We start from the raw sequence: 144179 nt of genomic DNA on the forward strand, positions 1-144179 counted from the left end.
TTAAATTGTTTCACCATGGTTCAACACATTTACTGACACCTCTGCAACTTCTCTATGTAATGACTTTTGGAACTTTTCTAACAAAAATATGAATGAGAGAATGTAAATTTTTTTATGCAAGTATATGAGAAAGTTTTTTTTGTACTAAGTTAATGGTTCCTGCAAGTAAATAACCATCAGACACAAACACATCTAAATCAAAATGTGTGTTTCAGGGTTTTTTTATCCAGTCTATAAACATTTTCTACAATCCAAAATCTTTTACACACAACTGAGACATTTGGCTCGCTATTGTTTAGAATCCATTTTTTAATATTTAAATGAACTAAAAAAAAAAAAAAAAACAGCACAATAAAACATTTTCTCATTTTTAGTTAACAAAAATGGGTTACTGCAAGGGCTTCTCATTGCATTCACAGAAGGATCTGAACAGTGGATGTCGAACAAGTTTAGGTTTTTCTTACCTTTAAAAATATCCCCACCCAAAATATAAATTTATTCGCTTAGTCAGGGTATATACAGGGCATAGAGTCCTTGCTTTTTAAAGGTTATCAAGAAAGTCTGAGGTATACAACCGAAGCAAAAGCCAGTCAAAAAAAAAGTGAAACTGGAAAAAATAAAATAAAATAATAATAACAACAAATATATTTAAATAAAGAGGAAAATGGAGGTCGTAATTGCCTTCTAAGAGCACAGGGTCGCAACATTAGTGGGAGATGTCGCCGTAATTTGTGCTGTTGTGATAAATGCAGTTGTTTTACCTGCAGTCACAAGAGTAAAACAACCAAAAGAAAAAAACAAACTCAAGTTTTGGACAGTCAGTATATACAATGGGGCATACAGTCTAATTTGAAAATAGGATTGTTGAAATGCTCATAGTTTGTTTTTTTTATTTGCTTCATGACGAGTACACAGAACGTAGAGAGGAAATGACAAGAACCCCAAAAACTAAAACCCAGAATGTATGTATGCATGGTTCCAACTTACTCTGTATGCGTCTGAGCCCAAATCAGGTTCTGATACACATGCAAGTTTTGAAAGTGGATTTAGAAATAACAGTATTGTACAAAATAATAATAAAATTTTTACTTTTTTTTTTACTTTTTAATACATTTATATATATAATTATCAAAATACACCTTCTTTCTTAGCACCACTATATACTTTTTGTTTGTGTGTGTCGTGTTTTGGATCAAGCACCATTTGTTGTTTTCTTACAGCACCTGTGGGGGGCGGATTTCGGGCGAAGAGATCCGTTTCGCCTCGCGTCGCCAGGCCCTGTCCGTCGGTCGCCTCCGACTCCTCCTCGTCTGCCACGCCGCTCCTGCGTCCCTCGCCTTCCTGTCCGTAGCGTGCTATAGTCGTGTGGTTCGAGCCCCACGAGCGCTTCCGGGATTACGCGCGCAGACATGGAAGGACATGTCTGCTACGCCATCGCTCATTCAAAACTTGCATGTGGCATAGAAAAGGGTTGGGGTTTGGTGGGGGGGGTTAAAATTTGGTGGCACCCAGGATGTCCTGGCTTGACTTTATTTCCTGTCCTCATCAAGTCCTTATTTTTTTTTTTTTTTTAATTTCTATCTTTGTTTATCCAAGAAAGCAGACAGGTCCAACTTCAAACCCGAACTTCTGGTTCGGGTCCCCGAAATCAGTCAACATGACATCGACGATCGGAACCTGGTCGATTTTGGGAGTGTTGAGCTCCATCACAGTCTTTCCGTAGCCGTTTCTTGTCTGCAGGATAAGAAGAAAAAAAAAAAAAGGGACAGGAGGCAAAGTTCAATACCAGCTAATCGGTGGGAAGCATTTTGGGAATAAACGCGCCTTTTAAAATGAAAATCCGAATTAAGTCAGCAATCTGTTCACCTCAAAACAGGATAAGGCGCAAGACAAAAGACGACTTTTCACAGTTATCAGCTGACATTAACTACAGCCGCAGCTTTTCAACGCCGTCTCATTCAGTTGGAGAATAATAGCTCTGTCAGGCTGACGTTTACAGGATGAAACACTGAAGAGTTTCTTAATGGGCATTTAAAAGGAAAATGTTCACCATATTGTAAAAAACATGATTTTACTATGTTTTTAGATACTTTTTTAAAGCTGTCAAGAGAAAGGGTCAAATTGAAAAATGACCATTTTTTCAATTACATTAACACTACTGTAAATTAACAAAAGCTAATTTGTGTTTTAAGCTAATTAGCTGCTTATAAACACACTTTAGATAACAAGGAAAATGGATGATTTTCAGTTTGATTTGGCCTGATTGGTTTTAAACCTCTATTTTCAGGCCTTTTCTGTTCAGTGAATGCCACAATTCAGTGAGCCACACTCTTTGGTGTGGATGTTGCTACTGAGTAAAAGTGACTCAACAGTTAGTTTTTTTTTCCAATGTCAGCAGCTGGTTCAAAACTCAAGTCAAGAGATGTAAGAAGCTATTTTCTAGGACATGTGTTTTTTGGAAATCTCATCGTTGGGACAAAGACCAACATCTAGAGAATACACACCGAGACTGGCAACAGCAGCTACATGAATTAGCAATAAAAGATGCTACTGACAAAGCTAAGACATGTTTGCTGTTCCTTCAGGCTGCGAGACAGTAAGAGAGAGCAAGACTCTCTACCAGATAAGAGGTCGGTTGAAGTAAGACAAAGTTGCTCTATTTTATATTGGTAAAACATGTAAATGCGAGAAAAAAACCTACATGCAATTTACGAGATTAAACAATATTTAAGACCTGTGGTTAACGCCTTCAAGCCCAACTTACATTTTCTTGAATGAATTCAAGACATTTTAAGGCCTTAATTTTAGATTCACAAATTAAAGACTTCTTAAGGATGCCCTGCTGGAAATCAGGAAAGCTGGAAAACCTGTCAGCGCATCTCAACAACCAACATCCAAAGTCTTATCTACGGACTCCGCTTACCGAACAGCCATCCGAGATGGCCTGGAGGAACGGGTTGTTGTCGAAAGACATCTCCTCGTCGTTGGCGCCCAGGAAGCGCAGCGCCTTGTCGTGGCTGTCGCTGGCCGCGTCGTGCCACGCCACAGACTGGTGGCAGCTGTAGGTGAAGTTTTGCCTGGCTGAGGCGGTCAGTAGTCTGAGGAAGGTCATCTGTACCATGTTGATCGAGTTTCCGTCAGCATCCACGTAGGAAAACTGTCAGGGAGGGAAAGGAAAGAGAAGAGCATGAAAAGTAGGGTTTTTTTTATGTTTAGCATAATGTAATAATTTCATTTAATAAATGTAATAATCAAATGTAAATAAATGTAATGTAATAACTACATTTATTGAATATTCTGTACAATAATCAATTAAAGATTTTCACTGAACCAGGCAGGTGTTTGTTGTATATTTTTGGTAAAGCTTAAGCATAAAAAAATTAAATAATCACAGTATCTGTTTTACAAATAACATTGCAATTGTAATATTCAATGTTATATTAGTTCTGTAGCAATAGGGTTATTAGGTTTTGCTTTTCTATTTGCAACAGATAAATAAAATCAGATCTTTTCCATTGTTAAGCTTTTGCATAGACACTAAAGTATGTATAGGTAGTTTTTTTTAAAAAAAAACTCAGTTTTGTCTCCTTTTCAGGAGATTTTGGCCGTTTGGTTTATCATCCTCTCTGATAAAAATGTCCCTTATATAAAAAGCTAAGGATCACTAAAGTTACTCTTTTGGACACAGAAAAAAACTATTTGGATGCCGTTCATGTTTTGCTGATTTGTTTCAAAAAACACACATTTTCATTCAAGACTGAATAAATTTAAAACAGTATGTTTGTCTCAAAATGCTTCTGGCGAACCAGTGTAACTGGTTGTTAGGGGTTACTACAGGTATTAAAAGTACTTCAAGTTCAGTGACTACATGAACATAAACATCCAACCTCATATTTTTCCTACAGAAACACATAAAGCTGTAAATCGGTCCGATGGTGAAGCTCAAACTCTGACTTTCATTATGAAAAAAGAGACATTACTGTATGAAACCCTGACAGAAGCTTCTAATAAACTCAAACTAAAGTTCTGACTGCAGGAACTGGGAGAACGCAGACAGAACCCAAGAGACGAGGCGCGGACCGGAGTGTGGTGGGAGACAGGTGAAAAACAGAAACACTCACTATTTTACCCCGCTTGAATTCACTGAACCATGAACCTGGAGTCTCCTTAGGCCACGAGGATATTCTGACCTGCAGACAACAGAGCAGAACATCGGCGTGTGGAGTCATCATGGGTAATATAACCTGCACTCAGTCATGAACAAAACATGAAAACAGTATAAAAGCGAAACCTCTGGGGTAAAATCACAGCTTATTATTCAGGAAAATAGAGAAAGTTTTCTTTGCTTTTCTCTATGAAATAATAATATAAAAAAACTTAATGCCAGAGGACTTTTGTGGTGTTTTGCAAACATTCAAATGCTCCCAAAAGTTTCTCCAAGCCGAAACAAAACCTTCTTTGGTAATTACGGTGCAGCATGAAGGTCTTAAAGGAAGGAAATCAGGAGTTTCCTAATGCTATGTTTATTTTACTAATGCAAAGTCGCTTACCCCATTGGACTTTTTGTCCGGATAGATGCAGGTTTCACCCCCAGCAGTGAAGTTACAGTAGACTTTGAATGAATCCCCAGAGCAGCCTTGGTTGGGATCAATCCAGTACTCACCTGAAGAGAACGGAGGAAAATCAATTTGAAGTCATTTCTTGACATCACATATTTAATAAAAAGGGACAACAATTTTCTTTCTGGTGATTAATATTTTTTTTAAATATTGTTCACATGGACCTCATAGTCCATTTTGTTTATAGTTTTGTTACTGTGTGGTTTTTATTTCTGTTTTTAATGTTCTTTACACTATTAATGTTTATTGGTCTTTGAGAGGACAAACTTGCATTATTATCCCGTTATCAAATCATTACCTGAGAAAATATCTCAAAACAACGATATTATCATTTATCGCAATATTTACTGGGACAATTTATCGTCCAGTAAAACATGTTATTGTGACAAGCCTAATTTCATTTAGCATCTGAAAATGTAAAGAGTTTTACCAGCCTACCAAAACAAGGTCATCTGCATATAGTCAGACACAGTGGCAAAAGGAGCCGTTGTTGAAAGAACGCTGTAAAAACTTCAATTTATAGTTTGCCATAAGTTATGTGGGTGCCTGGGTTAGACAAGTCGCATTGTAACTTATTTGTCCTAGCAAGAAAAAGCACCCTGAACACACCATCCACTTTGTAAACCTGTTACAGGTTGAAACAGACTTGAGTCGGGGCAGGAGGTTCACTGCTCAGCAACACAGTGACACTAAACACGCAGCCAGAGCTACGAAACACGAGTTCTTCAAAGCATATCTGTATGTTAGAATGGTCCAGTCAACATCAAGGTCTGAATCCATTTGAGAACCTGTGGCAAAACATGAAAATCAGCATTCAAATATGCTCTCTGTCCAAAAGCATAAGCTATTTTCAAACTAACAGACAAGCATTATGTGCTTTGTGCTGAAGGTCTGCTCGTTAAGCCCGTCTCTCACATGTAGAAAAAGTACAGATTCGTAGTTGTAACATGACAAAATGTGGTTCTTCCTTCCATTGGACGTAAAACCAAGCCAGTAAAATGACTGAAGACTTATTTTCGTCAAAAGGAATTAGCAGAAGTGCGCAAACCTTTGACTTGTCGGCCACACCTGAAAGCCGTGGATTACTCACCGTCGGGGAACTCGGGGTGGCACAGCTGGAGGTCTTTGCATGTTCTGGCCGGGTTGTTTTGCGTGCCCATGGGGTATTTCATGCGTTCTATGTCCTGTTTGAGGTTGTTGAGAGAGCCAAAGATGTCCTCCATGCCTTCGCCATAATCCGCAAAGGCGCCGGCGGCATCCGACTGCATGTCACTGGAGCGCTTGGTCTTCTTGGGCGACTGAATGGGAAGGGGCTGGATGACCTCACCCGGTGGGCCCTGGTATCACACAGCGTGGCTAGGTTTACGACTCGGCCTTGTGTAGAGTTGATCGAAATAGAAGAAGAACTAAAGTCACTTACAGGAGGACCTGGAGGACCTATTGAACCAGTGTCTCCTTTTGGACCAGCAGGACCCTGGAGAGAAAAACAAAAGACATACGGAAGATGGATTATTCAACTGGTTTGAAAGCTAACTGGTAATACATATAGGCTACATGTAGCAGCTTAGTTTGTACTTACACTTGAACCCTTGGCTCCTTTCGGACCTTGAGGACCCTGGATCACAAGGGACAGAACAGGAGTTTGGTATTCTATACAGGAAATAAATATACATCCTATGAAATATAATACATACAGGTAGACCAGGGGGCCCAGGGGGACCAAGGGGACCAGAAGCTCCACTGATACCCTGAAACACAAAAAGATCTGTCAATAGATACAAAATAAATTTCAGTCTGAGGCTTTTGTAATGAGAGCTGGAAACAAAACAAAACAAAAAACAAACAAACTCTGGTATAAATGAAGAGGTTAAATGAATGTTAGTTATTCATCAAAAGAAAGCAAATTAAATTCTAATATTAAGCTGTTTCCATTTGAATCAGTGAGGTCATTACCTTATCAAGAGAGGAATAATGAAATAGGATCTTCAATCCAATTCTAAAATTAAACGGGAATAAAACTCTTAAGCCCTTTAGTAAAATACAACATCTCGGCTTCATAAAGCTAAGTCTTACCAAAGCAAAGAAAAGCAATACTTAGTTCAGTTCTCAGAAAGGTTTCTGTAAAACTGGACCAAGGCTGATGTTATAGCAGACGTTTCACCTGCTTTTCAACATTTATCACTGAAAACAGAACTTTTAATACGGCGGCGGCTTTGTAAGAACAAACTTGTAGCTTAGAGCGATCCGGTGTGTGAGATCACTTCTGAAAACATTTAATAAACTGAGAATAATCCCAGGCTTGTACATGGATGTTGCCTATAGACATGTCAGGAAGACTGTGAGAAGATTAAGGAAAAAAACAAACAAACATGTAATATTAAACTACTGAACTATATTTTGCGACAGAGAAAATTGCAAGAATTGTAGCTTGAACATTTCTAATCGGTGACTGAATGGTGAGAAACTCATCCTGTTTCCATCAGGCTACGCTACTGTGCTGACAACTCTTTGTTGTGGATGTTGTTACTGACTGAAGGCTCAAAGTTAGCTGTTTCCAGACGCAGTTCAGACAAAACTGTGTTTTCTCCGAAATGTCCAGATGTGTCTGCAGTACTGCAAGAAGGTGAGAGAGAGCAAGACTTTCTTCGGCAGGTAAAAGAGAGGCTCAACACGACTAATAGCCTCTTTTGACTTTAATAATTCTAGCCACGCTAACCATGCTGTTTGCTAGCACTACCTTTATTCATTACTTATTTAAGATAGAAATATAAATGTATTTTTTGAAATATGAATGATTAATGATTGCTCATAGCAGGACGGCCAGAAAAAGTAACACTGTTCCTAAATCTTCTGCTACTACAGCTCCCAAAGAGAAATAATCAGCATCAACTAGAATTGGTACCGGGACGTCTAAGCTTTACAAAAACCAAAGCTCGGAAATTGGCCACAACATTTCGACTAGTGCTTCTGTAATAGTCCAACACATTCTGAAGACGGTCTAAAAACAGCGATGATGTCATCAGCTGCAGCCGAGAAGAAGTAGAAAGTCTGAGAGTGGCTGCTGTAGGACTTGGATATGCAGCAGAGTTCAAACAACAGCGACCGTGTCTCCACCTTTAGCCACAGCTGGAAGGGCGAACGGGATACAGGTAGTACGAGTTGAAGGCCAAGCTGCACTTACAGAGTCACCTTTGCCACCGGGAGTGCCCTGGGGTCCGGGAAGACCTCGATCTCCTTTCTCTCCTTGCTCTCCAGGGGGTCCAATCAAGCCGATCAAACCTGGGTGACCCTGCAGAGCGAAAAGGCACACACACACACACACACACACACACACACACACACACGCACACACACACACACACGCACACACACACACACACGCACACACACACGAGACAGTCAAATCAAACGAGAAACAAAATAAAAATACCTGCAGTCTGAGTTGCTTTTCACAAGAGAGAGAGAGAAACACTAAGCATGTTAACAGAGATGCCGCTTCGGCAACACATATGAAAGAAAGTCGGTGGAAACGCAAAGGTCGTTTCACACCACAGATCCAAGGACTTTTGAAATAAGCAAGCTCCAGCCGGGTCCTGTGATTCAACTGCATTAGAGATGAAGACCACACACACACACACACACACACTCAAATTCTGTTGTGTGCTTCCAAATAGTTTCTTTCAAGCCATCATGTCAGGGCGTGGGAGGCAATTTAGATAGAGTAATGTGCCCTGTCTGAATATCCTTAGCAGTTATTCTTCACCAACAAATGTGACAGTAGGAGCAAGGAAAATAGAAAGATTGGACAGATTGGAGTGATGCATCATATTCAGCTGCTTTTTCAATCCCATGAAAACATTTTCTTTTTCAGGGAAGGAGACAAAAAGAAAAAAGTAATATAAGTCTTTCCTGAAGCCCTTTCGAAGAAAACATGGCAATTATTCTGAGATGATGCATAAAGTCCACAATGGTGTTCTGAACCAGGCTGCTACAAAGAGGTTTTTGTAAATAACATCTTAAGTTTAGGACGAGACAAGCTTGCAAATGGATACAAGAAAATGGAGGGGAGAAAAAAAAAACAGACCCACCTTTTCACCTTTGGAGCCGGGGTCGCCTTTCAAGCCTGGCAGACCTGGTGGACCCTGCATGATGAACACATTGAAACGTTACGATGAGAAAAAGGGGGAAAAAAAAAATCGATCAGAGCAATTAGGAAAAACACTCCCGTGGAAAAGGTGTGGAGGAAAAAAGGAAAGCGCGACGAAAGACATTGAATAAAAAAAGGCTTTTCGGACAAGACAAATCCATAAAATGTGAGGTCAACGTGCGTTTTTATTGGGACTTTGTGGGTTCAAAAAGCTCACAGACGAGAGAGAGAGAGAGAGAGAACTGGTGGCAGGGATAAATCCAGACAGGCGAGAGACGACGGGACGGACTCTGAATACTTACCATCGGACCTGGTGGACCGTCCTGTCCTGGAGCACCTGGCAGCCCTTGTTCACCCTGTGAAAAACCATTCAATTGAAGAGAGCATCATGGGGCTGCTGTATTTTCACCGCTCCGCCATTGATTTCCTGTGTGCGACTCGATGATTAATAGCCCAAACAGGGAGGAAAAGTGTGCTGAAATAAACAAGTAAAACTAAAGTACAAGCCAAATGGGAGTATCGATTATTCCATGAAGTCTATCATCATGCCTTCGCGGTACTTTTATATGTGTGTGTGTGTGTGTGTGTGTGTGTGTGTGTGTGTGTGTGTGTGTGTGTGTGTGCGTGTCTCAGTCGGCCTGTGAAAGTATTCACTGAACATTTTCATATTTTGTCATGTTCTGACCACAAACTTCACTGGATTTTGTTGGGGTTTTATGTGATGAACTAACCGAAGAGAAAGAGAAACGATACATTTGCATTGATTCTAACTGATTTATTTAGGGGCGCTGGGGTAAGTGGGGCTGAGTCCAAATGTCCAACACAGTTTTTACATTTTTACTGGTGAAAATGTTTTTATCGGGAAACACTTTATTTGAAGGGTGCGACATAATGCTGTCATTTGGTAAATGATGACACTTCTAATGCAAAGTTGACACTTTTAATGGACTTTTAATGCAAGTTTTAGTACAACTTTGGGTTAAAAGTGTCATAAACATTCATGTTCATGATAGTGTCCTGTCAGTCTTATGCACAACCTTCAAATAAAGTCTTACCCTTCAATTTCACAATTACTGTAAGCTGCATTTTTGTCTGCAAGATAAAATCCCAGTATAACACACTGGAGTTTTCATTTAAAATGGAACAAATTGTAAAAAAATAAAATAAAAAAATCAAGGCTTTGCAAGCCTGTAAACAGTGACGTACCACAGGGCCAGGGATTCCACGCAGACCCTCTGGACCGGGCTTTCCAGGAGGTCCTTGGGGTCCAACGGGTCCTGTTTTACCAGCTGGGCCCTCAGCGCCCGCTTCACCCTGCATGTGGATATAGAAAAAACAATCAAAACAGGACGCTAGACAAGTACACAAATAATATTTTCATATCTGATCTAACATTTGAAAGGACAGCCCAAAATCTAAACAAGCTGCTGGCATGTATTTAAATATGAATGTAGAGCAAAATAACAAGACATAAAGGAGCACTGTAGCCATCAACACAGCATGCGTGATGGCCTTAAAAAAACACACACACACAAAAAACTGCAAACCATAAACAACTTTGGTACTTTGTTGTCAACACAGTGTTTTTTTTCCTTTCTTTTTTCATTTTATCAGAGTTCAGCCACAGCCTGCGCAGAGTTTAAAATAAATATGCAGTTTGCATACCCGGCAAGTGTCAACAAGTAAGCGAGGGTCTGAAATAATATGTGCTTGTGATGCTTTAAATAAGGCTCAGAGTGGGAACAAGAATAGCTGAATGCGTCCTGTAACATGGAGGAAAGTTACAGGAAATCAAGTCTGGGCTGAGAAGTGAGCAGAGACTACGACAAAGCTCTAAACAGTTTTCACAGGACTTGCTGCCGCGGTTGCATTCGGCTGCACTGCTCTCCGTCTCGTATCGTTTCCAGCTTTTTGTAGCAGCTGTGAAATTAATGAACAAAAGCACCGAAGGATCGCAAAAACTATCTTTAATTATCAGACTCGAGTCGCTGCGGAGGCAGCGACGAAGGGACGGATGGTGCTGCTTTCACCAGCTGACGGGAGCCGAGTCTGAAAACGACGCGTCTGCATTTCCATACTTATGGTGGCGCAGATTACAGCTTTGCGCCACCATACGTGCTGTTTTTCTTTGGTCAGAGCAAAGAACATTTTACTGCAACATGTTTATTTCCGTGTAATCTGTCATGGAAGTTAAACTACACTAACATTTAATTCAGCTCAGGTGACTCTCGCCTGAAGCGTGCAGGGATTTTCTTACCTTGGCGCCCTTCTCTCCTTGCCGGCCCTCGGCTCCTAAAGCTCCAGGAGGTCCCTGAGGAGCCAGAGGAGAATGTTTTAGTTTCTCAACACGACAGTGTAAAACCCCAACATGCATGTAAGCAGACGGTCTTCTCAGATCTGTGACAGTGCAGTACAGTAGGTCTGTTACTGTCAGCCAGTCTGCAGCTGCAGGTTACAGTCACGCTTCAATAAAACTAAATCAGAATTGACTGAAGAAAAGTGGATTAAAAACATAAAAAAATCAACCAACTGGTTTGCTATATGCTTTAGTCGTATTACAAAAATGAACAGATTTGATACATGGACACATAATCTAAGGATCAAACACTAGAAATGCGTTTTATCTCAATTTCAGAATCTAACTCAAATGTTTTAAAAAGCAAAATAAAGCTTAATGTCTTTTTCTTTTTTATTAAGGCTCAATACTCCATAAAGCTGCTTTTAGCAACTGAAAAGCAGAGGAGAAAAAAAAAACCAAGGCAAGTTTTTAACGCAGCACATTTCAGGAACAAGGCAGTTTAAAGTACAAAACATAAAATATCAGATAAAAAACAAAACAAAAAAAAACATTACATTACAGTGCAATAATGAAGAAAAGTTGTGATCCGAATCACAATAAGCCTATTTTTCAGCAATTATTAATCAAAGGTAACTACATTTTCAGCTTGGATTTAGAGGAGCTGGTCTGGACATTTTGGTACGACAGCAGGTGAACTTAAACTGAGCTGTCTTGCTAGTTTTAACGTCTAATGGAATATTTTTTTATTGGCGTAGCAGGAAATAAAACCATCCTTGTAATTGCGGACTGGCTTTTTGGACGTTTCCACTGGAATTCTGACTAATTTACCTCGAGGAGCTTCAAGACTTTGGAGGCTCTAACACTTCACAGGTTCTCTTTCAGGTTCACATTGAGTCTGGTTAGACCACTTCACAACATTAATAAAATTAAATAAAAACACAAAATCTAAACTTGCCTGAATAACAAAAAGCAAGCAAACCATAAAAAAAAAAAACTTAAATAAAATTCCACAAAATATTCACGGCTTGTTGTCTTGGGGGTAGAAAAAAACAAAAACAAACCCCAGGACGTTTATTACAAGAGATTTCATTGGACCGTCTCCTGAGCTTCCAAGTGTTTTGGTATTTTTACCTTCTTTATTATTAGATTTCTTTCTGACTATTTGTCCCAGTTGATAAATGCAAAGTAGCAACAGTCTTCAAGTAACCCGGTGACATCAAACATGCGCCGCTTCAGCTATGTCAAGATCCATCGGAGTGAGTGTCCTTTGTCCGCCCCACAGAAACACACAATCAAGCTGAGAGATTCAAACGGGAACGCACGGCCTTCTTCAATCACGCCGGCGCCGGCGCAGCCGCGTCCTCTTCCCCGGTCAGATTCTCTCTCCTGGCCTCGAGGATCCCTTTCAACTCCGCCTCTAGTCTCCATCTTCAAAACCGCCCTCCGCCATGATTCTGTTCTGATCTGGCCGACGGGCAGGCTGAGTGTTGTTGACTGAGAGCCCATAATGCGAGCTCTCTTCAGGTCTCGGAGCTTTCATCTTCTCCTGATTTGTACCTCTCACTGGTGGTGAAGAGGCAGGCTCTTCATCAGCACAAAGGACCGTTTCTGCCGCCGCGTGTCAAGACGGCGGCGGGCGGCGGCACGTAAGGTGTGCTCTTTGTGTCAAGGTTCCCCCCAAATGCCCCCCATCTTTTTTTTTTTTTTTTTTTGGTCGTTCTATTGGGTTTGTGCTTCAAATGCTGATTGCCAAAGTTTTCACTGGATAACATTTCTTCAGATAAAAAGTGCAGGACTGTCAGTGAAACCAGAAATAGAAATGCGCACGCGAGCTTGAGAAATTAAACGGGCCTTCACTCAAGAATCATTTCGAAACACATAGTTGCTATGGGCAAAGTGAAGAGACAGCAGGAAATTCAAAAGGTAAAAAAATTAAAAAATCTTAGAAATTACACATTCAAAGGACAGACTAGCAGAGGAGTACTGGTCACCTAAGACCTGTGTGTGATTACAAAATGGCTCCTTCCTCACTGTAATCCCCCCCAGCCGTTCAGGTGCTGCGTAAGTTTATACCATGATAATAAATGGAATACAGATTTCTGTCGACGCAGTGGGGAAGCAATCAGCCTTGGTTAGAAAATGCAGCACATGCACATTTTCTCATTGGACCAAAAAAAAAGAAAAATGTCATTATTATCTTCAACTTTGGTGAGTAACTTCTTCTTCTTCTTCTTCTTTATTTTTTTTTGTACAAACGTGGAAAATAAGCTGCAAATATACATGAGAAAAAGTTGCTACTGTAGCAACTATGTCAACTTTCATCATAATGTTTGGATAGTTTGGTGAATTTACAAACTCAAATAATTTGTGAGATATACTGACACAACCGAGTGAGAATTAAAAACCCAATAGATTTTAATATACTAGTGTCTTCCTGGTTGGTACAAGATTAAAACCAAGAGAAAGATAACTTCGAAGTCTTAAAAGTATAAAACCTAAATAAATGTCTGTTTCTTTTTTTCAAAAGCTAATAATGAATTTTAAAAAGGGGCTCTTGAGAAAAACGTTTACTTCTTCTGTAAGAAAGTGGGACTTCTAGATACTTCCGTTCACTAAAGAGCATATAAAGTATTGTGATGACTTTTCAAAATACATTTTTGCATCACAAGCTAAGTCATCCAACATCATTGCAGACGACTGGGCTCTTAGAGTTTTTAATTTCCTGTGCAGGGTGCTGGTCCATTAGGTCTCTAAAATAATATTTCTCCTAATTTGTTTTCAAAGATAAATGGAAATAAAATTTTGAGCTAATTAACTCATATTTGCGCTGAAAATCTTACTTTGATCGTCATTAATGCCTAAAGATTTCTCGGCAACTTTTGGCAGACTTTTTTCATTTTTCTTGCTTTTATGCGTGTGGAAATCAACACCATCACCGCTACTAACACAATTAAAAAGAAAAAAGTTAAAAAATGGCACCATAATGGCTTAAAGGCGGACATCTGGTGGTGTTTCTGTCAGGAATCCCTCCTGATTGGTAGCACTGTGTTCGTTAGGGTACGTGTTAATTGGGGTGAGTCACATCTGTTGACGTTTTAAGATCTGCTCTTCAAAGATGATTAAAAGCTTTAAACGGGACAGCGCCCACGTCACGTTAAATGAGACACTGCGTGACAAGATGATTGTATCGCGACGAACACGTTCTCCAGTCAGAGCTTTTATTGTTTGTTTTTATTAGCTGTTGAATCTGCGCCTCTTTCCTAATCACCTCGTAACAACTTTGCAAGACGCGTCTCATGCTTCTGTTTTGCAGATGCTGTCCGGCAGGCGGCCGCCGGATCAATAATGTGTCAGACTTGCTGCACATCTTTTTTCTTTTTTTTTTCCCACTGAAACGATGACATAAACTCCATTTTCACCCTCTTTTTGTGATCTCCCCCCCCCCCTTTTAGTAAGCCTTTCAATTTCTCACAAAGTGGAAGAAAAAAATGATTCATGATTTTCACATCCTGACATTCATTTCTTCGTGGGCTTTAAAAAGGCTTTACCTCACTGATAGCGTAACACCTTGACCCCATAAATCACCCACTTTGTTTTTGCCACTCTGCCTTTAATGAGAATGAATCTCTCCAGCTTTAGAGCCAAATTGGGTTGTTGAGTTGAAGTTGCTGCCAGACGAAGCAATATTCAACCGCTGGCTACGGGGGGTTGGCGTAAAACTGCCCACCGACGCGCGGCGAAATCATCTTTTTAATTAAAATATACGTTTTGTATTGTTTAACCAAAGAATTTACTTATCAGGAGAATCAACTTTTTAAGTATTAATAATTATGCAACTAGGTCGGTGTCTAGTCGAGACTTGAATGTGGCTGGAAGCACATTCAATGACGCATAGACACGACTTACTGGAAGGAAAAGAGCTAGAAGAGCCAAGGACTTACTCTCTTGCCAGGTGGGCCAGGTGGACCGGCCTCTCCAGAAGGACCCGGGGGTCCCTGAAAACAAGCGTGCAACAAAGACTGATGAGAGGGGTTCATGGATCATTAAATCGCACAGCTCACTGGACAGTAACAGCTCAGTAACCCTGACACCGTCAATAACAGTACCTCGTACTTTGATAAATGGCTGCACTTCTTCATGCTGTTATTTTTCCAGTAAAGTGCAGGCAATGATAGCAGCTGTTCAAGATTTATGCTGGTCAGAAATTGACATCATTTGTTTATTTTTTCCTATTAACAGCTTCCTAAAAAGATGGTTTAAGCTTTTGCCAAAAGTGTATTTATTTATTTTCTTTTGCCTAAATCATCTTTTTACATTATTTTAGAAGATGACTCCAAAGTTACAAATACACTTTAAAAAGGGATTTTGGAGGATGTGAAGTATTACCAATAAGACTATTTATATTTTAACCATGAAATATTCATCTAAACAGGGCTTTTAAGGTTACAGATCCTACCTAAACATTTTGGTTCAGTCAACTGTTAGCTAAACAGTGTGTGTAGCATCTGCCACAGAACCAGAAAACCAACAGGTTCATATATTTTTTAGATTACTTCATGACTTAAAATATCAACTTTGTACAAATAATAACTATTATCAGACTTGTGACTGAGAAGATTTCTGTGTTGGAGGAAAAATGTAGGTATGTATCTGGCTTTAGCTTGCTTAAAGACCATGCTTAATGCTAACGTCCAGTAAGCTGACTTTCCTGGACGTGAAGCAGTTGTTGGCGAGAAAATTATATATTTTTGTAGTTGCAGATTAAAAAGAAAACTTTTACAATTGATTTTAAGTTTGTTATTTAAATATCATTTTTTAAATCAAATTAATAAATATGTTTTGTTCCTTTCAAAATGGAGGACAAACCAATGCCTTCAGGAAAGAAACAGAGAAAGGGCATTTTGATTCTAGATTGATACATTTTAAATGTTATATGTTTATTTTTGAACTATTGTTCTTCAATTTTGATAGTGAAATACAATAAAAATCATGTCAACTACATCATAGGAACAAAGGTTTGTCAGTAATGACCGTTTTCATAGTTTGCAACAAAGTAAAATGAATATTTTATTACAGTCACTTCTCAGAATACATTTTTACTATAATTATTGTTTTCATTTTTCTTTTTTTTGCAGCCTTGTAGGCGTCATTTCAAGCTGATTCAATAAAAGCTGTGATTTGTTATTTTTACACAACATGAGCTCATTGCTGTTTGCTTTTCTTTTTTAATTACACACAACAGATCTACAAAGTAAGGATATTATTTTAATCTTTACCAAGAGTAAATGATGAGAAACTTCAGTAAATATACACAGTGAAAATTTGAGAGATAATTTGATTCCTGTGCGTCCTTATTATGGTTCTAAGTAACAGATATTATTCAATAATTCATTCATTCTAACTAATAAACAGTATTGATAACTTACAGGTTGACCGGGCTCACCATCCTCTCCTTTCTCTCCTGCTTCTCCATCAGTACCCTGTAATTCATGCACAGGTTAAAAAAAAAAGGCTAAAAGAAATCAAAATACAAATATAATTTCTTTAATCTTTTCAGACAAAGCAAGCGGTGTGTTTTCATACTTACAGCAACACCTGGCTCTCCGGGGGGTCCTGGGTCTCCAGGGAACCCAACAGGTCCCTGTAAGAGGAAAAAAAAGTTAAAAAGAGTTAAAAAGAACACCAGAGGAACAGCTGCTGAGAAATAATTTCCTTGGAAACAGCATTTGGAATGTGGGAGGTAATTTGGGTCGTGATTTCGTCCTGGCGTACTTGGTTACAACCTGTGAAGGTAATGTAATGAACTTAATGATGATGTTGCAAATGCAAGAGACCCCACTGCCTCCCATTACCATGCAGGCATAAAATCTAATCTCCCTCAATAAAAAGGCTTTTTAGCTCTTGAATATGAGACTGGGTAAAATGACCCACCTTTGAGGTGTGTGACTTTTTTTTTTAAAGCAGCAGATTGTGCCTGAGCATGAGGAGCCACACTTTCACTGGCTTTAATAGCAAACCTGTCAGACTTACAGGGTTGCCCTTTGGACCATCGTCTCCAGGGGGTCCTTTGGCACCGGCGGGTCCAGCAGCTCCGGGGGGTCCGGCCTCTCCTTTCTCTCCTCTCTCACCTTTGGGTCCCTACAGAGACGGGGTATTTCTTATGTCAACATCAAAAGAAGCAGAGTTTTGTTTTTTTTCAGTCTACATTAAACTCAGTGGAGGGAATAAAGAACCTGTGCAGGCAGAGACTGCTGACAGATATTGGATCTAAAGAAGATCTTGGACTGTTTCACAACGAGCAGTGACGGTCAACACTGCAGATATGAAATGAGTTGACAGGTCCGGATGTTTTATGGACTCAGAGACAACGGAGCTCGATAAATGAGGAACTTAACCTCCAAGCTGATATGAGCCGTTTAAAAAAATTTACATTATGGAACATTATATTTGTGAAAGTATAAAACCTCATCTTCTGCTTTTTGGTTATAATCCTAAAGTCTTTGCGTTACCAACAGAGATTAGCACGTTTTTTTGTTTTTTTTTAATGACCACTTGTACATCAGATTGTCCTTGCTGACTCCGACTCCTGCAGCAGCTTTTTGTCAGTCAGTTACTTCTGTTAAACTCACCATGATAACCAATAAAACCTACAAAACAATCTAAAGCTAATTAAAACCAGCCGAAGTAGGCAAACAAAAATTTACAACAAAATAAAACCAAACTGTAATGAATAACCCAAAACAATTATAACTCTGGTGTACATAGAGTTTGTTCTTCCCCCAAAGTAATTATTTTGCATGTAAAGTTTAAAGCTAACTTTAGATCTTGTCCAACAGAAACTAACAGTTACAGCTACTAAGACCTGCTGTACAGTGACTGGTCCTCCTTCATGACCCTTCCCACGTTTCACATTTGTGGACTGAAAGGCCACCAGAAGGCCTAACGCTGCTCCAGCTTTACTCCGCCTCCTTTTCTCACAGATATCTCCTCTACTTTCCACACTTTTCATTCTTATCATGTAAAATGTAGGTAAATGCAGAGTCTGAAAGGAGAGAACAGCAAGTTTACCATCTGAAGGTATTACCCTCCACCTGTTCCTCGTTTTCTACCTTTTCAATCTGCTGTTGTACCTCTTTAACTTCTCTGAAATTTCCATCTAGCAACAACAAAAGCCAGACAAAATAAATAAACATCTTCCAATAATTTGCAATGAACAAAAGATTCAGCCTAACAGGAGTATGTACTCAGAAATTGGTGTTTGGATTAGATTTTTTTCCCCCCCTAAACATAGTTCTTTAAATCGGATCCATCAGACAACGCTTCCTGATAATTACGCCTTAAGAGTCTGGAAGGAGGCTCATTTTGGTAGGACGTGTCCACAAGCTGTGCAGAGCGCCGGAGCCACGCTGAGATGATCCAACCGTCTGAATGCGAGTAGCAATTACTTCTATTGTGACGGACGCACAGCAGCCCTCCCTCTCATTAGATTGTGTGCTGTTTCATGTCTGCCCTCAAGCTATACAGAATATTCAATCTGGGACACCCGACCGACCCGAAAACAACCGCAGAGCCGCGTGTACGGCAGACGAGTGGTCTGAACCGAGAGCCTGTGGCACGAACAGAAACGTCTGCGTGAAAATGTAGGACGACGCTGGTGGACGTATTCGTGTCGGCAGAGGGGCACAGCAAAAGGCGGTGTATGCTTACCCCAGTTCCAGGCTCTCCAGGTGGTCCCGGGTTTCCAGCCTCCCCTTGTTCGCCCTGTGGTTAGATAAATGTCAGCGTCTCAACAGGTAAACATTCAAGCTGGTGCATGGAGAGTCCTCAAATTCAGACGAAACTTTGGGGTAAAAGTCTGCGCTCTTAATGCTAAATATTGTGGAAAAAACTTATTTTGGCTGCTTGTACCCATGACCTCGTTCTTTCGGTCATGACTCAAAGCTCATGACCATAGATGAACGTAGATTGACTGGTAAATCGAGAGCTTCGCTTCTTGACTCAGCTCTCCCTTCGTCGTCTTTGAAATTATAATTATATAGAAAAATCCAGGAGTTTCAACTTGACATCTATGGAATGTGCTATGAAAAGTTTGGACACAGCGCAGAATTTTATCTCCATGTCACATGACGACATTTTCAGATAAAACACCCTGCAGGGCCCTGATGGGGCCTTACCTTCTCACCCACAGATCCCATGGGGCCCACACCTCCTGGAGGACCTTGAGGACCCTAAAAAGACAGAAAAAGATCAGTTTGGAGTCATGATACCACACATGAGCTACTACTGATTAGACTTCCTGCAAGTTGCTATCAATTCATTTAAGCTATATATTTTTAAGGCTGTTAGGATTTAAATTTAAGAAAGTGTTAAATTATGAAAGCTGCTCTAATAATTTGCTTGACTAACTTGCTTATTAATTTAAGTTGAGCATAATGTTGTCCACCCACATTTCTGCTTTTTGCCTCTGCCATGGCAGCTCATTGCATCTTTCACACAGTATAGAACCGTGGCAACACTTCTCGATTTTAGCTAACTAATAAAATCCCCGTTTTTTAATTAGAACCTTATTAAAAATACACGCTGCCTTTCATGAAGGAGCCCTCAGTGGATCAGAAAACAAGAACTTATTGACTTCTGTTCCCCAAACAAACAGCAAGGAGTGGATTTTTGTTTTTTTGCAGGCTTGAGGTAAACGCTGATGGATTTTATGATAAATTTCTGTCGTTTTGCTGCTCTGCATCACAACCCTTGTCGTTTTTTTTTTGGGAGGAGGGGGGGTTTTTCACAGCACAGTAACTCCAGAGTTCCTCGGGCAACAACAGATGAAACGGATGAACAGCACCGCCGCAATTCTTTAAAAAGTTCAGGGGGTGGGGGGAAGCAATAGGCGTACAAATGGACACTTTTCAACTTTTTTTTTCCAAGCCCTATAACTTAGATGATTGAGTGTTAAGGATTTTTAAGACCTGAGGAAACCCTGAGGTGTTGCAAAAGTTGCATGCAGCAGATCGTTCGGGAGGGAGAGTCTGAAAATTTGATCTATGTTCATAAGCAATACGTACATCGGCTCCACTGGGACCCTGAGGGCCTCTGGGACCAGGGGGACCGGGAGGACCCTGTACAGAAAAAAAAAAAAAAAAAAGAGGAAATGTGATGTTGCTGTAATGGATTCAAGTCTTACCGTAAAAAGTTGGGAGTTTCTCTTACCATGGGCCCAACGTCACCGTTTTCTCCTTTTTCACCTGGAGGTCCGGGAAGCCCCTGGAGACAGAAACAAAAAACTAAATAAAACATGATTGCGTATTTGTTACCATGCCAAAAAACAAAACAAAAAGGAAACAACAACAACAATAATTAGAAACCTAACAATGAATCCTCCAGTTATTTGAACTGGACGAATTTCAGCTTGATTGGTTGTTTTGAGACTCCAAATTTGAACTTGTTCTGATTGGTGGATCAGCAAGATGTTAAATATTCAAGTCAAATTAAGCAAAACGATGCAAAAAGCTACTTAAAAGAGAATTGTATTTTCTACAACAGGTTTATTGAAAACTTTTTTAAACCAATTTGAATAATAAACTGAACTTGGTTGCATTGTTTGATAACGTCTGTAAAGTGTCTGGAGTGTTACGTGTTATGAACTGGCACTACATAAATAAGCCGAATTGAAAAGAGAGAGAGCAAGACTTTTAGCACATAACAGGAAGGCTAAACAGAGTACAGCAAAGTTGCTTTCCTTTATTATTTTAAACTTTCAACTTGTTTTTGTCATGCAACTGGAATTGGGATGTTAAGTAAGGATTTTAAATTAACAGGAGGCTGAAGCTGTAGCCACGGTAACCATGCCAGCTATCCTAACTGTGCTAATTGCTGTTGTAAAATGCTAACAGTTTAAAACGTAACCACTTTGTCCTTGTTGTGAAATAACTCCTCTTTCACACACATGGTGTGACATCACCTCTGCTCCTACACTGTAAAAACAAACAGTCTTACCAAGTATTTTGGTCAAGTTTGATGTGCAGATATGTCAGTACATTTAAAATAAGATCAAACTAACATACAAATGACTTCTCAGCAAGATACAGGATCTTGTTTTAAGTCAATAAAGTTTGAATATTGATTAAAAATTACTAGTTCCACTGGCAGATTTGCTTCTCTGACAACATGGGAAAATGTTTTGTTATAACTCAAATCATCTGCCAGTGGAACTAGTACTTATCAATCAATATTCAAGAATTATTGCCTTAAAACAAGATCCTATATCTTGATGAAAAAGTTACGTCTGAGTTAGGCTTGTCTGATTTCAGATGTACCAAGATATTTGCACAAGAAACTAGACAAAAAGTCATTGGTAAGATGTTGTGTTTTTGAAGTGTAATAACCTAAAGTAAAAATGTGTCGATTTTTCACCTTTATATTTGACAGCTCGGAAAGAAACATTCAAATTCCACAATAGATTCTGAAGAATGCATCTTTGATAACATCTGTACTGCAACATTGATGAGCCGTGGTGTGAAGAAGGCTTTTAATGTGTTTGCATCATTAACTGCATTCACAAAAGCTGCTTGCTTGCTGCTGAGATTTAATTTGACCACGGGAATACGTTGCTGTGATTCTGTGACTCAGAACAGCATAAATTATTCAGTGTCAATGAATCAAAATTCATGTTTTAGCCGGCGCTGCCTCAGCCAATTACGTCTTTATTGAATTATTTAAAAAAAAGAAAAAAGAAAAAAGTAATCAACAGTGCGGGCTTGAGTCTAAGTTTACTCAATTAAACCATGTTTTTAGAAAATGAGGTGCATCAGGCATCCTGTAAACGGCTCTCCTACAGTTTCAACTCAAACTGCGGTTTGTTCTCATTTTTCCTGTCACTAATCTGTACACATACATACACATATACATATATATATACATATATACATATATATATATATATATATATATATATATATATATATATATATATATATATATATATATATATACATATATACATATATATATATATATACATATATATATATATATATATATATATATATATATATATATATATATATATATATATATAGATAGATCTTGACTCTTAAGGTGCAGGAATTAATCTGGCTCACTCACACACAGCAAATGAGCAGCATGTTGGCGACCTTACGCGTTTGATCCCTGACATTTTCTCCCGGTAATTGGTGTGATTAAATTGCTGTGGTTTGCTTTTTTGTGTGTGTGTGCATGTGTGTGTGTGTGAATGTTTGCTCTTGATCTGGGGGCACTTTGTCGTCAATAAAAGGTGTAGGGTTGTAAAAAAAAAGAAAAGAAAGGACATCAAAAGAAATCATTCTACTGCAGGATCTCGAGCAAAAAGTGAAAACAAAACAAGGAATTGTGTTTGTGCATCAACACGGCTCTTCATCTACTTGACTCTGTTCATCTTCATGCCTGTTTATTTTAATTTTTTTTTTTTTTGAGTATTGTCACCAGCTTGATTGCCACACATCAGCTCCCGCCCCTCGCTGAGAAGCATCATTTGTGTAAAGGTCTTCTCTAATGCTAAAATCGGTAGCGGTGGTGCTAATTATGCAGCCCGGTAAATGAGCTTGATGAGGAACAGACTGCTGGAGTAGGTCAGTCCGCGCAATTAATGGGATTGTGATGGGAAGTGAATTACTCCCAATTAAAAGTCCATTGAAGGCGATCCTGCTGAGAAAGAATAGCGCCGAGGAGCGACGGGCAGCAGCGTGTGTAATTTCATTCAAGACGACGACCCCGATCCCCGCAGCAAACTTCCAAAGTACGGGACTTCGGAAGCTGATTCCTAATAAATGGATAATTACAAATAAATTGAATACAACCGTGGGAAAGGTTGCACGTCATTAGATCTCTATCGCGGGCCAACAAAACATCATTAAGGCACGTTAAAGTGCTTCCTGGTGTTTTTCTTTTTTTACATGCAGCTTCACAGAGAAATACCACTTATTTATGAACAGAGTGGAAATTTTCCGTTTGTTTCTCAGACGTTACGTTGTGCATTTTTTGGTTTGCATTGCTGTTGACTGCACTCCTGCGTGTTTTAAACTAAAGGGTCGAACCTTTTTGAATCTTCGTTGTTGTAATGTTGTTCACCGGCTGAAGACCTTTCAGTGAGACGCTCTAATGTGGCGCCACGGCAACCGTTAACCATTAGCTATAGCTCCAGATGCAATTTTCCTTTTTTCTCCCCATCATTCTATAATGTTGCATGCTTTGTGTTGTGGCCATTTATTATTAATTATTGTCCCTGTAGGGTAGCCGTTATATACTCTGGACTGATGTATGAAACTGGGATTTGTTTTATGTATAGAAAACAGTAGTTTGAGGCTGACAGGTGAGAGGAGAAGATAAAACAGGAAGGAAGTGATTTTGTTTTTTGTTTTTTAATCTGGGGTGTGCACCGAGAGCTATTGCAGTGAACTATTATTTTTCTTACCTCAGAATATAGGGAGGTACAGCAAAAGCCCGCGGATATTCCAGCTCCGGTGAGACTTTTGCTATCCAGTTATTAATCGATTCATCTAAAAATTGTCAAAAGATTAAAGCCTACACTGTATTGATGGTAAGTCAAGCAGAAATACACATACATGCTTTTTTTTTTTTTTTTTAATTCATTTATTTTTTGCTGCAGTTGCATCCCTTTCTACGCTGAAGGAATGCTGTTTTTGCATTTCAGGCAATAAAATATTTGCCTTCCTAGTTAAAAAAGGAATTAACATTGTTTATTTGCATCTTTTAATGTATTTCTTATAGCACAAAAAAATGGGATTAAGTGGTTTAATAACAAATCTGCAGAAAATGCCTATTTTTTATCTGGATAACTGATTAATCGTCAAAATAAACAACAGAACAATCAAACACTGAAACAATCACTAGTTGCAATTGGGAGAGAAACTACAAACAACTAAACAAGGGATGACTTGGTTAACTTTGACTCGTCCGTTGTGGTTTCTGTCGATAGAAAACCTCTCAAGCCGAACAGAGAATCATTTAAACTATGATGCTTAAGCAATAATGCTGATTTATTATCTTATGACAGAAGAGAGTGGTGCCAACCTGTAGACCGATGGGACCCGGGGGTCCAGGGAAGCCTCTCGGACCCTCGTCTCCCTTCTGCCCGAACATGCCCTGCTGACCTCTGGGACCTGGCTCTCCATCAGCTCCCTGGCAAACGACACACACGTTACAGCTGCAAACCACGTGATGACGTTTAATCTGTGCTTTTCATCAGAAATGATTTGATTGGCGTCAGCCGTTCTTTATGCTGTTCAAATGCACTGAATTTGACATGGACTTACAGCAGGACCTGGGGCTCCAACGGGACCTTGAACGCCAGCCGGTCCCGGGGGGCCCTGGGAAAAACAGAGTAAATAAGGTGTTGGGAGTAAAACGCAGACATAATAACATGCAGTACACCAGATGCAGATGAAGGAGGCCGGGTTCTGTTTCAGAACCAGCGCAGGAAAACGATCCTGAACTTTTTAAAACTGCTGACATCAGCGAAACGTTCCAGCAGCATCAAAAGCGGCGCAGATTTCATTAAAAAAATGCTGAGCTGCTAATAAGATGATGTGATTTACATTATTGAACCTAATTTACATCTTATTTGTTGTGCTTTCTATTATCAATTCGGTCGTTTTTGGTTTTTTTTACAATGAGAAATGCTGCCTTGTTCCGTTTGATGCTTTTTACCACACAACAAATTCGCAAAGATCCATGTGATTCACTTGCACCGCGTCGTAAAACTGAGTTAAACGCCACTAATTCTTATAGTGGATGTGATTTATTCCTGTTGTGTGAAACGTAATCTAATCAGAACACACGGCCAGCTTCATGTGAATACGAGATGTAGATTCATGTGCTTTTCATAACCCACCTGCTCTCCCTTGTCACCTTTGCTTCCTTTCTGGCCTGGCTCTCCAGCCTCTCCCTAGAAAAGACAAACACACACACACACACACACACACACGCACACACACATAGTCTCAGATCCAATTTTCTTCTTTTGTGAATGTCAACAAAATCACTGACAACCCCGCAGCTCAGACAAAAAGCCAATATGTGTGACGATCATCCTGGAAGTTCCATGCGGATGAACAGATATGGAGATGTCCATTTCCTGTCCAGGTTAGAACGCAGGAAGCCTCTCAAGTGACGGCTGATTGGCAGCTCCAGAGAACACCGGGAGATTAAATCACTGTTTCAGCTCTGCATTTCCTTCAGCTGAGTTTTGCCTACTTCACAAGGCAAGTTGTTTTTTTTTTGTTGTTTTTTTTCTTAAATCAATTTTTGTCCAGATTTTCCCCTTCTGACAATCTTAAAGATGCTCCGATTATTGGGATGGCTCTGATGACAACCTTAAGAGATATTCCTGCCGTGTGCGGTGTGCTAAGAGTGATCTGCTTCGCTCGGAAGCACTACGATCTGAAATCGTAGATATTCAATATGTTGGATTGGATAAACGAGGTTGTAGCATGTTGAATGTGACATGTAGCCAAACAGAGGGGAACCCAAAAAACACAAAACAACTGCTGATGGCGGACCAGAAAGGCCGGTGGACGTTAAAGATGTCTTTATATTGTTTTTCTCTGGTAAATATAGTCCAGAAACTACAGCCGCTGCTTCTTCCTGGTCGGCCATGTTTGTTTACTCTGAACTCATGTTTGGTCTCAAAAGATTTTCCGTCAAACATCTGAATCTTGGTGCACACCTGTCAAGTCTGTGTCTATGACCGGTATGTCTTGTTATTGAATGTCAGTTCACGTGTGGCGAGTGCTCTCTCAAGTTTTGAAAATTGGACACCAACTTCAAATTCAGACATCAACTGAGTTTTCCGTTTACTTTGTCTGATTAGACCCAAGTGTTAAAATACGGAGCTGATGAGATCAGGGCGGCAGACGGACCTTGTCTCCGTCCTCTCCAGGTGGGCCTTGAGGTCCAGCAGGGCCAGGAAGACCGACAGGACCCTGGATACCGTCACGGCCGGCCGGGCCCTGCGGCCCTTTCTCCCCCTAGAAGCACAAAGATGTTTACTTTAAAGGTTATACTTACAAGCCACACGTCAATGGGTAAAATTATTTTTGGGAACGACGTACTCACAGGAGCACCTTTCTCTCCAGCAGGACCTGGAGGACCCTGAGGACCAGGTCTACCAGATAAACCAATTGGGCCGGCTGGACCAGCATTACCTCTCTCACCAGGAGAACCCTTCAAGCATAGAAAAAAAAAGAAAATCATTCTGTAAATAAATCCCCGATTTTACTGAACAGCTTCTGCCATTAAGATCCTGGCAGACCCCGCTGAGTTCTACCACTAATGGATCAATGCACACATAAACAAACCCTTTAAAGGAAAGTGAGAAAACAGCAGAGGCAACACACAATAACAGGTGCCTTTTAAGTTCTAATGAAGCGGCACTGCTCTTTTATAATGCAGTTGGCATTATCTGCTATCCGGGGGCTGACGCCTCGGTGCTACTGTTCGCTCTGAGGGACTTGTGCCTGCAGCTGAAAATACCTTTTTTTCCTTTTTACAAAAACAGACTTGTTGTTTTTGGAGCTACAGGAAGTCGGTGTTTACCTTTGTCCATAAAACACATAGGTAAATACTCCGTCTGCTTGGCTCCATGCTCCTTTTGTTCCTATCCAGATAGCAGCAAACTACCACATGCAACATTAACGATCTTCTCATTGTAATATGTCTGACTTTGTAACTATTTTTCATTAGCTTTTTGATGTGTTGTTACACAGTTTTCTTTGAAACATATGAACAGAAAAAAATGATACGATCAGCTTAAAAGATTTGATTTGAGACAAAGGAAACAAATGTTTCCATCTGTGAGTGTGTCCGTCCGAGTGACTCCAAGTAAACCTGACAATATCAAATATTTCCATAGATTTGACGTTGCTCTGTGTTGGCTTATTAGAATAACTTTTCCCATTTTTAGCTTCAGTCTAGCATCTTCTAGGTCCATTTTGTCGCTTGTGGAGTGGAGTTGTGAATGTGGAGTTCGCCTTCAGTGCACAGCGCTTGGTGCAGTTGAGTTCGTTCGTTCGTTCGTCCCTCCCTCCCTTCCTCCCTTCCTTCACAGTGTAAGCCATCTACTCCTCTAGTTAGACTAGAATGAACAGATCGGCACAACTTTATGTCATGCATTCCTGTTTAGTTTTCTGTCTGCTGTATGTATTGTAGATTTACTAAAAGCCCAACAGGGAAAGCTGACCCTCAACCTTGTGATTTTGGCCCGACCCGGCCTGAATTTTGGATCAGGTCCAGGTCGGTTCTACTGATTTTCTGTCCTGACATCCTTCCATCATGTTTCATTATATTCACGGAGAACTTTGCATTCATTTGAACACACGTCGTGGAACAGGATGTTTTCATTATAGGAACCTCAGTTAATAATTTGAAAAAAACAAAAAAACAAAACAAAAACAAAACAAAGACCATTTCCAGAGGCAAAATCAGGCCGTTTGAATACAACATGTATATTAGTTTTTCAATAATTTGAACAATTTCACTTCAAGGGAGAACTTCTGTTCAGTCGCAGCTCAGCGTTACGAGCTACGCTGTGCCATTATCTCAGTTTGCTTCGTCTTTTTAAGAAGTGCTGCTGCATGCGAATTGAGAGAAAAGCTTGAAGTTATCAAAAAACTACTTAAATAAGTACAGTCCTCTGAAAAGCAGAAAAAGAAAGGAGCGTGTATACATTCCCCGGCTGAAACCTCTGGGATTGATCTGGGATGTGTAGGAGGAACTCCCAGGCTTACTCAATATTTTGACTCAGCATATGGACGCTTCATGGCTGTGTGGTTTTATTGAGAGAGCATTTGTTTGTTTGCTTCTCTCTTCGTGTGCCAGGAGGCAAGAGAACAAATAGTCTTGATAGAGTACGCTGCCGTTTTTGCAGGGAACGGCACAGGAGAGGTGGATTAGTGAGTCTGAATGCATGACATCTATTTGGTTGACCCCAAACAACAGAATTCATTTAGTACATTTAATATCCCCTAATGTTTATCATTGACTGAATTTTAAGATTTCTAATCCTGTATTTAGCTAAAACAGTTAGTTTTATTTTGTTTTGTTTTAACAAATACATCCAGTACGTTGCAAGAGTATTTATAGCCTTTGTACTTTTTCACCTTTTTACAACTTAGTCGCAATATTTACTGAGCTATTACTCTGTAACAAACTGTTACTTTACTACAGAGGCACTGCTTTTCTTTTTTTGGACATTTATTATTGCTGACAGTATTTTTTTTTTTTTTTACTTTTGGATATTTATTATGACATGTAGCCATAGCAACGAGGCGGTATGCAACCCGGAGCAACTGATTAACATTGGAAAAGCTCAAATAATACCTCAACTGCTCAAACAAATCCCAGATTAGCAGAGAAGGAGGCATCATGGATGGAGAGCAGGAGCAAAGAGGAGAGAGAGAAGGAGGAATTTAAAACCATCTCCTCCAACAATCGTGAGGTCTTTGTCAAACATGTTGGCGAACGAAGAACGAGCCAAAGTAGCCTCTGTGACACGGAGGCAGGATTACGTCCCCGACTCCGATGTCTTTCTGCTGGGCTTCCTGACAGACTCAAAGAGGAGCGGCAAAAGAAAAGAAGAAGTGAAGGTGTCGTCTGTAACATGTCCATCTGTTGTCTCTGTGACCCGGATATCTAACTCTCAGCATTTAGCTTAGTTAGTGATCATGTCTGTTACATTTCCAAACTTGGATTTGTTTTATACAAACGTCAAAGATTCATACATCTTCAAAGAGAGACCTAATCTGTTAATTTAGTTGTTTTTTTTTCTGCTCAGAATATAAATGTCATGGTCACAACACATCTGTAATGAAGAAAACTCCAAGAAGGTGGTCAGAGGAAGCTGAAGAAGGCCGACAGGGCTGCTTAGAGCTGCTTCACCAGATAAGCAATGTCATGTGTAATGAAGAGAGCTTCATTACTGGGTCTATTTGTATTTAAGTCACTGTTTAGCACTTTAAAAACACTTTTTGCACTTTATTAACAAGCACTTTATTTAGCATTGCACTTTAAGCAGAGATTTGCACATAAACAACAATTTGCACACGAGAAGTTTTAATTGTATTTATTGAATATTTTAGTAATTAGCATGTAGCCTTTTGTTCTGGGCTCTGCACAGCTGCTCCTCATTGGAAAGTGAGGTGGTTGCCTGTGGAGGGAGGATAATTGTTACTCAGAGCAAGGAGCTACTGGTGGGTAAAACTGAGCAAATGTTTGTGCAATATCTGTTAGGTGTGGAGTGCTGATAATGAGTGACTCACCTGTCTTTTCTGTGTCCTCTCCAGGGTGTTTGGACAAATACAACCCCGGGGGTCCAGACACCATTTATAGGTTCGGGAGAGGCCATTGAAAAGTGTGGGGAGATAATTGTTTATGGGTTTTTTGTGGTGTTTCATTTGGTGTAAGAAAAAATATAAAATATTTATAAAAAGTAAATTTAAATGTTTATATTTAATAAATTGTAGTTTATTTAAATAGGTGGAGATTTGTTAAGGGAGATCCCCCTGTGAATTGGAGGTGGTTGGGTCCAGCACAGCTGAGACTATTTAAGCCTGTGGTTTCACCTGTGTGAGGAGAGAAAAGGATTGTGATTGAGTGTGTGTTGATGCTGGGAAGAGAATAAACCAACTGCTGTTTCCACCTGACTCTACCTCTTGAAGTCTTCTTCACCGTAAAATCCAACCGCAAACGGCTGCCCTGTTACAAGTGGTGTCAGAAGTGTGCCAGTCATGCCACGGTGAGAAGATGATGACCAGAAGTGGTAAAAAGCCAGGCCAAGAAGGAGAGCCTGATGAAGGAGCTGGAGCTTCCTGTGAAATGGAGGCCATGGCAGCGACCAACCCTGAAGATAAGTTGGAGGAACTGGCGGTGATGGTGAAATCTATTATGCGGTCTCAAGTGGCTAGAGACCTGAAGATTGATAAAGATTTTTCCCGCCAGGAACAAAGGTGGAAGAGCATACAGCATCAATTTCAACAAATGCAGCTTCAAGTGCATGCTGTATTGGACAAACCTGAGGTATCAGGAACACAAGCTCGACCCAGGACATCTGAAGCACATGCAGGTGAATCAGAAGAATCTGATGGTGGTGATGTCCAGGTGGCTCATGGTTCCAGGTCCATAATTGAACCAAGATTTCTTCCGTTATCCACTGATGACGACATTGAGCATTTTCTGACGACGTTCGAGAGGATGGCCCAGGTGTGTCGGTGGCCTAGAGATGAGTGGGCGGTTCGTCTTGTCCCTCTGTTGACCGGCAAGGCCCGCACAGCCTACGTTCTAATGGATATGGCTGACTCTGAAAACTATGACAAAGTGAAAGAGGCAATTCTGGCAAAATATGAAATCACTGCTGACACTTATCGACGCCGCTTCAGATCCCTGAAGATTGAATCAGGTGAGACGCCACGTGAACTTTATGTGCGATTGAAAGACTTGTTTTCAAGATGGATTAAACCTGATAAATCTACTGTGGAAGAAATATCTGAGCAGATAATTCTGGAGCAGTTTTTAAGGATGGTAAATCCAGAGTTGGAGGTCTGGATACGCGAGCGTGACCCAAAGACGGCAAAAGAAGCAGCTACTCTTGCAGAGGTCTTCACATCAGCCAGGAAGGGGAGCAAGAGCATTTATTTTGGCCGAGAGACTCACTATGCCCAATCAAGTAAGTCCACTGGGGGTGAACAGGGCTCTGGTCAAAGTCAGGCTAGAAATGTTTCTAGTTTAAAGCAGTTCCCTTCCCAAAGACCCCCCAATGTTAAAAAGCCATTTGTCAAGTCTTCAGTCCAAGATATTAGATGTTACAACTGTAATGGCTTTGGTCATACACAACATTTCTGTCCTGCCCTTAAATCAAAGCCATCACTTTTGTGTTCTGTTCCAAGACCAGCTATGGATGCTGTGGAAAAGAAAGTTTGCACTATTTCTGTTCTAGTTAATGGGCAGAAAGAAGAAGCTTTGCTTGATTCTGGGTGCTTTCAATCTCTAGTACATGCTAGCTTAATCTCAGCAGAAAAGCTAAGTGGGGTGGGGGTTAAAATAAGTTGTGTACATGGAGATGAACATGTCTACCCTACTGCTGAGGTGTATTTGACAGTGGGAGGTCAAACATACTTGGTACAGGTAGCTGTAGTTCCCTCTTTGCCATTCACAGTTATACTTGGTAATGATATACCCACTCTCTTTGACCTTATCCACCAGTCAGACTATGAACCCCAAGTTCTTACCAACAGAGATGCCCAGAACTCGTGTCCTAAAACGGATATACCAGTAGAACCATTGAAACCTTGTAATGTAGTAACAAGAGCGCAAAGTTCAAAGACTGTGTTAGAAGAGTTGCCCTTTTTTGGGGAGTCTTTAGAAGCAGAACCAGGAAGAACCAAAAAGTCAAAAGCTCAGAAAAGAAGGGAGAAGTTCAAAGGCTCAGGTGATGAAGAGACAGCACAATTATCTAAGCCAGATAACTTCTTTGAGTTTGACATTCCCTCAGATTTGGGTGCACTCCAGAGAGCTGATTCTACACTAAAACCTTGGTTTGAAAAGGTAACTGGGGTGGGGGGAACTCATCAGGGTCAGCTAGACTTCCTAGAAGATGCAGTTTACGTTATTAAAGGAGGCATTTTGTATCAGAAGAAGGGACAGTGTGAAGCATTAGCCCTTCCACAACAGTTCAGACACAAAGTTATGGAGCTAGGGCACTCAATTCCATGGGCAGGTCATATGGCTTTTTATAAGACACTGAGTAGAATCAGCTGCCATTTTGTCTGGCCGGGAATGTATACCCAGATTTCTAAATTTTGTAGTTCCTGTGAAAAATGTCAGTTGACTTCAGGCAAAGGAGTAGCTCGAGCCCAGCTACAACCACTGCCAATTATTGAGACACCTTTTGAAAGGCTGGGCATGGATATTGTGGGCCCATTAGAAAGGAGCTCTACAGGTCACCGTTACATATTGGTGATATGTGACTATGCTACACGGTACCCTGAAGCTTTTCCTCTCAGATCCATTAAAGCCCGACAGGTTGCTAACTGTCTCCTGCAGCTTTTCTCTAGAGTAGGAATACCTAGAGAAATTCTCACAGATCGTGGGACAAACTTTTTGTCTAAACTGTTGCAGCAGGTTTATAAATTATTAGGGATTAAGGGACTTAAGACCACCCCTTACCACCCCCAAACGGACGGGCTAGTGGAAAGATATAATCAGACTCTCAAAAATATGCTGCGCAAGTTTGTCTCTGACACAGGTGCCGACTGGGACCAATGGCTACCGTACCTGTTATTTGCTTACCGAGAGGTCCCACAAGTGTCTACAGGTTTTTCACCCTTTGAACTATTGTATGGGCGTCAAGTGAGAGGTCCATTGGATCTACTGAAGGACTGTTGGGAAGACGCTACACCAGAGGGTGAAAACATTGCAGCATATGTCATCAACATGAGGGAGCGATTGCAGCAAGTGGCATCTTTTGCTCAGGACAACATGAAAGCAGCTCAACAACATCAAAAGAGATGGTACGATCAGAAGGCTAGAGACAGAGTCTTCCTTCCAGGTCAGAAGGTTCTTTTATTGCTTCCTACCAGCGACAACAAGCTGCTGACAAAATGGCATGGACCATATGAGATCACCAAACAAGTGAGTAAAGTGGTTTATGAACTATACATGCCAGAAAGAGCTAAGAAGCATCAGACATTTCATGTCAACTTGTTGAAAGAGTTCCACAGCCAACAAGAGCCAGTGCACCAGGAATTATTTGTGAGAGCAGTTAAGGATGAGGAGGTGACTGAGAAATTTTTTCCAACTAACATGTCAGACTGTGCTTTGGTTGACATTTCTCATCTGTCCCCTACTGAGCAGGAAAAAGTCAAACCTCTCTTGGATCCTCAGCTCTTTCAAGAAGTTCCAGGATTTACGTCACTGGTTCAACATAAGATTCGGGTTAAAGAAGATGTGCCGAGTCGTCAAAAGAGCTATCGCATACCAGAGCGGTTGATTCCAGTACTAGAAAAAGAAATAAAACTGATGTTGGATTTGGGGATAATTGAAGAATCTAGTAGTGAATGGTGCAGCCCGATTGTGCTGGTACCAAAGAAAGATGGCTCCCTTAGATTTTGCATAGACTTTAGAAATTTAAATGCTGTGTCCAATTTTGACCCGTACCCAATGCCCAGGGTTGACGACCTACTGGAGAAAGTCGGTTCGGCAAGCTACATCACAACGCTGGATTTGTGCAAAGGATACTGGCAAGTGGCTTTGGCACCAGAAGCAAGAGAGCTGACCGCCTTCAAAACTCCTTTTGGTATGTACCAGTTTAGAGTCATGCCTTTTGGGCTCCAGGGTGCGCCAGCAACATTCCAACGTTTAATGGATCATGTGCTGAGAGATGTTTCAGAATTTTCTGCAGCATATTTGGATGATGTTGTGGTGTATAGCCAGTCCTGGGAGGAGCATCTGATTCACCTACAGGAGGTGCTACACCGCATCAGATTGGCTGGACTGACAATTAACCCAAAGAAGTGTGCTGTAGCCCAGAGAGAGGTGGAGTATTTGGGTTTTGTCATTGGGTTTGGAAAAATAAAGCCTCAAGTGGGGAAAATGGATGCAATCCAGTCCTTCCCAGTTCCAACTACAAAAAGGAAGGTGAGAGGATTTCTGGGTTTGGTGGGCTGGTACCGGAAATTTATACCTTCTTTTGCAGAACGATCAGCTGTGCTGAACCATCTAACAAAGGGTGCAGCCCCCAACAAAGTGTGCTGGACAGAAGACTGTGATCGAGCATTCAAGGACCTCAAGCAAGCAGTATGTACTCATCCAGTTCTACACACACCAGACTTCACTAAGCCATTCATCTTGCAAACAGACGCTTCAGGGGTGGGACTTGGAGCTGTTCTTCAACAAGAGGTGGACGGTGAAAGAAGACCTGTGGTGTTTCTGAGTCGGAAACTGCTGGATAGAGAGACAAGATATTCAACCGTGGATAAGGAGTGTTTGGCCATGAAGTGGGCTATTGAGGCCCTCAGGTATTATCTTTTAGGACGTCACTTTATTTTAGAGACTGACCATCGTGCCCTCCAATGGCTAAGACGAATGAGGGATGCCAACGCCCGAATCGCTGGATGGTACCTGGCGCTGCAGCCATTTGACTTCACGGTCCAGTACAAGCCAGGGAAGTCTAATGTGGTTGCTGACGGTTTATCCAGAATGTCAGAGGACTGAGGTACTCTTAAGAGAGGAGGGAGGAAATGTAATGAAGAGAGCTTCATTACTGGGTCTATTTGTATTTAAGTCACTGTTTAGCACTTTAAAAACACTTTTTGCACTTTATTAACAAGCACTTTATTTAGCATTGCACTTTAAGCAGAGATTTGCACATAAACAACAATTTGCACACGAGAAGTTTTAATTGTATTTATTGAATATTTTAGTAATTAGCATGTAGCCTTTTGTTCTGGGCTCTGCACAGCTGCTCCTCATTGGAAAGTGAGGTGGTTGCCTGTGGAGGGAGGATAATTGTTACTCAGAGCAAGGAGCTACTGGTGGGTAAAACTGAGCAAATGTTTGTGCAATATCTGTTAGGTGTGGAGTGCTGATAATGAGTGACTCACCTGTCTTTTCTGTGTCCTCTCCAGGGTGTTTGGACAAATACAACCCCGGGGGTCCAGACACCATTTATAGGTTCGGGAGAGGCCATTGAAAAGTGTGGGGAGATAATTGTTTATGGGTTTTTTGTGGTGTTTCATTTGGTGTAAGAAAAAATATAAAATATTTATAAAAAGTAAATTTAAATGTTTATATTTAATAAATTGTAGTTTATTTAAATAGGTGGAGATTTGTTAAGGGAGATCCCCCTGTGAATTGGAGGTGGTTGGGTCCAGCACAGCTGAGACTATTTAAGCCTGTGGTTTCACCTGTGTGAGGAGAGAAAAGGATTGTGATTGAGTGTGTGTTGATGCTGGGAAGAGAATAAACCAACTGCTGTTTCCACCTGACTCTACCTCTTGAAGTCTTCTTCACCGTAAAATCCAACCGCAAACGGCTGCCCTGTTACATCATGACTGAGTGTGCGACTGTTTTGGGACAACATCGTCCCCGCCAGAGCAGCGACAAACACTGGATCACCAGTGACTCAAAGAAACTACTAGACGAGGAAAAAAAGCCTTCAGTCGGGGAGACAGGAAATTATTCAGAAGCAACTAAAAGTCAAGAACACAGAAAGGAAGAATCTGGAGTTAGATTCACTGGAATACAGATTACAATCGCAGATCCTTCCTGCCTACAGTCATCGTCATTAACAATGACTTTTTAAAGGAAATTATATAATCTTGAGTTACAACAGCATTTAATTTAACCCTCGGATAAATAAAGTGGTTTTAATTTAATTTTAATTGAATTGTGAGTGCTTTGATTGGTCAGTAAGATGCTATATACACCATTTGTTTTAACACTGGGATTTAATTGTACTCTGGGTTTACTAATCAGAAGGTAATTTCTTGCAACGGATTTATTAGTATCAGAGTAAAGGAGCCTGAATTCACATGCATTAAATGCTTTTAAAAGTTATTTGTAAACTATCTGAAAACAACAGATGATTGTTCTGACACGTAATGCATTGTAATGCCTGCACACTCATTCATTAGTGCATGTGTGAGTGAAGTTTATACTTCAGTTCCACTTTAGAAGAGCGAGGTACGACGATGACAGACGACAACAAGAAAAACCAGACACAATGAAGTCTGGTTTTTGACAAGTGAATAAATATATCACACTCTTATTGAGTCAGGAGAAAGAAATAGATTGAAACACACAGTGATCTTTTTTTATCTAAATGATGCAAACCACTTTTAAGCAACCTGCACTTGTAAACCTTAACGCTTTTAACATGGTGTACAGATATTAATGAGAATGTTGTCAGGAAATGCGTAAAAGCCAGAGTACTTACAACAGGACCGGGTGGACCTTGGGGTCCCTCTCCGCCCTTCAGACCAGCTGGGCCCTGAAACGAAGAGAGAAACAAAACTGACCGTTACAATCTCCACATCTGCCAGTAATAACGCTACAATCTCCACGCTGGATCTCAGCACAGGTTTCATTAAATGCTCCAACTGTCTGCCTCCGTTTGCTGGTTTGTCACTTCATCCCAAAATGAGTGAGTGCCGAAGAAAATTCAGAGCTTCTCACCCTCCACGTTCTGAGCCATGAAACTGGCAGAAACACGGGCTCGACTAGAAAGTCCAAAAAAACTAGTAAGGAGGTTGAAAATCATCATCATCATAAAACCCACTTTATGGAGTTGGCTTGAACAGCTTCATATAAAGAGCATGTTTGAAATCGGTTTGGTGCTTTAACACATAATTGAGTCCGGCTGAGAATCAGAAAAACTACCTCAACTTTCACAAATGTTGTTTGACTTAGTTATTTATTTTATTTTTTTGCACGTGTTTGTAAAACTTAAAAAAAGGGAGAGGAAACTTCCTCCTCCTAAAACAAAGATCGAGGATTGGTACATGAGGATATTACTGGAGCTCTTTCTCATTGCTTTCTTCAAAATCTATTAGCATTAGAAAAATGAGATGGGGGCTAGATGGGCGGTTGCCCAGGGTGGTAATGGAAATGGGGGATAGAGATGATTTATTAATTTTTGTTGGTTGACTTTCTACTGACGCAACCTTTCTTACTGTTGTGTCAGTAATTTCCACTTTTTACTTTTCCTTGAGTAAAAATATGTTGAAGTGTTGCTGCTCTCACTTGAGTACTAGTTTTGGGTTGCTCTTCCCATTTCTGCTCTCTGGATGAAGAAAAAGTTCAGAAGTCATCCAAATGTTGAACAGCCGTACTGCAAATGAGAGTAAATAATTCAAATCCATATTTCAGCCTCTGTGGTTGTGTGGCAAGAAAATAAAACATTGCACGGAGTGTGCTTTATTATATATATCTATCAAGGTCCAACATGTGTTTGCATGCATGCACGAGTGTTTGTATGTGTGTGCAACTCCCCAGTGAGCTCCAGAGCAGCACAAGGCAGTATGGGTAATGAGTTTCTGCAGACGGTGGCTGCGTGCTGGGCTAAATTACGATGGCAGGAAACAATCAGGCATGTCCTGCCGAGTTCGGATGACCTTGAGGAAATGCTTTGTTTCCCCGACAGTGTATCCGTCCCGCGCCACTCCAGTCTAATTGCCAACATTTTTGACTTAATTATTTATTTACTAAATAATGCATGCGGCAACAAAATGCCGCGCCTTCCAAAGCGCTGGCACTGACGAATGATGAAACAATAGACGTCCTTGAGTTAAACTGGGGAAAAGACTTTCAAAATAAGTCCCTAACAAATCCCAAATTCTCTAAAAAAAAAAAAAAAAGGAGGCCCATTATCCACTGCAGCGGTCCAAGCCGTGGATTCTGCGGCAGTGGAGCAGCGCAGGAGCAGCGCCTGTTCATTTGTTAGATGTCACTTCGGATTTCCTCCCACCGGATTGATTGCTGCGAGTGCATTCCAGGGCTGCTGCCTCTAATGAAGTGAACAGCTCCAGATAGGTGTGGGTTCATTTGTTATGTAGCTGTGGTCTATCACTTTCTACCAGCAGGCGCATGTGGAGAAAAACTGTGACGGATAGCTGCGGGTGAAGTATCCGGTTCTTACCGTGGCGCCGGGTAGACCTCTCTCTCCGGGGAAGCCACGAAGGCCCGGCGGACCGTCTTTACCAGAGGAGCCTTGTGGTCCAGGATCACCCTGCATACACAGAAATTGTTTTTTTTTAATTATTATTATTATTGTTCGCAAAGTATCAGAAAATCAGCTGAAATATGTCAAAAATGACTGGATGAACATTCCAGACTTAAATTGTGTTTTATAATGTCTTAATAAGAGAAAAGGAATCAAATATTAATATCAAAGTTTAAATGTTTTTTGCACATGAACGACAACTGTGAGCTATTATTAAGACAATGTCTGACAAAAGCTTCACAGAATCACTATCTGAAGAAAATTCCTTCAGCCACTTGTTTGGTTGTAAACAGTTGCTGCTTTTGATGACGTGGGTTTCTGCCCAGGGCGGCACAGATTGGGAGGGCGTAACAAAAAAATTAGCTGCCAGTTGTAGACAGAAGGAGTTTTTCATTTCATATTTGCATTAAGTGCTCACCATGGTGCAGAGGACTATTTTTTATTTTCTTAAACAGTTGAGATCGTCTTTGATCGTATCAGCTTCAGACGTCGACATATTTCAACTGGTGAGGATTCACAACAGGGAAATATGTAAAGTACAAATTAAATTTTTTAATTGTTTTATTGAATTAGTTTCAAAAGTTTATTTCTTTTTTGTTGCTGCAGCGGACTTTGGCATGGAGTCGACCTTAAAGTGGCTGGTGACTCATATGTGAGATCACAGTTTGTTTGGTTTTTGTTTTTCAACTGAGTCCCCAGAATAAAACAGGTAAAGTTTGTGCAAAACAACAAACCCAGAAAGTGGTCACTAATCATCAATAAATAAATAAATACATCTGTGTTGCGTTTGCCATTTCCTTTTTTACTGAACTAGATTCACAAAGCAAATTACACTAAATACATGTAGACCGGTTCAACAATGGGAGCAATTTGCATCGATTTTTATCAGGTCATAATTATTCTTATATTAACATTTTTAACCAAACTTCAAGACGAACATTTAACTTTAAGGAATAATGTCAGCTGAATGACGATTGATTCAGAAAAACCACACATTATTAAGGTTATACCTTTAGGAGAGAATAAAAGAAGTTGTCAGTTTATACCTCATTCACTCGCAATGAAATCAGAAAAACAACAAAAAAGGTGAAACGAGTTACATCTATTACCATTATAAAATATTCGATGGATCCAATCATAAGGCTTACGTTTGGTATTCTGCATAATTTCATATGGTTATTTTGAAAAGCTCATTTTAATCTAAAAACAAGTCTCATCGGAACGCATATCCAAATGTACCCGATGTAGGTTTAATGTAACTTCACGTTTTTTGTTTCCAGTAGTGAATTACTGTCGATATTATCTTTATTTATTTTGCTTCTGGTGCGTTTGAACTCAATTCTACTCACAAAAATCATCAAGTCCACAAAGATTCTATATTATGTCCTCCATGTCTAAACACTGACTGCACATCAACTAATGGCTTTGTACTTTCCAGCAGGAATAGAGGCGTACGTGTTTCAAAAGCACCAGGCGAACCCTAATGGCCCATTAGTGGCATTTACCTGAAGCGTGTATTATTTTCTATTCATCAGCGCTGCAGCAGCACAGTCAATGAAGAGGCATTACCAAATCTATCAGTGTTTTCACACAAACAGCCACGGTGTGAACATTCGGTCAATGAACATATAGAGGAAAAGATTTGGGCTGAAATGAAAACTCATTAACGCAATAAAGTATAAATATATATAAAAAACGGAAACCATTTCTTTCTCTACTGTTCATACATTCTCAATTAAAGTTTTTATTTTAACAGCTCTCTGGTATTTTGTTCCAAAGGGGAAAAAAAAAGTGCCAAAAAACTACTGCTTTTCTAAGCAATGATATTTGAATGAAGTGGAAAAAACTTCACCAAACTGCCAGTGTGTGTGTGTGTGTGTGTGTGTGTGTGTGTGTGTGTGTGTGTGTGTGTGTGTGTGTGCTTTGACTTTTATCTTCACACTGTGAAGCCCAGACCAGCGGGCCTGAGAGGTTTTAGATGATTTGGTCTCTGCTGCCAAGGCCTCGCCAAAGTGACACTGGCATACTGATGCACAGGTTTGAGCGAGGTGGGAGGGAAGCGGGGCGGCGGGTGGCTCGGGGTTTGGATTGAGCCGACAGACTCGATTAAGCTGTCCGCTCGGAGGAGACGGGGTGAAAATAAAAAAAAAAAGGAGCTCAGAGGGAGGCGGGCGGGTGGGCGGGGCCACGCTGGAGGCTCCTGACAATGAGGGGCTGGTCTCAGGTCTCTGGCTCTACTTTACAAAAAAAAAGAAAAAAAAGTGTTCTCCGGTGCTAATGGGCTCTTCTAAATCGCCAGACTGGGAACGACAGAGAGGGAATGGAAAGATCTGAGCTGCTTGCTGCATGAGCGGAAAGGAAAAGTGAGAATCTTGCATTTGATTTTGTCCGAATCTCTTTCTAGAGACGATACTCCAAAACACCCAGTTGTCCGTTGAGTGTTCGTGAGCCTAAGAGGTCATAAGTCTTTGGAAGTGTTCATAACATCTAAACTCAGTCACAGACTGAACAGTTTTCATTTTATTTGTCTGATCTCCTATGAAACACCCACCTGGCATCATCTAATATGAATTTCCAAATGTTCAGGCATCTTCCTTACATAGCTTTCATATTTATTGTTTGCGTATTTATAGTTTTAGTATTTTATGCCACAACCATACCTTGGCTCCCTCCTTGCCAGCAGCACCAGGAAGACCCTGCTCTCCAGGTGGGCCTGGGGGTCCAGGATGTCCTCGCTCACCAACAGGACCGGTCTCTCCAGTGGGTCCCTTAGATGATCACATGTTTAGATCATGACATTGGTCAAATTTTCTGATAACAAATAAATCTGTGGTTTGAAAATCTTTCTTACCTGAGGCCCGACGACACCTCCTGGTCCTGGTGGGCCAGTTTTTCCTTGGAAACCCTGAAATCAAAATGGATGTTGGTTTAATACGCTGTATGTTTGTTATACATTTAATATTGGCTTCTTAATTTTTGAAAACAACAACTCAATATGATTCAAATCTGCAAATAGCATAAGCAGTTTTTATTTCAAAACGTAAAAACAGAAAAGTTTGAAATTCATCTAACTCGATTTTAAGCAAAAAAACATGAAATAGCTAACAAGAGATGAAATGTTAACGTCATGCATGTTGGAAATAAGTAGATAAACTATTTAGACCTAAAAACCAATACATATGAACTAGATCAACTAAATGAGTTGAATTAGACCAGGATCACCTCCCTTAATCTGACATAAAGATGCATCAAAGTTTTGAAAGTACAGTTTTTCCATTATATGAAAAGAATCAAGATTAAATGACAAAATACACTGAGTTTCCTGAACTGACTCCAAACTATTTTAAACTATTTTAAATATGTTAAAATTAACATCAGCTGAATGTAGATGAAAACTGTGTTTTTTCTTGTGTAGGATTTGATGTTTTGCATTCAAAACAAAAAGCAAAACTGATGACAGAACATGTTTATGTTTCAATGTTAGATACATTATATTGGAGAGCCTCGTTTTCTTTTTTCCCCTCCATAAGGATCTCAACTGAGTTGGGGAAAAAAAACTCTGAAATCAGTTCAATGTTCAAGATTTTTCAGGATTCAGAGGGTTTTTGTTCTCTCTGGGTTGTTGAAAGCTAGATATTAAAAAATGTGGCTGCGAAATTAGCAAAGCAACGAGGAGATTTACTGAATGAACGTGATGTATCATACATGCAGCTTATGGAGTTCAGACTGACAGTAAAATCGTAAAAAAGTTGATAAAAGAAGAAAATTACACTTGACTAGACACTGAAAAAGACAAGAGTGCCTCTCAGGAGCAAAATGCATCAGCATTCGGGTCTAAACTCCACAACATTCCCAGTAATTGGGCAGAAATGGGCAATTTTGCTCATTCAGGTTCGCATTTTAATGGCATGACCACACAGTTAACTCAGGTCTTTCGCTAATTTCAAAGACCCTTGAAAACATACTGTGTTAAACAACCTCTTGCTAGGTAAATTTTTCCAAAAATGATCTCCTTTTGCTTGCTTTAATTTCTTTTCATAGTATTCTGATGTCTCCGAAACTTCTGGAGATTTTAAGCCATAAGGAAAACGCTACAACAATAAAAGCTCTGCTCAGGTGATAATTATGTTGCATATCTACAGGAAACCTTTCAAATCCAACGGTTTTCAGGAGCGCCGGCCCCACGAGAGCGCCGTGTAGTCTGGCGTCCCTAATTGATCTCAGAATCAAAGCAAAGGTCTGATCTCCTCCACGTCCCTCGAGTCGCATCTCAGGTGCTCTACAAAGAAGAAACCCTCCACTTCCTAATTAGGTGACTTCCTGAGGCACAGGATTAAATTTCACAGCGTCAGAGGAGCTGAACACAAACCTTTGCTTAGCTTTTCAGATTTTTATAAAAAAAATAAATTAATTAATTAAATGTGATGTGTCATTTTTGCTTCTGATTGACAATTATGCTCTAGTTTGTGTTGCCCTGTCACACAAAATACCAAAAAAAAAGAAAACGGAAAAAAGAAAAATCACATTTAGGTTTGTGTTCGTAACGTGACAGAAGTTTCTCTACTCAACAGGCGGTCTATCGTCAACACTAGTTGCGTTTCCATTTACCATATAATAATTGCACAAGTTGACATTTCGAAAATGAATTTAGCAATTTCCAAAAAAAAAAGAAAAAGAAAAAGTTTTGGGGGCAGGATGAGGTGGGGTTTTGGTTTATTTTGCAAAAGTGCAATGGGAATGTTTTTTTCCGCATCACACGACCCACAGGACCAAGATCTGGATGTTGCCTCTGGCGCAAATCACGAAGAAGAAGACGACGACAGGAAGTAGTTAGGGGATGATGGCTTGGCATCATTTTTACTGACTTATTGTGTGAACAAATGTATTCATGTGTGATTCTAATTGCCTTTCTTCTTTAATGGAAACACTGCAACTGGGAAATTGTGTTTTTTTTTTCTACGATAAGCGCTGCAATTCTCACACACAAACAGGATTCCACCAGTAAACACTTTAAAGATCCGCTTTGCTCTGAATCTCTGAGAATGACGAGGCTAAAGTGAAGTCGCTTAACTGTACTAACAGCTTCGAGCTCACACCGACTTCTTCATTTTGACTTTCACCTGACTTTTCCAGCTTGATGCGATCGCCCAGTCCCTCGGTTCTCAAATCCATAAGCAATTTTCAGAGGATAAGTTGATTTGAAACTTATCATCCTAAAACCAGAGAGAGATTTAGATCCGGGCGCTCAGGAAGCCAATCCCAGCTGACGCGCGGTGAGTCCCCGGGCTTATTGATCACAATACTTTGTCATTCAGGGTGATGTATTATTCAATGAAGCGCCTCCAGGTCAACGGCGTCGCAGAGGAGACGCGGGCGTCGACGCTTGATTTGCACTTCCTGAAATCCGGATTGTTTTGCTCGGATCGGGCGTCTTTATTGCCGTGATCCATTTTCATATTGGATGCTCGTGTCGCCTGTTCGCCGGGACGTAAATCTGCAGCCCTTAACGCCGCTTAGGAGTCGATCGTTACGGCTCGAGGCGTGGCGGGCGGAGGGAAGAGCTCGCTTGTTGTGCCCCCCGTTATCTACAGGGAAGGGGACAGGTGGAAGCGGAAGCTCTAATAACGGGGTTGACGATCCGTCAGGCCCGCAGTGAAATTTATCGTCCTCAGAGACTCGTCGAGCAAAGGTTCACTGACGCATACTAAGTGCAGGGATCGAAGATGAGAGCAGGGGGAATGCAGCAATTGCAAGATGGGATCGAATCAGGATTTTTTTTTTCTTCCTTTCCAGTGGGGTAATTCTTATACAGTAGTCCTTGGGACATTCCTGATGTGTCAGTGCAGCTTTACTTGAGATTTAGTAAAGATATTAGTCATTAGGGGCAAACAGGGACTGCTGGAGGAAGCTGCAGCGAATCCATGTTAAACAGTGCAGCAGTTTTCAGGTTACTTTTATCTTAAGGATGGGAGTTCTGCTAAGCAATACACAGCATCAACATATATATATATATATATATATATATATATATATATATATATATATATATATATATATATATATGTAAGCGAGCCGTGTTGACGAGTAAAAAAAACTCTTCTGATGTATTCACACAATTTCACATGAAATAATTACAGTACACTGCAAAACAAAAACAAAAATCGTATCCAGTATTTCCGGTCTAGTTTCCAGCGCAAATATCTTGATACATTTGAAAAGACAAAACTAACTTACATGCAACTTTTCAGCAAGACTCCAGAGTGTGTTTTAAGGCAATATTTCATTAATATTAATAAGAAAACAATAACTAGATCCACTGACAGATTATTTCCAATGTTATGAGTGAAATAATCTGCCAGTCAAACTAGTACTTTATCATCGATATTAAGGGTATATTTATTTAAAAGGAGCTATTACATCTTGTTGAAAAGTTATTTGTAAGTTATTTTTGTCTTACTCCAGGTGTAATAATAATATATTTGCTCTTAAAACGAGACCAAAAATACTTGATAGGATTTTGTGTATTTGCAGAGTAGAAACTCGTCTAACGGTGAGTTCTGGGGATATTTTTACCTCTTATTTGGATGTGGTAGAAAGATAAACTTTTTTTTATTGTTTCCATAACTGGGTCAAATCTAGAAATGTAGACATTTTTTTTTGTCACCAACAAACATCTGCATTTGTTGAATGTCATGTTCTCTCATCTTTCCCATTTTGAAGAGCGGCTGAGAGAAATGCGCCTCTGATGCAGGTCAGCTTCTAATACCACCAAACAGAAAATCTACTAAAACCTACAAGCGTAAAGTACATAATGTTTCACAAAATAGCTGAAATGCCCCTTTAAGAACGTAAACTAACAAGGCCACGATGTTCAGATTCAGTTTCGCTCAAAAACAAAACATTTTTTGGGCAGAAAAATGTAAAACTTTGTTTTTTGAAAATGCTGTATCTCTTAAGTGTGTCCACCTTTTAACCAAGCTTTGTTGAATCACCTTTTGATTCGATTCCAGCAATCAGTTTTCTTCCGTTCACATCTGCCATCATTTATAGTGAATCTGATGAACCTGAAGTAAAGTTCAGTTGTTTTTTTGTGATATTCCTGACATTTACTCATTTCGCTAAAAACACAGTTGCCACAGCATCAAACATAATGGTAAGGTACAAAGGTAGCAGTCAGGAGAAGGATACAACACTTACAATTAAATTTCACCTGCATGTACTTCATATAAGTTACTAATGACGATTTTTTTAAAATCTATTTTTTCCTCAACATTCTTTTTCTCAAACTAAAATCAAAAACAACATAAATTTAAATGTTGACAGAAAATTATGCGGCTGCAATAAAAGATACATTTTTATAATTTGTTTTACCCTGGTGCCAATAAATGTGGAGAGTCCACATTTATAGAGAGCCTCCTTTGATAATAATAATAATAAATGAATATTTCAACAATAAGCTCTATCATATACTGAATCAGATTTATTCTGCAGTTGAGATGTGTGAAAAAGAGAGTAAATCTTTGCAATAAATGCATTTACAAATAATGAGATGATTCATATTTTGGACTGAGTGATTGAAAGATTCCCGTTCTGTTGTGCTCCTGTCCTCACCGTCTCTCCACGCTGTCCAGGGTGTCCGGGAAGCCCGTCCTTTCCAGGTGGTCCCTGTCGGAGAAAAATAAAAACACTAATAACTACAACATTATTGACCATCATATTATTTACAAATCAATACTGGTAGCACAAAAGCCTGTCTGCTCAGATTCTTATAACTATCTGTTTGCGGTTTCTATTTATTATTCAGAAACGACAAATGTCTAGACTTCCCCAAGTTCTATAATTGTAAAAAAAAGAAATAAATTATCACTTGTTTCCTGTCTGAACTGAAATGTGAGAGAACCTTCATGAATGCCACTTGAGGTTCTCCAAATAGTTCTCCGTCTGAATCAAGCCTAATGTGCGTTTGGAGTTGAAATAGTGACGGACGGTTAAGACTCAGAACCTGGAAGAGACGCTAATCCAGAGTTCCTGTCGGAGCCTCTCATGTGAAACCAGAGAAGAGTTACTCACAGGGGGGCCCTTTGGTCCAGGGAAGCCCACTGGCCCCTGAGGTCCTTGAGGTCCCTGCAACCAGCAAGAAGAAATCCTATTAAACTGCAGAAACTACACGGTATTTAATATGGGTTGGTGCAAAAACTGGGAAAACTGCTGAGTGGATCATAACTAATCCAACCAAACATTTTGTAAAGCAAATAAAATCTGCACAATTAATCGACAAAAATCTTTTCTCACTGATTTACGCTGTAGTGGAATCTCATTTGGTGTTTTTCTGAGTGATAAAATAATTTTTTTCTTTTGCTTTCTTTCATACAACGTATGAGAAGCAATTACAAGTTACCTTGAATATGGTAGTATATTGTTTTCTGGCTTTGTACACTTAAACATATATATATAAAACTAGACTGTAATAAAGCTTGCAAAAATAAAGTCATCTCATTTCCTCTTTCATCAAGCCCTGACATAGAAATATATTTGATAACACTGAACTAGACCACATAATAGTTTACTTGCTAATAACAAAGACTCCATGTTACCTTCAGTGTTTCGCAAACGCAGCGTGTCCCTTACATTTCTTCACATCTCGTCATGTTATAACCTCAAACTTTGACTATATTTTACATGACAGAATAGTGCATAACTGTGAATTGTCCTCTCTACCCTGATGCTATTAAATAAGATCAGTTAATATTCATTCATAAGTAAAATTATTACTTAGTTTTTCCACGTTGTGTATGATCTGTCATCAAAAACACCAAAGCAAAACACAAAAAGTTTAAAGTTATAAAGTGACAAAATGCGGAAAAGATCAAGCAAACCGTTTTCTGCATCTCTTTAAATATCAAAAACATAACTGTAGTAAGTCTAATACTAAAAGATAAAAAAAAAAGAAATTGCTGCAATTCTTGCAATATATTTTTGTTTCTCTATATGCAAAAAAAATAATCTAACATTTCCAAAGAGAACAGAGATTTTACAGAACGCTTGAGTCAAACAAAACAGACTTTGATCTTTGCGATCCAAAAATCGGCAAAAACGAGCTAAATATCGTCTTTGCCGTCGACTCCGTTTTTATTCACTTGTTCTGTGGTTGTGCATACAAAAGATGTTTAAAAAAAACCTCTCCGTTTCAAGTCAAGAGGGTCTAAGCGGTCAGGACTGAGGCGTTTATGACCTTCCGGTTTAGCCAAGTGAAATGTCACATCACTGAATCTCAGACTTGCCCTCCGCCCACAGAGGATCGCAGGGCTGAAAAGGTTGATGGCTGCCTATCAGCATCTGCAAATCGGAATCACCAGAAGTGTCATATCAAGCTGCGCTCTTTGGGAAGTTTTAAAGAGCTTCGGGGAAAAACATTTTTCTTTTAAATTAACAGAAGAAAAAGTCTTTTTTTTTTTTTTTTTTTAGAAACTAGGCTTTGAATGTTGAAGATTTGTTGGTTTACAAGCTAACTTTAAACAGGAGTAAATAAAAGATTACATTTTACTACACAAAGGGGTATCACAAGACTTGAGGCGAAATATTAGGAGATAATCCTGAAGAGAAATCCAATTCACCTCGTTCACCAACAACAATAGCTACCAATTTGACTCTTCTAAACGAAGGCGCTTTCACAGAGTAAAAAAGACCTTCAGCATTTTGGTCTCTGGCCTGCGTGAGTTTGAATTCATTCTAGCTTGCAGAGTTTTTAAGAACGACTCCTTCTCCTCTCTGTCTCTGCACTAAAAATGCAAATGCGGACACAAACGAAGAATGTGCTGCAGCTGATTTATCAGTTAAAGCTGCTCCTTTGTGGCTTTTGTCTCCAGATTCACGTCGGAATGTCACATTTCCTCTGCTAAGGAGCGAATTCAAAGAGCGCCAGAACAACGCTGGAAATTCAAGAAGGAAAAAAAACATTCTCTGAAAGTTATTAAATACGGCGCACCACTGCTGGGAGACTTTTATTGTGCAGCAACTTTAACTTTCCTGCTGAGTTGGGTCACCCTGGGCTGAAATGTTTAGACTGGGAGCGTTTTCATTTCTTGGAGAAATACACTTTATTACAGCACTGGGAATACAACTGCTGGGATTTGGATTAAAGAAAATGTCAGGAAACAAACAAAAAAAAAATGGATGTAGAAAGCGTAGAACATAAAGACCTGACCTCAAGGATCAATTTAATTGATTTAGTTAAATTCTTTATTATTTTAATAATATTTCTCATGGATATTAAATCTGTGAGAAATACCAAAAGGAAAAAAATAAATGTGCTACTGTAGTGTGCAACATATTCAGATTCATTTTTATTAAACGTTTTAAAATGAAAAACTTTCAGGAAAATCAATATCAATTAATTTTGCACCTGATCAGTAATGATTGGAACTTAAAAATCCAGAACCAGAAAACAAACCGTACGTGGGTTGACATCAAGATGGTTTTTTTAGTTTCGAAAACTCAGTTTGCTTTCTTTCTGTCTATTTAAAAGGGGTCTTGAAAATGGGGTACAGAAGGTTTAATAAAGTTCTGGAAAGAAACCCGGGACGTCGACACACTTGGTGCCCCAGCCAGAGCCACACACTCTGACCGGCGGCTTCACGGAGACGTTAAGGCAGGCAGACAGATGGCAGCCGGGGGCTCCAGCTCAGCGGCCTGCAAATGTCACATTCTGAGTGTCGCCACCATGTTGTAGGACTAAGACATCAGGTTAGCACTAAAATCAGACCAAATGATGAGAACAAACAGAGGAAATCGTACCGGTAGCACAAAGCAGATGGCACATCAGCCCCAGATGCCTCTGTACGGAGAAGCTAAACTAGTTTTCATTGGCTGATTGATTGATTCTGTAGTAAGTGTGTATTAATGCACGCTGAGACTTACTGCATTATTTTTGCATCTTGGATTATACGGACACGAAACACACGTGTAGAGGACTTACTCTCTCGCCAGGCGGGCCAGGGGGGCCGTCGTTTCCTGCTGTTCCCTGAAACACACAGCACAGCATCACTGCAGCTCAATATGAACTTATTTCTGATGGGCTTCAGCTGGAGGATAAAATACTTCACAGAAGTTTTGGACTCCGTGAAACAATCATGTTTTGTTGCGGCGGGTTTACCTTGGGACCGGGTTTGCCTGTTAGACCTCTGGCTCCTCGAGCACCACGAGGCCCCTAAAGAGAGGAAGAGAAACTGTTGGTTAATATGATGTCTTTGCCGTTTTCAGATTGTTTGATGGTCGATAAATAAATCATCGAGGGACGAGGACAAACCGTTGGACCTCTTTGTCCTCTAGGACCAGGTTTCCCAGCAATGCCCTGTTGGACAGCCAAAAGGAAACAGTTTTATAAGGTTTGTCTTTGTTCTGCGCGTTCTCCTGATATTTCCTAGACAAGGATCGATATCATTACAGTGCTGTAGAGAAAACCTTGAGGATTTGCGCCACTGTCTAAAGCAAAAGTCTGGTTTTATTTCTTAACACAGACATTAAACAGAAATCAGTCATTGTCAGGGCATTGCATCGGATTCAAATAACTTTAACGCCAAAGGGAGTAGAAGTGGGATTTTTTTCTTTTTGTTTGTTTAATCAGGATGCTGTTTAAAAATGCCAACAATACGGTGGCTCACGTTGCAGGGAAGTGGTGTGTGGGTGGAGCTGCTGAGAGGACTGCAGAGTTTACAGACAAGAGCAAAGACAGTGAAATAAAATAAAATCATTCTATTCCACTTGTTTTCCTGTTTCTGCACGCCAAGTCAATTTTACATCAATGCCAAAACGACATGCAGTGCCGTCAAAAGTTTTGAAAAATAATGAATTTGTTGTGCTGTTCAGATCTGGAGAGGAGTAGGAGAAGAAATCCTGCCTCATCTATTTTAACTACCAGCTGCTATTCATCAGAAAAATAAGCAACACAAGTCTATGCCTCACTTTAGAATAAAAATAAGCTAATAATGCTTCCTCTGTTGTTTCTACAAAATATGCTAAAGCAATTATCTGTGGCCGGGCTGCAGGTTGATTTGTTTATATGGAGTCAGTCCCCAAGGTTTCGACTAAAACACAAATATTTTGTAGCTTAGCCTAAGATTATTTGATGTATTTCTACTGTTTTTGTGAAGAACACATAAAACCTTTTATTAGCCTTGCAGGCTATTAGAACCAAACTCATCAAAATGTAAGTTGGAGTCTGCATTTGGAGCGTTAACATCTTCGTACAGGATGTGAACTTTTGAGCTAAATTCCATCCATTATCTTCTCATTTCTGCTCTTATTTTTTATTTTTTTGCCAAGCGGTTTGCAGTTGGCTCTCTAGACATTATTTTCTAGATGTTTCCAGCCAGTTAAAAAAGAAGAATTTCAACAAGGAAATAATTCTTGCACCAAACTTCTGAGGTCCATGTTGATATTTCTGGTAGATTTGCAGCTGGTATTGATTTTTTTTTTTTTATATGAAATTGTTGTTTTTTATTATTAGCAGCGGTTCTTCTTATAAGATTGTTGTCCAAACATCCAAGCAAGCTCTGCACTGGTGGCAACACAGCTCAATAAGAAACTGTCTTGATTCTAGACATCATTAAAGCCATCTTCACTGCAGCTGAACATCCCACCATAAAGATTTTTTTGCTTTTACCTGCTATATTCATAGTCGGGTCTTTTTTGTGCAACCGTTGCTGAATGCTGTTACCTCAGGGACAAAGCTAACACAATCACCAATGATGTAACGGTGTTCGTGTTTCTCATGTAATGACAACGTGCAGAAAGCAGACCACAGTCCTATAATGTTGCTATAATGTATCTGCTTGGTAAAAGTCTATAGAAACTCCTTAATAGATCACTTTGCACCATTTCTTATTCTTCACAGTTTGTAGCAATTGAAAACAGGAAAAAAGCTCTGCTAACCCTTAAACATTGGGTTACAACTCAAAAGTGACATCAAAGAGTTTGGTGCTCTCTTAAAAGATCAAATTAAAACCTGTCTCCTGAATTTGATCTGAAATGAAACCCAAAGTCGTGAGAACAAGCTCAGCCTCGGGGCTCCATAACCGTTTCCAAATCAGTCGTTCTCTCGCCCAACGTGGCGTTTGCTGTAGCTTTATTTGACAAAAATGCCTTCATGGTGGAACAAATTTTATGCTACACATGGTAAGTGAGTTTTTTATGTCTCCGGCGTTACGGGTGTGTGTTTCCCCCTTACCCGTGCTCCTTTCTCGCCGTTGGCTCCAGGGAAGCCAGGGAATCCACTCGAGCCCTGTCAAAAATCAGAGGGAGATATCACGAAGGCACATGAGGCTTCATGGGTCACCGCATACATGACAATAAGGGATTATGTTGTATTCATCTGCTGAGATGATAGATATCTTTCTCAGTGTTCCACTGTTGGCGCTGAGCTTCCCTGTGTCAGACTCTTAAAGCGGCAAATGTAAAACTTGCAACGTTCGTGAGAAAAATGCTTTTTTTTTTCCCTCTAATTTGTTCAAGTTAATGCATTGTATTAAAAGCTATAGAGGAGGATATGTCTTAGTCGCAATGTTTAATCTTAAGGAGAACATCCTCCTAAAACAGGACAACACTATGTGGATTCAGACGATTTATTTTTCTGGGTCTTTTCCAGCTCAGTGAACACACCATGCTGCTACAGTCCAGCTGACAACAACACTCCTCAATGAGGACCGAACAAGACTCAAAGGTGGCTCTTTCCAGTATCAACGACGTCTTTGGAAATGAAGTCAGAGGAAGCGCAGAGATGTAGGAAGCCATTTACGAGAAAACACAACATCACTATGCGGCAGCGGTTTTTTTCAGCCTAAGAGAGAGCCAAACTTAGGCTGATAACAGGAAGACTGGGTGGAGCTTAGCAAAGGCTTTTTTTAAAAAAAATCTTCCTCAGTCTTCTACTTCATTTGCCTATGAAACATGCTGGATTAGAAAATGTTGCTAACCTTTTTGGAGATCTGAGATGGAAGGTAACTAGTATTTACATTCTACAGGGATTTCACTACAGGAGACCAATGCTAACTGTGCTAAATGTGCTAACTGCTAATGATAGCTGAGGTGCTGAAAACAGTTTAAGACTACATAAAAGCTCAAAAATAAGATATCAGAAATTAGCCACAAATTTGTGAATGTTGTATTTCTTGTCCAAACACTGAGCATGAAAAAGCTATAAAACACAAAGCTGTTTTATTCATACCTTGTGCAGAAAAGCCTATTTATAAGTGTCATTTACTAATGTATCTGTGAAGGTTATGTTATTAAAGTCAAACCAATCAAAACTTTCCTTTACACTAAATGTTAAGAACTCGCCATTTAGCAAGTGCTTGTTTGTAATCCCCCGTCTAATAATCAGTCATTTTTATAGAAAATATATATTTTTACTCTCAGACAAGGCCGTTTATTGAATCAGGTAATTCTCTCCTACTTACGGCTCGCATTTCACATAAACTGCTGAAATGTCTCACCTTGAAATGCATTCCTAGGTGTAAAAATATAACTCTATATGAACAAGATTAAAGATAGTCTGCACAATGGCTGCTAGGACGCACTGTGATGTTTTATCAGGTATGATGCTTCTCGTGTTGAAAGTAGCTCGTATTTACCTTTGGTCCCTGTCGTCCGGGATAACCTGGCAATCCTGGGACACCAAGTTTACCCTGGGACACATCGACAAGGTGAGCAAGAGCAAAAGTCCAACTTAGATAAGGCCAGAAAGATAAGAGTTTTCTTTACTTTCTCTCCTGCTGGACCGAGAGGCCCCGACTCTCCGTTGGGGCCAGCTCTGCCTTTAGGTCCCTCAGGACCGTCCTCTCCACGGGACCCAGGCATGCCAATTTCACCCTGCCATCCATGAAAAATTATATATATAAAATGTTCAAATGAGTGTTTCAATGTACAGAGGAAAGTGAATGTTTGACCTATGAAGTTCACAGTAAAAACACAGAATCTTACCAAGTATTTATCCTCTATTTTTAGTGCAAATCTTTGTACTAAATTTTTTTTTTCAAAACTAACTTATAAGTAACTTTTCAGGAATATATAAATGGTTGTAAGTTAAAAAAAAAATCCTTAATATTGGTTAAAAATAAATAAATAAAAATAAAATACTAGCTCCACCGGGATTTTATTTAACTTATAACAAGATATTTCCCCCATATTACAAGTGAAATAATCTTCCAGTGGAACTAGTACTTTTTCATCAATATTAAGGAATCATTGACTTAAAAAAAGCTCCTTTGTCTTGCTGAAAAGTTACAAGCAAGTTAGTTTAGTCTTATGTCAAGTGTACCAAGACATTTGCACTAGAAAGTGGACCAATGCACTTGGTAGGATTCTGTTTTTGCTGTGTGGAGGGAAAAAAAGATGTTTTATTCAAGCTCCTCACCCGGTCACCTTTGATTCCCATGTCTCCTTTAAAACCTGGGAAACCGTCCTCGCCCTAAGAGAAACAAATATTTGGTCATTTCTTTAAAATACTGATGAATAAATAAAAGAGTTTATAAACACCGAAAAGGTCTGAGCTAGCTAACACTTCCCTACATTTCCCAATTCCTAATGGGCAACGGAGGACTAGAGCTGCCATCTGGTGGCCAGATAGTGGAATAGCACATCCAAAAAAATCCATTTACTGTTCCTTTTTCTCATATACTTAATACCAAATACTGTTAACATCAAGGTCTGTCTGTCTGTCTATCACGATATAGGTGACGTGTGAATATTAAAGGGAAAACTCGTCTCTTTGACACCTTTTCTTTCTTCCTTCTTTGACCTCTTGTGTTCCAGCAGGACCTGATGCATAATGCAGAGCCGAACATGTTTTTGCCACTACCCTGCATCCGGACTGGATACATACTTCAAGTAATGCGCATCGTTTATTCATACATTTTTCTCCTCAAGGTCTGTTTTCTTTCCCCCCCCTCATCATTAATAATTCAGACCAAAAATCAGACAAATGCCTGCCACTGCAGTGGGAACAAGTCCCTTGAGTCAGATAATAGATTTTTGTTTCATATATATAGTGCTGCATAACTGTACTGATCCTGAATAATGAAGTTGGTTTAAACTCCGGCACAGATTGTGGCGTCTGGTGACCAGAGTGGCACTGACGGCCGAGTTTCTCTGTCAGCAGAAGCTTTTCAGCAGGACGGCTTCACATCCAGCCGTGAGTGACTGAGAGTCACTTCAAAGCGAGGCTCGGCCCCCCTCTGAGGACGCCTATCGACTGACCGCTGCGTTGTGTTCAGCCTGCGCCGAGCATCCACTTCAGCTCAGGAGAGTCAAAACAAAGTCGACAGGGAGACGGTGGCAGCTTCAGACAGAATGTCTGTGACATGAATGCATTCACAGCTGGTTCTCAAACTTTTTACACCTCCTCTGCGGTTTTCACTGTCACTCTTCGCTGTCCGTTGCATCGAGACTGAAAAACTGGACAGGTATGAAAACTGGACAGCACCAGGACCTGACATGATCCATGCCTACTGGCTGAAGAAACTCACTGCCCTCCATGAGCGACTGGCAGCCCAAATGAGCCAGCTGCTACAAAATGGGACTCACCCTGAATGGTTAACTGAAGGGCGCACAATCCTAGGATCCATCAAAGGGTTCAGTCCCATCCAACTATCGTCCAATAACCTGTCTCTCTACAACATGGAAGCTCATGTCAGGCATCATAGCGGCTAAGATAAGCGGGCACATGGATAAATACATGAGCACGGCACAGAAGGGCATCGGCATAAACAGCAGAGGAGCCAAACACCAACTCCTTGTAGACCACACAGTCGCCCGAGACTGTAAAACCCGACACACCAACCTGTGCACCGCTTGGGTTGATTACAAGAAAACCTATGACTCAATGCCACATACCTGGATCATTGAATGCTTAGAGATGTACAACATCAATAGGACTCTAAGAGCCTTCATTGCAAGAAAAGAAAGAGACCACCCACAGAGGGTGAGAAGGGAATTTTTATTTTTATGTAAAAAGAAAAAGAAAATCCAGATTTTTCCAGATGCACTTTTTCAGAGTTTTCAGTCAGTGTATATATGAAAACTATAGACAGGAAGGAGGGAGAGACTGAAGAAAGAAAGAAGGAAGTAAGGAAGGAAGAAAGAGTGGGAGGAATGGAGAAAGGAAGGAAGTAAAAATATTTTTTATACTCGTGTTTTTTTCAGATTCTGAAATGTTTGTTTAGGTTTTGCGTTGGAGCCCTGTATATGAAAGTCTGCACTCTGACCCAGGAGACCAAACTGGCTCTTTACCTTCTCTCCTTTTGATCCCTTCAGCCCACGAACTCCGTCGGCCCCCTGTTGGTCAGGAACCAAACGGGGAGAATTAAAACCCAGCACAAAACCAAAATGACGAATTTCTAATGAAAACCATTCACTAAAACAATCCTACCTTCACACCCCGGGGGCCAGGATAACCGAGAGGACCCTGAGGACCCAGTGGACCCTACAGCAACATCATATTTTAGTGATAGCTCAATGTGTCATAAACCAAAACTCTAGTATTGCTTTTTAAAATAACGAAGTTTCAAGAGATCATTACATTTACACAAAAATGCTAAAAGCTAATTATTTTCTTACCTACTAACATGGAAGTATAGAATGCTATACATTTTAATGTAAAAAGTCCAAAAGGTAAATTAGGAAACAGCTTTTAGAAACAATTTTTAACCCATATTTACATCAAAGCTACACAAGAGTCTCAATAGACTACAATATTACATACTCTAATTGTGAAATCAAGAAAAAAAATTCATGAAACTTTCAAAGCCATACTAGAAAATCAATAGCTAGTAAATAGTAAGTACTGATCTACTTACTTACTAGAAAGTGAAAACTTTTTTACAGCATCTACTATTAAATAACTGAAGTCGTCCCTCAATCAGGCACAACATTATGTCATTATGTCGACTGACAGAGGAAGAAGTTAATATTCATCATTTCTCCATTGGGGCCCTGGTTGTCGTATGACATATAAGAGACAGGAAGTGAGCGTTTTATCGTCATAGTTGATGAGTTGGAAGCAGGACAAATGGGACATTTTACGAGTTTGAGCAAGTTTGACCGACTTGAACATTTTTGGGTGTTCCCGTCCTCCAGTAGTTATTATCTGGCAAGAAGGGGTCCGAGGTAGGAACAGTGGCAAACCGGCAACACCGGCCATGGTTCGTTGACGAATGTGGGAAGCGAAGGCATGTCCACGTAGTCGGATTCAACAGAGGAGGATACACAGTGTGGTCTGCTTCTTTCCAGACTGCAGAGTCGGGGTGCATTTGTTGACCCCGGTCTGCCTCTGAAGTTGTTGTATATAATAGGCTCATGAGAATCAGAACTGTACCACTAATCAATAGAAGGAGTTTGCCTGGTATGGTGAATGAAGTTGTCTTTTACATCACACAGGAACTCATGGCACTGAAGGGAGACAGTAGCTTTGGGCAATGTTGTGCTGGTAACCCTTAGCAATCCATGTTGACGTTGCCTTGACCCTTAACTATGCTTCCTCATGACTCTTGGCTTTTTCGGCAGACTAATCCATCCCGTCAGGAAGCAAAAATGTTTCAAGAATAGTTTGAGGAGAATGACGATGAGTTGAGGAAATGACTTGGCCTTCAAATACATCAGATTTCAATCTACTAGAGCGTCTCTGGGACGTGAAAGAAAGCAAGTCCAACTCGCGGAGGCCCCACCTCACAGATTATAGGATTGAAAGAAATCTTAGCTAACATTTCTGGGTTAGCACTGGAAGGGTTCAGTGGAGTTCATTGCCTTACCAAGTCAGGGTTCAATACCCTATCAGGCAGATATTAATAGTGATAAGGATGATTGTATTATATTCAAAGAACAACACTGCCTGGATTGAAAGACAACCTGTGGGTTGTCTTTCAATCCACAGGTGGTCAGATCAATATCTTTGATGTTAGAAAGTCAATAGAATGAGACTCTACTGCGTGACGCTGATGTTTGTAATTTGCTAACAGATTGGAAACCGATCTTCTATTTGACAAAGGAAGGGGGTTTGTGCCTTTATATTGATTTATGTACACTATTTAATTTGAAAACATTACCTGAGAACCTTTCTCTCCAGGTGGACCCTCCTTACCAGGATGACCCTGTGAAAAAGTGCCAGACCAGTCAGAAAAGACTCGCTTCAATAATGTTATTCAGTAAAGCGCTGAACACAGTGACTTGTGACCAAACTTCTTATGCAGCAGCTCCTCAGAACTATCTGAGACACACATGAGTTGGTATTGCCACCAGCAGGAAGTCTTTGAGCTGCACTGAATATCTGCTGCAGATGGCCAGCAAAGCAAAACGTGGTTCCATGGGCCAGATCAAGGCCAAATACTGCAGAATGCATGAATAAAACATCACTTTTTTCTTTTTTGTCCTTTTCAAGCTTCGGTTTTATGAACAGGACGTTTGAACGTGTGTGTGAGGGGTCATTTTTCCCAAGTGCAACTGTGGCTCAGTGACGCTTAAATCGCTACTTTTAATAGCAATAAGTGATTAATTTTTAGAGGGTAACTAGCTGGTGTGATGAAGCTTCCTGCTACACCAGAAAAAGCTTCAGCTGTGAGGAACCACCGGCAACTTGTTATTCGCGGTGTGACGTGGAGGCGGAGAGCTGTAAGTCAGGGAGCTCTCTGGCCCCGAGGGCAGCTGAGGGTGTTTGCCTCTTCGGCCGACGACTCGGTGCAACAACAGGTCTGGATAACAAAGCCCACAGGCGCTTTGCTGCTGCTGTGAAAAAAACCTTGAGAGGTTTCAGAGGCACGGGCCAAAAGGTTTGCCGTTTATTGTGAACCAAAGAAGAAGATGTATATTCTGTCTGTGTATTTCTTCATTGAATAGCAAGGATGATGTTTTCTTTACAGTCCAAACTGAATAAATATGACATCCAGCATCACTCGCTTGCATTGTAGCAAGTGTCTGCCGTGATTTCTGTCATTTAAAAACTTTACTTGACTTTTTCTCTATAGAAATGAACGGAAGAAGCTTTAAAATTATGTCAAGCGTTCTTCTAAGGTCAACTATTTCCACTTACTTTGAGCTAGAACAAAAACAGTAATGGGTTACAGGACATCAGGCTCTTTTACTCATTTTCCAGCTATTTCTTCCAGTAGCATTGCTGCAGACAAAACAAATTTGCAATCCAGCAGCTGTTTGAATGTTTACCTCTGTGCAGATTTAAACTACTTTAGCAGATTTAGAAAATGTTCTACTTTATTTCAGCTTTTTCAGCTAATTTGTGCTAATCCATTCATTTAACAGCATTAAGACTTTGTTCCAGTTTAATCCAGTCTGCATAAACTTTATGCTGCAAACTGTAAAATGTCGAACTACAACAGATGCAAGATTTTCAGACTGAATCGATTAATTGACAATAGAACAAAAATGTGGATCCTAGAAATCTTTTTTTCATAATATGATGGGAAGTATCAAATGGAGCCATTCTAGAAATCTTTTTTTCATAATATGATGGGAAGTATCAAATGGAGCCATTCTAGAAATCTTTTTTTCATAATATGATGGGAAGTATCAAATGGAGCCATTAATTGCTTCTTCTTAAATAAGGTTAAAAATATCAACAGCCACACTGGTCCAAAGAAATATTAAGATATAAAGCTAAAAAAAAAAGTGACAAAGCTAAAATCCTGCTTAATTTTCTGAACTGCAGCATCATTTTTTAAAAAGAAGCAGGAAAAAAGCTTTATCTCTAAATTTTACACATTTGTTCCTTTTTTTCTGTATTAAAAATGGATTTTAATGATTTTTAAAATAGTTTCCTCTAACTTTTTTGTATTACTATTATTTTACACAGGATTCTAACTTGTTTGAGAACAAGGATGTTTCTCAACACAGCAGCTACGAATGCATCTTGATAAACTTTTTTCTTCCACTCAATTTTCCATCAGTGAACGAGTCCTTCCCATGACTGTTAAGTCCATTCGGTGACAAAAACATTTTTATTTTAATTAAATTTGATTTGTATTTTATGATATTTTAGCCAGGATTTCACAAGATGTAAGCAATACCCATCAAAATTAAACAGAGATTCAAATTTTGAACTAAATTAACGTTTTATTGACATTCTAATTTACTGTGATGGACCTATACAGTGGAGGAAGACGCCATCTTAAAGAAGTGATGCGTATTTGTGCAGTAACAATATACGTATTAGGTGAGCACTCACAGGAGGCCCGTCAGCTCCAGGCAATCCAGGAAGTCCCGACCTGCCCTGAGGTCCCTGTAGGAGGAAGAGACGAACAGGATTTTAAAAAAGAAGACGAAGAAAACCGGTGCAGTAAACTGCAACAACGCAAGAAAACTTAAAGCTAAATCGATTTGAATAAGAAAAGAAAACCTACTTTTTCTCCAGGTGGTCCGATCGGACCTTGAGGACCTGGGAGACCCTACAAAACAAGATACACTTAATAAATAAATATCTGTGTAGCATCAACAAACACTCAAACCCACAAACACAAGCTGAGTAAACCGAGGAGTTTGTTGGCGCTGTAAATAGAGGAGCTGCTACTGAACTATCAGGCTGCGTGTGTGTGTGTGTGTGTGTGTGTGTGCGTGCGTGCGTGTGTGTGTGTGTGTGTGTATGTGGGCAGATTTGCATTCGGTTTGTGGAAGAGAACACATTTAAATATTTGTGGACGTGCTCCCATGTGTGCAGCTGATGCCTGCTGGTGTTTATACATCGGGGCACCAACAGGTGGAGCAGCTGAGCAGGAGCCAGCAAACCAGACACAGAGAAATCCTACCAGGAACTTTTGGTGTAGTAGTTTCTAGTGTAAATATCTTAATACACTTGAAATAAGGCAAAACTAACAAGTAACCTTTCAGAAAGATATAGGAGCTTCTTTTCAGAAAATAATTCCTTAAGATTAAAAAAAAAAAAACTTGTTCTACTGGCATATTATTTCACTTATATCATGGGAAAAGTGAAATAATCTGAAAGTATACCTAGTAATTTTTATTAATATCATGGAATTACTAACTTAAAACAAGCTCATTTATCTTGCTGGAAAACTACCTTCACATTAGTTTTGACTAATTTCAAGTGCACTAAAATATTTGCACAAAGTAGACCCAACATATTTGGTAAGATTTTGTGTTTTTTTGCAGTGCCAGAATAAAAACATTTAGCTTCCATATATGTGGGTAGGGATAAATTATTGTAACAAAAACATGGTAAACTAAACTTAAAAAAAAAAACATATTTATTTAAAAACTGCAAATGCTAAAGCGTTATATAATGTAAATGAGATTGTTGTGTATAGAATAAATTACATTGATTTGTAATTTGCCGTCTTGTATGTGCAGCTGCACAGCATGTTTTCTGGTGTGCGTTTGATTCGTTCACCTGTGTTCCAGGGATTCCCTGCTGACCCGGTGGACCCGGTTCCCCTTGAGGTCCCTTAAAGAAACAGATTGACACTGATCAGGTTTGAATATTGACCTGATATGTGTTTGCATTAGCACCAGGACGAGTCCAGCTCTGCTTTGTAAAAAGAAAGGAAGAATTTAAAAAAGAAACAAGAAATGGAAGCAAAAACCAAAGAAAAAAAATTAAATAAATTCTGAATTTAGAAAGAAAGAAATGCAAAATGAAATGTGATGGTAAGTACAAATAAATACACAATATGAAATGTCTTTTAAAAAACAATTAAATAAACAAGGAAACGTAATAAGGAAATAAGGAACAATAGATATGTTAATACTTTTGAAAAAGATGAGCAAATATTAACTTCTGTTAAAATATAAAAACAAATAAGGTGGGAAGTTCTTATTAAATGCAGTAATTGCCACAATTTATTCATTTATTTCTGTTTCTTGCCAATTTTTTTAAATGAATGCAAAAGACATCAGATTTATGTAGCAGTTTTCACCCCTCAATGGCTTCATAAAGTTGCTTTACAGTAAAAATAATATCAGAATCTGTCTCCCGTGTGCCGCCGTGCTGATCACAGTCGGGTCACATTTGCGTCTTTTTGTTCATTTTTATCCTCTAATTTCATCTGCTCTGCCTCGGAGCTGCTTCGAGGTGCTGGACTGACCTTTCACCCCACAGCTGTGCATCCTGCAGGCATTTTTAAAACCCGGTCACATACGGCCCAATCTGAACCAAAAGTCCAGAACCCTTTGACGTTTGCAGCCCCGGGAGCTGATAAGGGAACATTTGAGTGTGTTTACTGAGAGGAGGCTGTGTGTGTGTGTGTGTGCGCGAATGTGTGTACCATGTTGCCTTTGGGACCCGGTGGCCCGTCCACTCCAGCAACGCCCTGAGGAGAGGAGATAAGAAAACGATTTGTCATATCAACTACAGGAAGTGGGTTATCGGAGGAGGGAGGACGATGACAGTCACGGTACGCACCGGCACTCCGGGGGGTCCTGGAGGACCGCGAGGTCCCAGCAGACCTCTGGGCCCCTACAAATCAACCGAAGAAAAAGAAAAATAACACAAAGAGTTGGAATAAAATTATTAGATCCAGTACATGTCAACGTTTTGTAAGGATGATGCGACTCTTACGCTCTCTCCAGCTAACCCTCTGGGCCCAATCTCTCCGTCTTCACCCTTTGGAAAGAAAAGGATGAATATTTTTTTAAAATGCTGCAGGTATGTAACCTACCACGACATGTAACCTGTTAGCAACCTGCGATGTAAAAGAAACTTCATTAAAACCGCATTTTGTACTAAAACGCATCTGGAATCGTTTCACCTTAAATGACATGCAGCTTAATACTGAAGGTTCTGGGTATTTTTGAGTGACTAAAGGTCCAAAAGTTTGGCATTTATTGGTAAAAGTTTCAGTTTACCTGCACATAGAATCTACAACATGAAACACATTTAACGATCAGGATGAACACAAACAGCTTGTGTTTGTTCATTACATGATGTGCCTTTTTATTATGTTAGCACTTTTAATAAAGAGCTATGTCCTCATTTTGTAAAAATCCGTAAAGCGGCGGAAGGTATTACAGAAAACGTGCAGCGATGTAATAAAAATCAACCTTCGAAATGTTGTGAGACATTGTTAAAAGTGCATTATGTAATAATTGACCAAAATGAAAAAACATTATTACATAAAGTGGAAGACAGTATTGCAAAGCGTGTAAAACAACGTGATAAAATGGACCTTCTGAAAGGAGCAAAACATCGTAAAACCGCATTATGTAATAATCGGAGAAGAAAAGGTCATCAAACCCTTAATGCATCTTGTTGTCCTGATGCCACATTGATGCTTTAATTAAATTACAAAGTGTTGGAGGTAGCTCTTTTTTTTTTTTTTTTTTTTTAGAAATGATGACGTTATAATATGATAAACCATCACAAACCGTTTGTTTGTTAATAAGAACGACCATGTTGTAGATTTTATACGCACTTTAATTGAAACTTTGGTCGATAAATTACAAACTTTTGGTCGTTTCGTCGCCTTTTCAGACTCGTAACCAGAACCTGCGGTGCTAGTATGTCGTTCCAGGCAAAACAATTCAAGTCAATTGGTACATAATGTGGTTTTAGTAAGTTTTATTACATTCTGAACCCTGATTTTACTACATAACGCGGAGTGACACTCCCTTTAAATCAGGCGGAGATCTAATCTGAGCCTGTGACAGCTTTGTGGTGGATGCGGTGTGGCAGTTTAGGGTATTTAGTTGGAGGGGTGGAAAGGTCAAACACAAACACTCCTCGATTTATAGTGTCCTCCGTGTGTGTGTGTGTGTTGCCTGAGGGTGCAGCACAGCTGATTTAAACAAAGTTGTCGCCTCCGTTAGAGGTGGGGGGGAAACGTTAAGGGTTCCAACACAGGCGGCGTACTCACTCTCTGTCCATCCTCTCCTGGGGCTCCTGCTGGTCCCATCGGCCCCGGCTCACCCTGCGAACCACGGCAGACTGGTTCAGTTTTCATATACCGATTACCATAACGTTGGCTCGGCTTTCTACATTCGCTGAAACTCAAAGTTGCTCTCGTGCAGGAGAGCCCTGCGGCATTCGGGTTTGTCTCATTGTCAGTTTGGGCAGCATCAAAATCATAAAGGCGCTCGAAACGGCCGGTTGGGGCGCGATGCAGCGACAAGACCACTTATTAACAAACCGAACTGAAAACAAAAAAAAGATTAAATGTGTTAATTTGTCGTAATTTAAGATAATAATCATAAAAAGACTAGAATAAAGTCAAAATAATATAAGAACTAAGTTGTAATATGAAAATAAAATCATGATATCGTGACTTTATTCTCGTATTATTTTGACTTTATTCTCATACAACTTTGTTCTCGTGATAACATGAATGTTTTTCTCAAAATGTCATGATTTTATTCTCATAATTTTACTTCTCCAACTTCTTAGCGTGGCAGTAATACTTGTAAATTTCCATTGCAATTTTGAATTTGACATTTTTAACTTCTATAAAAGACCTTGTTAAACGTGACCGTATAAAAAGTGCTTATCAAATGAAAACTGAACTGTTGATCACAGAGTTACATATTTGTTCAGTCATTCATTATTTTGTTGAAGGTTTTCTATTCATGCACTTTTGTCCATCTAATGTTTGCTAACACCGTTTGTGTCTACATTCGAAAACACATTTCCCTTTGTACTTTTTAATAAACTGTTATAATGTATCTATTTTTACTATGATATCTGCAGGTCTTGAAACTGATTCAATAAACTGTAGTAAGAAATAAATTAAATCACAGCCGATGTGGGATAAGCAGATCGACTGATACCCTCTGAAACTATTGACTTGGCTTCTTTGCTCCACTTTGATTTCATCTTTTCACGCGTTCTGATTAATGCGGGTCAATGAGTGGAATAGAGATCAGCTTCTCACTCAATGCCTCCCCCCTCCTGGCACAGCAGCTGTTCACTCGTCACATTCAAATTTAAGAAGCTCACTCAACACAATCATGAGAAGATGCTGGAAATCTGAAACGCTAAAAAGCCCCCCGCAGCTCGTTGGTAAATTATAGTAATCTAAGAAAACAAATCAGCAGTAAGGAGATTTTCCTTTAATGCCGGTTTTCGTGACTTATCGCACATGAAAACAGTATTTATGTCATGAAGCTCAGGATTAGCTAAAAGACGTGTTTCATACCAAAATAATCTAGTTTGTTTTTTCCCAGAACATCATATTCTCAGCTTTTTCACTCTAATCTAAAACAGCGACATCATCGAAAATGGCAAAATTAAGTTTAAAGAAACTTAAAAGCAACGTCAGCCTCTCTGTGCTCACCCTGTGGCCCTTTTCTCCAGGCAGCCCGGGAAGTCCATCAAAGCCTCGGTCACCCTGCGAGTAAAAACAGTGACACACAATGAAACCACATCCTCATGAATGACACACGGCCGCATTTGCCCTATTTTTGTCCCCCTCTTTAACACGTTCAGTGGTTTTTACCTTAGAGCCTGGCTCTCCGGGCATTCCACGAGCGCCGTCAGCACCAGCCCGACCCTTAATATGGAAGAGAGACACGTTTTACACTCAAATATTTACACGTTATTTAAGCGTACGCCAATGAATGTGTCACAAATACCACCGTGTTTTAGATTAATTAAGGTCTATCTAGAAGTGATGGTGTCTGTTATGTTTAGCTCTTTCTTATCAGCAGGTTTGATTGGCTGTAAAGTAGCCTAGAAATTGCTTTCCAACGCAAATCTGTTTGATTCTCATCTCCCTTCAGTGCTCTGTTTGGGATTTCTCCCATTGAGCGCAATTTCATCAGTGGAATCAGCAAACATTGATTTTCTGCGCTGCTTTAGAACTGCAGTCTGCCTGTTAACTTAGCAATGGCAACATTTACAGGAAGTGAATGACGGCGTTGAGTTTGTGATGGTCACGCTTCCAAATATTGAACTAGCATTAGCATCAGTGGTCATTTACAGGTGCAAGAAATTTCCAGGAAGGTAAAAAATGTAAAACTTCAGTCCACGTCTCCAGGAACGAGTCGTTTCTCAGCAGAAGAAAGTTCAGATCCTCTGTGCGAAGCGAAGCGAAGAGCAAGGACTTGGTTTTAAACAACTTCTTTTGCACAGGTTGAACTGTAAAATTTCACTACTGTGAATTAGGTGACTGAATTTGTCAGGAGTAATCACAGTATACACTGTAAAAACTGTAAATTATGAAGAAGACTCAAAGCCAGTTTGTAAGAATCAATTTAAAATGAAATTGTATTTTCTTGAAATGTCTGTATTTTGTTCAGGTTGTGAAAACATTTCCTCAAATAACAGGAAGGCTGAACAGAGTACGACAAAGCTGCTCTGCTCGACTTTAAAGAGCTTTTAACCTCGTGGAAGTTGCTGAATTCAGAAATGTTGGCAGACCTTTAAAAAGCTCAGAGTCTAAAGGAAATCCACACAAACTACCATAAAACTCAGATTTACAGAGATTTCTCACATACAAAAAATACTTATATATGCATGTCTCAGTATATTATGCCAATTCGCAAATGGCTATTATTGGTGTCAGCAGGTCAAGTCGTTACAAAAAAGCCACAAAATTTCGATTGGTGCATTTCTGCAAATGAATAAGTTCAGCACCTGTTTTAAAGTTGTAAATAGTATAACTTTTATTAACTATTAAGAGTGTAGTAACGGTACAGAAATTCATTTTGTAGAAGTAATGACAAGGTCTATATGAAAAGGTGATGGGAGGGTAACTGGAAATTATCGATAAAATATTTCACCACCCATTTACAACAGAGGAAATAGCAGATCCAAAACATGATCTGACTTTTCCCGGCAGCCTGAATGGCCCGATTCCAATCTTTTCACTTCAAAATAAAATCCAATGTCTGCCACATCCATATGTGAAACGTGCGTCACATATGGATGTGACACACATCCATATGTGCCAGATGCTTCTTCTGGTGAAGAAGCCAGATGCTGTAAATCTGGAGGTAAACAATGGCTGGAAATTTGATTTCTGAAAAAAAAAAAAAGATGAAAGATGTCTGTGTCACTGAAGCGCATCACATCACAATCCCACCGTTCTTAGTCCTGACTGCGCATCCAGACAGTCGATGCTCGACAAAAAGGCTGTTGCTTTTAGTTGTGCTCTGTTTTTATTAGCTTCCTTCGAGTCGCTAAAATATTATGACAATACTTTTGGCTCTGAATAACTTTCAAATTAATCCACAGACAGTGGGTTAAATTAATACTTCTGTACACAGTCAGATCGCAGCGATCCTTTTCTGTACATGCCGGTTGCTTTGGAGTAATAAACCGTTCACACAGAAGTTTCTTTTCGGTCACATTTAATTTGTGATATGAATGAACACGCAAAAAATAATAATAATAATAATAATTGAATTTCAGCAAAAAAAAAAAAAAAACACATCATAATTATGAAGGTTTTTCTTAGCATGGCAGTATACATGAAGCTGGTGCATTTGTAAGCCGGTCCTATGTAAAATCAAATTACCAAGTTGCTGCAAAGCTTGCTTATACCTCAGGCAGGCTGTGTGTGAATGCTGAGGTATTAAACTCAAGACCAGAGACGCTTTCTAGATTCACATAAAAAAGTTCAGAATTAATGAACTCAAACCCTTCAGAGCAGACGACTGCATTTGGTTCATTTCATACATTTTTGGACGGTTTCTATCCGTTACTGTCCTAATACGTCAGGATGTTTGGCCCTGCTGCTGCACCGTGGTGACTGTTTTCCCACTTTTGGCATTTTCAGACAGATTAGCTGCGAGGCTGAGGATCCCAGGATTGGCAGCCGCGCAGGGGCCTGTAAGCACTTATCAAGAAATTGTTTATTGGAGTGAAAACAATCCTCTCGGCGTTCGAGCCTAGCGAAAAATAAAAACACGGCTGCACACACAAACAGCACAGTTTTCCACGTGGGGAGTTAAAGGTGACTGAGTTCACTCACCCTTTTACCAACTTTGCCAGGTTGTCCAGGGGGTCCTTGAATGCCACGTGGGCCCTGCGTAGGCACAGGAGACCCATTTAGAGCCCGGCAACACGCAGGAGTTTGAATGCAGCCTTTGGTGGGAACTGAAAGACACTTCAGTTCATCGGCTGGATTATTATTCCTCACTCACCTGAGGACCGGGGTCTCCGCTTTCACCCTTCAGCCCACCTGAGCCAGGTGGACCCTACAGACAAAAAAAAAAAAAAAAACACACCAACACACACTTCATGAATCTTTAGCTTCAGCTGTAGCTCGGAGCAAAAATAAATGACATAATCCAGAGCAGACAGCAGATGGCATCATTTAGCTTTATATGAAGAGAATGAAATCAACTCAGGGCAGCAAGAGCTGCATGGAAATGGGAAATTTCCAGGTTATTTTACTCTGTTGTGATAATTTTTTTTTCAAATGCTGATGTTCAATTCAAAATAAATGTTTTGTGTAAATCAAGTTTATAAAAATCGATGTGAACAATTGAAACCTTAGAAAACACAAAATACATCATATAGAAAAAAAACAATGTTATTTATTTACATGATTAAGTTGCACATTTATTAATGAATAAAACAAACAAAAAAACAAGACAGATCAGCTTCTAGATCTGACATCAGCCTTCATATCAGCGTAGATCTGAGAGCTGAATATAGAGAAGCAGCTCGAATATAATAACTCACTTTGTTTTATATTAAATTATTATTTCAGTCAGTTGGAATCCACCAATCGCTGATCTCATCTCATCTCATCTCATCTTATTCCTTTGGATCAACTTATTACCATCTGATCTTATCAGAGTTTTCTACTTGGAAGAGACGAGCAGATTGAAGGTGTAATCTCTGTCTCGTTTCCACGGTAATAAGCCCCAGATCGTGTATCAACAGGCCCTAAGAAAAATGAAGGGTCTGGGTGTGGTAGGGGGCAACTACTTAACAGACAGGTAGTGTGTCCACTGAGCTGGTTAAGGCAGGAGAAACAAACCGATAATAAACATATCAGACACAAACGTCAGGCTACACTAAAAACAATCATTTCAAACACCTTAAAATGTGTTGATTTTTGGTTTTTTCACCTGTAAGATTCAAAATAATTTGCTGACTGCCTCTGCATCATCCGAGCTGATACGACGAGTGGCACGGGTCAATTTGTGAAAAGCAAAATTTAAAGAATGAGAGCCTCACCACCGGTCCAGATCTTCCAGTCAAACCCATCGGCCCAGGAGGTCCCCGCATCGCCAGCTGCAGGCCACAAACAGAGACAACACCAAGATATTCATTTTGAAACTGTGTTAGACAAAAAGGAAAAAAAAAATTAAAATGTATGTGAAAGAAAGAGAAAATATCGAAATGAAAGCAGCACTTCAGTTCTCAGATGTAACAGAAAACAGGATTAGTTGATGATCTTTTTAAATATTGATTTACATTTAAAGATTTGTTGTTTTCACTTTTTCTGCAGGTGAGCAGACTTTTAGAAGAACCAAGCATGTTTCCTTTAACATCTAGACATAAACATTTCTAACTACTTTTGGCTGTTTTGCATTGTTGAGACATTTTATTCGGGAATTTTGCTCATCAAGAAATGCATAGCGTAGCCTGGGGGCCATTTTGGAGCCCACCCCCCTGACCACCGCTCAAGAATGTTACAAATTTGACCCCTGGCACAGGTGCTTGATGCAGATGGACGCTTTTTAAGAAATATTTATGAGGCTTATTTTTACTGAGCAACTAAAATGCACAAATGCTAGAAACAAACAACCTGTGTTTTGCGTTGAGCGTCTTTTACTAGAAGAGCAGACTTGCTTATCTAGACAATGAAAGGAGGAAACACTCTATCCAAAAATCTTAGCGTTTAATGTTTTTTAATGAGGCAAATGTGGAGGACACCTTCTTATGTTTTAGCTCCATGGTGATTCACAAAAACTGAGTTACGACTGAGTTAATTTCATACATATGGTGTCTGTTTGGTTTACTACACAAGGTAAAAAATAATTGAAATTAGTTTTGCAATTTAAATATTTCAAAAATCTTATGTTAACTAATTGGATAATTCACTGAATTTACATCTTATTCAACTCTGTCGCGCTTTTCCCCCATTTTCTCCAGCTGTTACTTTACCCCACCCAAATATAGCAAGTTGTATTTTTAGCGGTCTCTCCTGCATGAGCATCTGTTCAAAGTGGCTCTTTATTTTGCTGCTCTTCAGCCCGTTCTCAGCAAGTCTTCTTTTAGCCTCACAAAGTCAACAAAACACAGGGCAACCCCCTTCTGTTTCCCCAACAAACCCCCATCCAAACACCTCTACCCCCCCTCCGTCCTCTGTGTAAAGAGAAGCGGATGCAGATGACAGTCTGCAGGTTTTCACTCACCCTGGCCTGGGAGAGGATGGCCTGTGCTTGGGCTTCTTGGGCCGACACCACCGGACCCTTCTCGCCGTCCCCACCGAAACGAAACTGTTCGGCACACACAAACGCAAACGGCTCGGTACGCTATATGAGCGATGGGACCAAAGGATGGACGACGTGGGTTTCTTTTGTGGTGGACTTACTGGGAGCATCAGCATGGTACCTGGAGGTCCCGGTAAGCCGTCGGCACCGGGGAGACCGGCGCGGCCGGGAGGACCCTGATGTCGAAGAGGAGACGAAATCAAATTAATAAAAATCGATCAGTTCATCTCTGGTCCAACTGTACGAACTCTTGGATTTGGAACTAAAAACTATTAAATCAACAGTTCTAGATCACGAAAACTGCACTTATGTTTTGAATGATTTTTGAAATGATCTGTTATGCATTGTCCTCTTTGTAAAAAATAAAAAAACAAATATAAATCTGACCCTTCTCTAGACGTATTGAATCAATACTTCTTCAAATGTTTAGAGTTTAAAAAATGTGGGGGAAAAATGTATATCCTTCTTTCTATTCTTGTGTTGTGTGTTAGCTAGAATATTTAAATGTCCCAATGGCTGATATTATTATACCTTTTATTTATAACAATTGTTCCTTACAATTGCTGAGATAAAGAGATAAAACGACCTTATGCCTTCAACATCGCTCAGAAAAAACAAAAAACAAAAAACAAAACTCTCCACAGGTGTTTGAGAACCGTCCCAACGTATGGAAGGCAACACAGCTGTAATACTGGATGTGTGCCCTATATTAAATCTACATATTATAAGACCCCGCCCCCTCCACCAGGCCTGAGCTTTGCCTGTCCCTCTGCAGGCCAAACAGTTTTTGGTCCAAAACCAACATCCTTGCAGAGCAGCAAGGATGTGTTGTCCGTGTGTGGAAGTGAGAAGTATGACGGTGGATTGGAGCAAAAGCCTAAAAAGAGACAGTATTTAACAGCCAGATGCGTTTAGTCGCATCACCAGAATCAATATGTTCTTTTTTTTTTTTCTAGGAAATTTGGAGGGTTTTTTTGTTTGGTGAAAATAACAAAAAGATTTCAGCTCATACAAGTTAACATCTTGTTTCAAAACTAAAAAACTGATTCAATATTTTACTTTCAAAACTGATCTGTAATTTATCTGTATTGGAAAATATAACGCTTCAATATTCAAGTAAAATGCAGCTATGAAAAACTAAAAATATTTACTTACTTTTAAAAAGAGGTTTTATTGACTTTATCTCATTAATTTTTAAGTTGCTTAATGATTTTAGTTTAAACTTTTATAGAGTTGCAAAGTGGGCTTATGAACTCCCTTCAGGTATAAATACCTTGAATACAAACCTTTTCGAAACGTCTCGATTTTTGTTATGGAGTTACTAAGTGCAGTTAAAACTTAAAAACCAACACTTTTAATCAACAAACAAATAATACACATGATGCTGCACTGGAAATAGAAATGATTCGGACAGGTTTGCTCACTCTGTCACCAGGATCTCCAGCAGGGCCCGGGGGTCCCTGAAGGCCTGATGGTCCCGGAAGACCCTAAAACACAAATATAAGTGAGTATTACTACCTTCTCGTCAAATCCCACATATATTTATACTGACTTTTGTTTTTACGCCACACTTACTGATGGGCCGGGTGGTCCTGGTGGTCCCTCAATCAGCATGCCCTAAGAGACGCGAAAAACACACATTTTGCTTTGTGGAGCGTCCATTATTACAAGAATAATTCAGATTCTCAGTGGAAACTGTAAGGAAAAATCTACGTATCCAAAATTTTGTAAAATGTTCCTGTATTAAAACAGCTGAAATTCTGTTAATGTTGCTTCAAAGACCATAAACTACTGTTGTTAGTTTATAAATCACTGAACGGTTTAGCACCACAACACATTAAAGATCTGTTATTGCTGTACCAACCGTCTAGACCCCTCAGATCTTCTGGTTCTGGTCTGCTCTGCATCCCCAGAACCAGAACCATCGAGGAGAAGCAGCATTCAGTTTCTATGCACCACAGATTTGGAATAAACTCCCAGAAAACTGTAAGACAGCTGAAACACTGAGAGCCTTTAAATCTCAACTTAAAACCCACCTGTTTAGAGTTGCTTATGGCTAACTTAGGGTTAGAGTGTGGGTTTTGATGTCTTCGATGTTTTTAATGTTTTTATCTTAAGTTTTTATCTATTTATTAATTTCTTTTTATTTCTTTTTCTCACTGTTTACGTTTTAATGATATAAAGCCCTCCAGGAAACGTCCCAGTTAAACGACGTTTAACTAAAGTCCTACAGGGTTTAGATGCCCAGTTGACGGCGTTTCAACTAAAAACCTAGAGGTTGGAGTCCTTGTCAAACGGTGTTTTTGACTAAAGTCCCAGAGGGTTTGAGTCCCAGTTAAACGACGTTTAACTGAAGTCCTAAAAGAGGTGCTGGTTTTAATGTTTTTATCTTTTTTTAAATCTTTTTCAAAATGTCTCTCTTTCTCACTGTTTATTCAGTGTCACATGCTGTTTTTATTTTAATTATGTAAAGCACTTTGAAATGCCTTGCTGCTGAAATGTGCTATACAAATAAAATTTGATTGATTGACTGATAAAGATAGAGCAAACGTATAGAGTTATGCATTGCTGCCCCTCCCTCACCAGTTGCTGAAATAAACCTCCTACATTTGTCCCATGCTTATAAAAAAAAGACACCTGGTTTATCTCTTTTAAGGGGCCATCAGCTATCAGTTTATATGGCTTGGCTATATTTCCGTCACTCTCATCAAAAAAATGGTGTAATTTATTTATTTATTTATTTATTTATTTTTTCAAACAGAACCTGAAAACTTAAATTTCGAAGATATTTAATCCATATTTTTTGTTGAGGTATGTGTATCACTATATGTAATTTCACAGTAAAACCTGATGTCTCTATCACAAAGACAAAGTTATTTAGCACAGATCATAGCATTAGCATGTTTTTAGACATGTTGGGCCTTACAGGTTCGATCACAGCCGGCTCGCCCTTCTCGCCCTTCTGTCCGAAGGCTGCTTGTGAACCAGCAACCTGTAGACGCAGCACCAAAAAGAAAGCATTGTTTACATAGCAGGTAAAAATATCCAAGAAGCATTTTTAAGTAGAAAGTTTCATTCAATAATCAGTAGAGGAATCACGTACAACACAAAGGCACCCGACTCTACAGGGAGATGAAACGAAATGTTAGTCTTGAAAAGAAAGAACACACATCAGACTTGAAGGCTTGAAATGAGGTAAAGTTGTCATTGCATGATGCTGGTAAACCCAAAAGCCAAATAAACACGAGCTAAAATGTTCTAAATAGATATTTACAGACACACAAGGACACAAATACTTAAACATTAGAGGTTTAGTAAGGGAATGCCTTGAGCTCGACACCCTGCTGTATCTATGTTTGTGACTTTTATTCTGAAGCATAAAGGGAAGTAGCTCCTGAGCTAGCTAGCTGTGTTGATGAAGTTTGCTGGTGAAGCAAAAAAGAAACCACTATCACTTTTAAAATGTTTTTTGTGGCAGCATTTTAGGTTCGTAGTAAAAAAATAAGAAACTGTTGCAAAACAATAATTTGGGGGCACTGTGAGACTGCAACGACTGGCTAATGATTAGCACTCTAAAGATGCTAAAGTTAGCATCTGGTTTGTAGCTTCTACACAAAAGAGTAGCTCTTAAAAAAAGTCTGGATGGCAATTGGTCATCTTGATTTCAAATTCTGAAACACAATTTGAGATTCATGAAACACAAAGATTATCTAACCCTGACTAAACGCAGAGTGAAGGGATGCTGGCCTACGTGTTTATTATCAAGGTAAATTATATATTGTACTGCTTGGTGAAAGCCGAGCCCAAAACTTTTGGCAGAAAGCGAAGGCAATAAACCCCAACATCGTGTATCCAATAAAGCGCGTGCGTGTGCTGCGCAGGCACTGCCAATGATTTAACGGTTGTCTGCAGTGAACAAAGGGGACTACATGTTACAGGCTGCTTGTTAAAATAGCAGAGGAGAAGAGGGAGGGATTGGGTCCAAGTGCTGAGAGATGAGTGGGTGGGGAGGGGCAGTGGGCTTTCCTAGGTATTTATGGGCGTGGTGTAGGTTGGGCCGACATCCACTGATTGTAGGTTGTGTGTGGACAGATGAAGTGTGACTGAATGTTTCTATAGGATAAAGCAAAACGGAAGAGTATAATTAGCTAATACATATGTTTTGATTCTTTTTAACAGACAGATGCATGCATGTTTTCTGTAATAGTTTCAAATCGAACAACAGAAACAGCAACACTGAACTACTCCACACTCAACACGTCAATGACATATTGCCCAAACCAAGCCAAAAGAAGTCCATGCACTGGGAGACAGAGGGAGTCCTCTTGCCATGCCGTTCATGCACACACCCCTCCGTCGGCGTGGTCGGGGTGCGATACTTACTGTACTTTCAGAAAAGTCGGTTTCGGCTGCGACCCCAGGCCCCACTTCCTCATCATAGGCTGTCGGGGCTTTAGATGGGAGGGGGCCGTACTCATCGTATGTCCCATAGTCATACTTGTTGTCTAACTTGCCCAAGTCATACTCGTTCAGGTCATACTCCTTAAAGTCATATGCTTCCGCACCGGTCTCCGAGTTGTCCCCTGTTTCCAACACGGTGCCGGGCTCCAGAGTAGGGGCTTCGGTGACGTGCGCCCTGATAAAATCCTCCTTTACAGCCTTCCCATTGTTACACAAGCGAAGAAGGAGAAAGTTAACAATCAGCAACTAATAAAGAGATAAGGTTGTTAGTTATGAAACTGAGGCCATAATTACTTTCACAGTCGAATGCAAAGGAATCCATATCCCATGAACCACAAAAGTCATTGTTTTGGATTTTTTTTTTTTTGTGATAGACCAACACAAGGTAGTGCATGACAATTTGCTGAGCAAAAAGAGAAGTTAAAAAGGATAGAGTTTTAAATTTATTTTTTTAAATATTCATCCCCTCTTTAATTCTCTTAGTCTTTCTTTTATGTCTCAGCTTGACACAACTAAAGCCAAGAACAACTCCCGATTCTTCTTTGGAAGATTGTTCAAGTTCAGTAAGATGTCTTCAGATGACATTTATTGTGAAACAGCACTAAATAAATGAACTATATTTGAAAGACTGCATCCAAAACATTTCAAAAATATCAACGTTTATGATTCTTATTTGGATCTAGATCTGAACTTTGGCCATTCTAACATAAAACAGTTTTTGATTTAAACCAGTTCATTGGCCGTAGCTGTGGCTGTTTGGTTGGGTTGCTGTGACCTCGTTTCCTCTTTTAGCATCCCTGTCATTTGTGTTCCTTGGTTTTCATGATTCTGTTTGTTCACTAATGTTTCCCAACAAAACTTCGACGCCTTTACAGGACGTCTGAACTACGCACTATTCACTAAACGGGTGACATCCAAAGACACTCGATTTCCACTGGATTTTATTTATCTGCATTAGAGTAAAGGGGACTGAAATGCCATTCTATTTTTGGGTACAAAACTTGGGAGAATCTTTCTCCTTCTGTTTTACAATTACGCAGAGCTCTGTGTTGGCTTAATCACACAAAATGCCATTAAAATGCCTTAAAGTTTGTTACTGTAGCATCCTAGAATATGTCCACTGGGTATGAAAACCTTTGCAAGGCACTGTAAATGTGACAAAAGCAAACTACATAGATATTAGGCAACAAAAAATGAAATCATGACAATGATAACACTTAATTTTTGAATAATATAATATTAGTAAAGGTTGGTTGGCTTTGTAATAATAAATAAAGTGCTAACATCACTTTTGTCCACCGTTCCAATTGGTGGCTTGGTTGACAAGAGGAACAGCCGTTTACTTTCTCGTCATGCAGCCATTTTTGTGCCGACTGCAGAAAGAAAGGCTGCCTGATGCCTCGGATCGCTCTCTCAAAAATTTGCAAACGCATCAAATCAATCCGTGATGTTGCATCAAGACGTCAGGATTTGACACCCAGTGAATCATTGTGATGAGTGTGTTTTAGCAGCCTTTAAAGTTGCCTCATGATCTCTGTGTCTGGCATAGACTTACTGTAACCACAGTGACTTGGCAGAACTTTCTCTCTCTCTCACACATTCCAAATGGTGATCACTGTGGCTTTAACCTTGCAGCGCAGCAAAGCAGATGCGATTACACACTTGTTGGCAGTAATCCTTCCTGCCCAATAATTCATTTTAAATACCCGGCATAATCACATCTAATTTGCCAAACAATGAGGCAGCAAAAGCGCGATCATAGCAGGCCGTGAGAGGATTTTCAGTCTGTTGATCACAGTTCTATTTGAAATAATTAGCAGAACTATTAATCAAACTGTGTGATGGACAACGAGGGGGAATATGTTGGCCTCTTTCATTCTTGAGTTATTTATAAGGCCACAGAACATTATCTATTTCCACATTCTGAGGTTTCCTTTAGTTGAAGGTGCACTTAGACTGTCCAGAACAACAGACAGTACAAAGTGAATAGCAAATCATTTCATTTTTGATGACTGGTCTACAACGTCTCACCTATTCACATAGAATTTCTCAGATCAGATTAAAACATGAAGCGTTATGTGTCGACAAAACTGCTTGCCGTAGAAAAACGTAAGCTAGAAGGAAAACAGATGAGGATGTATTTGGTTGTTGTCACCTGTGAAGATGTGGTGGAAAAACCTTATATTTATCTTTTATTGCAGTAGAATGACGTTAACCTGAAATGGACTCATTTCTGTACCAATGAAAGTATTAACAACAGAGGTACGTGCCACCAGTACTTATTTTTTCCTCACTGATAAAGGGTGTGTTCATGCCATCCCTGTTTAGTCCGCTTTAGTTCGTTTGCCTGGAAAATCCGGTTCATTTGGGGAGGTGGGAAATCGCAACTGAATCTCTGATGGGGACCAAAAAAGGGAACAAGTCGAGCTCTTGGTTCGGTTGAAGTGACCTCTGGTGCGATTTGAATCCGCATCTGAATGCAAGTGAACCAGACATCACCCGGAAGCAGGAAGCGGATAACACAGCAGGGCATTCTGGGTAATTACAACCAAAATGGACATGAAAATCAAGAGCTGGCTGGAGAAATGGCTAAGTGGTCTTTTGCCAAAGACAAAACAAAAATAATACAATCACTAAAATTTGGTGTCAATCCACTTTTGTTTACTTTTCTTGAAGAAGGAAGTTGCGATCAGTGTCTTCTTCAGAGGTTTTTTGTGTCATTCTCTTTAGTGGTTCTTGGTGCAGCGCCCCCATAGGCGAGGGGGTAAAAAGGTTCCCCAAAAGGTTTGGTGCAGCTGAAGATGTAACTGAGACTAACATCAAATTTCTCCAATTGTTTCAGGTTTGAGATTATTCTACTGCAATAAAATTATTTTAAGGCTTTTAACACATTTTCACATAGTGCATGTGTTATCTTCTCTAGTATCCAGTGGAGAATATAAATTGTCACTATTAAGTGCTGCTTGACATATCCCACGTCCATCACAAGTTCAGCTACATACCAGGCCTCCAGACACTTTAATTCAATTGAATGGTTGTGTCTTTATCATGTCATACCAGGTGCTCCATCAAACGGGTCAAACGTCCCAGAACACCAAACAGTGGCTTTTACTTGGAAATGCAGATCGAGAAGGAAGAAAACAAAATTACCTCACTTGGTCCGCTCGTGGCAAGAGGCGACTGAGTCTGAGTACCATCTAGAGTCCCGTAGTCATTGTCTGTATAGTAATCTCCCTCTACATTGTTTAGCTGAGTCATGTTGGAAGAAAAGGAAAGAAGAATCTGGGTTACAACAAGGCTCGTACCAGAGGTCGATCGAGGGAGGGTCCTCTCGAGTTCACTACACTCTAGGCTACATCTACAGAGGAGAGGTTAGGGGAACTCTACATCCGCCATCATAGATTCTCCCTTCGTCGTTCAGGGCAAATCTTGATCGGATTCGGTTCTTTTTCCAGGGAGACAAACGTTTACCCTAGAACTGCCTCTGGGTCGCGCCGGCGCTGTGGCCTGGTAGCCCCACGTCATCTTCTTGTTGTGGAGAAACATTTTAGCCGGGGATTTATTGGAGGTCGGCTTAAAGGGCTTATGCTTAGTTTTACTGGGAGACTTTTTGGCCGTCTTCTTTTTCGTGGAGACACTACGTTTGTTTCTCTGTAAGAGCTGACGGCGACAAAGACAAATCAAGACAAACAAACACATAACAGCAACAGCAACTCGTGCACAGACTCATTATGAGTCCGTAAAAAAATTTGCGCATCGGCCGAACCTGTTCAAAAATCAAAGGGAGGGAAGATTAAGTGACACAAAGGATTTATATAAAGTACACACAGTAGATCTATAAGTGCACACCCCTAGTTAAATGCTAGGTGGAACATAACAGATCATGGTAAACCCCTTCAAAAACTTTTCCAGCTTTATTAGAAAATATATTATGCAAAATTAAACTGAGAGAGAGAAAACGGTTAACGTAAAGCTGTAAAGTGTTGACAAATTTAAAAACAATCCATGCATGCCTACATCTGAGGATATAAAGGTGAAGTATGTCTTGCTTGTTATCCGCTCTTGTTCTGAATAATGTGTACATGGAATTCACAGTGATCTGCTGCATCAGGATTGGGAACGTTAAGCTGCCATCTTGTTTTGCTTTTGTTCATATTTATTAAACTGAAGCATGTTAAAGCCGCGTCATAGCTGGGTCACTGCTGTGATGTTTGCAGTTGCATCTGTGTATGCTGCAGTGTTAAATGCAAAGAAAGGCAAGTTGTTTTGAATACTTCTGCTGTTGGTAATAGTAAATCAGATGAACCTGAAATTAATTTTAAGTGTTCTTGTAAGAATTTTCTCAAATTTTCTACTCAGCTAAAAACACTAAGCTATACATTAGATACAGGAAGCTAAGAAAGCTACGTTGTAGCTCAGTCTAAGCATGCAAACCAGGATTTCTATGATTTATACAAAGGTATCAGTCAGGAGAAGAGTCCAAAAATGACTGGTAATTAATTGGGCGAAACAAAAACGCTGGCACAAACACTGGTTGTGCTATAGTTATGAAAATAATCTCCAACATTCTCTGTACATTTTTTTTCTCCCAGGCTTGAATATTTCCTGTTTAGGAAAAGTCATATACAGAAAACATAAAAATCTGACTAAAATCTCCAATAATGTCGTGGCAGAACATGTTATAAGGGGCTGCTGAAACCAAACAGAAACAACATCATTTTCTTTAAAGATGGATAAAATTGTGATCGGATCCAAATGCCAGTCACTTTTTACCCAAAAGCACAAGGTCTCTGCTAGAATAGAGATGAAGAATGATTTAACTTTCCATCAAGACAATGACGCCAAGTATTCATCCAAACCAACAAGAGCCAAATCCAAGATGCACACCAACATGGTGGAAAACTGAATCAAACTGAATCAAAAGGCAAACAAGTTTCAGACTGATGGTTTGCACACTTATGCAGCTAGGTGGTCATATGCTACTTTAAGTACATATATATAGCATAAGATTAGACAGCCATAAGATTTGAAAACCTGTCTCTATTTTTCCACCATGATTTCATTGTTTAACTTCAGAAAAAATGCATATTAGGGTCAAAGAGGTGAACACTTCTTAGATCTACTGCGTCTTCAAAACTGTTTGAAGTAGCAAACAAACTGTGAAACATGTAACAAGCACTTTCAGCACATCTTTGGAAATAATGTAGGTATTAGGTTTGGCGTGGAAGTCAAATTAGCTGCATTTTCCTAAATTATATACAATCCAGCTGATATTCTGTTACGGTTACATTATTTTTAAAGACGTGCTGAAATGCAAAAGCACACTTGAAGCAGGTAGAATCAGCAAAGACAAATCAGACAGAAGGACAAACAGTGTGTGTGTCTGCATGTACACTCAGATTCACTCCTCCACTTCTACACTGTCAGGAGACAAACACACACACATTCATAATCCAGCTATGTATGTGACTTTTGACAGTGAGACAATATAGTGGAGCGCTTACTCAAACTCTTTTTTTTGTGTAAAATACACAGTGTGATTTTTGTAACACTGAGCGCACATGTAGTCACAACTCTGAGACGAACAGGGGAACGGAGAAAGACAACAAACAAAAACAGCTTTTCTTTTCACTTTTTGTTGTTCTATTTACCTGTTTTTCAGAGTATTCGTCAGTGGGGACGGAGTCTGTTGGTCCTTCAGAGTATTCATAGAACTGTCTGTAATCTATATCGTCAGTAATGTACTGGAGCGGTCGAGAACGGCAGAGAAGATATGGGAAAAAAAAGAAGAAGAAGAAGAAGAGTGGGCGGGTTTTAGTTTCTAGCAAAAGCATTAAAAATGCAGAACGTTATTTCAGCGAGAAGATAATGCGGTATGCATCATCTTCAGCAGGTTACAAGTTCAAACACTTGAAGCCATTAAGTTTTGTGTTTAGGAAAAAAGTTCCAAATTACATTTTATGCATTACGATAAAATGGAGACGTTAACCCAAAAAGCAAATAAAGACTGCCTTAATGCTAATTAACAAAACAGCACAATGTCACAATTCGTCTGTACTCGTTTTACAGTTCAGATTTACAGATAGACAACCAAAACATGAATTGGAAAACTAAACAACAGCTGAAACCTGCTGTGTTGGTCTGAACCTACAAACATGAGCAGAGGGAGTGTTAAAAAGGCTCATAAAAAACCCCTCAGAACCAAAATTACCAGCTGCATTCGAGCGATCTCGTCATGGAACTTTTCTCACTGGAAGCAGCTGCAAAACAAAAGGTGAGCCTCGTAGCAAACGGCGCGCCATCTCAGTGACGTGCAGCTCTGAGGTATTTCTCTTCCTGCAAGTCGTGGCCTAGCATGGAACCGGTAACGGGTGTCGATTTACGGTTTTAAAAGCCGTGGATGATTCTCCCCCATCTGTAGCTGTGTGTTTCCAGACAGCTACTGGAAGGATGGTTTCTACACCTATTATTTGTTCAAAATAATGACAAATTTGACTGTATGGAATGGTTTCCAAACACAGGAACCACAGATGTACGAGTGTGATTTTCAACTAACTAAATAATTGACTGACAGTTAACTGGAGTGTTTTGATTAAAATAATAGTGATGCACTCAAAGGAAAACACATTCAGAGTAGTAATCAAGTCAAAACTTGACAAAAAATATGTACATTTTTGCATTTAAGAAAAAAAAAAACCTGTCAGCAAATATGTTCTACCTCGAATTCCTTAAGTGGCTTAATTTTAGCTTTAAAAATGTCATATAAAGCTTTTGATATCCAATTATTAATCATTTAATTGAATAACAGATGGATTAGTATTATATTTATCCTTTGTGGCAAATCAACAAAGGTGCATTAGAGGAATGATACATTATTACATTTTTGGCAATAACATGATTAGTTTCTGAAAAAATAATTGAATTAATTATTTATATGTAGTTTTTTAAACATTAAATACGCTCAAATAGTTAAATGAAAAATCTACAGAATATGCCAAATTTCTTAATTGATTAATCATCAGAATAATCGATGTAATACTTGATTACTAAAAAAAAATAAAACTTGCTAAGTGCAGCTGTACAATTTACTGGAAGGGTTGGTTTAATAAGGAGCTCTGCCTGTTGGCTGACCTCTTCGTCCGGCGCCTGGGCCTGAAGCGAATCCCTGTGCGGTGTGTCACAGTCTGGGCTGTAATGGTCACAGTAGTCATACGCCGCTTTGGGATCAGCAACAATCAGGAGCTGCTGGATGTCCCCCTGCAGAAGACAGAAACACATGAGTCAGCTATAGAAGGTATTCCCCATTTCTTGCATGTATCATCTTCTTTATCGGTTTAAACAAATAATCAACATTTTGACATTTGGATGTTTGGGTGGTTGTTAGTGCAAACTTGACCTGTTAAATGCAGACAGGGTGCATAACAAAAGTGGCACAAATGAAAATCAAAAACATAATTTCTTTAGTCATTAAGTTTATAGACAGTTTAAAGGTATTAGTACTCCTAGGCACCTGCAGACAAAGTTCTGTTTTAAGAAGGATATTTAAAGTGATCAGAAACTCAAGAGTCTGATTCTATTCCTGTCATTAGGTGCTAAGGGGCTAGCGAATTGCTAACAGTTTGCACTAACAGGGTGGAAGTTGTTAGTAAATGAAAAAAATAACTGAATGTTCATTTAGGCGCCAACATTTAAAGTGAGACTCCAGCAACAGAAAGGCTCAATTTATTTATTAGCAAAGTCATTCTTTTATTATTTGGAGCTATTCAACTCTGCCCTGAAAAATAGTTGTTTTGGAAATAATGGGAGCGTTTTGAAAATATCTCACTTAAGCAGCTAAATTCCCTGTATAAAACACACTTATGCTACGTTTTTAAAAAAAATGCTAGTAGTGCTAAATGCTAGCAAAAGATGCTAAACACTTCGTATTTGGTTTAAAATAATGACTGACTACTCTCACACAGTGTGAAGTTGCATTAGCTCCTAATATGAAGATGAATGTTTGAAAAAAAATGTAAACAGTGAGGCTGCTGTTTTAGAAACAGTAGCAGTGGTAACTGCTAGTAGAAGATGCTAACATGATCTTAAAAACCTAAATTCACAAACTCTTTGAATTTGTTTTAAAATAATAAACACATTCACTCAGTGGCTAGAATCAAACTTACAATATCTCAATTATTTTCAATTCATAATCTGTCCATTTCTAAAGAAATGACTTCATAAATGTATTGTCAAGTGAAACCTTTACAAAACTGGAAACTGAATATTAAACACATTAATATAACAGTGATACATCCTGTTACTGTGTTTAATTAACAGCCTGCATTTTAGCATTTTTGCATCTGCACTTTGTGCAAATGTGTAAAAATTTGCCAATAAATTGATACTGGTAATATTATATGACTTATGTAAACATATTTCATATTTCATAACTGCACAACGGTGTTTACAATCCTTTCAAAGTAGCATCCATAGACAACATATCCTTTACTACTAAAATATTGCACCATTATGTTCGACACCACTCGAGAAAAAGTGTGGCTTCATTACGTCAGCCAAAGTACACAGCTCTTCTGTCAGACAGTAAGCACAGGAGTGAACGCATGTCAACCGTCTTTGGAGTCTGTAATTGGTCGAACCAAATTCCTGCAGGCTGGTATTTGAGTCGTCGTTTCCTCGCAGACAGCTGATGAGGTGGAGTTAGGAGCTTGTGATTGGCTGGGGCCGCTGGCAGGTGAGAACAGATACACAGCTGCTATTGTGGAAGGATAAAATCCTGACTCGCGTTAGCGGGAGGACGTTACCTGTTCGAGAGCGGAGAAGAGTGTCTGGATGAAACGCATGAGAAACGATGCAGGCTGCAGCATGCCGAAACAGCCTGTGTGTACATGTGTGCATATGTATGTGTGTGTATCTGTCCTCTCTTTGTACAGGAGAAATATGTTTTATGGATGTCTAATATGCATTTTAGCGTAACAACCGTGTTACTTAGGCATGTTCCAAGAGAACATAGGCAGTATTCCCTAAAGCTTTCTCTGTGAACGTATCCATAAACATCTTTACTTTGACAGCCCAGAGACTCCACCCAGAACCTATGCACAGTTTGTTCTAACACGAGCTTTGAAAGAGTGTTAAGCCAGCGTCAAGGTCCGAATCAAGACATATTACAAAACTTAAATAAATTTGTGTAATTAATAATTCTGTGGTGATATACAGTGACTTACATAAGTATTCAAAACCTCTTGTCCTGTTACGACCTCAAACATCACTGGTCTCCTCTTGGATTTTACATAATAGCCCTACACAAATTACTGGACAACCATGAAGTGCAAGAAAAATAATAAATACATTTCTGGTGTATTTCTTTCATCAAAGATTATCTAAAAAGTTTACTCTGAACACCTAATTACCATAAAGAGTCCCAATATGAACATATCTTACTGAGCACTAGTCTATCCATCGCCCACTAAGGGAAAGAAGCCAACTGCGATCTGACCTTGACAGCCACCTTAATGTAAAAGTCATGCAAGGAGAGCATTAATCGGAGACACAGCATTAATGGAAAGATGGATGGAGCAAAACCATTAATTTTTGCTTGTGGTGCCTCAAGCAAAAGGCTTGAGATACCTATGAGCAGGACAACAACCCCAATCATACAGCCAGATATAAATCAAAGCTAGAATGGCCCAGTTGACTAAGATTCTTTGACGAGAAAATGCTGTTAACAGGCCTCAAGCCAAAAAGAAAAAAACAAAAAAAGATCAAGAGTCACTTTGAGTGAGCTTGACCTTATGCGTCCAACATGAGTGCTTGAACCCTGAAATGAGTCGGCTTTAACTAGGACACATCCGAGAGCTACACGTCTGCGCCGATGGACAAAGTGGACAAAGTCCGTAATCAGATGATTACATTTCTGAAGCTTCTCGGTTTCACTGGACAACATTGAACAACAGAAATGAAAAATGATCCTGAAGAAGTCAAAACAAAGGCTTATAAACTGTGCCGTACGTGTTCATGATGTGTAAAAACAAAACCAATAGTTTCTCTTCCACAAAATAAGACTGACGGGTTAATAAGGGAATAAAACACTCACTGCAACACCTGCTAAGATCGTCACAACAAAGTGGGATGCATAGCTAATTGGAATCATCTCACAAAGCCACAAAGATTTAAGAGGGGAAAAAAAAGACCCAGTAAATTCATGAAAGGAACACCAAGAGGTACACAGAGACCAGAAAAGAGATTAAAACCAAGCAGCTGAAATGGTAAAATATATTTTGTGAAGGAAGACACGTGGGGTTCATTACACTGAAACTGTCAGTCTATTGTTTTATTGTGAGCTGCTGAAAAAAGAAGCCTCTGGTATCTTGGAGCGAAGCTACAACTTCAAAAATACTCCTCATCAGCAAACAGCGCTGTGCAGGCGAGCGAGCCTTAACGGCTCGACTGACAGGGGTCAGCGAAAAGACAGGGTGAAAACGAGAAGCAACTTTAAAGTAGACTCTTAAAACTGTTGGACAAATCTGCCTCACTTTATAATTGTACTGTCTTGAGTCACATTATTGGCAGATAAAGCCCATCGATTTCAAAGCGTCATTAATGGCGAATTAGAAGGAGCAGCAGAGGTAAACTTAAAAAATAAAAATAAAAAATCAACACATAACAGATAAAGTTAGAAGAAAGCTAATCAATAAGATCCACAGTTTCTGACTCCTGAAGCTGAGCCACTCTTAGAAAGATTTATGCTCAGTTAACTGCAACCGAGGTCAACCAGAACGCCACGAAAAAGTAATTTCATTATTTACCAAATCTGCTCGGGAGTGCACACCCACTTTGATTTACTCTACTCAGCAGGTTACAGCTGCATTCCTACTAGCCACGAAGTTGTGCAAATCGAAATTCTGAAAATAAATTTGCTTAATGGAAACAAGACAATTTAAATTTATTTTATTTTTTACATTTTTCAATTAAAAGTCTTTGCTCTAGGATGAGGATGAGGATCAGCCGTATCCAACACTTTTTTCACATCTCACAAGTCATGATACGAACAGCCGGACGTTGGCGCTGGCGAAAAGGACAAAGAAGACCACAGGAAGTGGTAGGAAAAGGATGTTTTTCTCACACAGCACACAGTTCATAAAAAGTTGTGTCACTATAACGTCTTCCATAAAGTTGCCGACTACGATTTCCCCAAGACATCGCATACGCAGTCGTTCTCGAGAAAAAGGGGCTTGGCTGAAAAAGACGCCATCTACTGATGGTGAGCGATTGTGCCACGGCTGAATTATGACTATGTCTCAAGTAACTGTTTACATCTGCCGCGATTTTAATTAAATATCTTATTTAATGAAAACAAAGCATTTATGAAATTGTGTTATTGTTTTGTTTTTTTTTTTACATTAGCAGAACACAAAGATTTACACACATTTGTAATGGAATCGCAGTTTTCTGTACGCAAATATGGAGAGAAAAGGTCAAAGGTTGCAGCTGTGCAAGTGTAAAAATGTTGGATTACTCCACCAAAGGAGTAATCCACAAACCAGCAGAACATCTCCACTAAAACCCTCCTGCATGCCGCAGCCGTAGAGCGGAGATCAACTGGTTAAATCAAAGCCACACACTAATCAGCATGGCTCCAAAAACCACAGCCACTTATAATCAGACGAGTCCATGTGGTCTCAACATCGACGAGGAAGGCTATGAAAACTAACAAACCAAGAGAAGACAAAACAGAGCCTGCCATGCCGTTCTTTTGTGTAATTACAGCCCCTGAACTTGTTTTGATATTTTGACAAAATTGCTATAGAAATCAATGTGTTTCAGTAGGATTTTTATGGGACAGACCAACATGAAGTAGAACATGATTGTGAAGTGGAAGGAAAAAAACGTGCTTGGTTTTTCGAAATGTGAAATGAAAAGGAAGGGAAAAAAAACTGCAGCTGCATTTCCTTCGGTTTATGTCTAGAGACTAAAATGTTTCTCTATGCCGCTTTGCAAAAAAATAGCTCAAGAACAGTTGGACAGAACAGACGGGTCACATGAACGGCACTTTAAGAGTCTTGCCACATAGTCAAAATTGAAATTAGATCCGGTCTTTGATTGGGCTAACGTAACGGATGAATATGCTTTGACCTAACTGCATCCTTATAGAACTAAATCTGTATTTAGGGATGCAGTGATATAAAAAATTGGGCTGATATTAATATCTGATATTAATTACAGAAGCACTGATCTTGAATTAATAGCTGCATCGGTCCCAGTGTTGAAAAAAGTTCTGGATCGGCTATCGGTGACAATGTGCCCGATTCATAAGGGCGGATCTATTCATCCTAATTCTATACTTTGTGCTCTAAACGACATCACGCTGCCTCATACGTTGCCTTTTATACTCCTAATTCCAACTTTCTACAAATTAAGGTTGTGTTGTTTTCACATTGTTTTTGACCAAGTTTGTGAAGCTCCTGGTGAATTTCAGTGTGCTGTACTGGTGGAGAGTTATCAAACAAATTTAGAGTTCGGTACATTTATGTCTGCATTTATAAAAAAAGAAATGATTTAGGTCAATTCAGCACTCCTTTTCACTATGAGATCGTTATCAGCCAAAACTAAATCCACAAAACAAGTGGAAATAGATCTAAACTGAAGTGTAAAAGTAGGCAATCTGCTGTCTAAAGTCAACAAACATGCACACATGGGGGGTAAAACTGTCAGGAAACATCCTTCACCGCAAATATTTCAATCAGAATTCACTGATTACAAGCAGACAACACCGAACACAAAGCATAGCGCATGAACGTCTGATGTGTCTCCAGGCAACGCTGGTGGCTGAGGCTTCAGCACAATGTACTCCTTCAGCTCAGATGACTGAAAGGCAGCGAATAGGCCCAGGTATGTCTCTACATGTGAGCCCGACTCAGACAGGCAGTGTCCGCTGGGCATGAATAGACGGTCTCATGCGTTAGGCACACGGGGGAAGGCCTCAAGGTGGGAAGGGTACGGAGGGAGGAGGGGGTACGCATGGGGAGAGAGAGAGAGAGCAGCGACGGGAATATTTGAGGAAATAAAGGAGGCTTGATGGCCGGAATGAAAGACCTCCATTCATCCCAGCAAGGTCCCTTCGGTGGTCACTTCCAACCTGAGGCAGGTAGGGTATGAATGGATGTTTATGAAAAATGAAGTGTGGATTCCAAACACACAAAAAAACCTTACTTCCAATAAAGATGATGTTGTTGTGCTTTTAACTATTACACATATTTAGTCAAAATTATTAAAATGAGAATTGAGAAATGATTAAAAACAAAAGGAGAAATGTCATCTCCTAAAAATGTAATGCTTGCAATATCTAGTCAGTCAGTTCAGTTATCACTCTGAAAAGTTGTGGTTTTTCTACGTTATTAAATTATTGAATAATTTGACGTCATGTCTGAGCGTAGCTTCTCTTTAAAATGCCGTAAAATATACACAAATACATCCCAGCATGCCAAGGGGTTTTGTGGATCACCGAGAAGAGCAGAAACAGAAAATAAAAGAAAGCATAAGTTACACTTCCAGCTTCAAAGTTTTTACCGTTCTACTGACCTAACACACTTATGGGTGTAGACAATAATACATAAAAAATGAAAAAAGAAAGTGCCACAGGTTAAGTATCAGAGCATATGTCACAATCCATCCATTCATCATCTATTTGGGTCATGGATTGGCCTGGTGCCTACCTCAGGCGGTCATTGGCTGAGAGGTTGCCAGTTCATCACAGGGCAACACAGACACACACGGGGCAAACAATTATGTACACGCACACACACGCACACACACACACACACACACACACACACCAAAAGACAATTTATAGAGACCAATTAGCCTAACAGTGATGTCAGCTGTGTGAAGAAGCTAGATTAGAACCAACGTATGCATCCCAGGCTGGGATTCAAACTCATGACCTTCTGGCTGCAAGGCAACGGTGTTACCAACTGTGTCTATAGGTCACAATCCTTTACTTAATTTTTAATCGTATTCTTGCGCACGTTTTCAGTTGATGCCTTTACAGACTGAAAATGGTTGGAGTTTTTTTAAGTTGTGATGCATTTAATGAACAGAAAAATGGTCTGATTTTTCAGAACCAGACCTGATGGTCACCAATTAGAGATGATCATGGGCTGATTACAAACTAACTTACAGTAGACTGCAATCCAAAACCTCCAATATTTGTAACATTTACTAACTTTAGCAGGACTGTAAGGACAACCCAGTAAGGTCAAGTTGCATTTGGATTAAATCTTAAAAATAAATTAACACGTCAAAAAACTTTACTCTGTAAACAGTTATCTCACTAAAAACCCCTCAAAATTTACATAATCCTTATTAAAAAAACAACCTCAGACCCATAAAAATCAACAAATCCTAGCTTTACATTTGTGTCCAGCAAAGAAAAGTCAGAAGCAGTAGATGAGAAAACAACAATAGTCTATCAGTATCTCATGACAGGTGAGTGACCAAATTAATCCTGGTGCATCAAGACATGAACAATCCTCACAGATTCTTTTGCATCTGCAACAAGTTAGACAAAAGTGTGAGACGTAACCTACATCAAAATCCATTGATTCAGTGATGTGAGGTTACGTGATCTTTAAATTGAAGAGAAAGAGCCATTCGTCTTTAATTATGGAATAACTTTCCATCTTCAAGATCCTCACAAAACATCAACTCTGTATGGTCTCTGTTCTTTTGTTTTTAGTAGAAACACTTTCTTATTACTTTGAATGAGAGCCAGTGTTTTGTCAACATGCGAAAATATCTTAGATATTTGTGCAAATATGACAACATTATTAGAAACAATTAAAAAGCAAAATTTTGCGATTAACACAGAATACAGATTTTAGCTGTATTTCTTTAAGACAATCCTTTTTCTTCATAAAAAACAGAAAAGTTCTTCTAATCACAAACTGTTTTACAGAGCCTGTACTTCCTGTAATTATTGCAGATTGAGTCAAGCAGGACTCAATTCCCAAAAAGAGATGGGTCTTCACAGGTCTGTTTATATCAGTATCGTGACTGTGCCTAGAACTGCACATTTCAACTTCACCTTCCAGGCCTTCTCCAGTTCCTCTCTGAGCCCTGGTATTTCTCCAGTTTCTCATGCTCCTTTTTCCTGATGTTGTAGTCACTTGGTATTGCTACATCCACCACAACGGCTTTTCTCTGTTCTTTATCCACCACCACAATGTCCGGTTGGTTCGCCATTACCATCTTGTCTGTCTGGATCTGGAAGTCCCACAGGATCTTAGCTCGGTCATTCTCCACCACCTTTGGGGGTGTTCCCCACTTCGATTATGTCGTTCCATGTACGCTTTCCCTGCCAGCATCTTGCACCCTGCTGTTATGTGCTGGACTGTCTCAGAGGCCTCCTTGCACAACCTACACCTTGGGTCTTGTCTGGTGTGGTAGATCTGAGCCTCTATTGCTCTGGTGTTTAGGGCCTGTTCCTGGGCGGCCAGGATGAGGACCTCTGTGCTGTCCTTGAGTCCAGCTTTCTCCAGCCATTGGTAGGATTTCCTGATATCAGCCATTTCAGTTATTTGTCGGTGGTACATCCCATGTAGGGGCTTGTCCTCCCATGATGGTACCTCCAGCACCTCGTCCTCTGTTCCCCATTGCCTGAGACATTCGCTGAGCACATCCGAGTCTTAACATCCGTGGTCTTTATCTCCTCCATTGGCCAGCTAATTATTATCTGTATCTGATTACTGGTAAGGCATAGCTGCTTATTGCACGGATCTTGTTCTTGCCATTGAGCTGGCTTCTCAGGCCTTATTCGTTGGAGGTATTTGGCTGTGGCTCCTTTCCTTGTGACCAACTGTTATCAATGTCTGCTATTGTTCCTTCTGGGAGCAAGAAGGAACAATACACTGGACTGAGGTCGTCCTTCTGTGTGGACGACCTTCTCTCTCTTTGTGGATCAGTGAGTCGATGTCTCACTCGCTCTTGGCGTACAGCTTGATGTCATCCATGTAGAGGAGGTGACTGATGGTGGCCACATTTATCCATGCCACATTTGGCATTGAGGCATAGGCTTTCTTGTAATCAATCCAAGCCATGCACAGGTTGGTGTCTCGGGAGACTGTGTGGTCTACAAGGAGTTGGTGTTTGGCTCCTCTGCTATTTATGCCTATGCCCTTCTGTGCCGTGCTCATGTATTTATCCATGTGCCCACTTATCTTAGCCACTATGATACCTCATCAATCTCAAGTTGTGATAGCAGTTGCCGTTTGCGGATGCTGTAACACTGAGCTACTAGTTGTTTGGCAGTTAGTGTCGACTGGGGATGTCGAACTAAGCACATTCTTTGCATGTAGCCCCTCTGACTAGGGTTACTTGAGTAGTAGCATTCCAACAGATCCATGTTTTCATCTTTCGCCCATTTCCGTCTTGTTCCAGTAGCCCATTTTTCATCAAGGTGCTCTGGTTCCCCAGCACCTGACGCAGACCTTGTTTGGCCGGGCGACATCAGCCGGCATGTCGTGCTTATCAATGTCTCTCATGGTATGAGGTAGGCTATATAGCTCCAAGGGTCTTGCCTAAGGACCCACACTGGATAGCTCAATGTCACCGTTGTATCTTTTTTTTTTTGCCCCAGCCTGGATTCGAACCCGGGTCTCCCGGGTGAAAGACTGGTGACTTACCCAGCTATACAGTAGAGAATAAATTATCTCAGCAGATGTGCTAAAAGTCGAAGGAACTCACTAGAACCGCTTTGAGACAGTTCACCTATCAAAGTTTTACCTGGAAAACATCCTCATCCAGGATCCTGGTGCCAAACACTGTAATGCCGCTGGTGCTGATGGAGCCTTGGTCACTCCTGAGCAGAGGCTTGGTGATCTTCCTCATACAATCCACAATGATGGTGACCGTCTTCTTCTCAACACTGATGGCCACCCGGCGCCACCTGGTCAAAGTCAGGAGAAGCAGACGTTACTCGAACAGAAAAGGTAAAGTCCAGCTCCACAAAACACTGTAGTAGTAAGAATAATAATGCACTTAAAGAGCACTTCTAACTCTTCTAACAAACCTGAAATCCTCTAGGTCACTGCAGTGTGTTTGCAAAGTGTGGTTGACAAAGGATGCAAGAGCAAAACCCCAAAAAAGAAAATGTCTGACCAATTTTTGTGAACAAAAAACTGAATGGAAATCGAGTCAGGCTGTAAGACCACTGGGGTGTCACGATCTTGGGTTGTTTGAGTTGGTTTGAGGTTTTGTTCATTTTTGTGTTCCTTGGTTCCTTTTCTTTGATCAAATCAGCCGTGTTTCTGTTCTACTCTGGTTCAGTCCTTTCTTAGTAATTCTAGCTTATTATGTGTATGTCTTGTGTCTCTAGCACTTCCTCCCCAAGTCTAAAGCCATGCATGTTGGCTGTGTGATAGACTGGCAGTCTCTCCAGACTGTACGCCTCCTCTAGCTCTCTGACTGGTGGGCTCGGTTCCAGCTTCCCAGCAGGGGCTGGTATCGAAACGTTATGAATGAATAATTGAATTTTACATACAAAAAAACATTGTGGCTCAAGAATCCCCAAGCGCCAGAGTAGAAATTATCGATGAGCCCAAATAGTTGCCTTGGGTCACACGTGAGTCCGACACCTCTGTTGCCTTTCCACCATTTGTCATTACGGTCAGGAGCTATTGCATTCCAGGCAATAGCGGACCACATTCTTGGCCCCACACTTTTGCCCCATTTAGCACAGGATTACACTCATTAAACTCCAAACTTAATCCTCCTTCTGGGTTACTCGGCATGACAGACGTGGTGAACATTGTGGAAAGTGTGTGTCAAGATCCAGGAAGGCCTTTTTCCTGACAGAACAGGAGGTGCAGTCAAAACACTCTTCTAAGGTCGAGGATGGGACCTTTGCAATGCCACGGTTTAGGATGAGAAAAAGTAGCATTTCTGATCTGATAGTCATTCATTCGTTCGGCAAGTTCAACACAGCTAAACCATACAGACACATTCCAGGGCAGGCAGTGGAGCTTAGGGAGAAATAAACGTGCAATACCCTGAAAGCTCAAAACTGCTGCACAAAGGATTACTTGTCACCTATACAGCAGGCAAACAAATGCTGACTTAAAGGAATAGTTGAGGATTTCTTAAAGGGGTGTTCTATTAAAAGGTTAAAATCTTACCCGATTTGAGATGATCAAACTGATTTGATCAGTTTTATCTCTATTAATGTGAAAATTGACTTTACATAGTCATTTTAGAAGATTATTGCAGAATATTTGCAGTGTCTCTCATTTCTCAGCACATAAGACTCCAGACGAACTGCAGACAGTACACACTCTGAGTCACTGAGGATTTAGTCTTGGACTGCCTCCAAAACAAGAATTGGTAAAATCCTCTGCTAGGGACCTGGTTTCATAGGCAGAAATTCATAAATGGTGTATAATTTACTAAAAAACTAGCTGAAAGGAGCAAAATTTCCTTTTAAATACTTTACCACTTAAGGTTATATAGCAATAGACATGAACACAGATTTTAAAAACTTAAAAAAAGACAGAATAGGCAAATAGTTATATTTGTAGTTTTACATCTCCCAAAGGGTCCAGTGTGCTAAGTCATTTCATCCTGCGCCTGTATGTTTCTTTTTTCAGCTACAAAGATCTGAGTGACAAATCAGCTGGGAGTGGATAATCAGGTTTTCTCCCAAGGGTTAGAAGAACTGTTTCTGGTTTGGGTAAGGTAATCCAAGGGGGCAGAAAGGAAATTTAGAGCTTCTTCTATCCCCTCCTTGCTTCCCCCTCTCTAAAATAACAGAGGCAGGGAGTTCATGGATGAGGTCAGTTTGCCCATAACAGCCCTGCTGAGGTCCAGTGATCCAACGTCTTCTTGTCTCTGACTTGTCTTGTGCCCACAGAACCCTGACGAGACGGATATTCCAGTCATGACAACCTGCGACTGGATTGGCTACTTGCTAAAAAACAAAGTACAAACACTTAGATGTTAAATTTAATATGAATAAATATGGACTCAGGATTTTTATCATTGTAAGCACTTTTCAGCTTTTGCCAGAATGTGAATCGTATTCATGTAGAGAACTGCAAGAACTACAGATATCCCAGTTTGTACTTTATCTAATTTATTTCTGTTTGAGAAATCCCACATTATTTTGAAATAAGGAGGAAGCAGTTCTTGAGTTTCCCTGTTGGGTCAACAATGTCAATTAATGAAGATTTCTCATCAGGCTAGCTAACACCTATTAGCATTAGAAAAGCCTCAACACTCCTATTGCTTATGTGGGGCCACTTTCAGAGCAAAACAAGGCAGTGAAAAATGCTAACTGTTGCTCGCTAACAATGCTAACGTAGCTTTTCGGCTTTAATTCATTGGATTAACTTTAAAGTCTAAAATAGCTATACTGATCAAACTGATGGTGCATAATTGTAAACTAAACTGTATGTAAAAACAGAAAGGGCATTGTTGATGCATTTGTGAGCATTAGAACCACCTTGGAGCAGAAGCACTGCAATGTTTGAACTGGTCTGATGAGAGATTCATTGAAACACACTTCACAATTCTTAAAAATAAATAAAAGAAATGTAAAGTCTTAGTTTAACCAAAAAGACTGCAATGATCGTGTCTTGTCTTGTCTTTGTGAGATGTAACATGAAAGCAAATTTATGATCAAATGAGTAATGCATCAAAGGAAGAAATAACTGCGAGAACATCTGTAAAGCATCTGGAGCCGTAGTCATTCTGAGGCAGCTGTAAAAACAGCATTGAAACGTAAATGTTATTTCTTGCATTGTTTCCCGTGCAAAATCTCAGACCCCTCAATTGGCTCGAGTTCATGTTATGCAAATTTCTCTGTATGACCGTTGTCTGTAAGTCCAGACTTATCTTTCTGAGCGTGAGCAGCGTGAATCGAATAAAAAAAAAAAATTGTACTTACTTTCCATTAGAAAGGTTGAGAGAGGTGAACAGAGGGTAGTCCTCCGGGGCTGGTTTGCCGGTTTGATCCTCATACAGGAAAGCAGGTGAGCGTCCCACCTCTACACCGAGCTGCTGAACTCCTTGCTCATTGTAAATGGACAGCAAGAAGGACTGGAGGCCAGACTCGGGGCGCAGGGTGGTCAGGATGGAGAAATCCTCAGGAAAAACGCCACCTGAATGAAAAACGGAAGGATGGAACAGGCAGGTGAAGTTTTTACAGCAGCATGTTGGGTAGATGCATCCAAATAAGGTAGTTCAAGTTTTATGATGATTATGATGATTTATATGAAAGCTTGTGGTCAGATTTCTGCTAAACAGTTAACAGTGAGAAACTATGCTTTCATCAGACCACACACCAATAAATCCAAAGCGAACTAAAAACAAAAGGGTTCATCTTACCAGGGAATAACTGTGAGGTGGGGGCGCTGATCTGGATCTGCCTGGCGATTCTGTAGGCTGAGTCTGACTTCGATGCTCTTCGGTTTGCACAAAATCCTGTTACTTTTGTCACTCCTTCGGGGTAATTTTGAAATCCTAAGGCTTTTAAGACGTCCACTGGCTCTGCTGTTCAAAGAGAAAATGGAACATCAGTTCATTGTACTCAAGACTTTCTGATTTCATTAGACTGTATACATAAAATGAAGAATTTTAATTTAAAGTTTTTATTTTTTGCCACAGGAGACAACATACAACATTTGGGACATACCAAACCTACAGGTTCAAACAACAAGGTGTTGAAAACACTTGGGTTAGCATGATTGAACATTTTTTAGGTCGGAATATGAAGAGGTTTTTTTTTTTTTTTTTTTTTTTTTACAGTGGAGGTAATATGTTTTTGTCTGAGCCAGTCATGGACCAGTTTGTCTCTGTGCCGATTCATAACTCAGTTCTGTAGCTATGCCGTATTTTATTTGTCATGCTCTACTTCCACTTTGTACCTGTAAACAAACCACACATGTAGATAACCATTGCAGTTTACTTTTCTTGGTAAATTAGTATTTTTTGATGAATTATGGCAATCAACAGCTATGCACGTTTTCAAATAAAATAGGTGTGGTTTGTTTTTCTGAATAGCTTAGATTTAGTTACATTTCTATTGACAGTTGTTCTAATCATTGTTCAGACCAAGACGACTAATACGCCCTATGACAGAATATGACCTTGTGGTTGGTACCTGACACAGTTCATACAACAAAAAGGCCGGATAAAATCAACCAAAATGTCAAAAGTGAAAAATGAAGAAAGGAGTAAAATGACCATTTTTATTTCTTTACTAGAAAAACATTCAAATGGCATGAAGACTATTAATAATAACATTATCTTGCCGAGTGAAAATTTGAATAGCATCCTGATGAAGTGTTGAGGCTAATCACTCATGCAAATCTAAATAGCTATGCTAGGAAGTGCTGCAGGGACCAGGTTTTACAGGCTCCCCAGACAGAAAATAACCGAGCATACCAAGCACCATAATGAACAAAGTAGCAACAGAGTTGGAGTTATATCACACCTGGATAGGTTTACTTTGATAAGGCTCTTCAAGCCGGTGCACTTCACATAAAGAAGCCTGTGTGAGTTCCCACAAAATCCCCTGGGGAGTATCATCATTATTCTTTCCGTCAGAATAACCTCTCAGTATAACACGTTAGCTTGAAGACAAGCTAAAGTACCAACACGGTGTGACGAGGTCCATTATTGTCTGGGAAGTGGCTGAGCCAAACAAACTAAAACAACACTTACTGCAGGTTTCACTTCCACGATTTGGAACTACACAACAACCTGATCAGACTTGAAGTAAAACCTCACGAGAAGGTAGAATGATGCTGATAATAATTTTAATGTGTGTCAGTTGATGGTCTCAATCATTTTAATTTACACTAGCAAACGTTTGTTTACTGCTTCAGCTAATATTAGCTGGTTAAGTTCAAAATAGTGGACCCATGCTAATGCTAACTAGCTTTGGTCAGCAATCCACCCCGAAGCAAAACAAAAAGGCTTACCGTGTACAAAGAATAAAGCAATATCATATAATTTTAAAAAAAACAGCAACAGCAAAGAAAAAGACGGCGTTTCCTTTCTACATTAGCATTAGCAACCCTTCTTCTCCAGCTGCTATAACCAACATGGCCTCCGTCTTTAAAAGCTAGCAAAAATGTGTCTGCCTACTTTTGTTGTTTTCTCATTTAAACATTTCAGGATATCAAACAAATTTTATCAGAAAAAGATCAACTGAATACATAGAATTTTTACAATGGAGTTTTCTATATTGTGATTTCATTAATTATATATATTTTTAAAAGCATTCAAACCTACCTGGCCCTATGTAAAAAAAAATAAGTAATCCCCTTCTCTTTTAGTTCACGAAATAACTGTAATTACCTCAATTTTTTTCCAACAGCTGAGGACATTTAGTTGAACCAATCCTATGCCTTCACCAGACCAGTACAAACCACTCAGAATAAATGTCAACAAGCAGCTCAATTCAATTCAAAGCAATTCTGAAAACTGTAAGAAAAAAAGCAAATGACATCTGTCAGGTGACTGAAAAGGTTTACATGTCATTGTAGACAATTAGAGAAAACACTAAACAGTAGTGAACCTTCCCAGTCGTGGCAAACCCATCAAAACTCGGAGGAGGTCACAAAAGAACTCATAGTAAGACCTAAAGCTCTGCAGGCCTCGTCTGCTTCAGAGAAAATTTATTATTCAATATTAAGGCTAAAACTGCCACCAACAACAAAAAATCTGTTTCACATTTACTAAAAGACAAAAAAAAAAGCTTCTGCATAAATTTTCTGTGAGCTGAAGAAAACAAAGTGGAACTCTTTGGAATGTGTGCATTCTGTTATATCAGGTATAAAACACACATTAAAAATAAAATTAAAAAAAACATTATGCTGACATTCAAAATTGGTGGTAGTGTGATGATCTGGGTTTCTTTGGCTACTTCCGAACATGGATGGATATTTATCGAAATAAAATTACTTTTTGAACTCGCTCTTCATCTCTTTCCGTACAAATATTTTTTTGATGATCTCAAATATTCAATTGTGACAAAAAAAAAATAGAAGACATAAAAGGCCAAACACATTACAGCACTGTATGTTTCACCGTCTGTGTTCATCTCATAAATGCCTGCCAATAGTGCATGCAACAAGAACAGACCTGCTTCAGCCAACACAGCATGCACCATGCAAAACCCTGCAAGCCAATCAGCATTAGGCTGCATTTTGTCAAAGGGAGACATGACTGTAGACTCTTAAGCATTTTCCTCTCGGCTGGTAGAAGTGAGAATCATCTGCATATGCCCACATTGAGTTAACCTCCATATAAGCACATTACAGCAAGTAAGCATAACACGCAATTAAGTCAAAGTAACATTACCTCCAGTCTGTTTGAATGCTGAAATATTGCAGCAGCAATAACAACTTCAGGACGAACCAGTTTGGTCTGCAGCAATAAATCAATTAATTAATCAAAACGAGCTCAATCATTTCCATTTGGATAATCAATCATTTCTCTCTTTCTACCAAAAACTGTTTGACAAAAGTCTTCAGTACGGTGCTTTGGTCTCAACTAGCCCTTTTTTGGAAGAACAATTTTGTCTACAGAGAGTTCATAATTCAATTATTTGTTGTTTTGCTTATTTACTTTGGATATTTAAAATGTCGTCCACTTCCAGTATTAAATATTCTTTAGAATTTAAAGTTTATTGATCTTCGAGAGAGTGTTCTTGCATTTTTATCCCATTACCATTATATTCCCTGAAAAAGATCTCAAAACAACAATATTATCGTTTATCGCGATAACTTCTGGGACAATTTATCATCCAGGAAGGTTTGTTATTGTGAGAGGCCTAGAACCAGTGTGTTTCTTAGAAAAACGGGGACCTCACTCTGAGTTTGTGCACAGATGCAAACAGTCCAGATGCTGCAGCTTGTCCAGCCTGCGACCCTCACACAGAGGTGTTGAGAAAACACAAACACGGGCCAATCCATTAAGGCGGCCCAAATGAGTGTGTGCAGGCTTTGAAAGGCTGCACCTGATGAGTCAGTGTGTGTTTGCCCTTAGGGACAAGCAAACAGGCCGCATAGCTGAAGGGAAACTTTCTAGACTACACAGTAGGAAGGATTAAAATATTAGACCGTCTCTTCTGTTCAAGCATCTGCAAACTTGGGAGGTGTGGAACAATGGGAGGAGCAGCTCTACTTCAACTTGAGATTGGATAACACCTGCGCCATGTTCACGGTAAAACCCCCTATCTTCTTGGAGATAAGAGAAGAGCTTTTCTCTGGGATGAAGCCAAAGAAATCAGGGTTCAACAAAACCAAAACAAACAGGAAGCGTTAATGTTGTTTTTACACCTTTACAGCAAGGTAAATCAGTAACAAAAACAAAAAAAAAACCCACAGGTGAAACCTTTTCACCTGCAGCTCCCTGAGACTCTAACACCGTCTTCCGTCAGAATGTCTCTCCCTTCATATATTACCTCCTAACCCCCCCACCCTCTTCCCCCAGCTCTCCCTCCTCTCCTCTGGCTTCCCTCGGCTTCCATCACGCTGCCGGCTAAAACAAGACGGCTTTATGCTGAGTGTCATACCAAGGAAATTTCACTCAGACCTACCCAGTTTTTCAAAGCATTCCTTCTCTCCACTCTCCCCTACTTAGGTTTTCCTCACATCAACTCATGCTAATGGATACCTCCATACAGAAAAAAATTAATTAAGAAAAATCATCATTCGTGTATATAATGAAGCAAAAACCTTAGTTCTCATGGCTATAAAGAAGACGGAGTTGATTTTTGTTTCAAATTCTGACTCAAGACATCCTTTTGTACTTTCTCTGGAGGACAAATAGATTGTCTCCGATTTACGGCCAAACACCATAAATCCATTGACACTTCAGTGGACAAAGCTCTGAACTTCCCAGTTGAACATATTAAGCAAAGTCCTCTTAAAATGCTAATTTTTTTTTCTCTTCTTTTTGTTGGAATGCACATCTGAGCTTGTGCCCCGGGGGCTGAGAAAACGTGTCTGTACACTGCTGGAGCGCCCTGCAGAAACTGCTCTGGCTGCTATAAACAGCTCTGAAGGGACTGACTGACTCAGACAGAGGAACACAGATGGGCCCTGCAGCGGCATACTTGAAAATGTATATATGAAGAGGCAGGACTTAGAGAGGAGTTGAAAGGAAAGGTGAGACTTTGCAAATCTGGCATGCAGTTCCAGCAATCATCCAGCAGGATGCATCAGCAGCAAGCTAAATTAGATGTTACACCTAATTTAACTCGATGTTAAGAGAAACTGACTCCAATTTGTCGAGTTATTGTCGCAATTTCCCTTGAGGTCCTTTAAAAGTACAATGAATTAACCAATGGTTGCATCATACGTTCAGCCAAATTAAACCTCAGTTGTCCATCGTCCAATGTGTGAGGCCTGAATAATCTGGAGCCATGTGACTACAGTGCCTATTATGACTGCGGACTAGCTCTTCATGCAGGCCCTGTCCTTTGAAGGCTCCGAAATCATAGGGAAGTGCAACAAGGACCATCATCAAATAAGCGCTCAGTAGTTAGAGGGGAAGCGGTCCCACCAATCGCACAACCCAGCCTTGTTCTGCAGCCTACCAAGCATCTGAGTGCAAAGTTAGCAGTTGGAGAGAGACGAGGTGGGTGGGGGGGAGGTAGGGTAGCGGGCCAGACACCAGTGACTGGGCCTTTAGTGTGGACCAGGGCAGCATGGAGATAGGGTTCGTCTCCCTGACCTCGTGTAACCCTTCTGACAAAGAAAAAGGAATAAACCTCAACCCAGAAGTTTGGAGTTATCTTAGCACCATGTGCCAACAGACTGCCTGCCGTGTGGGCCAACAAAAATTGCAGGTTGCATCATAGCCTTCAATTAATCACCCATCCTGTCGGGCCTATCTCCTCTTCGGGTCATGGTATTACACCCACTGAAGCATTACATGGTCAATTAAAGTGAGTCTAGACTTGCAATTTCACATTCCCGCAACTCAACAGATGGGGTGACATTCTTGCCACTCCATACAGACATTATCAGGAAAGCATGGATGCTGTTGAATATCTCCAACTTATTCCAGTTCACCTGCATTTTCATCAAGCTCCTCTTCCGTTCCCAACATCAGGATGACCACACTGCTCTCCTTACTATCTTGAGCACTCTACAAGAGATGTGGCCCCAAAAAGGCAACCAAAGTCCACCCAAGTGGCCAAATATCTTAAGAAGCAAAGTTTTAATTCATATGGCACCCGAAATATCATGACCCTATCAAATACTGCATCCAAGCAGACCTTTACAATACATGGAAAATGTCACCAAAATGAAGGGTCCAACAAATATCCACCCAGAGGACCGCCACTCTTAACAAAGAGGTGTCTTTGAGATGAAGTGAATCTTTAAAAAAAAAAAAAATAAGAAAAGGAGAAAGCTGCTCTGCTCCCGGGTCTTTCTCTTTCTAAGCGCATACCAGCGGCTTAGGATCAATTTAACAGAGCGAAGTGTTTCATCCTCTGGGTAGACGCTTCCATTCATGCGTACATATGAGGTGTATTTTTTATTTTATTTTTTTTTTTTGGACACCGAGACAGAACACTTTAACGCACTTGTCGTCTCCGGCAGAAGAGCGTTCTGCTGTCTGCACAGCAACACTGCTGCAGCGTAAACTTTCCGCAGGTGTCCACAATAAAACTCTCTCTACGAGGATGCAAACCTGTTGCTGTTGCGCTCAGGTAAAGTCCGTCTCTCTCCCCCCACCCCCCCCATCAACCCTTTCCTCATCCAGCCGGCGCTCCGTCTCAGCCCGCTCACACTTCATTACACTTCGCCTCTCGCTGTTCCTTACCTGCTCTGACACAAGCAGCCTGCAGAAGCAGTGTTAAAGTGATGAATGCAGTTCTAGTGGAATCCATGAGCCAACGTTTCGTTTTCCACCTTGTGGACCACCGTTGCATCTCCATGTTCGGGGTCCCACAAAGTGAGCGCGACTTCAGGTGACTTTTTGTCTTTTTTGGCGTCCCTTCCACGATCCCGAATGAAAAATGGAAACTGTCCTACAGAGGAGCCATATGTGTGTGTGTAGGGGGGGAAGTTGAGGGGAGGAGGGGGGGGTTGAGCCTCTTCTCTCCACCACAAAGAGGGGCCAGATCCTCTTTCCCGGCGCCCAGCCTTCACAGTGAAGGTATCAGGGTTTTAACAAAAACGCACACCAAGTGCAGCCGCTCCACTTCGTGCGTCCCCCAGGACAGGGAGGGTTGGACAAGCTCCGCAAACCAGTGCAACGATTACAGGGGGACTGACAAGTCGACCAGCCCCCGATGAACAAATCACGGGGCTGGAAGTTCTCCTCAGGGTCCACCCATTAGCCCCCAGTAGTCTTATCCGAGTGCGGGTGCATTCAAAAGTGGCAAGGTTCATTAAAACATAAAAACATACAAAGTGCTGGAAGGGTCTCATATATGTGGTACACACAGATGCATTTATCAGTTTCTGCCCCACATTATTGTTTATGGACTGGTTCATAAACAGTCACATCCGTGTGATTCAAAAATAACTTCCACCTAATTATCACTATTAGAATTATTATTTTTTAACAATTCCTTTCAGGGTTAATAAAATTTAAAACAAACTTTTCATTAAGCCCACATTTCTGTATGAAAGTTTTTTTTTAATTATTATTGGTCTGATGTAACATTCTAATCTTAATCCTGTTTTTGTCAGCTGGAAGCAGAAAATCTTCATAATTAACAGAAATAAATGTCTTAAAATATTAGTATTTGTGTTGTTAATATGATCTGTTTCACTTTGGGATTTGAGCTCCTGAATTTATTGAGAATGACTGAACATCTCAACCAGTCATTTGCCAGAAAAACAAACAAAAAAAAATTTTTTTTGTGTCACCTCAGCACAAATACAGTTTGCTCAAGTTGGCTAAGAAGATTTATTTATTTATTTGTAAAAAAAAATAAAAAAATAAAATAAAATAAAAAAAAAACACTCCAGGTGAAATTGGAGTGAAACATAAACTGAACGAGCACAAAAGTACGTCATGGCCATTGTTAAGCATGGTAGAGGATCTGTAATGCTGTGGGCCCCATTTCATTTAATAATTGCCACGTAAACCTGCTACAACTGCATGGCATCATGCATTTTCTGTAATAGAACATTTTAAATCTGTAGACTGTCAGAAAACTGAAAATATAAAAAAGTGTATATATATATATATATATATATATATATATATATATATATATATATATATTCTAAAAAGTTCTGTTTTTACATATTTGTTGAAACTGTGTTTCAACAAATATGTAAATTTGTTACATATTTGAGTGAAATGCTTTAGTTTAGTGTGTGTGTGTATATATATATATATACACACACACACACACACACACACACACACACACACACACACACACACACACACACACACACACACTAAACTAAAGCATTTCACTCATCTTTGCCAGAGGTGCCAATAACTATGCCTGTCTTTTTAGGTTTAAAAACAACAATAAATGTTGCACAAACAACTCAATAAAAGATGCGGTACGTAACTTTTATAAAGAATGTGTTTTTGACATGTTTGTTAAAACTATCACCATGTCGTGATAGTTTGTTATGTGACAGATAATCTGTAAAAAGATCAATATTTCCTCCACCTCCTCCAGGAGCTACAACTGCTGTCCAATAAAATGCATCCGACCAAAAACAACCAATCAGACCCAGAAGGAGGGACTTAGCGCTGTCAATCAAACTCATGTACGCTGCTAAATGTGCTAATTAGCCTTAGCATGGAAGGTAGCTGCTGCACAGTCTGTGGTGCAGCTAGCACAACAGGATGTGCTAGCTGCAGCTTAGGGGATAGAAGAGGGGGCCTTGAGCCAGGAGTGGAGAAGGGAGAGGAGCTTAATTTTTTCACAGATTATCCGTCTTATTTTGTCACAACATAGTGACAGTTTCAACAAATATGTAAAAACAGAACTTTTTAGAATAGTTTACATACTGCACCTTAAATGGAGAAATTTGATCTTGAATTATCAGATAAATGGCTGGACAAAAGACAAAGAAATAATACTGAGTCACCATGTCAACATTTGAGATTGTACTTTTGGAGTTATGAGTTAAGGTCTATTATTATACCACTATAGCATTCATTTGTCTTTCAGGATTCCTTAAAAGCCTTTTAAAACACCATGGATGCTGACCAGCCTCTGTTCTTCAGCCAGCTCATCGTTCCCAGCCCAGCCAGATCAGATGCTGGTTGTGGATGCCCCGTGGCAGACAGCAGAGCTGCTTCTCTGGTCCTGATTTATGCCTGAGCAGAAAGGGATTCATACCACTTCCCATCTGTCTGTAGCTCATAAAACAGGAGACACATTTGCAAAGTTTGCTTCCTGTCATCAAGAGCAAATCCTAATAGCTAGAAATTTGGTTTATGCTTTAATAATTTGAAAAATGATTACATGAAAGCGTTCAAGAAAAAAAAAAGGACTCAATAGCAAATTTTATGCTTTGTACTGTGGTGTTAATGCACTAATTCATAAGTGATATTTTGCACCAAACATTTTTGTTTAGTGTTTGAGAGATTAGTCGGCAAAAATGGATGTGACTGAAAGATGCCAGGCCGACTGCAGCAGATGGTAGCCTCAGGAATGCTACGCTTGGCTCACAACTGGAAGTTTGCTGGACTGATATCCTGTTGGGAAAAAGACTGAGACAATGGGTGGAACCCCTTCAGCTTTCATTCACAAATATGTCTACGGCATTCACAACCAGAGCTTAGTAGAGCACGTAAAACCTTTACTCAAGTAAAAGTAGCAGTACTTCAACGTATTTTTGTTTGAGGTAATCAAAATATCCAGAATGGTGCCAAGAGTATGCCAATGACTTCCAAAGTGTGGCCAAGGTAAAAAAAAAAAAAACATCCAATAAAATATTAGATTTTTGACATTTTTTTTAGGAATTGTATGTATGAAAAACAAACACACACAAAAAACAGGTGGAAGGTTGAAGACTGCAGGTCAAGATCATAACAGGTCAAAGTTTTGGCTTTATGGACAATCTAGAAAAGAAACTAGAGCTAATCTTAAATATTTCCTCATGAAGTTTAGTAAATTAATGGTATAGTGTGTTTCTTCAACGTGTTGGGAGACCTGCAGTTGACATGAAATAATAATCACTCATCTTTATTCTTTTCATTATTGCTTTGATTCAAATCGGTAAATAGGATTTCATATTTGTAATCAGTTCTGCCTGAAATAGCATTTTAACTTTTCAGGGGCACACTCGGCTCCTGTTTGTTACCGTTTACACACTGCAGAGGAGAGCATAAAAGGCTCTCTCTGTACGCTCAGGCCAGCCCTGCCTCCAATACAACCAAACTTCTCACCAACATTATTTTTGGCTGCTACTGTATTTAGAAAGAGTGAATAATCTTCACACTTTTTTTTAGTAGGGAAGTTTAAAGATTTTGCTTGCGAGGCGGGGAAACCTCTTTATATTGTGTTTTTTTGTAACCATGCCTTTAGCGACGTTTGTGTTCTAGACATCACTGTGTGGTCTCTCGGTCAGTGTGGTGGCATGTTACATGACATGCGTACAGTAATCTGATATAAAAACAAATATGTATGTGAATTATGAGGCCAAATTTAAAGATAACATTGACTAAAAGAGTCATTTTCTGGACATAAACACATCAATACGTTGATAAAAGTTCCATGATTTGCTTGATGGAACCCTGATCTGAACTCTTTAATTGCAGCATCGGTTCTATGTTTAGGGTTGCCGTTACAATCTAGCTCTGTCACCAGCAACTTTGACCAGCTTCACTGTTAACGCTGAAGAAAAAAAAAACCCCAACTAAAAACACATACCACAGCCTGATGCTGCCACTACCATATATGAAATTTTTGGTCTCACCTGAGCAGAGCACTCTTCTTTACATGTCTGCCTCCTTCATGACTTGTGACATAGTAAGAAGAAGATAAATTATGGATTATTAAAAAAAAGGACTTAGTATAGGTCAAAATTGTGTACTTCACAGTTAATAGTTGTCCGGTGGAGAAATCTCCCACCTGAGATATTAATTTCTGCATCTCTTCCAGAATTCCCATGGGCCTCTTTGACAAATCGTACATGTAAATCTATGTAAATACGTAGCCAAAGCTCTGATTTCAACTGACTCACAACAGGCCATGTATAATTTCCTTTAAAAAAAAAACTCTCCGTACAAAAAAAGCTTTCACCAGAGTAAAAATCACTTGCCATTCAGTGAAGGTAGCTTGGTGTGGACTACAGGTGTTTATAATAGGAAGTGGCTTCATTCAGCAGAATGAATCAGAAAGCAGCAATATTGCAACCAGACTCTCAACACTCTGCTTTAGCATAACGTCTGAGAAGGCAGGAATGTTCTCCTGTCTGGGCACACTGTTGCTTTGAGGCATCCAAAAATGATGGCTTACTTTGATAAAAGTTAAAAGTTTCACTTCAAGGCTTCTGGGATGTTCAGATGCGAGACGGCTTTATAATTATACACCATATCAGCTGCAGAGCGCCGTTATTTAGACTTATGCTTCAGGATTTGCATGAAAGCCCTTTGGCCCTTCAGCTGGATTTTGAAGAGCTAATTTCTCTATTCAAAAAGTCACATTAAAAACGTTCAACCATACAAATAGTATTTTGTTAAAAAGGCCTTTTGAAAATTTCCAAAATTGCAGCAAAGTATCATATTGGCTTTGCATGATTTAGAGCAGTATTTACGTCTTTTTTTAATTATTTTTACATGAAACATAGCTCAGAGAATAGATTTTAAGATACTTTTGTTAACTTATAAATCACTGGATGGCTCAGCACCGGAATACATGAAACACTTGTTATCATTGGATCAACCTTCCAGACCTCTCAGGTCTTCTGGTTCTAGTCTAATCTGCATTCCCAGAACCAGAACCAAACATGAAGAAGCAGCATTCAGTTGTTTCTTATAAATTATGGAGTATGCTTACAACAGGAGCATCTAGCTTATATATTCAGGAATTACAACAAACATAGAATCCATAGAAACTCCTATTAGCTTATCTAGAGAAACTACTCATTACCTTAGAACAACATTATCAGAACAAGAATCCATAGAAACAACTACTAGTTTAGGCAAGGCAAGGCAAGGCAAGTTTATTTATATAGCACTTTAAAACAGTACCACTGACCAAAGTGCTGTACAATCAAATAAAAATCAAAATTAAAACACACTATAACCAACAATACAGTGACTTAAAACACCCTATACAATACATAAACATACCCAGATAAATACAGGAAAGCAGCAGCTCAAACTGAATCAAAGGCCAACCGAAAAAGGTAAGTCTTAAGAGCAGATTTAAAAATTGCTAAAGAAGAGGCCTGTTTTACCGACATAGGTAAAGCATTCCAAAGTTTAGGAGCTGCAACAGCAAACGCCCTCTCTCCTCTCTGCTGTTTATAAATCACAGACTACTTATTCTTAAACATGGGGTTTGTTCTTTCCTTTGGTTTGTTGCATTTCCTTCTAACTCATTGTATTGTATTGTAAAGCACTTTGAATTGCCTTTTTGCTGTAAAATGTACTATATAAATAAAATTACCTTACCTTTTATGCTCCACTAATCCGGAACAAACGTCTAGAAAACTGTAAAACTGCAGAAACACTGATTTCCTCTAAATCAAGACTAAACACCTACCTATTTAGATTCATCGCTGATTAGTACTAAGTGGAACATTGATCAACATATTTGATGTACATTTTCTAGATGATTTTGATGAGGGTATTTGAAAATATGTAATGTTTATTGCTTGTTTATTTGTTGCTGTATAATGTTTTTATGAACTGCCTCGTTGTCGAAATGTCCAATAGAAATAAACTCGTCTTGACTAAACAGTCCAAAAAAAGTTGATGGAAAAGAGACGTAATCTAGAAAGCCTTCGGAAACTGGTACATAAAATCCTCGCTGCCCGCCTCCCAGTCGAACTTCAATAGTTGGAGTTTAGTCTTTCTGAACCCTGGTTCTGCTATTTTAGTTACTTAATATTTAGGTTAACATTAGCTGGGTCAATGAGGAAAGAAATCAATAACACGACTGGACAGAAAGCTGGAGAGTCTTCTACGATGTGAGGTGGGTGGCCCTCAACCAGCTATTAGCCTCTGGGTGGATTTATGTCTGTACATGCGAGTATAACAGGTCCTTTTATGTGGGGGGAAGCCACTGATTATGACAGATTAAAATTTGTACAGCAGAACTCAGTGAACTTACGTTTGAGGTAATTTTGTCTGCATATGTGCAGAAATGGTTTACTCTCTCACATAGATGTCGATTTGAAGTTTGGTCATTTTTTTTTAACCCACCTCCCCCCCAGTGACAGACCAACTAAATAAAAGCCTAAAGGGGGAAAGTAAAACATGTAGTGCAGAATATAAAATGCTAATTCTTTCAAAATGTTGTTTTAAGCGAATTATCATGGGCCTCAGGTGAACATGTGTTACCAATAAGACCAATAAGAGGTTCACACTTCTCAGTAGGCAGCAGCGAAAATCTATTTTTCTCTCACATTTCCTGGTCTGCTTCACAGGCAGTAGCCGTCAGCCTCATTCATAGAACTGCTTTTCAAGCAACTGTCTCCTCCCACAGGGTCAGTAAACTGACCTGTCTTTGTGAATTGCGCCCTCACTATTTCCACTGACCGTAAAATTGAGCGAACTGGAATTATGAAAATAATTTTTAAAAATTTGCTTAATTTTTCGAAAATCTGCTTAATGGAAACACATTTTTCGATAAAAGGTTTTTGCACTAGGATGAGGTGGTTTATCGGCTGCATCGAAATGATTGCATTCCGCAAACTGCAAAAAAACAAAACAAAACAAACTCTTATCCGTATCACATGAGTTATGTAAATAACCAGTGGAAAAGACAAAGAAAGTGACAGGAAGTGGTACGAAAACGATGGCACGGCTCTTTAATGACTTATCGTGTGAACAAACATATTCAGGTGTGATTTCAACGGCATTTGTTAATTAATAGAAACACCGAAAGGCGAAATTTGTTTTTTTTCTACCTTAGTTGAATATCAACAAAGTTTTGTGCACATTTGTAATGAATACAAAAGCTACTGTGGTGCCAAGTTACAACCCACAATGCCAGTATTTCTCTCAACAAGACTTTTGAGGTAGACCAACAAAAAGAAGGATCTAAATCGTGAAGTGGAAACAATTGCGGTTTCAAAAGTCTGTAAAGGTTGGCGTACTGTATGAATTCAGCCCCCTTTTATTTTGACACCCCTAAATAAAATCCAGTACAACTAATGTAATCAGAAGTTGCCTACCTACTAGACTTCGGTGATATAATCTCAGAACAGCTTGATTTATTCTGTGAAGACCTCAGAGGTTTATTAGAGAATGTTAAAGATTCAAACAGTATCACACATTATGCGTTTCCTTCAGGTTATTCGTGAGAATGTTGGACTGAGAAGTAGACGATCAGCTCAGCAGGCTCACAGTTCCACATTGAAACAAACAGAGTACGGCAAGACCTAAAGAACAAAATACGCAATACGAAAATGGCCAAAACAGAGAAAAAAAAACAACAAAACGCAAACAGCCAAGGAATTTAACAGCTATGATATTTTTTGGTTGTGTCAAAATGCAAATAATCTAAAAAAAATTATTTTTAAAAATCAGTGTCAAACAAAAATTCTTCGATAAAGTTCCGTCAGCAGAAACTGGGTTACCATTTAACCACCGAAAGTTAGCTACATTGACAACCTGAAAGTTAGCTTGTTTACAGGGCACTTCTGAATCTGGTCAACCACAAATGAAAAATGGTTTATTCTTATGTGGTTGCAAGAAGATAAAGTACAAAGAAAGTTACTAAAACTTACTCTCAATGCCTTGGTTTCTTTTATTTGCCTTCTTGTGGTTCTGCAAGCACAGCTGTATATAATAAATGCTTGATTGTGTCGTCAGTGTTTACCGCGAATGGTCATGTTGTTTGACAGAGCTGGGTAAGTTTTCTTTCTTCGTTTTTTGCAGGGAAAATAATTAGCAGAAAAATAAAGTCTTAGTCTTAACTGACAATTCACAGCCCCTCCAACCACTAGCAAACCAGACAAAAAATATTTAGTTGAACTTACTGCAGTGGTCAAGAAAATACGGAGCCCCTGAAAATAAACTAAGGTGACTATGAGAAGACATTTTTTGTGTCATAGCTCAAAAGTTTCTACTTTTTCTCTAACATTGAGCATTTTCTAGGATTTTTCAGTTATATAACAATTTAGAAAATGGAGATTACAAACACTTCAACAGGTTTTAATTTAAAGTTGTTGTATAATATAACCATTAAAAGCTGTGTCTCGTATATAGATGCAGAATTGATGTTCCAATTAGGACACTAAAAGTACTTCCGCACCAGAATAATCCAGGATGCTCAGTTCAATTGGGCAGATAATGCAGAAATTTCACATCTGCTTTCGCATAGCACTTTTAGAAGCAAACCAGCCTGCCTGAAGGTCATGTAGTTAAACAGCTGCTTGGGATGGAATCACAAGACATTGGTCTTTATGTGCAGCAGGTGAGGCAGCAACTTATCCAGCATGCAACTTCACAGGAAAAAAAAAGCACAGAGAGCAAGAAACTGGGATGTTCTGCTGTGAATTCATTAATGCAGAAAATTTATACATTTTCAGAGCACAGTATATTTACACTATATTGCAAAAAAAAAAGGGACATACAATGAGTAGAAAAGCTCCTGTAGATCATCAACATTGGCTTTGCTTATTGTGTAACAAATAGGCGATGGGGAGCAATTAAGTGTTCCAGGTATTGTAAGAATCCATTTTACTTCTATTTGTGAAAGCAAACACACAGTTCTTCTCACAATGTTCTTTTGCAGCCATGTGTTTGCAATAGAACGTATTCTTTATTTCCAACTTAATTGGGAAGGGCGAAAAATAGCTAGTGTTATTTATTTATTGCTTTGCTGAAAAGCACTGTTAACATGGAGATTCATTGTCACTGAGCTGCAAACTTTCCCTGATTTGGAGTTGTATGAGTTGAATGACATCCATCATTCTTGCAACCGCCAAAGAATGATGGGTTTAACAGAGGCGTAAAGTCGAGTTTTTGAAGCCCCAACTCCAAATCCGCATGTTGCAAAAATATTTAGTGTCTGCGACGTTAGTTTGTTTTTGCCAGCATTAAAGCATGAACAAAGAAAATATTACTTATGATGACTTATAGTTGTCATCATAAGTATTATGATGACAACTATATTCTTGCAATTTATTTCCAAATCCAGGCAATCTAAAATAGAAGCTTGTCGTCTTAGCTAGCTGGCTACTTTAGCTAACTGTTGCAGGATTGTAGTGAATCTGCTTAACAAACAATTTATATTGAGTTTACAACAACAGCATGAACAAAGAAAATATTACTCATGATGTCTAATAGTTGATCAAAAAGCAGAATACATAGAACCATCACGTGTGCAGAAAACGATGACCTCAGCTCTGAGTCTGAGCATCTGTCTTTTGAAAAGCTGCGAGACTTTGCCTGGAATCTATTAAAGTTGCGAATGGTCTCCGTATGTGCTCTCTCTTCTCACCAGTGCCATCCAACTCTCAGATGGTAGATTATACGGTCTCTGAAAACAATGCCATGTCGCGTTTTCTCTGCTTTCTTTCAGACACAAGATTAACCGGAAAGATTCATCTTCCTCGGAGGCAATTCATTCTCAGAACTTTTGTGGTCATGTCAGCGTCCCATAAGATCAAACATACGGTATTGTTGTCGTACGCAGGTTGTAATCACAGAGAGAGCAGTTGTGGCATTATCAAGCGAAAGAATAGAAACTGTTACAAGCACGCAGCTGTCTTTAGATCCTCTTAAAAGGAAAAATAACCTTCAAAGGGCTGAAAATCTCTCCCAGGGAGTATAATTTTGGCTGGAGGAAAAAGTCGGGGTTGCCGGCTGTAATCCAGCTGTGTACCTTCTTTCACCATGTGGTCCAGTCAAGCTCTGGGTGGTGCCCCTGCATTAAGGACATAATTAAGAGTTTAGAGAGGGCAGTCTAGCTGCACCAGTGGATCGGGATGATGTGGGGAGACAAAATATCCCACAGCAGAATACAGGATGCAGGAGTATTTGGAGGATTTTGAATATGAGATCTTTTGAGTGTAAATAGAACAGGTGGGTCCTTGTATACAATTTGGATCCTCTGAAAACAGTGAAACTATAAGTTTAGAAGTTTGGCGCTATTGCAGCTTCAAGAACCGGTGGTTACTGGTACTTTGTTTTGTCTGACAGAGCACAACACGTTTGCCACAAAGCAAAGCTTTGTCCTGCTCAAAGAAAGGCTCAAAAAGTCCATTGCCATCCTGAAAGTGGCCAATAGGAAGTCATATTCGCCTTTTACGGCTGAATAACTTTGAGGATGACCTTTAAACCCCATGGGAGTGAGGTTTTGAAGATTATCCTTCCAGATCCCCTGGAAGATTTATGTGAAATTAATCTTGAAATTTCTGTGTATATATATATATATATATATATATATATATATATATATATATATATATATATATATATATATATATATATATATATATATATATATTTGAGAATAATTTGAAACTTTCTGAGTTTTCATTGCAAATTTTTGACTTTTGGAGGTCTACAACATTTCTGAGATTAATCTCAATATTGGAGTTTTTCTGGGTGAAATGTATTCCTCCTTTTTTTATAGATCTACAATAACACTAATACACCGTTGTATCTATCTACTTTGTGTGCCATTCTTGCAATTTATTTCCAAATCCAGGCAATCTAAAATAGAAGCTTGTCGTCTTAGCTAGCTGGCTACTTTAGCTTACTGTTGTAGGATTGTAGTGAATCTGCTTAACAAACAATTTATATTGAGTTTACAACAACAGCAAACATCCTATTTTTTTCACTGGTGGAGACACTAGCAAAAATGCTCAGTTGCCTTGTTGAGGAATTAAAACAACAGCAGAAGCTAAACCTGTTCTCACAGTTTACACATTCAAGCTAGTGTTAGCACTGCAGCATCTGGTTGCTTCAAGAAGTCATAAACCCAGCTTTTTAAAACTTATTGAGCTGCTTTAAAAATAAGACAATGAAATTCAACTTTGTAATATTTATTCAATTGTCTATGTAGGAACAATTAGACTATTAACAAATTAGTTACTTTTTATGTTGCTAATCGCTAATAACGGCGATAAAAAGTTATTTCAGCAATGTGTCGTTTGCTGTAATCTATCCTGTTAAATACAGATACATAAAATTACTTTGCATTGATAAGTGTAGGCTGGAAAACACAAATGTGTTCGTGTTCTGCAGTTTTAAATCTCAAAAATCCAAAGTTTCCTTTCCCCAGTGATATTTATGATGTTGTATTCACATGTGTCTCTATTATTATTTAGTTTTTGTACCCAATGATCTCTATTAGATATAATTATGTGACATTTTATGACGGTTGTTTCTGCATGACGTTTCTTAGTCTTCAGGTTTCGAGGGAACATTTCACATTTCCCATTCTGCCTGAGTCCAAGATTCCTGACCTTCCTTCACTCTCAGGAATTGGTCTCTCTCCAGAGAGTGTGATCCTGGATTTGATTACAGGGAAATTATTACTTGTCATATTAAAACTTTACAATCTGACTAGAAAGAAAAACAAAACAAAAACAAAAGTGGTTTAATTTGTACAATAAAATCACCACTTGCATTTGACAAAATCTTTAGAAAGCATAAAACAGAATAGAATAAATGTTTTTTTTTTGTTTTTATATGTAAATGTGGCTTTGTTTCAGCCTAATGCATACATCTAGCACAAGAATATATATATATATATATATATCCTGGTGTCCTTTTGAACTCTCAATCAACTTTAGTAAGTGCATGTCTGGTCTGGGTTGATTGTGAACCTACCTATCACAAGATAAACTCTGCCATTTCCTCAGCATCACATGTTATCAAATGCTTCTTGTAAAATGCTAATCAAACAAAGACGGACACTGGTCGTGTTATTTGTCTCTTTGTAGACTCCGATCACCTGGAGAGGTTAGTGGTTAGCTCAGAGCCTGCGATCCTGTATAGCACCGTTATTACAACCCACGTAAACAGAGTGGGCATCCTGACTTTATCTCTCCTCGTTGAGCACTGCTTAGACATTAGCACAAAACATACATTTAATTTCCGTCCGCCGAAGTTGGCTGTTTAATGCAAACTGACTGTGCACATACGACAGGAGACGTAAAAAACCATGTGCTGTAAGTAGTTTCTTTTTGGAATCCAGCAATAACATTTACTCCATAATAACATAATGTGATGCATCTGTTGTCCACTTGAGAATAGGCTTAGCTTTTCGGTTCCTTTATTCATCGCAGCTGTCAACAAGATAGCCTGGGATCAGCTGATTTAAGCACCATGTCTTGTCTGCTGTGACTGACTGAAAGATCATTGCGATTTTGGAAACCGACTGGATCTTTGGGACAGTATAGCGATTAATTTGACACGTTTACAATTCAAAAACGTTGCTCATAGTGTTTGACAAAAACCAGTCTTTCTGAGGAGCTAGACTAGCCAGACTAGTCCGATGAGCGATACATTTTCTTAAACGTTGAACCACTATAAAGGCTGCTTTTATAGTGATCTGAAATGACATGCTGCTACTTATGGAACTCCCTTTTTTGTGGGGAGTGTAGTCAAATAAAAATTGGTTTAAAAAAATTGTAAAGTCATAAATTCAACCCAGTTTTCCAACCCATAATTCTGACAGCACAATGGTGGCTTAATCCATGCTGTGTTTTTCCAAGATGTTTCCATGTGGGCTAATGGAAATCCATGCCATCCCAGCACAGAGGGGCCCCCATTCATTGCCTGTATCAAAGAGTCCATTTATAGCTCAGGAAAGCTGAACATGACCTGAGTTTACTGTCTGAGGTGTATCAGCCTTCCATCATCATTCAATCAGGGAAGTCCAGTGGTAATCAAGAGCTGATGGCACTTGTGGGAGTCTTATTGGAGTACAGAGTCTGTGGAGATTTAGTGTATTGGATTTAAAACAAATGCAGCAATGGCAGCCCTTAAGAGGCTTATTTCACTCCTGAATGCCGTTATCTTGTTGACAGGTGCAATGAAATCACAATATAAAAATTAATTAATGCCAGGTTGATTAGGGAGCGAAAGGTCAGTTGAGTGAAAAACCTTAGCAAACCTCTTAAGTCCTTCACGCAAAAATCCAGACCCCAGATCTGTTGCCACCTGAGTAATGAACCCAAAGACATCAACATGGAAGTTCTGTGCACAAGGTCCAAACAGCTGAGTTCTTGAGCCATCCAGAAGACCGAGACCCTGAAGAGACAATCCACATTCTAAAAGAATCGGAATGTTGCTGCTTCTCTTGTACAAAACTCTTACCTCTTTAAGGGCCGCCTGCTTAAAAATGGTGCAGTTTAAGAAAACAGCTTTTCCTTTGTTCCAAAGGAGTTGGAGGGCTGACATTAGGCAAGCAATTTCAATAGGGAGATATTCTAGGGAAGTAAAGCTGGCACCACCTGGGATACCTTTCAGATGGGCCCTCTGAGAAAACACTAAAAGTGGTACATCTGACACCAGAAACAAAATGATGCCAAGCACACAGCCACAACACAGGTTACTCAGCACTTTTTCTGTATTTTGCTCAACTTATGATCACACCTCTTGTTCTTTTGTCATATAGATAAATGTACATAACTGCGTAAGATTTACATAGCAGCACCTAAGACAACACAAATTTGATCATCGCATGGTAAATGGACTGTACTTGTGAAAAAGTTTATCTAGTCCAGAAGACCCCAAGGTACTTCACACTACGTTCAGTCATTCACACACTGAATGATGTGGTTTCTACATTGTAGCCTCAGCTGCCCTGGGGCCGTGCACCGGCCCCATGCACCCCCTCTGACCACCACCAGCAGGCAAGGTGGGTGAAGTGTCTTGCCCAAAGACAAGTAGAGAAATTTCAAAGCCAGTTCTTGCTTTTAAAACTGAAATATTTTATACTGGGGTAAAAAAAAATGGTCAAAATAAATAATTAAAAGCCTACAAATTACCGTCATTGGTTAATGTAAAAATTCTGACTGTCTCAAGATGAGAGCTTCATGGAAAACATCTAGTGGCAGCTTTGCACTTTATAATGTCCTGTTGACTGAAGCAGACGCCTCACTTGGAAGTTATTATCAGGACAACTTGCTTATATATAGAGGTACAAATGCATTAACAAACCTTAATCACATTTTTTTGGATTTTTTTTTTTTTTTTTTTTTTTTTTACATCTCTTTCATTAAAAACCTTCTTATCTTTTTAGCCATTCCAGCTGGAAACATCTTTAATCTACAAAGACAGGGAACTGGCTTTGTGTCTCCTCCGCTCTGTTAAACATCATGTTTATTTCTGTGTAATATTTCGTCTTTTTACAATATAATACTACTTTTTAGTTGGCAACGCGGCTGGTGAGCATCTCTCTCTCACTCTCTCTCTCTCTCTCTCGGTGAGACCGGGGGAAGGCGAGGAGGAGGAGGGTTGAGTGTCCGCCGTTCCTCCCATCACCTGTGAAATTTCAGAGCCAGGCCACGGTGAAAGAGGGCTTTGTGTCGCCCTGCGGAGGAATGCCCTCGCATTGCTCGTCAAAGAAAGGGCTTCATCTGGGCTGGAATTTGGAGGCATCTCGAGAACTGTAAGGGAGATTTTCCCCGGGGGGGTGAGGGACTGAGGGTGAAAAAAGGACCATGATTTTTGAGTGGACAGGAAAAGCAGAGCTTTTCTGTAACTGTTGCATTTAGATTTTGGTAATAATATCATCTAATATCTAAGTGCCAAGAAGCAGACAGTTTATTCTAACTTTGGGGACGTCTTTGTCTGTGTACTCCATGAATAAATAAACTAATTGTAATTTAATTAAACTGTGGTGGGCATGATTCAGTACTAATAAAATTGTTTACTTTAGCTCACTTAAGACTTCTAGCAACAAAATGTGACTGGATCCCGGTTGAATGAATGCTTCAGGTCATGTGGTGTATTTCTGCTGCAGAAACATCTATTATTTCAACATGGTCAGGGTGACATCTGCTGGGGGAAAAGAGCATTGGTAGCTGGTTGTTCAGTGTCGGAATAAGACATTTTAAATAACAAAATACGATCATGACCTGAAACAGGTCTACATTTAGAATTAAAATAAATCCAATTATATATACGCCAAAGAATGTGACTTCCTTGCTCTTGTATTCCACATTGCGCACAACAACCACAGCAGACAGGTGACATAGGAAGTTATCCTGCATTTACAAGAAAACCGTGTGACGGTCACAACACAGCAAATTTATCAGAGTACCACACAAAGTGCCTTTTATTTGGCTGTTTTATTATAGGAATAATGATCTTATGCACCGAGTCATTATTTGGCCTGGTTGGCACCAGACGGAGGAGAATGATGCAGAGAGAGGATGGCTCAGTGACGGTTTTTCAACTGGAGAAGTGAGGATGTGATGCTGGTGTTTGTGTCGAAAATTGTGGGCGATGATGTGGCGAATAAAACGACTGAGGAAACTGCTTCACTGCGTCAGAGGAATAAACATGGCAGTGGAAGCTGTATAAGATTTATTTTATCAGCATACTGCCTGTAAAATTTGGTGACAGGGATCAGATCTGAGGACTTCCTTTTAATAACTGAAGCCTTTCCTGAAGTTATGAAAATAATCAAGTGTTCACCAATCAGATGTTCTCTAAAGATCAATCTAATGTTAACTGACAGTGCAACTTGGTGGGAGCTATCAAGGAATGTTCTCCATGGCCTCCCTAAAGTTTATCTACAACCTCCATAGCTTAACCTTCACAAAATCTTAAAAATAATTTTCCCTAAAGTTTATGTGAAGGTATTAGCGTTCTGAAATGTACCCATTGGGGAACATTCAGAAAACATTCCCTAACAGTTTCCTGAATATTATCCACAACTTTTACCATGGAACCATTGGAGAACTTTCCAGAACAATTCCTCAACGTTTCCTGTTAACTACAACCTTCTCAATGTAACCCTCAGAGATCCTCAAGAGAAGGTTTCCTAATGGTTCAATGTAAGTTATCTACAACTTTCACACCAACACATTTCATGAAACTTATGGGATGAGTCCTATGGGTTCCCTGAAGATCATTAACTTTTGTGGGAACTTTCCCCAAAGGGTTGCTGAAGGTCTATTAATTTTATGTTGTAACACCTACCAAAAATTACGGAAATGTTCCCTAAAACTTGATCTACAATGTTCACAATGTAAGTTATTGGGAACCATCCCTAAAGGTTTGAAAATAACTGTGAAAGAATGTTCAAGGAGTTTTGTTTGACAATGAAAGTGTTTTCTAACCTTTTAAACATTCTTTAAAGTTCTCTGAGGGTCATTCTCAATACGGAAAGTGCTATTTTCTGAAACCTGCTGAGGAATGTTTCCAAAACGTTCATAGTAACTTCAACAACGGCTTTTTGCAACTTTTTATAATAAAAATTCTTGTGGAAGACAAATTTCAGAGTTAAAACCAAAAACATAAAACTGGATAACGATAAAACAATAACTACTGTTTTTCACCAGTGTATTATTTTTGTAAGCTATAGTTCACTGGTTGAAAACATCTAAAAAGACCGGGAAAAATTGTAAACTTGGTAAACAAATGTGATCACTAAGTTCGGCGTGAAAGAGGTAGTGACTTCATCCTGCCACAGGGAGGCAGTAGGTCTCTGAAATGTGCGTCAACTGGCGGAATGAAAAAGAAGAAGATTTCCCCGGAAGTTTCCTTGCAGCTTTAGGAGGCAAGTATGAAATCTGTTCATTGGAAATTACAATTCTTTGCGTCGTTAGAGCTCTTTACTAAGCTGAATTCAGTCGTTTTTTAAAACGGGGCCTTGTCGTTAAATAACCTTATAACATAGGTTCGTAAAAATTGATTTTAAATACCTGGTCGGTAGTAGCAGTAGCATTAAGCTAGCTTAACCTGAGAAGAGATTTCGCGAAGAGAAATGGCTTTTTCACCTTTTATTGCTTATGGACAATTCGTCTTTTCGTTTTCAAGGCTACTGAATATACTCAATTGCTTAGCACGCTTTGTTATTTAATTCGGCTTAGTTTATTACAAAGTTCTCAAAGAGGAAGGGTAATTTCTAGATGTTTCGTGCAACTAACTGTTCATAGCGCATAGCAGAGAAGTTCAGAGGAGTCTGTTCTGTTTGTGATGCAGTCACTCAGTGAGCACTAAGCATTAACCTCCATTTCTTATGTTTTTGCTTTTTTTTTTGTCACGTTTACTTTTTCAGCTCGTCAAATACATTTTAATATTAGGGTAACATACCCAGAGTAAGTAGTAGATGTCATTCTCCAGTCATTTATTTTATTAAAGAGAAAAACATACAACCCAACCAGTTCCAATGTGAATTGGAGCCTCAACCTGAGTTTGTGCCACCAATGACTGCAACAGATGACATCATTTTCTGATAGAGAGGAGAGTTTATGGTTGAGGCACAACACATTTCTCTCAAGTCCTGCAGAAGGAAGGATAGCTTCAGACATTCCTACTGTCACCTTTATGTTGGAGTGTCATGTTTTCATGCTGAAATCCTGTTAGTTTTATTCCAGATGAAACAGAACAAATGCCTTCCAAAACATTTAAAAATTTCCATCTCAGTCCATAAAATACATTTCTAATAGTCTTGAGAATCATGTTTTTTTTGTTTTATTTTAGCAAATATGTTAACCTTCCATTGAAATCCTGTAGGCACACCAGTTTTTCCCTCTAGTCTGTCTTTCTCAATGTTGAGTGACTCCAAATCTTAGAAATGGTTTTATGACCCTTCCCAGATTGAGTAATAATGTCTTGGTTTGGCAGAAAACTGGCAACTATGGCAGGGTGGTTTATATGGCTATTTTCCCTAAAACAAATTAAAGCATTTGGTTGCATTTTCAATCTTTTCGGGTGGCATTCTGTAATGGTAGATGATGTTTCACTTCTACTTGTATTTGACGTATAAATTTAACTGAAAGTTAAGGGAGGTGCGAGTTATTCATTGGTCTTTGTGGACCAATGTTTAAGTTTTTTCTCCTTCTGCCCAGCAAGGAAATGGAGAAAAATAATGAAGACTCGTCCAAAAGCAATGGCAGCAGAACGCTGCTTGTCCACCACTTACCGGCTGAGCTCAATACGGACGAGAAGGAAGACCTCCTGAGGTATTTTGGTGCCGAATCGGTTCGAGTCTTTTCAAACCGGGGACGTTTGGTAGGTCTTTTGACCCCTTTGCATCCTAAAATCTGACTTTTATGTCCTACATGAATTGATTAATTTTTTCCTTCTTAACAGAAACATGCAGCTTTTGCGACATTTAAAAGTGAGAATATGGCAGCAAAAGTGAGTGTTTTGTGTCCAAAAGCCACTAAATATTGTTTTCTTTGCGTGTAAAGACGTAACTAATGTTTTCTATGAGTTTGTGGTGCATGATGGTACTCACCCTCCCATCTTATTTCTTGTAGGCCCTCAGTAGGCTCCATCAGTTACAGATTCTGGACCAGACCCTTATTGTGGAGTTTGCACAAGGCCAAGATAATTTAACAGTTTTAAAGGACCCCCCGGTGTCAGATGGGTATGGTTTTCTGTAGTACATCACCCTCACCTTCCCATTCAACCTATCTATGCCACTTCTTATTGCTGCACTGATTTCCTCTGTGAAGTAGGGGAAGATTATCACAAGTTTCTGGTTTCATCTCTTCTCTTTTCCACAGTCATGTCAAAGAAAAGCAGAAGACACCGGAGTTCAAACAGCCAAAAATCCCAATCATAGAGACTGGCGTTTCTCCTAACCTCGGGTAAGAAGGACTACATGCCGTAAACAAAAGGGATACTGAATTATTTTTGAGTTTCGACCACATTTTATGAGCTATAAAAGAAACTACATAGTAGACCTTTTAGGGGGCCTCTGTTCCTGAAGTTTGTGAAGCCTGCAGCCTCCACCTCAAAACTACCTCGGACACTTCAGTGTGCTTGCGTGACGTGATCCTTAACAGTTGTCAAGGTGTCGTCAGTTCGCTCTGCAAAAACCGCCTGTAGGCGAGCTGACAGTGAACCTGGAAGAGAATCTGAGAGGCATATTTGGGAGCTGTCAGACGCCTTGTGTCCAATTAGATAGCCGGGCTGCCACTGAGCTCCTGACAGGTAGACTGGCCTTCCAGTTGACGGGACCAGGTGCTCTTTGATACCGCTCGCTACGGTAACGGCACTCTCTCTCGTTGCTGCAACTTTTATCTTAAGCCAACTTCCAATTTTTATTTATTTTTTTATCTTTTGCAACTTTAATGGTTGCAGGAAGATTTCTTTCCATTGTATCTCAAAGCTGCGTGTTTAAAAGTAAATGGAAATAGAATCACCAGTCTTTAGTAAAGACTGGTGATTCTATTATACTTTTACTTTTACCCATTACCTAAAATGTATAGCATCTTTTGCATTGTGTCGTTTCAAAAATGATGGCGGGAATTCCTAAATCACACACAAATTAGGGATAAGAAATTCCAAATTTTTGCAAAATAAAAGTTTGTATAAATCGACCTGTTTAAAATTCACAGGTTAATTTGCTGGTTCAACACGATCGACCAGATTAAAATGTAGAAATCCCATCTTTTCCCAATCAGTCAGTGTGGCATAGCCATCGGCTACCAGGTTGCTCTGACAGCAACATTCTTTGGTTTGGAAGTTGTTACTAAGTAAATAATTCTCTTTTCAGTCCCTCCAGGGTGTTTTTTTTTTTTTTTTTTTTCAGTTTATTGTTGCGGCCTAACTTACTGATTTTGCAGCACCTTTTCAAAAAGTAGCTTTTTTTTAAAGCTTCATTTTTGCCACAACATGGTATTACTAAAAAAGTTTAAGTTTTGAAGTAGTTAATACTTAAAGTGCCCATATCTATTTCAAGTACCTTTGTGAAATGGCACCCTTAATTCAAATGAAGTCTTGTCCTGAGGAGTTGTTAAAGTGACAAAGATCTGGGATAGAGGTAGTGGAGGTGCAGTCACACCAACCCTGTTTAGTCCGAACTTTATTTCGTTTGCTTAGAAAATCGTTTTTGTTTGGGGAAGTGTGTATGCGCAATCAAACTCTGCTGCAAACTCTGGTCCAACTACAAATTTAGATGTTGGTTTGGTTGACGTAAACTCTAGTGTGGTTTGAATTCATGTCTGAAGGCAAGTGGATCGGAGACCTCTCCAAAAAGCAGGAATAGGACTAGCGCAAGGCATTCTGGGTAAATGTCGTGGTCTCGGTCTTGCAGGAGAATTGGCTTGAGGATTTGTAGAAATTCTACAACTGCTATAATCTGACGCTACGTCAGTTTTGTTCACAGTTTGAGAAGGAAGTTGCGCACGTTTCCTTCAGTGGGTTCCTGGTGTAGCGCCACCTTCAGGGGGGGCAGGGGGGTGTTTTTCAAAGGGTTTGGTTGACAGAGTGCAGTGTGAAAGTGGAAAAAGTAAGAAATGTTGCAATTTTGGTCCCCGATTGAATTGAGACTAATCGAGACCATACCCACTTACACATCAAAGCATGTGTTTCTTAGTGTTACTTCATCTACAAAAACTTGCATCATTGTCTTTGTTGATGCACTGGCAGACCCACAAGGCAACAAATGATCCGGAAGAAAGGAAAAAAAAAAAACAGAAAAGAAAATCAGATTTTTGTCCTGATTTGACCTTCTAGTCACCAGCTAGAACCAGTAGTAGTTGATCTCGGATTGGTGGATGACTCGTTATGCTTGGTGTTCACGTTCCCTCTCCTCTTTTCGAACCCTTTAGGATGAGATTTCATTCAAATCCCACGCTGAAATATTTATACCCACCGCCCTCCAACGGCGTCCTCACAAACATAACACATGCCCTCATCGCTGTGCCAAAGTTTTATGTCCAAGTGAGTAAACACCGCCTCTCCTCTGTTCCCTTTATTTTCCATCCAACAGCATGGATATGCAGATGTGGAGAATCTCCATGTCTTTGTGTTGCATTATATTCCTTTCTGGAATCAGTTTTTCAAAAGAAAAAAAAATGTGACCGAAACAAAAAGCATGCAGTCTTCAGATTCTGATTGTGAAACAGAAACACGAATCAGGAACAAGTGTGCCCAAGGTTTCTGAGCACCGGCCAAGCTCTTAAGGATCAAACAGCAAGCGTTTGGCTTTTAAAACCCAATTCGGGGAGCAAGTATTAATAATAAACCGTAAGTGGGAAGCATGAGTTATGGGTTTAGCATTTCCCTGGGAGCTGAGCTGCATCCCGTGTCGGTGTCTAGGTGGTGCTAGTGCGCCAGCCGAACGGCTCTGCTGCACCTCAGGTATCTGTCTTCTGCTTCAATCCCACCTTGATCCTCATATTTGTATGCAGAAGTCGGCCGGTCTGTTTTACATACGTAGCCTGTGTTGCAGGCTGCCTGTTTGGGGAGCCGCAGTGTGTTTATGCAACCGGCTTGTGTTAGGATTCCGCACGCACGCACGCACGCACACACACACACACACACGCACACGCACACACGCACACACACACACACACACACATATTCTGTTGTCCCTGTTCTAAATGCGTACATATCTCACATCGAAACAGGTGCTTCATCTGATGAACAAGATGAATCTGCCGTGCCCGTTTGGTCCCATCACAGCAAGGCCGCCCATGGTAAGATTCCAGACGTGGTTCCTGAATACAGAACTGGTGTAACTGGTTACATTGGGTCTTGCAAAAGCATTGAAACACTTTGAACTCACTAGTTTGAGACATCAGAAGGTGCGCTTCCCATAAAATAATATGCATTTATCTGTACAAGCAGATATATTGCACATCTCCGCGTCTTCCTCTTCTTCTGAATCTTACATCATTACAAAATTTTTCCTTTGACTCTCACAAATGTGATGCAGATGTGATTGCCCATACGTCCATATTGGCAATATGGATGTAAAGTTCTATCACAATATTTTGTGGTACTGTTGCGGTAGTTCTTAGTGACTATAAGAACTACTTATTACTTCTGTTTTAGGTCATTGTTAGACTCATGTAATTAGTGCCAGGTCTTTAACACATTAATTTAGATCAATTAATTACATAGGTTTTAGCACATAAAAACACAATTTATAAAACTTTTAATTTTTTATATACAAAGGTTCCAGACGGAACCATATATTCACTTGTTTCTGGTACGCCAATAAATCTGACGCACAAGCGCCATCTGCAGGCAACACATGGATGACAAAGTCCTAAAGGAGTTAATTTGTTCTTCAGAAAATGATCTGATGGGACGCTGGAAAATACTGTCATCGTGTGCAAGTTTCGCTAAAATGAGTTAGCATTTTTTTGTAGCTACTCAAGCCTAAAATAGCATCTCAATGCTAAATATGTTGCAGCAGCACAGACATTCCCAGTGCTAATTTCAGCGTCCACAGAAGTATTTTTTATTTTTTTTTAAAGAAGTTGTATAAATGATCAGGGGTTCCTGAAACACTTGAACGCTGAATGGCCATAGAAGCATTTTGTGCCAATCTGATGGTTGAATAACCTGAAAAACAGATTAAATACTACAAATCTTTATTGTTGAGCTCATATATATTCAATAATTTAGCAGCAAAATTGGTTTCCTGACTTGAAAATATTGCTTATTTTGTTGATGTACACTTTTCGAGGAATTTATTAGCCCTTGCAATTAACTCGACTAAAAATTTGAATTGATGCATGATTTTTTTTTTTTTTTTTTTGCAGTTTGAGCTCTTGCCTCCTGCTCCACCCTTCCCCATGCCTCCTCCTCTGCCCACTGACTACCCACCTTTACCAGAGGAGGAGATGGAGAGGTCCAGCGAGGAAGAGTCGGAATATGAAAGCGGGGATGAAGAAGATAAGGAGAGGTGAGGAGAGGATGCAGCATCAAATTAATATTCATAGCTGTTTAATTGTGCGTTTAGATGTTGATTGTCTTTTTTTTTTCTGTACATGTTAGTAATTCTTTTTCTCCCTCTTCCTCCCCTTGTTTTATTTGAGGATTGCACGTTTGATGGGTCTGGTCAACCAAGCTTGCAAGAGGCCCCTGAGACCAAAAACAGCTTCAAAAAGGAAGAAGCCCAAGATCAAGGACCTGCTCTACGCTCCAAAACCAGACTCTCAGAGGTACGCAGCAAGCACTCAAGCGTGTCACAGTCCTCAAACATGATTTATCCGGATACCATATTCATGGCTCAGTTAAAGCACAGGGAAAATAATAAAAGAAAAGAGAAAACCTCTCCAGACGATCCGTCTTCCTCCTGGAGACGGCCCCGTGTGGCTCAGCGACTTGTCCTTGTTCCACATTCTCACACACCTGCACACCGCCTCCCTCATGAACAGAGCGCAGAGTCTGCTTTCCGGACTATAAATACATCTCCTGGCCACGTGTTTATCCGACTGTGGAGCATCTCAGCTTTAGCAAAACACAAAAAAACGCCTAAAACAACCATACATCATCCAGGTTTGCTGTATATTCAGTTTTCTCTCCGTCTCCCTCTGTTCCTGTCGGCCTCAGTGCTCCGGCGCTGCAGCCCTCCGACGTGTTTGAGAACCCGAACCCCGCCGGCCCCAGGAAAATCGAGTTCCACATTTCGGTGCCAGAGGCGGCAGCCGCCACGGAGGGAAGCGGCCGAGCCGATGTCGACGTCGAAGGTAGGACTTTGACCCCCGAGCTTCAGGTGTATTAAAAAAAAAAGCACTGATTATGGTTGGAATTAACAGGAAAATAAAGTTTGGTGACCCAGAGTGAAATTCAATATCCAGAGAGATTGAGTTTACTTTTACAACCAAGGAATTCACTTCATTAAAGCGGCTTCAGGTTGGGAGTCCTTGCATTTACCCTGAAATGAGACTGGTGAATTATTTATAGTTGTAGAAATGAGTGTGCAGTTCTAAAGGACAAACAGAGCATAGAATAAAGAGGAGGTGGTTGGGGAAAAGTACAGTGTCTTGAGAAAGTTTTTAAAGGGTTGTGTAAAGTTGACTTTTTTTTTATCTTTACATCACGTTATCATGTTATTTCCTCACCAAACACATAGCTGGAGTGTTGCTTTGATTCTTTCATGCATGGTTTAGAAATCCTTCAATCTCCCGTGGCAACCATTCAGCTGTGAAAAACGCCATGGTGGACGTAGCAACGCTTTTGAGAAGTTCCTCCTCTGAGCTGCAGTTTCCAAGCTTCTGAGTTGCCTCAGAAGCTTGGACTAGCCAGCAGACAATTAGCAAACACCTGGTGGAGCTGTGCATCAGCTGAGCTCATTATACAATTATCTCAATGCAATGCAGCTGAAATGTTATTAAAGTGTTGAGGTGACAGAGGCCCAATTTCAAGGCCTTAAATAACGAAATCAAATTTCTTTTTAAGTCGTATGTGATACAAATGAAGGTAATATAATTACTTGATTATGTTATAAACTGGCACTATGTGTCAAGAAAATTCATAATATTGCCCTATAACTATTGTATTACAACCACAAACTGCAGGTTATTTTATTGAGCTTTTAACGAAAGGCGAATAAAAAGTTGTACAAAGTGTAGGTGGGTATTTTTTTTTTTAATTTAGCTCTCCTTCCTCACATGCCCCCTTCATTACTCACTTCTTTTTCCCTTTCCTTTTTTCCCACTTCACATTCCTGCTGTGGACAGATGAGCCATAAATGCTTGATCAGCATTTTGTATTTTATTATGAGCACTGATAATTTGAACCTAAATAATGCACAGCATCCCCTTTTAAACTGAACGCTTCGCTTTAACCGTCTCAGTTTTGTGAGTAACAACGCTCACGGCCTGGAGATCGCAGATCGCTTCACTTGCTCAAGTCAAAAGCTCAAAAAGGCTCTGGCCTCTCATCAGTGGAGGAGAGACAGAGCGAGGCTCCAGCTTCTCTTCTGTGTTGTTTTTTTTTAATTTTTTTATTTATCACAACGAGCCAAGAGATGATTTGTCGGCCCTGTTGACACAAGTTCAAGCCCCGACTAGAAGTGGAGTCGGAGCCGAGTGTTACACGGCAGCGCTTCAAAGCAGAAAGTTGCAACAGAAAGGGTTTTTTTTTTTTTTTTTTTTTTAAGCTATTATCTGTGTGGAGTAACGTCTTTGAGGACACAGTCTGTGTCTCCTGTCATCTCCGGGGTTCCCTGCTTGCCTTATCTCCCCTCTCCTTGGCTTCGGCTTCACTCCTGAAAAAGTAAAACAGATCTCAAAGTCGTGTACAAAGGATTTCCTAGAGGCAGGGGAAAGATAAACTCTGACAGGTGGCTTTTTTTTTTCCTTCTTCTTGGATTAGTCTTGTTTTGGCGGACGGGGCGAGGGAGGGCTGATAAACAAGCTGTTTAAATAAAAAAAGGGGGAGGTGGGGGACTGATAAGGAGGACTGTAAGTTGGGAAGCGGCGATCTGGTGTTTATCAGAAAAGCTCCACGGCATTCTGCGCCTCAGCACTCGCACACATACAAACTCATTGATATGACAAACCATTCTCACCCCCATTCCTGTGGATTTGGACAGGCTCACTGCTCTTTTCCATCTGCAGCGCATTCGCGCACTGCTGAAAAGATTTATCCCCGCTACCTTCTTTCAAGAAGAAAAAACCCCAACTACTTCTTTCAGTTTTCCAATGTAAAATTTATAAAAATAAAAAATAAACACAAGTGTGACATTGTAAATAATTCTAGTATGACTAACTATGAAATAAAATAAAATGGCTCAAACTTCAACTACTAGGAATATTGAAGCAATTTTGTTCATGTTGAGATGCGTTAAGTCCCTCTAAAGTTAAGACAAGCGTATCCATGGTGACCAAGGGTACAGGTGTGAAACCTTAAAAGGGTTTTCCTAAAACTACCAATTTTCATAAATAAACGGAATTCATATTTATTTATCTCGCAAAGAATAGAAGAAATATGATCATTTATACCTACTTTGTCCACAAGCAGTCATTTTGACTGCAGGGAATTTCGCTCTGTTCAGTCTCAGCTTTACTGCCCAGCCAAAATTAATATAAGTGATAATTTTTAAAGAGTATAATTTAATAGTTTAAGTAGTCAGAATAATATAGTCTTGCTTTCTTTCTGCAGGCGACATGCGCAGTACAGTGGGTGCAGACGCAGCGTGACGTCGACTGATAATCGCTTTCTGTCACCGTCTGAAAATATTGGATTGATTGACGGGGGTTTTCCTCTCTTAGCAGATGAGAGCAAGAGCGCCCCCAGCAGCGCCGCTCAGGAAGAGACGGTGACTGAAGGTTTTGGGAAGCTCTACCCCAGCGCCCAGACCAGCCAGCAGCAGGACGAGCGCAGCGACGACGAAGAGGATCTGGTGTCTGACGTCATCTCCAGGAAGGAGCTGGAGAAAGGCCGGCTGTCCAGAGACGGTAAGTAGTTACAGAATAATCTACATGACATTTTCACATTATGGATGCAAAATTTGGTGTGCAGTTGAAACCAGAAGTTTACATACAGTGAATACAAAGACACCTTTACTTTTATTCTGAAGTAAAAATATTGTAAAAAAAAAAAAAAAAAAAAAAAAAAAAAATCAGACCAAACTGCTCTTGTTTTTGGTTGGTTTGAATGACCAAAATTATTTGTTTGCTAAATGCCACAATAATAAGACAAAGAATATCAGAGATTTATCGGTTTCTCCAAGATCAGAAGTTACAGAAGTTAGCAAAGCTACCAGGATATAACAAAATTATCCTTCAATAAAAGGATGTAGTTTATTGCAAGATTTTTGTCAGCCAATTTTTGGTAGAAAGAGAGAGATAAAGAAGACAGGCTTACCCACAACGTGACGCTGCCACCATGTACTTCATAGTTGGGATGGTACAAGCATCCCAGTTTTTCCTCCAATTGTAGCGATGGTCATAGTTAAATTTCATCAGACAGCTGGTCCTTGCAAACTGCATTTTTGGCTTTTTATCTTTCTTTTGAAGTAACGGCTTCCTCCTTGCTGAGCGGCTTTTCAGCCCGTGGCGGTGCAACACAGAACCCTCGTTCTTCCCGAGTGGTCGGACATTCCCATCGTGTCTACACTTATAATTGTTTGAGCAAACGAACGCGACATCTTGAAGCATCTGGAAATTCTCCCAAGCACAAACCAGACGTGGGAACAAATACAGTTGTATAAAATTCTTCTAGCGAAATGGAAAAAACGTGGAAACATAGCGCAGTGAGTTTAATTTTCAGCCGAACTCGTCACAACACCACCGACGAGAAACGGACATCAAACAGCCTGCAAAATTCTGTAAAGTCAACAGACATTAAAACGCCTCGGAGGGACGGGTTTCGACTCGCGTACGTGCTCCCAATGACAACGTTCCCCCTTTCATGTAGGTATTGCAGAACAGCTGTAACATTCTAATTTCCTCCTCGCACACTTCTGTTGAGAGGTGATGCAACAACGCAAGATGCCGTAGTTCGTTTGAAATGCATATTAGAATAAACCGGGAGTTATTCTGAGAGACGTCGCGGCTAAACAACAACAAAGAAAACAAATAATAATTTGCAAACTGTGGGAAAAATCAAACTTGAAACCAGAGACTAGATGAATCCCTCAGTGAAGGAGGAGCTGCTGAGGAAAGTTTAACATCAGCATGAACTTTTTTTTTTAACCCCCAAGATCTAAGATTGTTATTAGCTTTTTGATGCAAGACGCTCATTTAACAAATGATGAGTACAAATCGGCAAAGCGTCACCTGTGTTGAAACGTTGTTTCTGGAAAACATTTCCAGAAAAGGTGACGAATGAAATCAACCAAACCTCCAATGGATTCAGACACTGGAGCACAGAAATGGCTCTCTGTACCTGTGCTTGTTTTTTTTGTTTTTTTTACAGTTTTATTCATCTCGCATCAATTTCTCTCCTCCCTCTCTCCTCTCTTTTTCAAACAGAGATAAAAAGGATGTCTGTTTTTAAAAATTATGAAGCTGGAGAGCCGACCTGCAGACTGTACGTGAAAAACATCGCAAAGCAGGTGGAGGAGAAGGTAGGTCCAGCTGTTGCACGTGACCCGCTTTCATCCATCCTTCCTGATCTGTTTTTTTGTTTGTTTCTCATCCTGGACACTCGCCTGTATCAGCACAGGACTCTTTCTTCAACTTTTCCACTTTTATCACATTAAAACCGTAAATCTGAGTCTGTGTTTCATGTGGAGTAACGCACAACTTAAAGCGGACGAAAAGGATTTATGTCGTTACAAATACAAATCTGAAAAGTGTGGCCTGCTTCTTTATTAATTGTTTTTAATGTGACAAAATGACAAAAAATTTCAAAGAAATTTAATATGTTTTTTTTTTTTTTAGAATTTTATTAATTATCTTTCATGTTTTCCAGGACCTGAGGTACATCTATGGGCGCTACATTAACCCGTCGTCAGAAGCCGAGAGAAACATGTACGTTAACAGAAATCTTATTTGACATTGTGCCGCAGTTTTCTCCTGTTTTTAGGGCTATTTTTGGCCCCAGCAATTATTCTGCTCCTCCCGAGAGCTTCCCGTAATTTGTGCTGACTGTGCCTGGCATTTTTTAATAAGTATCCACACTAATACTGAGATCATGAGGGACATTAAGATGCTGGTGCATCAGCACTCCCTCAAACAGATTTGGGCCAGACTCCTGTGAGAAACAGGAAAGAGAGAATCTCTGCCTGGGGCTCCGGCTGGCCTTTTCTCACCTGTGGCTTCATCTTCTCTGTATAGTTCTTTTAGCATGGAGGACCAACCGTGCCAATAAATAAATCATTAAATAATAGCTGACAGGGGTAACCACATTTTGTAATCTTTCAAGAAAAGAAAACAGAATTATATCATTAACTATTTCATTGTTCCTTTGCTCCTGTGTTTGATTAAATAATTTAAAATTTGTCTCTAACTGGATTCTGATTGGCTAAACTGCACAGCTTGTTAACTTGCAAATCCCTCTTTGCAACAGAATTGTTGATGCTGATTTGTTCTTTAAAAAAGCTCTAAATTCATGATTAAATTAATAAATTACTAGTGAATAAGAAACTAAATATTGAAATAAACATACAGTTGATTTTTGAAAATGATCACATTCCTAAAATAATGGCCCAAGTCATTTTTTTGCCTAAAATATCTTTTGGCAAAAAATGACCGAGGCCATTGTCTTAGCAAGGTAACGATATCCAAATGTTAATTTTCTCTTTTACTTGATTTTATTTGCTGCTTTAAAAAAAAAAAAAAAAAAAAATTCCTTTTGACCCTCTGCATATTGCATTATAGCTCTAACTTTTAATTTGGGAGAGCACGGTCTGCAGTGATCAATTCTGACAGAAATGATCCAAACATGATGCTTCCTGAAGCAGACGGGCCACAGTGTTGCTGCAGAGTGCTTATTTTATCGAAGGTTGTTGTCATCTGTGCTGTCCAGGATTTACTGAAGTAGGGGATGTGTTTTATGAACTGCTTCCAGAGGAGGAAAAAAAAGGCTTTACGGACACATGCCCATCAGCGGCAGATCCTGCCCTGAATGCTAAATAAACTTTTAAAGCCTCCTGTTGCTTGTCTTCGGCAAAAATCAATTGTCGGGGATTTAGAGCCCGCGGGTCGTTGGGCTTTGCCGACCCATTCGGTTTTATGTGCTCACAGGAGCAGATAACATTTCCCCGTGTCGCGCCGAACGGAGCGCGGCGTAATGTTTGAGCCGGACGGGCCACGAGCGTGCAGCGGATAATGATGTTGTTCCCGCTTGTTCTTTGTTCCCCAGGTTCGACGTCGTGTTAATGAAGGAGGGGCGGATGAAAGGGCAGGCCTTCGTAGGACTCCCGAACGAGCGCAGCGCAGAGAAAGCCCTGCGGGAAACCAACGGCTTCGTTCTCCACGACAAACCCCTCGTCGTTGTATCCTTTTATTCCCCCGCCTCTCCCCTGTGCTCCTTCTCGCAGGATGAAACGAGAACAAGGCTTTTAAAAAGGAGCGCAACTGCAGACTTTGTTGGGGTTTAATTCATTTTTGTTGTGAAGGCACCCAGACATGTCAAGAAGTAAAAGTTGTTTGGTGTGAAAATGTTTGCTTGCAGTTCAAATCAGGACCTTTTTCCAACCTCACTGATTGGAAAAGTAAGCAAGCCAGAACACATTTTACCTGTATCTGAAGCAAAAAGAAAATCACAGGCAGGACGTGTATTAAAGCGATGCAGCGAACAGGTGAAGTATTTTTGGTTTATTAAGTGAACTCTCCCCTCCACAGATGTTTTGTTGGCTGTGCCCCTCAGTGCTTTCAGCAGGATGAGGACTAATTTCTGGCAGCTTTGAACCACCACCTGCTCTTCCTTCTTTCTCGAAGCTAATTATGCATCAACTTTTGAACCTGTCACAGGGAGCAAGGCTTCTGATTTTGACGCTGTTTTAATGTGCATTTTGCAGCGAGTTAGCTTGGAGACAGCATTGTTATGCGCCCAGCTCAGAGTTTAACATGCTGGATCTGAAAACGCCGCTGTTAGAACTCGATAGCATGGCTGACATTGGACCTCAGCACATATTACACACATATAGATATATGTAAAGCAAGGAACTGGTGGACATGCGTAAAATGACAGGATCTGCAATATCTTTTTTTTTTTTTTACAAATATATTTATACATTCTTTATCTAAATTGCCTGAGCTGATTTTATGTAAGGCTATGACAAAAGAGGGGGTGGATACACGTTCCTGCCATGTTTGGGTTTTTCCTTCCTTTTCATAATTACGTACTACTTTGTGTTGGTCTGTCACAATCATTCCCCATAACATACTTTGTCGCTGTGGTGTGACAAAATGTGAAGAGCCTCAGAAAGTCTGAATTCTAGCATAACTTTTGTTTCAGCTTAAATTGGGAATTAGCATAATTCCAGTTTTAGCATAAATTCCATATTGGCACAAATTCCATTTTAGAAATTCCATTTTCGCATAAATTTGGAATTTGCATGAATTCTGTTTGTTAGCAGAATTTATGCTGTATTTGCATAAATTCCACATAAAGTTTATATTAGCATAAGTTACATTTTAGAGTAAATTCTGTTTTAGCTTAACGTCTGTTTTATGCTGAATTCGATCTTAGCATAGCCTTTTCTGTTGTGACTTTTGCATTTTGTTTTACCTTTCTGGGTAAAACTGGATGTATTTTTTGGCTAAATGACAATTTGCCTCTTTTTTTTGAATGAAAAGGCAAAAAAGTCAAATTTCCTAGATTGTTAGCTTAGAGTTAATTGAAATAGGGTGCAAAAAGAAACGGCAATGTTTTGGATGTTTTTGAATTTTACCTTTCAAACGCATCAGAAAGTCAGGGACGTTTTGCTTTGCTGCTTTCTTCTTATGAAGAAAGCACAAGCAGTGAACCAGTATAAATTCATAGTTTGTTAAAGGCTTGCCTTGCAACTAACCACTCAGTCTGCTAGAAATAAAAAAAAAAAACCTTCCTGATGTTTTGGCAGATTAAAGCAGGAGGTTTTATCATTGGTGAAAATCACATCACATAAATCACATCAACGCTTTTTATTTAACCTATCATCCAGGTGGCGGCGCTATTATTAATCCGCGCTATTTTCGAAGCTGTCGCAGCTCAACCGAGGCAGTTAGAAAAACAAGGCGCCCAGTTTCTCATAAGGTCAGTTTTGGCCAGTGGTCTGCTGACCTTCCGAGGAAACAGCTGCGACCTTTTCTCAAATGAAATTTACACGAGGCAGAGAGCGTCGCTAGGGAAAAACGCTCAGAGCTGCATCCACAGTGCAGAGCCTCGGCTAGAACCCGACGACTCCTGCGTCCCGTACGAGAAACGGATCTGCTCCAGGACCGCAACAGCTGGGTACGCTTAGAAATGGAGGTGGCTTTTCAGTGAGGCTGCATTACTCTAAATCCACATTTGTCGAAGCAGAAAGTGTCATTTTGCATCTTGAAAACCACCAAAGCACCTTAACTATAAAACTCTGAGCAATTCGCGAGATCCGCAAGACCGAAAGCAGACAGCACAGACGGCAAGAAGGGCCCGAAGCAGCGGTGAAACCAGCAGGTGAAAAACTCTCCCAAGCCTTTAAACTCTTATTTTTGTTCTTTTTCTCTGGAGAACAATCGTTCAAATATCCCCATTATATGCACCCATCTGTTTGTGTAGCACAAAATGTGTCATTGAAATACTTACAGTTGTGTTTACACTTTATCTATTTAAGATACCAAGGCTGGAAAACCATTTGTATCCTTACGTTGACATATCCTTTGGAGGAGCAAAACCTCTACAGAGTTTAATTATAGTCACTATCGTACAGATAGAGCTTGAAACTTGTCTTGCAGTTTGCTGAGCATTATTTTTTTTCTGTAGCTTTTTTGTTTGTTTTTTTGTTTATTCCTACTGATTATTTTCCTTGTTTGACTGAATAGGTGCTGGTCATCAGAGGCTGTCTTCTTTTTTTCTCACATTAATAAATAAAAATATTCTCTCAGAGTGTCTGCTGTCATGTTTTTTTTTTATTTTGTTCCCCTCTGATTACCGCCTCAGACACACATCTTAGCCAAAAGCATCATTAGTCCCAAAACTTAAAGTCTTGTCAGGCGAGTAAGTACAGAGTGGGGGAAAAGGTATATGAGATCTAAACGGGGCTCAGCAGCAGATGGTAGGCTGTCAAAACAGTGTGTGGAGGGAAAAAAAAGGGAAGAGAAAAGAAAAGCACTCCCGAATAGACGGCAAGCAAAACAAGCAGTCTGCAGTCTGTTTGGAAATTGTTGGGACTTGATAAGCTTACCGTTATAGTCCTTGGCCCCATTTCTCTGATTACAGAGCACAGATTTGGAAAAATAAAAAAAAACACAGGTGTGCCGTTTCTCGCAAATGCATTCATACCGCTTGAAATTTGTCATATTTCGATACTTGTTGACCTGAAAGTCCGATTTAATTCAATTAGAATTCTATGTCTGCAATTATGCACACAAACTTGTGCAAAGACTTTTTCAGAACTGAGTTTTGCTGCATTAAAGCTGGAGGTGTCTCTCAGCTAGAGTGAATGGAGGGCATCTATGAACATGAGCTTTCAAGTCTTGATACAGATCCAGGCTAACAGTTAGCATAGTAATTTAAGGCCTTGAAACTGGGCCTCTGTCTCTTTAAAAACTCCCGCTCTTTCTGAAACTCCGTCCTTCAGGAAGTCATCGCAACATACCCACTTTATTAATCCTTTAGCAACGTTTTTAACAGCACTTCACTGAGAAGTAGCTCCTTTCCGCCAGGTGTTTGCTAATTGCTGCTGGTGAATAGAGAGGGCTGCTATGTGAGGCGGAAGCTCCGAGGACGAATTGCACTTGAAAGCGGCGCTCAGTCCACAGAGGCTTTACTTTTGCAGCTGAATGGTTGCCGTGGAACATGCATAAACAATCAAAGCTGCACTCCAGGTATGTTTTTGATAAGGGAATAACATAATATGATGTAAAAGTAAAAAAAAAAAGAGAAGAAGTTGACTTTACATAACACTGCCCATTTAAAAGAAACTAGATAGCAACATGAGCTGACAATAACAGGTACAATGCTAAAGCTATACATTTGATAATATGTATCAAATGTATAGCTTTGGATACATATCAAAAGCTAGATTTTAAGAAATAACTTTCTAAGTTTTCCAATTTCACTGCTACTTTTTTTTTAAAAGCACTCCTTAATCACTGTAGCAGGAGTTTGTGTCACAACGCAGTACACCACAACTCATTTAAAGAGTTTTAATAGAAGTAAAAAGTACTAAATTGGTATAAAAAATTCAATTTAGGAATAATTCATTTCTTTAACTGCTATTTAACATTACAAAGTAGCCAGCTAATCATTTGTTGACATAAAAGGAGTTGTCTGATTTAAAGTAGGAAAACTATTTTAAAACGAGGCCTATGAGGGGTAAAAGAAAAAAAAAAAGAAAAGACAAAGTAAGGAACAGTTTTGTGCAACTTTATTTTTAATGTCTCATTCAGTGCAGTTCATTAGGTCCCATCCCCGGCTGTGAGCTCAGCCCGCCTCTGGTTAAAACCCAGGCGCACACACGCAGCCTTATCAATCACATGTGCTCGTCTGCTTCGACCCGCAGCTCATACTTCAACGCCACCGTCAGGGGAGAAGTTCCCATCTGTGCCCTACTTTGCCCGCCATCCCAACGATGACAAATGTGCCACCCGCCGCGGAAATATTGAGAGTTACCAGGACATTTATCAGGTAGCGTTTGAGCAATATGAAAGATAACCTTTTGTAAGTGGACGCAGATAAAGATGCATGCTCTGCCTTGGCTTTTGCACGGGCTTCATTTCAGCCTAATACCGCGACTCACCCAGGAGTAATATGATGATGATGCGTTTCATATTTCGGATTCAACCAGGTGTGCAGTCTGTTAGCTAGGCGGACTTTAGCTGTTGGGACTGCTGCATACATATGCTCACTTTTTCATACTAGTTCAGGTCTTTTATAAATATCAGCCTTCAGTTTTCATATCGCTTACTTTTGAGTGACATGTTTACTAAACTGGAGACATCAACAAGCCTGGGGCCATAAGTCTTCTCATGATACCCCTGAAGACACCGTTTATGTCTTTCTCAACCCATGGGGAGGGTTCTTCTGGGAAATAAAGATTTTAAGAAATAACTTTCTAAGTTTTGCAATTTCACTGCTACTTTTTTTTTAAAAGCACTCCCTTAATCACTGTAGCAGGAGTTTGTGTCACAACGCAGTACACCACAACTCATTTAAAGGGTTTTAATAGAAGTAAGATTCTCTTATACAAAGAAAATGACCAAATAAAGCTCAACAAACCCAAGTCATCCCCAGAACTGAAGAATGTGGGACATTTCAATTGGATAAATTGAGTTGTTTTGTTTTTAAAATGTCATTATGTAGTATTAAGAATAGTTAATTAATGGGCAATTGATCAAAAGTGGCTAATTTCCTGTTGATCAGTGATCGGTGATCAGCAGGTTAACACTGAATTAAAACAAAATTAGAAAAACACAAAGAAAGCAAATGAATTTAAACTACCAGATTAAAATAAATAAAAAAAAAATGCCAGCAAATGTTAAAATATTGCATAAAAGTTAATATAGTTTACATCTTTGTGCTTTTAAATCCCACCCGAGCGGTGCTGTTGTGACATCTCACTTGGCATATTTCCAAACAAAAACCAACATTTCTGCAAATGCTAGTAAAGTAAGATAACCAACCCTCTGCACAGTTCCTTATGAGAGTATGAGATGAAAATATTAAATCCAAATTCAAAAATTCCCCATAAGGAAATTGACTGTAGCTCACTACAACTGTAGTGAGCTACAGTTCAACCAGGTGTGCAGTCTGTTAGCTAGGCGGACTTTAGCAGTTGGGTCTGCTGCATACATATGCTCACTTTTTCGGACTACAAAAGAAAGTTTGTAGAAATTATGATGCACCTTTTTATTTTATTTAATTTTATTCCCATTATATGTCAATTTTCTTGTTTTTGTATTTTCTACTATCAACTTTTTCTTTTTGACTAAAGGATTTTATTTGTGTGCCTTAAAGTTTCACCTGTTTTACATTTCTATCCATTTATCAGTGCGTTACCTAACTAATTCCTAAAAGGGTTACGTGACCCGTGAAGACGGCGTCTATATCCATGAGACAACGGGCGAGATAGGGCTAGGGTTGCCAGTCCATCATGTTTTAGGCTCACATGAAATGCTAAGCAAATGTTGTAAAACCTCCAGACCCTTTGGACTCCATCACTGCAAACATTATAAAAACGACCACAAGGTCAGTGTTCAGCTCTAAACAAAGAGGTCCTTCTCTAAGGAATCTGAACAAAACTTTTATTACGTTTGACTCCTGAACAACATTGATGGGCAAGAACCGACATTTGCTGGTGGTGAGACTTTTAACGGCCTTCGAAGTGGCTTCTTGTTTCATCTATTGCTATTTTCTGAAATCGCAGCACTTGTTTTCCCCAAACGAATTTGATTAAATAAGAAATACAAAGCAAAATATCTGTCAAAACATACCAGATCCTAGAAAACGCATGAGCTCTCCCTGACGTAGTCGATCTGTACCCCTTGATGACCTCTTTCTGAACTGGAAACCTTATAAACAATTGATGCGAGCCATTGAATTTTCCTCCCCGCTGGGAGCGACTTAACTGTGCCTCCTCTGCTGACTTCGTAGGTGCAAATAGTGGGGATGACATGCACTGCTTAGTCAACTCTAAAGTCTGCTCATGTGGACGGCCGTACAAGTCTCGCGGAGAGTGACTGTGTCAATTCTAATGTATGCTTATTCATTATGGAGGGAGCGATGGCTTGATCATGCATATTTTATGCTTTTAAATCTTGCAAGTTTCATGAAGTTGTCTGAATGAGTAGCATTTAAAGCCCAACTAAAGTAATGTGGCTGAATAATTAATCCGTAATGTCTTTTAAAAACTACGCCCAAGGTCATCAGCTCTGCTTAAACCAAAATGTTTGTTTACTTGTCCTGATTGTAGATTTCATTTGTTGATCTCGAACGCCCGATATACTGGATTTACTCGTTTGCAGCATGACAGAAAACCGAATCCTGCCACTACACCTGAGCTCGGAGGAAGTCTTGTCATCGAAGGCATGTGGACTTTTTCCACTGGAGAGATTATGTAGGTACATTTAAAAATAGACCTGCAAAGGTACAAAATGCTCATCACCAATTCAGGTCCCTCCCTTGGCTTTCCTCCGCCGCCACTCGTTTCTCATCTCTCTGCCCCACGCTGTCCGAGTTGCCAACTAAATCTCCGCCTCATCTTGTCCGCCGTAACCTTGTTTATTCCCAACAGTAGCATTACCGGAGCTGTAAAAGTATTTATGGGGGTACGAATGCGGGACAGCCAATCTGAGGCAAATCTATAAATCCTGGCGGTTGATTTCTCAGGGCCAGGAGTAGCAGGCCGGTGATCAGTAGTGTTAGAAAGTATTCCCCGGGCAGTTCTGTGTAACTAACGCGCAGAGGCCGAGCGGCATGCCAAGCAGTCGCGTGGCGATGCTGTTGTGCCTTTTTAATATGGCTAAGCTGGCCTTCACCTCCAAAGAGAGGCACTGCCTGGCAATCCATCTAGCACGAGTTGCTATCATTAGCTAACACCCAACAGGGACCTGGGCTGAGGAAACGGTGTGTTTGTGTGCGGTCAGTGGTTTGTTGTAGTTGAGAATTTGTGGGTAGAAAAACCTGGAGTAAGCAAAACTCTCACTGTGTTACTTAACCGTAAATAGGACATAAATGTTCAAACTTTTTGGGGCCAACAACATGAAAGCAAGCTGACAATAAATAGATTGGAATTTTAAAAATCGGAGCCTAGGGGAAAGTGTCTTTTTACTGTACAGTACATCCTCTCGATTCTTGGCCTGGGCTCCTTTTGCATGAATTTCTGCATCAGTAAAGTCGATCAGCCTGGATCTCTGCTGAGTTGGTAAAGAACCTTATGTTGCTTTAATAGCTATCTTATTTTTAGTTTTCTTTTTTTTTTTTTGCATGTACATAAATTTACAGCAGGAGTAAGTAAGGCGCATCATCTTTTTCAGCATCTGTACTAGTTATGCCTTCCTTTAACCTTGTGCTCATCTCGCTGTCGCGCAAGCCGGGAGCTTCAGCTTCCATCTCTAATAAGATTTACAGAGAGTACAGCCGAGAGAGCCGGGGGATAAGTCTTGAGAGCTTCCCCCTTTTACCCTCCCCTCCTCCCCAACCTCAATATTGGCAAGGAAATCAATGTGGCGAGCAAACCGACCGGCACATTCTGCAGTCAGCTCCTACACTACAAAGTAATCAGTGAGTTGAACTAATCCTGGAAGGTTCCCCCTTCTGTTGCAAAGTTAATAACAAAAGAGTCATCCCAGCCTATGTGTTGAATTAGGAATTAATCCTTGTACCAAGAGTAATTACCATGCAGGGTCATAAAAGAAGTGACCTTGCAGAAGAAGTCTGCGGTTGTTCGTCTCGGCATTCAACAGGTGCCTCACTCTACACGTAGCACTACGCATAGGGACAATGTCGTTTATCCCTGCTTAATGTTTTTTTTTTTCCCTTCACTCCTTGAGAAAAGTGAACCCCAGAGGGCGGGAACCTCATCATCCACAATTTCTCACTTGTTTACATTAATCCCGTCTAGATATTCCCTCACTGCCATGGCAGCTCTTTGTAATTCGGCTCTATTGTCTCGGTTTTGATAGACAGCCAGACAACACTCGCTAATTAGCTTTGTGCGGGTTTGGAAATTCTCCGCTAATGCTCATTAATGGGAGTCAGGTCACCGATTAATACTTCACTGAAAGGTCTCATGTGGACGCGCTTCCCTTCGAGCTTTCACGGAAACCCAAAGACCGAGCCGTTTGTTTTGTTATTTCGGGAGCCGAACGCAACTAAAACCGGGCGGAGTCGCACGTGGACGCCAGGGACGCCACAAGCTGTCTGCTGTCGTTTGGTGGCCCTCTGTTATTTGGCGGGAGGGGCGACACAGATAAAGCACACTCTTTGGTGAAGTCTGTCTGCCAGCCAGCTGTCAGACGTCATTTAAGTTTAGGACGGGTCAAGTGGAGTCATGTTTGGCTGAGTCACACGCCGGTCTGTCCAGCCTCTCCGAAGGAAATTGCCATTTATTTAGAAAATGCTGAAAGGTAAACACACTTTTCTGCAGAGTCCACTTTTATGAAACACTAAAGCTCCCCTGTTTCAGCCGGACTCCGGCTTTCATTAGTGCAGCTGCCTCAGCCTGTAGAGAGAAAGGGAAAAACCTTCTTCACACATAGAGAAAAAACAAACTATTGACGAATATCTGTTTATTAGTTTCCTAGACACCTACATTGTTTACACTTCTAACCCACTGTGCTTTGGAAAAGTATTTGTACTGCTTAAACTTTTTGAAATGTTGTCACTTTACAGACAAAAACTACAGCATATTTTATTGAAATTTTACATAAAAGTAATGAAAGAGAAGGAATATGTAAAATGGTGAAAACAAATCTAAAAGTGTTCATTATGAGTTTGTATTTATTTCCCTTTATTCTTGTACTCCTAATTACAGCCCCATACAACCAGTTGCCTTCCGAGTTCATGCAATTAGTAAATCTTGTCTTTTATGTATATATATATATATATATATTTTTTTTTTACCAAACATTAACAAGCAAACATCATGAAGATGAAGGAATCCAGCAGAACAGTTAGTGGATTATATAAAAAAAGTTTAAAATAAAAATGGTTAACTCCGTTTTCATATTTGTCTTTGTAAAATGTTTGAAAACCAAATATTTTTGTCTTTCCACTCCCAACTTTATGTGCCACTTTCTGTTGGTCCGTCGTATAAAATACCAATAAAACACAGAAGTTGGTGTTTGTAGCGAGACAAAATCTGGAAAAGTCTGTGAAAGGCGTGTGAACAGACGTACTGTATATCACACCTAAAAACATAAAATCCCACAGTTGCAGGTTACTTTGTTTAATCTTGCAAATGGCAGATGGCTTACAGCTGCAGTGGCATTGTATTTTTTTTTCAACGTCATCCATGTTTAAAGTCAGATCATGTTTCGACTTCAGAGCTCTACAAAATTGAGATTGCTTTTTTCCCAAGTAGTCAGCAGTACATAGCTGGGTATTTCAGAGTGCTAGTTTATAAAAGTAATTCTTAAAGGGGAAGTATTCTGTGTTTTTCAAAGCTCAATAGGCTGTTTTATAGCACGATCAAGTGACTGTTAACTTCAGTTGTTATAAAAATGCTGTATATATAAAATATAACTTCAAAATAAATTTTACTTTGTAATTTAGTGCATCAAAATTGGGCCTCTGTCGTTTTAAAAGCTCCTGTTCTTTCTGAATCTCCGCCTGCAGTAAGTTATCACCACATGGCTCCTCTATTAACCCTTTAACAATGTTTTTACCAGTGATGCACTGAGAAGTAGCTCATATAATGAGCTCAGCAGACAGGCAGTTCCACCTGGTGTTTACTAATTGCTGCTGGCTAGTCTGAAGGAGCTGAAAGGGGGGAGTCATACGGGAGCGGTGTTTTGTGAGGCGAAGCCTCCAAAGCTTGAAAACTGCACCTCAAAGGCAGAGCTGGGTTCACCCAGGCATTTTACACAGCTGAATCGTTGCCACGGATTTCTCAAACATGCATGAAATAATCAATTCAGCACTTGAAGTTTGTTTTTAATGAGGGAGTAGCAATATGACATTATGTCAAAAAGGTTGATTTTACATGATATAGTCCCGTTAATATAGTTATTTTAAAGGTAGTCTGGCTCTGGACTGATGAAGGAAAACAGGGAGATTTCTTTGAGGCTTGTGACTGAGCAGCACACTCAGACCAGTTATTATACTTTTAGTAATTTTTAGTAGTATATCTAATCGGTTTGTCATGTTTGTTCATGTGTGGAAAAATAAAACCAAGCACTGTGCAGGGGTGGGGCTTTCAGGCCTTGATCTCGGTGTGTGGTTCTCAGTGAGGCCAGAGTGTTGTGTGTACAGAAATGACCCGTCAGAAATGTATGCCTTTGAAAACTGGGGATAATCCACTGGGGCCATCTGACTAAATGAATTCTAACTGGAGTCAAGCCGATCCCCCATGTGGCGACTGAAAATCGCAGTCCATTCCTGTGGTCTTTTATCAAACCCTGAAAGCACAGAGCAGATAACACTCTTGACTTGCAGAGGAGGATTCTGTTTTTGAAGGTATTGTGCACGTGTGTGCGTTTGTCTGTGATGCCTCGTGGGGACCAATTTCCTGACACATACTACGTTGTGGGGACCCACTGCTCCTTGTGGGGACTGAAGCCTGGTCCCCACAAGGGGAAACGTTGGTTTTGGGTCAGGGGTTAGATTTTGTAGTAAGGTGTGAATTGAGTTTTGGTTAGGGTTAGGTATATAATGGGTAGGGTTAGAATAAGGTTAGGCTAAGGCTGTAGAAATGAAAGGAAGTCAATGAAAGTCCCCACATAGATAGCCACACAACTGTGTGAGTGTGACCTTTTAATACATCTCTGGAAAAAATTAAGAGACCAGTTAAAATGATCAGTTTCTCACATTTTTACTTTTTATAGGTACATTTCAGTAAAATGAATATTCTTTCATTCTATGAACTACTGACAACATGTCTGAAGTTTCAACAAGAAATTTTGTATTTATTTGCAGAAAATGAGAAATGGTCAAAATAACGAAAAAGATGCGGTGCTTTCAGAACTCAAAGAATGCAAAGAAAACAAGTTTATATTCACTTAGAAACAACAACGCTAATGTTTTAACTCAGGAAGAGATCAGAAACCATGAGGTTTCAATGGGGTTCAGTGCAGTGGTTTATTCATTTTTTCCAGAGCTGTATGCGTCTTGAGCTATCCATGTCTCAGAATTATCAAAATGTTGTTGTTTTTTTTTATCCTAGTTTTGATTGCTGACATATTATTTAAGGTAATACTCTGAAATGTAATTTTTTATCCCACTAACACTGCTACTACAAAGTAGACTGTTCTGACTTAGGTTCTGAGATTTCTTACATCATGTACAAACTTCACCAATAATCACAGTTATTCCAGTGCTAAAGGAAAGAAAAAGAAAAACTCGTAACAGCTGGGCTCTTTACCTTGGACCTCAGTGCTGTGTTGCAGATTGCTTGTGAAGTTTGCTTTTGGCCTCATTCGTACGTCTGGCAGCGGCAGTAAGTAACGGTAACGGTGGGGGAAAAAATGAACTGAATTATCTTTTACAGTTTATGTCTATAAACATCACCGAGCCACTCTACAGACAACCTCTGCTAAAAATACTCCTTTCTTCAAATGACAAGGTTCAACTTACAGAAAAAACGATTCCAGCTGTCTTCACCACTTTATATTAAAACCTTGGACTTCAAGAAGATCAAATTCAGATGTTTTCCAGATTCATGTATAAATGTTGGCAGCTATTGTTCAATATATTTTGAAAATAATAATGATAATAAACAATATCACATGGGATCGTAGGGTGAGAATGTTAGACAGTTCTCCTTCTGTTTTTATTTTAGATTAGAAATGCAGAGAAGGAAAGATTCCTGTACTACCTTATTATTCATCTGGTACAACGCTGGCAAAAAATAAATAAACAAATACAATTTTGTACCTTCAGATATGGTACAAATATCTGAAGGTATATTATATTACTGATTTATTACAATAAATCAGTAATATATATTGTGATCAATATCAATAGATAATACATCTGATAGAATATTTAATGCTCAATATATAGAATATTCACTGAACTCTGGTTCAGGACAGCACAGCATTCTGGGAGATGTAGGCAGAGGAGAGGCTTCAGCTGCTCAACATCTCATGGCTAGCTAAGCTAGTGGAGTGCTAATACTCCTAGCAACCTAGCGACTCACTCACTCTTTGGTTACATAGCAACAACCTGTTCAGTAACTTGGGCAACTTCTCAAAAAAAAAAAAAAAACGCCATGGAGAGAAAACTGTGGCTAAAACAGAATTTTAGATATTTAAACAAAATACGAATCCATATTTATTAATAGATAATTATCAATATCGTGATAAGTTTTTCAGCCACATTGTCCATCTCTATCAAATATGATATGTCGTATCGGTTCAAACACTGAAAGTCAGCAACAGCTTTTGGTCAAGGATTCTTCTGGACTTTGAGGCTCAAAGTGAAAGAAAACGCCAATTTCCCTCCGAACAGCTTACAATCAATCAATCAATCAATCAATCAGTTGAATTTTATTTGCATAGCACCTTTCAGCAACAAGGCATTTTGAGCAAAGTTCGGTAGATAAAGTCTTTAAGGCTCATATTGCTGTCACAGGTGCTAAATGTCACAAATAACAAACCTTAAACCAGGAACCCCGGTGTGCCAAAATGACTTTTTGATAGATCGAACTTAAAAACTGTCGGCATTCAATTAGGCAAACATTTTGATCTACTCTCCTTAGCTGCGCTTGTCAGGCTGAATAATATAGCCGTCGCCCCAGAAGGTGAAAAGCCTCCGGTGCCAGGATGGAAGACCAAATCGTCAGGAGGATTGACAAGGGCTGATGCAACAGGCTTGAAGTGAGTTAAAAGGTCCACACACACACAGCGACACACTTGGCGTCTCCTCAGCGCTCGTCCTCGCTTGCTCCCCCGAGAGGGTATTTTTCATGCTTTCAAACCACCCGGCAGTGACAGGCCTCTGACAACCCCTGCTTACCCTGACACCTTTGTGGGTCCAGAGGAGGTCTCAGCCACAATGCTTCCTTTGATGGGCATTCTTGGGAGAAAACACACATCATTCTGCCATAATAGCCAATCTGATTGATTGGCACCATCAAACTTTTAGAAGGGAAAGAAGAAGACGACCACGACGATGACGAAGGGTTTGCAGGGTACACTGAATCTTAATCCAGCTCCGCACAACTTTTCACATTGCTTA

General features: G+C 39.8%; 3 protein-coding genes and 1 long non-coding RNA gene across 8 annotated transcripts; 2 read left to right on the forward strand and 2 right to left on the reverse strand.

The window, feature by feature from the left end:
- Nucleotides 1–205: 205 nt before the first annotated feature.
- Nucleotides 206–101124, reverse strand: col11a1a (collagen, type XI, alpha 1a). 3 transcript variants are annotated; one of them, XM_015005677.2, is made up of 67 exons: nucleotides 100539–101124; nucleotides 94080–94244; nucleotides 93640–93853; nucleotides 90483–90645; nucleotides 80838–80963; nucleotides 79358–79450; nucleotides 76857–76955; nucleotides 73629–73904; nucleotides 72172–72237; nucleotides 70821–70862; nucleotides 70670–70732; nucleotides 69347–69421; nucleotides 69168–69251; nucleotides 67984–68040; nucleotides 66939–66992; nucleotides 66767–66820; nucleotides 64289–64342; nucleotides 64127–64180; nucleotides 62714–62767; nucleotides 61420–61464; nucleotides 61264–61317; nucleotides 61127–61171; nucleotides 60253–60306; nucleotides 59249–59293; nucleotides 59074–59127; nucleotides 56945–56989; nucleotides 55273–55326; nucleotides 55134–55178; nucleotides 53260–53313; nucleotides 52608–52715; nucleotides 52478–52531; nucleotides 51076–51129; nucleotides 49156–49200; nucleotides 49003–49056; nucleotides 48826–48870; nucleotides 45921–45974; nucleotides 45462–45515; nucleotides 40702–40755; nucleotides 40511–40618; nucleotides 37767–37856; nucleotides 36066–36119; nucleotides 26195–26302; nucleotides 25999–26106; nucleotides 24972–25025; nucleotides 24394–24447; nucleotides 24152–24259; nucleotides 20273–20326; nucleotides 20128–20181; nucleotides 19240–19293; nucleotides 18773–18826; nucleotides 17096–17203; nucleotides 16653–16706; nucleotides 16492–16545; nucleotides 15007–15060; nucleotides 11024–11077; nucleotides 9973–10080; nucleotides 9069–9122; nucleotides 8708–8761; nucleotides 7801–7908; nucleotides 6314–6367; nucleotides 6199–6234; nucleotides 6040–6093; nucleotides 5710–5956; nucleotides 4551–4663; nucleotides 4122–4190; nucleotides 2924–3157; nucleotides 206–1734 (listed from the first exon to the last, which is right to left on the reverse strand). In XM_015005677.2, exons 1-67 carry the CDS (start codon nucleotides 100651–100653, stop codon nucleotides 1588–1590), a joined length of 5427 nt encoding a protein of 1808 aa, XP_014861163.1. In that variant the 5' UTR covers nucleotides 100654–101124; the 3' UTR covers nucleotides 206–1587. The 3 variants fall into 3 exon arrangements, with proteins under 3 accessions (XP_014861163.1, XP_087857325.1, XP_014861166.1); XM_088001199.1 differs by lacking the exon at nucleotides 73629–73904 and having other exon boundaries at nucleotides 100539–101104; XM_015005680.2 differs by lacking the exons at nucleotides 73629–73904; nucleotides 76857–76955; nucleotides 79358–79450 and adding an exon at nucleotides 77178–77366 and having other exon boundaries at nucleotides 100539–101107.
- On the forward strand, nucleotides 29179–34342 carry LOC148153324 (uncharacterized). Its single transcript, XM_088001408.1, has 5 exons — nucleotides 29179–30797; nucleotides 32481–32640; nucleotides 33298–33425; nucleotides 33987–34146; nucleotides 34210–34342. Exons 1-5 carry the CDS (start codon nucleotides 29879–29881, stop codon nucleotides 34340–34342), a joined length of 1500 nt encoding a protein of 499 aa, XP_087857534.1. The 5' UTR covers nucleotides 29179–29878.
- LOC148153325 (uncharacterized) lies at nucleotides 34509–35204 on the reverse strand. Its single transcript, XR_015761706.1, has 2 exons — nucleotides 35122–35204; nucleotides 34509–35034 (listed from the first exon to the last, which is right to left on the reverse strand). It is a non-coding gene; the product is annotated as an uncharacterized LOC148153325 (long non-coding RNA).
- A 17716-nt stretch (nucleotides 101125–118840) lies between the features above and the next one.
- On the forward strand, nucleotides 118841–133226 carry rnpc3 (RNA-binding region (RNP1, RRM) containing 3). 3 transcript variants are annotated; one of them, XM_015005683.2, is made up of 15 exons: nucleotides 118841–119024; nucleotides 119106–119153; nucleotides 119276–119385; nucleotides 119525–119608; nucleotides 121577–121688; nucleotides 122378–122446; nucleotides 123521–123663; nucleotides 123797–123922; nucleotides 124314–124450; nucleotides 126980–127165; nucleotides 128684–128778; nucleotides 129126–129184; nucleotides 130518–130650; nucleotides 132720–132797; nucleotides 132955–133226. In XM_015005683.2, exons 1-14 carry the CDS (start codon nucleotides 118869–118871, stop codon nucleotides 132786–132788), a joined length of 1527 nt encoding a protein of 508 aa, XP_014861169.2. In that variant the 5' UTR covers nucleotides 118841–118868; the 3' UTR covers nucleotides 132789–132797; nucleotides 132955–133226. The 3 variants fall into 3 exon arrangements, with proteins under 3 accessions (XP_014861169.2, XP_014861170.2, XP_014861171.2); XM_015005684.2 differs by having other exon boundaries at nucleotides 133163–133226; XM_015005685.2 differs by having other exon boundaries at nucleotides 126983–127165.
- The last annotated feature ends 10953 nt before the right edge of the window (nucleotides 133227–144179 follow it).

This window comes from Poecilia mexicana, unplaced genomic scaffold, assembly GCF_051168715.1.
Source record: "Poecilia mexicana isolate PSO_F unplaced genomic scaffold, ASM5116871v1 scaffold_20, whole genome shotgun sequence".
NCBI classification, from domain to species: Eukaryota; Metazoa; Chordata; class Actinopteri; order Cyprinodontiformes; family Poeciliidae; genus Poecilia; species Poecilia mexicana.

Coding starts and splice junctions, on each gene's coding strand:
- rnpc3 (XM_015005683.2), top strand. CDS start 118,869: ATGGAGAAAAATAATGAAGACTCGTCCAAAAGCAATGGCAGCAGAACG. Junction 119,025..119,105: donor TTTCAAACCGGGGACGTTTG/GTAGGTCTTTTG, acceptor CCTTCTTAACAG/AAACATGCAGCTTTTGCGAC. Junction 119,154..119,275: donor GTGAGAATATGGCAGCAAAA/GTGAGTGTTTTG, acceptor TATTTCTTGTAG/GCCCTCAGTAGGCTCCATCA.
- LOC148153324 (XM_088001408.1), top strand. CDS start 29,879: ATGATGACCAGAAGTGGTAAAAAGCCAGGCCAAGAAGGAGAGCCTGAT. Junction 30,798..32,480: donor GACTCACTATGCCCAATCAA/GTAAGTCCACTG, acceptor ATGGGCGTCAAG/TGAGAGGTCCATTGGATCTA. Junction 32,641..33,297: donor CAACAACATCAAAAGAGATG/GTACGATCAGAA, acceptor CCCAATGCCCAG/GGTTGACGACCTACTGGAGA.
- col11a1a (XM_015005677.2), bottom strand. CDS start 100,653: ATGGAGATGCAACGGTGGTCCACAAGGTGGAAAACGAAACGTTGGCTC. Junction 93,854..94,079: donor CACCTCACAGTTATTCCCTG/GTAAGATGAACC, acceptor TTTTTCATTCAG/GTGGCGTTTTTCCTGAGGAT. Junction 16,546..16,652: donor CCGGAGAGCCAGGTGTTGCT/GTAAGTATGAAA, acceptor CATGAATTACAG/GGTACTGATGGAGAAGCAGG.